This window comes from Phyllostomus hastatus, unplaced genomic scaffold, assembly GCF_019186645.2.
Source record: "Phyllostomus hastatus isolate PE091 unplaced genomic scaffold, TTU_PhHast_1.1 phas_contig_402, whole genome shotgun sequence".
Taxonomy (NCBI): Eukaryota; Metazoa; Chordata; class Mammalia; order Chiroptera; family Phyllostomidae; genus Phyllostomus; species Phyllostomus hastatus.
The window spans coordinates 457,259-559,716 of NW_025333873.1; the positions used below are offsets into that span (position 1 = coordinate 457,259).

At 48.7% G+C, this 102,458-nt stretch overlaps 1 protein-coding gene and 1 pseudogene across 3 annotated transcripts; one reads left to right on the forward strand and one right to left on the reverse strand.

Moving 5' to 3' along the window:
- Positions 1-17,991: 17,991 nt before the first annotated feature.
- Positions 17,992-18,954, reverse strand: LOC123822412 (annotated as a pseudogene).
- Positions 18,955-20,145: 1,191 nt separating this feature from the next.
- On the forward strand, positions 20,146-95,580 carry CAPN13 (calpain 13). Of its 3 annotated transcripts, none has more exons than XM_045844429.1 (23): positions 20,146-20,344; positions 39,234-39,462; positions 46,277-46,355; positions 48,173-48,288; positions 54,421-54,557; positions 58,800-58,974; positions 59,873-59,947; positions 64,274-64,338; positions 68,318-68,392; positions 69,479-69,639; positions 70,734-70,876; positions 73,187-73,198; positions 75,455-75,657; positions 76,182-76,218; positions 76,573-76,629; positions 79,498-79,555; positions 79,660-79,718; positions 81,229-81,300; positions 82,685-82,760; positions 84,615-84,743; positions 85,735-85,790; positions 86,350-86,407; positions 95,141-95,580. In XM_045844429.1, exons 2-22 carry the CDS (start codon positions 39,265-39,267, stop codon positions 86,374-86,376), a joined length of 2,010 nt encoding a protein of 669 aa, XP_045700385.1. In that variant the 5' UTR covers positions 20,146-20,344; positions 39,234-39,264; the 3' UTR covers positions 86,377-86,407; positions 95,141-95,580. The 3 variants fall into 3 exon arrangements, with proteins under 3 accessions (XP_045700385.1, XP_045700383.1, XP_045700384.1); XM_045844427.1 differs by having other exon boundaries at positions 20,148-20,344; positions 64,274-64,359; XM_045844428.1 differs by having other exon boundaries at positions 20,150-20,344; positions 64,274-64,359; positions 81,232-81,300.
- Positions 95,581-102,458: the final 6,878 nt, after the last annotated feature.

The window sequence follows — 102,458 nt, forward strand, 5'->3', positions numbered from 1 at the left end:
TGGTTCCTACAAACTAAGTGGGTTGGCTTTATTTCCATAGCTGCTTGTGTGATGCCTGGCTCTCTGCTCACGCTTAGGTCATGCAGCCTCTCTGAAATACCTAGCCAACAGCATTAACCTAGAGGCTGAAATCGTATTTTTTCTTTTAGATCAAAGAGACAGTTTTTACAAGTTGAAAGCACAGAGGGAGAGCAGGTGTTTTAGAAGTTCTTGGGCCTGAAAGGCAGGTGCGGCACAAACACTTGTCTTTGCGGGCCCCTCTCGCTCCCTCACGCTGGGATACCGCGCTCCTTCCCTGGGTTCCACGCTGCTTTGAAGAGATATGCGATCCCGTCCCTGTCAGATGTGTGTTCTTCTCGCCATCTCTCTGTGGCTGATTCTACTCCCAGGCATTCTTCAAATGCCTCACAGAAATCCCTGCCAGGCAGTAAAACCACTGGGGAGTTAGGAAGAAATGATCAAAATTAATTTTTCTGACCTTGCAACATCTGTCTTAAAAATCTACTCTCGCTTCCAATTTCGCCAACCAACTAAAGCTCAGACTCAGGCAGGATCTTTTACAACCTGGACAAACCTATAGTCTGAGCATCACCACCTCTTCCACCCGCCTGTCCCCCAATGTCTCTCTGTTTCAGAATTAGAAACGCCCTGCTCTCCCTGGGTAGGAGGCCCCCGACCACACATCTAGGGAGCGGCAGAGTTGGGGCCCCACCCAGGCAGTTTGTTCCCTGGTCCACGATCTAGACTCCGAGCCTTCTGATTTCTCGCCTCTGCTCACACACCTCCGTCTGTTCAGGTGTCTCTTCTCTTCCTCTTTCTTCACCTGGTGACGCTCCATCTTTTCCTGTAAGATCACACTCATGTCCTTAGATACTTTAAAGACTCACGTGCTTAGTTTTGTCCACTTGAGGCTGGGACGTGTAGAAGCCCCCGCTGCCAGAACCTCGTGGTAGCCTGGTTCCTGCAGAGCCCTCGGGAATCGGGGAAGTGGTGGTCGGCTTTGTTCTCCTTTGGGCTGCCCCCAAGTTCAGGGTGAAACATGATGGACCCCAAGAAGGCTGGCTTTACCTGCTCAGAGAGACAGGATTACTCCTGTTTAAAAACAGGGATGTCTAAATAGACTCACTTACTTTAAATGGCTCTTAGATGTCTGCTCACTGGAGCCTTCACAGGTAGGACGAATCCACAGTTCCTCTGGCCTCATTGATTGTACCCGTCGTACTGGTTGTAAAGGCCTCATGTTACTCATCTGCTCCCCCATTTGCTGTGAGTTCATCAACCCTATTTTGTTCATCTGTGGATTTTCATCTCTCTCCTCTCGCTTCCTCATCCCTGACTCCAAGCACCTACTGTAATGCCCGGCACATATTGGACGCTCAGTAACTGTCTGCAGAGAAGTTAAAACTAAAACAAGCTGCTGGGCGTTGGACTCCTATGGTTCCTTTGTGACGTTAAGGAACGTGCTCGGAGTCTTTGGATAAATTCTCCTACAAAGTTGGGAGTGCGGCAGAGAAAGCATGTGCTCTGGAGTCATAACTCCCAGGAATATCACTTAGTCTCATTGGTCTTCAGTTCCTTAATCTGCAAAATAAAGACAGTATGTGGTACCATCTTAATACTGTTAGTAGAACAAACAAACTCATTTCTCCAGAACCTGTGACACATGGGGGAGGGAACCAAGGTGGAGAGAGAGTCAGGCATGTGCATTTTAAAAAGCTTTCCCCGTAGGATCCTTATATAAGAACCCAGCCCCAACACGAGGATTTCTAGTCTAGGCCTGAAGAAAGGAGAGCTGGGTTGGGATGGAGGAATACACGGATTTCTGGAGGACTCAGACGCTCTAGGCGATGAAGAAAGGAGTGGAGTTGACTCCCAGAGGAGGGGTAAAGACAAAATATGCAGAAGACCAGACAGAGGCGAAGGAAGGTCCACAGCTGGATGTTTTTATTACCCATTTAGACCGAGGATATAGAAAAGGCCATTAAGATATCATTGTAGATGTCTTATTGACCCTGTCTGGTTCTGTTTTAATCTAATGGTCCAAATGAATGGGGACTATCAGGAGGGTAGGAGGGCATGCTCAGGACAATGACTGGGGCAAGGACGGGGGTGGGGAGAAGCTGTGGAGATGCTCTTACTGGGAACTGAAAACCCAGGAGAGAGGGATGGGCGCTGGCCCAGGAGCAGGAAACCGGCAGGCCTGCCACCAGTCTGCAGGGCAGAAGGCAAGCAGGGACACTAATGTCCAGAAGACGGCCCCGCAGAGGATGTCCCAAGAGAACGTTTGAGAGATGCTCGATGCCCTGGGCTCTGACGTAGATGTAGCCAAGGTCCTCATCCTGTCTTTGCTGGACTGCTTGCGGTAGGGGCCTGCCAGCTGCTCTGTGTACCATCATCCATTCATGCTTCCATTTACGTATCTTCAGCATGACGACCACCAGAGGGGTCTTCCCCCTCCTTTTAATTGGTATATGATATGTGTGTATACCTGTATTCTTCTTTGTGATTACTTTATTAAAAGGGGATTTATTATATTATATATACTTTCTGTATCTTTTCTAATCCATTGAAACACATGGAATTCCCTCTAAAATCTGGTAGTTCTCCAATTCGTACTTCTTTGTGATTATATAACACTCCACAGTGTAGCTGTACCATGGTCTGCTCAGTTGGGGCCCATTATAAACACCAATAACCAATTCAGCAAATATCCAGGGGTAGGCAAAAGGAGGTTTACAGTTGTTTCTATGGAAAAGAGGCATGCAGGTTTTATGCTTATTATAATAGCTTTATTTACTCAAAAGAATGTCACAATGGCCCCTTGCACTTACTTTTGCCCGCCTCTGTGTGTGTGTGTGTGTGTGTGTGTGTGTGTGTGTGTGTGTGTGTGTGTGTATTTCTATCGTCTATGTCCTTAGAAACCATTCTTTTTATTTCAGTGGGATAGATACACTGAAGTGGAGTTGCTAGGTCAAAGTATACATGTACTTTGAATTAATAATTGTTGCTTGCTAGCTTCCAAAATAGCTGTAAGTTTATCACTATCCCAACCTGCAATACATTAAGAACACTCTGCTTCTGACATCCCTGCCGGCAATAGATAGGATAGTTCTTTTTAATTTTTGCCAGCCTGATGGGTGCAAAATGATATCTTATTGTTATTTTAATTTAGACTTCTGGGACTCTCAGTGAATTGAGTATATTTTGTGCCATTTGCATATGCCCTTCTGTGAATTATATTTTGTTATAATTTGTTCTGTTTATTGTGATGTAGTCTCTTGGTCAATTTATAATTTCTATTTGCATAGTAGAGGAATTATCTACCATTTCAATTACAAACACTTCTATGGGTCTTTGTTATATCTTTTTTAACCAAAATGCATAAACTATTGTAGATTTTTTTTATTGAGATATAATTTAGATACCATAAAATGTACCTTTTAAAGTGCACAATACATTGGTTTGGCAGCCGTCACTGCTATCTAATTCCAGAGCACATTCTTCGCCTGGAGAAACCTGTGCCCCTCACTTGTTCCCCGCTTCCCCCAGTGCCTGACGACCACAAATGTGCTTTCTGTCTCCACGGATTCACCTGTCCTGGGCATTTTATATAAATGGAATCACACAGTATGTGGCCTTTGTATCTGCTTCATTCACTTTCATAAGGTTTTTAAGGCCCACTATGTTGTAGCATGTATTAAAAAATCATTTCTTTTTCTGGCTCAAAATTCCATTGTGTGGGTATCCTATTTTGTTTATTCACTAATCAGCTGATGGACATTTGGGTTGCTTCTACCCGTGGGCTATTGTGAACAGTGCTGCTGTGGACATTCATTCAAATACAAGGCGTTTTTTTTTTTTTCTTCAAACGTGAGTATTCATGTCTCTTGGGTCTATACTTAGGAGGATAATTGCGGGGTCATATGGTACCTCTATGTTTAATTTTTGAAAAACTGACAAACTAGTTGTTTTCCAGAGAAGCTGTATCATTTTTACATTCCCACCAGTAATGTATGAGGGTTCCAATTTCCTTCCTCGTCTAACCTTTTAGAAGACTTTGTAAAAGGATTAGTGCTAATTCTTCTCTAAAACTTTGGCAGAATTCACCAGTGAAGCCATTTGGTCCTGGACTTTTCTTGGGAATTTTTTGATGACTAAATCAATCTGTTCACTTGTTTTAGGTCTGTTCAGATTTTCTATTTCTTCTTGAGTCAGTGTATACCTTTCTAGGAACGTGTCTATTTTATCTAGTTCGTTTAGCTTGTTGGCCTATAATTATTTATAGTATCCCCTTATGATACTGTTTCTTATAAAATCAACAGTAATGTCTCCTAATTTTAGTAATTTAAGTATTCTTATTTTTATCAATATGGTTAGAGATTAATTAATTTTGTTGATTCTTTTTAAAGAACTAACTTTTAATTTTATAGATTATCTCTATTTTTAATCAATATTTCACTTATTTCCATTCTGTTCTTTATTATTTCCTTCCTCTGCTTGTTTAAAGTTTGGTTTACTCCTATTTTTCTAGTTTTTTAATTAAGATAGAAGGGTTAGGTTTTTGTTTTCCAATCTTTTTTATTTTTTAATATTTCTTTTTTAAAAATATTAACATTTTATAAATTTTCCTTTAAGCACTGCTTTTGCTGTTTCCCATAAGTTTTTTTTTTAAATTTGCCTTAATTTTTACTCTTCTCAAAATATTTTCTAGTTTTCCTTATGATTTCTTCTTTGACTTATTGGTTTTTTAGGAGTATGTTAGTTAATTTCCACAAATTTGTGAATTTCTCAAATTTCCTTCTGTTACTGATTTCTAGTTTTATCCTTTGTGGGTGGAAAATAGACTGTATGATTTAAATCTTCTTAAATGTATTGATGGCTATCTTACGAACTCACTTATGGCCTGTTCTGGAGCACACCCCAGGTGCATCTATTCTGCTCTTGTTGGGCAGAATGTTCTGCAGATGTCTGGTAGGTCGAGATGGTTTGTAGTGTTGTTCTCTACATAGAAGTCTTCTATTTCCTTATTGATCTTCCGTCTAGTTGTTCTACCCATTATTAAGTAGAATACTGAGGACTCCAACTATTGTTAAATTGTCTGTTTTTTCCTTTAATTTGCCATGTGTTTTGCTTCATGTATGTGGGGGTTCTGTTGTTAGGTGCATATGTGTTTTTACTTGTTACATCTTCTTTGTCTGTACTAACAATTTTGTCTTAAAGTCTACTTTCTTGGATTAGTACAGCCATTCCAGCTCTCTTCTGGTTACTGGTTGCATGATATATTCCCCTTTTTTTTCTGGATTTGGTTGGCCTTCAGGCAGCATTTACCCTGTAAAACCCCTTCATCTGTTTACTTATTTCTTTTACTCTTCTCTAGGACGTCATTCTCTTGAGTGTTTATTCCAAATTCCTTCATTTACCCAGTCCTGGATGAGTTTCATTAGTGTGAGTTAGTCCTCTTCTCCATTCTTTCTGAGTGGCCTGGCGCATTCTCATGGCTTCAATTTATGAATCTAGACTGAAGATGCTCCAATCACTAGCTCCAGCCTGTACTTATGAGGTCCAAGTGCTGACCTGTAGTCACCTCAAATTCAACTGCACGATTTTCCTTTAACCTCCTCTTTCGTCTGCCTTCCTAATCTTCGAGAATGGTATATATACATTTCCAGTCACTCCGTCTGTAAACAGCCTCATCTTTGCCTCTTTCTCATTCACTGCTCATGTTACCAGATCTTGTTTGTGCCTCTGTAATGCCTTTCAAATCTCTCCCCACGTCTTCATTTGCACAGATGTGGCCCTACATTTATTCTTGTCATCTTTTTCTTAGATTATAGTAACAACACTGTGTTTGCTTTCTCAGCATCCAGTCTCTTTCTCACTAATGTATTCTTTACTTGGTTTTAGTTCTAAAACATAAATCTGGGAATATTTTTCCACTAAAAAATCTTTGTTAGCTTCCCACTACATAAAGGACAAATACAAATTACTAAGCACTGTATTTATGACCCTCCACAATCTTTTAATTTGGTGTCTTTTCAAATGGATGTCCAGCTATTCCTCATCATGCACCTTGCACACGGGGTTGGCCATGTCCTAGTACCATCTTATTCATTGATATGTTTGACTGTTCAGTAGTGGTCCCTACTCACTCGTCTGTAACCTCCACGAAGTCAGAGATTCTGTCTGATTTACTATTGTATTCTGAGTGCCCCCAAACCATTCCTGGCATGTTGCAGGTGAATGAATGCACTTCCATGCCTTTTTACCTTGCTCTCCCCTTTACCTGGGGTGCTCTTTCCAAGTTTTCTCAATAGTGAATGTCTGTTCATCCATTTCTAAGGCTTAGCTCAATCAATGTCTCCATTGAGTCTGACCTAAACACACCCTTCCCCAGATCAAAATGAATTACTTTCCTTCTCTCTGCCCCTAAAACATTTTCTCTAAAATACCAGTTTAGCATTTACCTCCTTGTCCTATAAGTATTTAAATATGTGTCTCCTGATTCACTAGATTTGAACTAGCAGGGAGGGGAATGCATCTCAGTTGCATACAATTTCAAACATTGAACCTCACACTGAATAGGTAGGTGCTCGATAAATATTTGAGCTGGACAATGGTGGGCTCGAACTTCTTCCTTTAGATGATGTAAATGTCTTATTTCCAGTTTGGACAGGGTTCCTCCTCTGCTCAGCACCTTTCCTGCCTGTCTCTCTAGTTCCCTTGCTATTCTCTTTATTGAAGCATAAACCCACAGAATGTCAGAACTGGAAGGGGAAACTGAGGCCTCTCAGTTGAAATGACTTGTCCAAAGCCACACAGTAAAGATAACAGCCAAGGCCAGGACCAGATCTGCATACCCTCAGGCCAATATCTTTCCCACCTGACTATCTCTCTGCCCCTCTTTGCATCGCCTCCAATCAGTTGCTTCCTTAGTAGGAGCCAATGGAAGGCAGCACATCAGGGAGTGAGAGGAGATCCATGGGTCAAGGGGTAAGTAATACCATGAAGTGTGTGTATGTGTGTGTTTTGTCTCTATTCTATTCTACCCTCTGTGTGGCTGCATTAGGCTCCTGGAATGGAGCAGAAAGCAGAAAGCAGAAGTCCTCGATCTTGATGGGACCTGTGAGAAGAGGTCATCCCTCCTGACTCTTCCCAAATCACCTTCTAGACTATGACCAAAGCCCTCCCAATGTGGGCTATGGCATACTCTGCCATACCAGAGATGAGCCCTGAATAGGGAACCAAACACTTTGAAATATCACCGTCACCAGGAACCTAGATCCCTAAATACCATGGAAAGTGATGTGCCTGTGTCCCATATCTCACTCCATCGCCTTGGCAGACAGCAACCCAAGGACAGTCTCTGACCTCTGCCCTGCCCTGGCTCCCTGTGGCTCAGACAGAAAGTAGCTCAAAGGGATGTTGAATTCCTGCAACCTCCCATATCAAATAAAAAAATGTATTACCCTCAATAGACATGGTTTTATTGTAATTGCTTAGAATTTGAATGGCATGCTATAACCATCCCCATAACTTGGACTTTAGATTTATTAAGCTATTTATTGAATGGTGGGTAGTAAACATTCAGGATTAACAGCTCTCCAACAGCTCTGAGCTGGTAACATTTAGAGTTGCTAAACTCCCATAAAATAATTATGAATCAGTTACCGTGCTGACAAACCACAATTGTCAAAAAGTTCGATGCAGACTCAGGGCCTTATTTAAAAGTCTGCTCCTGTTTGCAGCTTTGAATCTCACCGTCCTGTCTCCTGGCACTCCCTTTCCTTCTCTTTTTCTTTCTTCCCATTCCCTTGTCTTCTGCTCTTCCACCATTCTTTCTCCTTTCTAATACCCAGAAGTAACATGGTATGAAGCAAAGGGCACAGAAATGGGGTCAGAGACATCTGAGCTCAAGACAGGTCTGCCACCTGTCAGCTCTGGGACCCTGGCCGAGTCACTCCCCTTAGCCTTTCTCTCCTTAGCCATAAACATGGAGGTTTATGTAGAGCATCCAGGATGTAGGAGGCTTTTGATAACTTTTGACTTCCTTCCTCTCTCCTGCTCAGTGCACCCAGAGCACCACTGCTGACCGTTTCTCCGGCAGGGTCGCTGTCCACATCTTCTCCCCAGGGCTCCTCCTCCTTAGTAGCTCTGCCGGGCTGCCGGGACGCTGCAGTGTTCGGCCCACTGCCTGCCAGCTTTATCAGCAACCTCATCACGTTGTCTGGGCCTCAGTATTATCTGGATTTTAATTCAAATCAGATAGAAATTGTTTTTTAAATTGTGGAAAGGATATCTAACCTAAAAGTTGCCAATTTAATCATTTTTAACTGTACAGTTCAGTGACACTGAGTATGTTCATTTGGTTGCGCTATCATCCATCCACAGAACTCTGTGCATCCTGCAAAACTCAACTCTGTGCCCGTAACTTTGACTCCCCAGTGCCTTCTCCCCAGGCCCTGGTAACCTCCACTCCACTGTCTGCCTCTGTGACTTTGGCTCTTCCAGGTACCTCATACAAGTGGAATTTTGTCACTGGTTTATTTCACTTAGCATAATGTCCTCAAGGTTCACTTGTGTTGTAACATGTATCAGGATCTGCTTCCTTTTTAAGGCTAAATAATATTCCATTGCATATACACATTGTCTTTATCCATTCATCCATGGATAGACACATGGGTTGCTTCCACGTTTTGACTGTTGTGAATAACATTGCTACGAACGTGGGCATGCCATATCTCTGTGGGTTACAGCTTTCAACTCCTTTGAAGTGGAATTGCTCGAGCACACAGTTATTTAAATGATGAGGAATTACCATACCATTTTCCAAGCAGAGAATAATATTTTAAAAATAATTTTTCAATAACTTTTGGATAATATATGTACTTATGGATGATTTGGAAAATACATAAGTCTGAACATGAAAATAAGTTACTGCTCATAATTCCATCATTCAGTAATAACTAGTATTTGCATTATGAGATATTTCTGTTTCATCTTCTTCCTCTTTGTAAATTTATACTTATGGTCTTGAACTGATTTTATTTACTTATGTTTTTTAAGCAGAGTAATTTAGATAGGATCAGCGATAAAATTTTAATCTTTTTTTACTCTACATATTTTCTTTCCCAGTGTTGTTGAGTGTGTGTGTGTGTGTGTGTGTGAATGGCTACATACATTTTCCAGTGAATGATGTGGAGTTACTCATAGAACACAGCTAAATTAAATCAATGAAACTGTCTATTAAAATTGATTATTGTGTAAAATTATATTTTATTCATAGAAGAGGTGATACTTAAAAGTATATAAAATTCATCAGATGACTAAAGTATTTTAAATCGGGGTTTTTTTTTTGAAAACTCAAAGCTCCTGCCCAGCACCTATATCCCCCTGAGTTCTTTACTTTGAAAACAAATAAAATAGTTGTTTTTATCTTGAAGAAACATGTAATAAAAATATTTTAAAAATAAGGAGGAAATATACCCCATCAGCCCAATGCCTACAGAATAACTTAGAGGTTTTGTTCTGCATCTCATATAATTAGTGTTTCTTTTTTTTTCATAATTGTGGCCAAACTGTATGTGCATTTGTCATACTGCAGCCTTAACAAAATTAATTGTAATGACTGTATCTGTTACCAGCAGGCATGTATCATATTTACCTACCAGTCCTCGATGGCTGAATATTTTTACTTTTCCCAATTTGTTGCAATAAAACACCATAACACATATCAAAGTTGAATATGAATTATGTGCACGATTTTTCTTTTTATTGTTGGGATGATTTTCTCAGCATAGAGGGCTATAAGTTAAACTATTGGCCAATTCACATGGGCATTTTAAAGATTTTCAATGTGTTTTCTAAATTGTCTTTAAGACTCAGCTTATGCATACGGTATTCGGGGTCAGTGTCTGATGACTTTATACACATGGCAATATGGATGCCATATGCTTAATTTTTCACTGGATAGAATCATAGCCTGTCAGGTCCCCTGGAGACTGCTGGAGTTATCTAATTCACAGGCATTTAGCCAGAAGACCTGAGCTCAAGTCCTAGCTTCACATTTCAGTTGGTTTACATAAGACCTGGGCCAATGGCCTTGTGGTAAGTGGCTTTGGAGAAGGGAGGGAAGAAACCTGGATTGTACTGTTTGCTAATGGCCATGGTGTAAACACTCCTTTCGAGGCTGATTTGAAGCTACCCTGTGATGGCACTGAATGTGAACGTGGGAAGAGATGTACACAGTTGGCTCCCAGGAGCTGCAGAAGCAGTGTCTAGCGCACCACTGCCCTGGGCAGGTACATAACCACACTGGACCTGTCTCATTTAAAAAGAAGATCAGGTGGAGTTCAGTGTGTTGGGCACCATCCTGCAAACCACAGGGTCACCAGTTTGATTCCCAGTCAGGGCACATGCCTGGGTTGTGGGCTAGGCACCCCATCCTTGTTTAGGGCTGTGCTTGAGGCAACCAATTGATGTTTCTCTCACACATCAATGTTTCTCTCCCTCTCTTTCTCCTCGCCCTCCCCACTGTTTAAAAATAAATAAATAAAATATTTAAAAGTAAAAAAAATAAAGGTCAGAATGTTTTAGGCAAAAAAAAAAATTAAACATAATAAATAAGTAGACAGAATGTTTGTATAAAGAAAACATAATTAGGGAGGGCTTATTCTCTAGGTATTATAATATAAAATCATGGTTATGCAACATCATCTAATAATATCAATAATATATCATCATAATAAACATCAATAATATGTAATAACTATTATAAATTAACCTAAAACTTATTTTTAAAAAATATGTTAGTATTACTAAGAAAACTAATTCTTCTAGTGTTCTCTTACTTCTTAGTACTAAATATTTTATATTTAAGTAATTATTTGTAAAATTATATTATAAATGATTCAGAAAACTACCCACCTACCATGGGCTTTCCATCTTTTCCAGAAAGGTATTCCGTTTTTTTCCTGCTGAACCATGTCTTTTTTTCCGAAATCACTGCCCACATGCCTTGCCTCCTCCTAGAAGCTTCCCCTGACAGATCCCATTTGATACAATTCACCTCAATACTTTCTGATCCAGTTAGCATTTAAATATGCATGCAGAGAGAGATGATGAAAAACAGAAACAAATTTCAGGATAGACTTATAAATGTGCCAAGTGCACACTTCTAATTATACATACTTTTTCAAATCAGTGTTTTTCCAAAACAAACTTCTCTTGGATAGATTCTCCATTTAAGGCATTGTATGTGTGGATGGCCCCAAACACCAGGAGTCTTCACAGGAGAAGATAATCTAACATTTAAGATGGATCACCAGCCTATTAAACAGTGTTGTACCTTATTAGCTGCATATTAGTCTCCTGAGACCCAGCACTGGTTAACAGCCTGGTGATCCGTGCTAAATGTTAGAGTATTTTCTTCTGTGATGATTCCTGGTGTTTGGGGTCATCCACGCATAAAATGATTTATGCCGTTCGCATAGTAAGGTAGCCTTGTGGTGCACTGTTGCTTTTGATAGTGAATCTCTCAAGAAGGCGGGGGGGGGGGGTTATTTCTCTCTAATTCTTTGTCTTGATTTGTAGCTTAGAAAATAAAGCATTGTACTTATTTTTAAGGTTTTATTTATTTATATTTAGAGAGGGGAGGGGAGGGAGAAAGAGAGGGAGAGAAACATCAATGTGTGGCTGCCTCTTGCGTGTTCCCTGCTGGAGACCTGACCTGCGACCAAGTCATGTGCCCTGACTGGGAATCGAACTGGTGACCCTTTGGTTCGCAGGCTAGCACTCAATCCACTGAGCCACACCAGCCAAGGCAAAACATTATGTTTACTATCCAGAGAAGGAGTATTGGGAGGACATGGTGGAGGAGGGAAAATCCTGGTTACAGTTGTTGATGACAGATCCCAGAGGGGAAACCTCTGCTGAAGGGTCTTGAAGTGTGGTGAGGTCAGCGTTGGAATGAACTTCTGAACCCGGGGGTCCAGCATTTCAGAGCTGTGCTCCTCATTCCCTTCAGGGCCCTCTGAGGTGTTTTAGTGGCCTAGCACCTAGAGTGGAGGACCGGGGTACAGGGGCGGCAGCAGCGGATCCTGGATGACCCAATCAGTGTGCCAATGAGGATCTGAGCAGAGCATGAGGATCCCTTCAGCAAATCCTCTCCAGTCCGTTTTTTCCCTTTTAACAGCTATGGTAAGCATCGCTTGTAAATTGTTCCAAATATTTTGCACTGTGCAATTGCACTGACAGTTTTGCATAATAAAAGGTTAACATGATGAGCATACCAGAAATGAATAAAGCTTGATTGTTCAGAGGAAGAGTATGCAATTGAGGACATTGTGCTTATCTTCACCCTTGGTCCATTGTCTAACGACTGTCCTCTCAAGACATAAGTGTGGCTCTAAGATGGATAAACATAGATATTAATAGTTTCGTACGCACCTCCCCAGGAGCATTTTCTTATCCAGCAAGCATGCTATTTCCTTTGCTCACCCATCTTGCGTTTTGTAATGATAACAGGCATATCTGAGCTGAACAGAACTCTGATCTCTGTGAGGCACCTCGGCGTATTCCGTACACAGTAGTGCTTGTCAGTTTTAACTTCCTCATTTAATTTCTTTGTGATGGTGCCAGTATCCATCTAAATGAAATTATTTGGGTTATCTTTCACCATGTGTCCACGGGCAGTTAGCAGCCCTGAGAGGAGCCCCATCAGTCCCTCTGCTGGTCCAGGCCCCAGGGTCCCCCTTTCTTCTTCTTGCAGGCCCCTGACTGCTCTCCTCTTTTTTCGGAGGTTCATTTCTCTGCTCTGTCCCTCTTGACACCCCAAAACTGGCTTTGATGAAGACAATCTCCTCAGGACATCTATTTCTTTCTGTTCCCCCACCCCCAAAGAGCACAGGCATCCTTTTTGCTTGGTTTCCTTGTTCACGAAGCCAGGGAGAAGATGGAGAATCTCCCAAATCCACAGAAGCTGAACTGGCTTAACAGGCTGTCCATGACCCTGTCCGAGAGGGTCCTTTGGAAGTCCACCCACCAGGACTGAGAGCCCCTTCAGCCGACCGACTCACAACTGACTGTTCCCACTGCACCCCCGTGTGAATTTTGGCGGGCACTTCCCCCACATCCTTTGGCTTCCCAGGCCCTGCAAGAACCTGCTTGCCAGTCTTGTGTCCTGAGCATACTGCCTCTTCCTCCGGTCCCCGAGGTCAGCCCCTCCTCCAAGGTCAGTCATGGACTCCTCTGGGAAAGTGAACATTTCCCCCACCAATTTACCAAATGCCTTTCCTCTGTCTTCCAGCCATTATGTACTGACTGAATATTTCTTATCTGTACCTGTCTCTACCCATGCGTCACCTTTCAAGAAGAAGGAAGGGTTTTCCACAAGGCTCTGGGTGAGCTAAAAAATGAAAGTAGACGGTACAGCTGGCTCCTCCTCTCCCCAGCCTACCACGTGCACCAGCTGACCTACGCCTTCTCACTTCAGATTCCTCAGAACTGCTTTTTCAGGAACACGCTCAAAGAAGGAAGTAGCAATCAGCATCCCTTATCTTTTAAAAATATATTTTTTATTGATCATGCTATTACAGTTGTCCCATCTTTATTGCCCTCCACCCTGCATCCCCCCAACAGCATTTCCCCCTTTAGTTCATGTCCATGTATCATACATATAAGTTCTTGGGCTTCTACATTTCCTATACTATTCTTAACCTCCCCTTTATCTTATCCCCTGATCCTTTCACAGTCCCAGGATGGGAGAGGGCCCTGGTCCAGGCAACCTCCTCAGGCTGCAATGACAGTGAGCACCCTCTGAGTGTGCTTCCGTGGACCTGGGCATCCCCTGAAGGAATTCGCCCTGAGGGATGCTGGGACACTGAGAGGGGCAGGGGGAGCGCCCAGCAGCCTGCCCTGACACAGACACGCATCTCAGTGCTAGCCTCCCGCTCCTTCGGCACACGCAGGACTTGGGTTTCTCCAGACCCCCTCCACCACGGGCACCACGTCGGGACACAGCAAAGGAGTTCACGGCCTTTCAGCCCTCCCACGACTAAGGTTTCCACCATAGTAAAGGAGCTCATGTCTCTGTGGCCAAATGCTTCTTTCTCAGTTCAGCAACACATGGCCACACCAGAGACGGGTGATACCAGGTTCTGCTGGTTTCCTCAGGCAATCCTTGTAGTATGCGGCCTTATCATGGAAATGGGCATTTAAGAAACAGGTGAAAATGACTTCCTATTTCCTACCGTACTTTCTCTGTCGTGTGTCAGGCTCAAATTCCCTGGCTAGGTTATCACCTTTGTCCTTTCCATAAGTGACTCTGGTTTCCATGTTAGAAGTCTCAGCCTCTGTCCTCACCTGATTCTCCTAAACTCCCACCAACCAGGTATATGTCTGGATTACTGAATCACAGTCACCATGGATTGAATAGTTACCAAGTGCCAGACTTAGTATTAAGCAGTACCTGCCTTTGCTTTTCAATTCCCACGGTGCCTGATGAATTAGATTCTATCATCATCACCATTTTGGCCCTGAGGGAACAGGCTGAGAATTAAGCAGTTTGTCCAAAATTCCGCTGTAGGTGGAAGGAACAGGGCACTTTGATTTGAAAACCTGAGTGATCACATGCCTCCCTTGAAGGTAATGTTGGATTTGTCACCTACTGCTCTGAGTCTGAGAACGCGGCTTGGACAGTTCATAATCTATCCAGGATGCGGTTCACAGCACAGCAAACTTGCACTGGGTGACCCTCCGGTCACCTCATATTTTGGAGAACATACAAAAATCACCCCACTTTGTTGACTTTGCTGCTCCACCCACAGAAGAATGTTAAATACATGAAATCTGTTAGATGGCCTATTTACCTATGTGGCAAACACTCTGTATATATGTTTGCTCTGCCGTAGTAGCCCTCTTTGCCAGATTTTTTTTTTCAGGGACTTTGATTTAATCTCCTAAATCAACACTGGGTTTGTTTTCTGGTGAAGAAAGAGAAGGTGGAGCTCGTCAGAATGAACAGGGCTGGGGATAGTTCATGTTGGGCGTATCCTGGAGGAGTGTGATGGGGAGGGGTTGTCAAAGGGGCTTTAGGGACCAGCAGTGCCATGTCCACAGATCTGGGTACTGGGAATCACTTGGGTTCACTCTGTGTAGCAAGTTCATCAAGCTGTCCCCTGGGGATGATATGTACTTTCTCACCACCCTCACCCCTACCACCTCTACCTCTACCACCCTCACCCCTACCACCTCTACCACCATCTCCTCTTGGGAGGCTCCCCCTCATCTGCCACTCCTCAGCAGGGTCTCCTCCATCAAGGGGAGATTGCCCTGTGTTAGGTTCTCAAAGACCTGTAAGTCCGCTCCACAGCACTGATCACAAGTGGAATTATCCAGCTCTTCCTGTGGTGGTTGGTTTCATGTGTTGTCTGTTGCTAGACTTTGAGCAACCAAGGCTTTCTGTGTCCACTGGGTCTGCTGCTGTGTCTTCTGAGCCTAGCACAGGGGGCCGGTGGGAAATAGTTGGCAAAGGAACGATGGAAGGGAGAGGGGGGAAGCAGATGGAGAAACAAAAAAGAGAGGGGGAGGGAAGAAGAGAAGAAGAAGAAGAAGAGAAGGGAGGAAGGTGAGGGGAAGGAGGAGGGGATGTGTCTCCCAGGTTCTGGAATTTTGAGGCATGGCTAGAGGTTGGCAAGGGGGAGCATGGATGAGTGCACTGCATGAGTGAATAAAGAGTCTCCTGAGTAAGAAGTCTTTCCTGCAGAAGGTAGACTCCCTGTGGGCAGGGCTGGCCAAGGACTATAGCCTAGGTTCACAGGGGAGGGCGAAGACCCTGACCCGGGGCTATCTCAGATTTTCTTTTGATTCAGAGGAAGTCACTGTGGGTCGAAAGAAATTTCCTCTACCCTCAAGGTTCTTTTGGTTGGCCTAATAATCAAATAAACATGAGACAGATTAACAGGAGAAAATAACCAGAGTTAACACATACAAATATACGGGAACCCTGCACACGTGAGACAGTCAGGGACCCCAATGCGGAAGAGGTTCCGAGACAGAAGGAGTACATGGGCATAGAAGACATTCTCATCTGCGGATGAGGGAAGGTGCCTTGAGAGCTTCAAAGCGTCCTTTCTGAATGATAAGAAGAGCAGACGTTTAGTAGATAAGTAGAAAGAGATTATTTCTGATAATCTCTTATTATGGTCAAGACCCCTGGTTTAAGTTCTTCTTTCTAGTCAAGGGGCAGCAGAAGTTGCTCTTGAGCTGTGGGTCAAGTTGCATTTAGCTGAAAACAACACGCGTACCACAGAGGCACATCTTGGGGTGACTCATTCTGAACCCCCACATTGCAAAAAAGAGCAATTTCTCTGTTTCTGCAGGACGCTGAGAGCATGAGGTGTGAGCCACTGGATGTAGGCAGCAGCCTTGGGGACAGCCATAATGCTGGCAGAAGGATGCGGGGTGGCCACTGCACAGTGGTGATGACAGCGTTTTCTGCACCCAGTGAGCACGTGAGGTGCAGCCCTGCTGGCCCAGGCTTGGGCGGCCATGGTAAGGTCTGCATATTTGGTGGTGACAGTAGAGGCCTCCATTGGCCTTGTGACATGGAGGCCATTGTATGCAGTGAAGGCAACGGGGGCTAACTGGAAGGGGAGGTGGGTCCCACGTATCTCACAGCAGGCCTGCACTGCCCGGGGTGGGAAGGGTCTGGGGGCATGCCGCAGTTCCTTCAGACCTGGAGGAGGTCCAGCTAGAAAATTCCAGGTAGAATTAATATGATGAATAGCCCAGACTGGAATCCTCTGGAACACACAAACTGCTGAGAGGTGGCTTCTGCGCAGCACACATGAATGAGGGGAGAGGACATCCAAGAGCCCATGGAGCCCTAAAGGCAAACATTTCCCTGGGTTTGTGAACAGGACTTCCTTCCAGAGCCCCTCACCTAAGTCCTGGCTATAGCGTAACTCTCACCCAAAGCCGCTTGTCTCTTGGCTCCAAGAACACTCCTTTGAGAGATCTTTTCCTGTTTTAATTCAGTATTCCCAAAGACAGCTCAGGAGCAACAGCTCCTGCTCTAAAGGGGAGCTTTGTTTTATGAAACGAGAGAAAACAAAACCACCCTCAGTAATCGTGGAAACTCCCAGTTACTTTTGTTTAGGCACTGTGTCAAGATATACCTGTGTGGGCAGGGCTTTCTAAAGCATTTCTAAACTTTCTAAAGCATTTCACACTCCTTTTCCTGAAACTATGGCTTTCAAATGTGTGGGGGGGGGGCGGTTTTTTGTTTGTTTTTTTTGATTGCCAGTCTAACTCCCCATTTTATTCTCCCAGAAGTTTTTTTTCTGTATCTTCAGAAAGACCTTACAGGGGAATATCTATTCTATCTCATAAGGCACTATTCCTACTGACGGATCACTCTGAAAATGTTGGTCAGGTGCTCTTACAATGGTTTTTGGAGTTTTCAAGTTCACACTCAAGAGTTACCCAAGGCACTACGGGCGCAATCTAAGGCACTAATGCACTGACGGGTACAATTATGAACACCATGAATGGAGCCAAACAAGCCATCAACAGGAGTCCTCAACAGCTTGTTTGGGCAACAGCTGAGATTGTATTGTAACTGTAGAAAGCTGTATTTATATTTGGAGTTTTCAAGTTCTTGCTTGAGAGTTATCTAAGGCACTAAAAGCCGATTCCATAATGCAAAAAAAATTCTCTCCCTTAAAGGATGTGGGCACAAATATGAAGCTGTTAAAAACAACATGGGGCAAAGGTCAGTGGGATGACATAATGGTGCTAGGAAATGGGCTTTGCAATTACACTTTTCTGAATGGTCTGAACTCGGTCTCACTGCTGACATCATCTGGAATGTTTACAAGGCCGCACAGGACTGTCCCTAGGACTAAGTGGCTGGTCCTGTGCTCAAACTAGACACAGTCTCATCTGGGAGGTCCTTTATGAATGCCACTGTTGGGGACAGGAAGTCGAGGACACTTAGACTCCTTTGGAACCAGCCCGGCTGTTCTGGGTTGTCTTTTGTGATTCGGCCTGGAGCATAGCTTCTTTAGCAGAAGGGGCAGATCCTTTCAGAGTGGAATAGGAGCTGATGGTGTTATGGGTGGAGGTGTCACTGGTGGCAGCTGCACGAATTTTTCATCCTCACCTCCCTTCAGTTGAGGTGCTAAGTCCACCGTGTCCTGTTTAGATTCAGAAGAAGCAGGTGATCCCACAGGACCATCCATCTCTGGAGCCTCTCCACTGAGTGGGGTCTCAGTTGGCTTTGGCTTCACATCTACCAGGTAGAAGGTTCATGACAGGAGCGAAAGGGAAGGGGGCACATTCTCCTTCGGGTGCGGGTCCTGCCACCCTCTGAGCTGTCGTCTCAGTTGTTCCTCAGTGAGACTCGGTGGTCTCATCCCTCGGGCCCTGCAGGCGGCGTGTAGTCCTGACACACCAAAGCACTCACCCCTTCTTTGGCAATTGTTTCATCATCTGCTTTTATGGAGACTTCAGCTTCATCAGGAGCTGAAGGCGGAGCAAATGGTTGGTTTCAAAGGACTGAATTTCTAGCAGTTTGCAAAGGGGAACCGGCTGAGGTTGGTCTCGGGGTGCCAGGGTTAGCAGATTCTCATACAGTTGGGAGAAGCAAACTGTCTCCTGTGTGCTGGGCTTGTCTGGACCTGTCTGACATGGGATGAGAACTGCGTAGCGGCCTCTACCCACTTGGTCTTTTTCCTCCTTACCGTTTCTGTAATTGTTTCTTGCAGAAATTTTACTAGTTCCAACTTTGCAACCATCTTCTTTTTCTGTTTTGTCTTCCTTTTTGGATTCACTTTCAGAAGATGATGGCAACATTTCTGGGAAGAGTCTCAGAGACACTGGGAATCAGAACTCCATGAAGGGGGCAATTATCAACACCATACATGGAGCCAAGCAGAAGAAATCAACACAGGTCCCCAACACCTCGTTCGGGCAGTAGCTAAGACTGTATTGTAACTGCAGAAGGCCACATTTATATTTGTCTCAAGTAGTCAACACAGGGACCCTCCCAATAGTGCAGTATGCCTGATAGTCACCATGGTAACCATCTCAAATGTTTTTAATTGCATACCCTATTAGTAAAATCATTTTGAGCACACACCACAAATATATGAGTGTGTGTATTTATTCACTAATTAAATTTTTACAATAGTGTGTTTATTGCTTGCTGTATTTATAGTTAAAGTCCTAACAGAGTGTGTCCCCTGAGATGTTTGCATCCCGGTAAATAAATACGAAGGAGACGAGGCTAGTATCATAATCCTCATTTTACAGATCACTAAACTAAGCTTCAGAGGGGGGAGGGGCATGCTCAGGTCAGAGAGCCAAAAATTGTAGGACTAAGATGAAAACCCAGTTTCAGTCATTGAATAGCCCCTCCTCAACCACGGTCCTGTCTCCCAGGGGCTTGGGCGGAGCCACACCTCCCATGTGCTCTGATTCTTCCTTCCATGTTCCAAATCCCGTCCCCACCCACCCCCCATCACAGTTGGGGGATGGACCCAGTCACATCTGTTCTGGGTGATTTCCACATTCCTCTTGCTTACTTACCTGTTTTGTCATTCTCTCCTGTAACAGAGGGTGAGCCTCTCTATGGGGTTCTGGAGCCAGGAAGCATCTGCTCTCCGTGCCTCATTGCTTTCTCCCTGACCCATTAAGCAGGGATGATGCCAAGACCTTCCAAGTCTCGCCTCGCCCAGGGGTTAATGTATTCTGCAGTTACTTGAGGGAAGATGCTCTCTCCAGCAGAGAGACCAGGTGATGGGATTTACTCTGAGTGGCCACTCTTGCCCTGCACCATGTGGCAGTGGCACTCCCAGGTAAGAGAACAAGGCCTGAAGGGAGGTTGTTCTCCCAAGTGGAAATACCCTGAAGTGAGTGAAAGAAACTGAGTGTCTGGAAACAATGAGAAACCCAAAACCCAGGCTTCCAAGATATCGGCAGCTGGAGGCTCCAGGAAGTGAGATGGGATCACGTGGAGGTTGCTTTGGGGTGGAGTATGGTAAAGACCTTGCAGTTAAATCTAATATTCTCTCCCTCTGGATGCCCGATGCTTGCTGATCACTGTTTAACTAACAATGTTTAACTATAGGTGGGGCCACACCTATAAGGAACAGCCTGAGGCGAAGAAGCAAACAGATGCCAGTGCTGCCAGCACTGCTCCGTCTGCCACTGCTCCAAGGGGGCTGCCACTCTCCAGCCCACAGGCTGCAGCTGAGCACGTGGGACCTGCCCAGTCTGCCTCTGATCCCTGCGGGCATACTGCTGACCCTGAATGCTCCACCGGCTGCATCTGCCTAGGAACCAGGTGAGGTGTGGGCAGTGACCTCGCAGAGCTTTGGACCGAGAACTCTGAACTTGAGGGCCTGTGCATTTCCCCGAAAAGCATCTTAAAATTATGTGGATTCTTAGTCTCCACCCCCAGATATATGTATTCAGTAGTTTTAAAAACTGGGCATTTCTGATGCAGTGCCCAAGAATAAGCTTTAAGAAAACCCAGGGCAAAGGATGAGTTGACACCCTCAGAGAAGATAGTCTAAACTTGGCACACGCCGTAGTGAGCGCCTTTCTTAACCTTCGAGTCACCTTTGCTTTCTGCTCAAAGTTGCAACCTGGAAGGCTACCCTGACCATAACGGATACCCTGACGGCAGGAATTCTGCCATCTCTGTCCCCCTGCAGCCCATGGGTAGTTTCTGACACATAGTATTTAATAAGAATTTGCTAACGGAAGGAACGGGGCCCAGGCCTTGCTTTTTGTTTTCTAATGATCTAGCTTAATAACTACACGCACAAATTGGAAAACCTGGGTTCATCTCAGACTGATCACCAGCACTTCAGAAGTTCTGATGGTTCCTAGACCCCTCCAGCTGTCCCCTGTGGCTGCTCAAGTCATGTTGACTTGGAGATGTGCCTCTGTCCTTGGGGCAGGGGCGGGGGTGGGGGCAGAACGCCAGCTGTTTTGCTGGAAGCTGAACTAACCACATTAGAATAAGTGCAGGTATTTCCCCTCTGTAGTTACTGCTGGGTTGTGACCTGCCGACTGCCCTCTTCGCTCAGGAACACAAACAGAACCTTGCTGATCTCCAGGTGGCATTAACTGGATCTCCTAAATGGCCCCGCCTGTACCCTGCTGAATCCAAACTTTGGAGCGGGGTGGGGCGGAGATAACTGCAGGAAGACTCAATTACTAACACACTGGTCGATGACAATCAAGTCATGTAGCAACTGTGTACTGGGGAAGAGGTATGTGTAACCTGAGCTCATTATCCCCAATATGCAGGTGGAAAAAGTGAGGTAGCTGGTGAGTGACTTGCTGCTGAGCGCATACCAGATGCAAATGACAGACCTAGGGTTACACTGTTTTGTCCCCTGGTTAGTTGGTTGTGTTCAGTGACTGACTTTCTTGAAAGAGGGCCCTGGTAGAGAAGGTGCTATCAAGAAATCACAAATCAATGACTCAACTGCTGGCACCAAGGGCTCACTCTCTGTCCAGCACTGGGCTTGCTTTTGCCGTAGGTGCTCTGACAGCAGTCCCCAACCTTTTGGATGCCAGAGACCGGTTTTGTGGAAGACAATTTTTCCATGGATGGGGCAGAGTGGGGGGTAGAGAAGGACTCAGAGCTCAGGCGGTAATGTGATCAAAGTTTTGATTGTTTGCCCACCACTCACCTCCTGCTATGCGGCCCGGTCCCTAATAGGCCATGAACTGATACCAGGAACCCCGGCTCCAAGATACTACCACTTGGGCATGCAACTTAACCTCTTTGGGTCCTGATTTCCATATGACTAAAATGTGGTAACAATAGCATCTGCCTCGTGCAATTATTGAAAAGAGCAAATAAGATAATATATGCAAAGTACTAGGCAGCCCCTGGCACATAGTTCATGTTCAAAACATTTTAGTTACTACTATAGATATTATTTGAGTCTAGGTTCTCTATAAAACGAAGCTTGAGGCAAAGCTTAAGTGCTAAGGCCTCATTGGGAGGTGCACTACCAGGGCCGTGAGGGTGAGGAAAAGAAAAAGGAGGGAGCCCTGGCTGGTGTAGCTCAGTGGATTGAGGAAGGGCTGCGAACCAGGCATCGCAGGTTCGATTCCCAGTTAGGGGACATGCCTAGGTTGGAGGCCATGGCCCCCAGCAACCACACATTAATGTTTCTCTCTCTCTCTCTTTCTCTCTCTCTTCCCTCTCTAAAAATAAATAAATAAAATCTTAAAAAAAAAAAAAAAGAAAAAGGAGGAGAATGGAGAGCACTACAAGATGAATCACCTTCGCATACAGACATAGCTGGCCATTCGGCCAAAGCAGGGCATCTGTGGACTAGCTGTGTGGAAACATGCGGGCTTGGGATAGCCAGCCTGAGAGAGGTTGGGGAAGAAATTTCTGTGCTGGTTCCATTCTGTCTTCTATCTTCCATTGCTCAAAGTTTGCCCCACAGGGAGTTAACTCTCCTGAACCTCTGGTTTGCACCATCTAGCCCCTTCGGCAGCCACTGGGAAGTCCATACTCTATGCCTTGAACTTGGTACTTCATGAGTCCAGAAGTGGTCTGGGGATAAAAAGAGGGCTATAAGTCCCAGAGACAAGTGACATGAAGAGAACCCAAGATAGCACAGAAGATTTGTTCAAAAGCGATCAAGTTATCATTATTAATATTTGCTGGACCCGTGCAAGGCACTAGTGTCCCCTGACCTTAGGGAGTCTCCTCTTTTTCCCATGAGACAAACACAAAGGGGTCCTCAGGTAGACTGGTCCATTCCACCTCTCCTCAATGTTTGGAAGAGGTCAGACCCCTCCCCCTCTCAAACCTCTAAGAGGCAGAGCACGCCATCGATAGATGGACTCTATCTCTCGGACAAGCGTTTCCTAAAGCATGGTGTATGGAACACCAGTTCTGGGAACTGTTGCTGGGAGCCCCTTGATACAAGGGTTCAGTGATCAAACACTTGGATGAGTGCTGCCTCCTACTCTCCCCTCCTTGGAGAGTCATGGTTCAGATCTGCCTCCGAAGAGGCCGAAACAAAGAAACTGCTCGAACCGAGCATGCCAGCCCTCTCCTTACAGAACGGCCATTGGAAGCGCTGCATCTGACCCTGGCAGCCCTGGGTGTGGTCTCTCTTCTCTCTGGATCCTGAATTCTTAGGGGTCTCTTCTTCACCATGCACTACATCTTACTTTGCACAGATCTTTTTGAGTAAAAAATTCTGCAATATAATGCAAGGCCATGCATGCTCACCAATCTGCAGAGCTGGTTCTTCCCATAAACAACCAGAGAACTCAGCCAAATGTTATTTCCTCTATTAATAATTAAGGTAGTCAAACAAGGTGATTCCTAAGGGGCCTTCCAGGCCCTTGTAATCTGTGACACTCATATGGAAAGGCAGCTGAAGGTCATCCCTTCCAGCTTCTGCATTGCTTCAGAGATGATCTATTTAGCTAATAATCCCATGCACACTTTTAAGAGATGGTGTAGGGGTATGGAAGCAAAGGGCTTCCCGCTGTTACCCTCTCCAGTAGAGCTGGATTTAATGAGAGAAATATCTTGCACCAAGGCAGTGGCCCCAGGTGATGAGCCGCCTCTCAGTCCTTGGGCTGGAAGAGATCCAAGCCCTGGGTTAACTTTCTTGCTCTGTGACACCAGCCACAAGGGATCTTTAAAATGGAGAGTGGCCAGGACCTCAGTTTGATTTCTCTCTGAGAGGGTGGTCCCTTGGGCAGTACTCTGACCTCTGTTCACTGGCTGGGTCAGCCCTTCCGTGTCCACCCCCCTGCAGAGGATCAAGGCTGACCAGGACCTCCCATGCAGCTCAGACACCCTGGGGGGCATGTCTCCATCAGAACTGACCCCACACCTGCCTCCAGGAGATGCAGCCAGTGACCCACATCTGGATCCAGCTGGCTGTCACATACCTGAGGGAGGAGAGGTCATAGATACGTGTTCCTTGTTCATAGCCAAACATCGTCTGTCCAGAAGTGGCTGCCAGCCAGCTGGGCTACATTAGTCAGTGCCATTTCGAAGTCTCCAGCTTCCTTCCGGAAACCAGAATTAAGAAACTTACAGGTGGCATTGACTGCGGGAGAGAGTCAGGGCAGGACAGGGCAGGACGGCTGGCTGCTGGGCTGCCGCAGGCACATCCTTCTACTCGGAGGCTGTCCTGACCCCTGTCACTGTCTCCTTCTGACACTCTGCGAACCCTGTCTTCTCCCTTCACTGGGTCACTCTATGCACATGGACAGGACTGCCCCGTGGCCCCCAACTGCCCCCCCCGGGCTGGCAGGCAGCCCAGGCAGCAGGAGGGAGGCAGAGGGTTCCTAGGCCAGCATCCCCACTGTCTCAGGAAGAGGCTCTGCAGGCACAGTCGTCCCCCTCATCCCGCCTGTCCTTCCCGCCGCCTCTCCAAAGGCCCCGTCACAGGCCGGCTCCCAGACTGGTTCTGCTCATCCCTCTCTCTGCTTTCTCTCCTCCTACCTAGCCCCCACCTGCGGATGCTCTGTCCTCCTTGGAGATTTTAGGGGTGGGAAAGAATGAAGGAAGGGGCGTGGGAATTCACATATACACACAATCACACACATGTCCACCGACACACACTTGTGTTCTAAGTTTGTCCTCTTTTGTGATGCTCTTTGACATACATAATTCAGAAAGCTCATGTTTTCAAAACACTGTCCCCTCCTGTTGTCCCATGCCCTGTCCCTGACTTCGGCCCCACAAGTGCGATCCCATTTGTTTGGATGGAAGCTTGCTTTCTGAAAATCTCAGAGCATGTAAGTTGGCTGGGCCTTGTTTGGGCATATCGGCATCCTGTGTCCCCAAGCTGGTCAGAAAGGGGAGTGTATCCTTTAGCCGAAATGTTTGGCTGCTGTGGCTCTCTCCCCACCAGCCCACCCCCACACCACGGTGGGGAGGCACCCAGCGCAGGGCTCTGCCCACCCGTCTCTGCAGCCCCCACAGACCTGAGATGCCCAGGGTAACCAGGCCAGAGGTCCAGCCGTTAGTGTCCTTGTCCCTTTCTCTCCCTATGCTGTGGCCACAGACAGTGCCCTGGCCCTCACCCCTATCGTAGCTGGAGGGAATGTCCAAGAGCCCCGGCAGGGGTCTCAACCTTTGCACCTTTTCCAGGGGTACCTGGAGGGCTCACGTCTCAGGGGCCAGAAAGCTCGGTGATATTTGGACACAATTTCAGCCCCATAGGGTGCTGGACTTGCATGAAAATGCCTTTCATGAGTGGATTTTGTTCTTCCCGCATCCCGGCCCTCTCCTTCCTCCCTTTCTTCCACAAGATCGCCACCTGCGCCGACGACCTGGTCTTTCGGGCTGTCTCCCTGCCCGTCTGGGCCTGGGTCCCGCTGTCTTCGTCTCTGTCTCATCCATTTTCTCCATTTCTTTTTGTCTCACTTCGTCGAACACCTAAGAAGAAAGGCCAAGAGGATATCCTTTACGAGTAAATCATCTAAATATGTTATCAACTTCCAAAAAACCTTCTTTGAAAGTCCCTAAGTCCATGCTGTCGTGCTTGCCTCACCCCTCCCTGATTCTCATCTCCGGGAAGCGAGCAGCCCGGAGCCGGGGCTGCCTGGGGAGTGTGGGTCGGAAACCGTGTGCCGCCGACCTAGGTTGTAATTGGCTACAGGACGGGTCCCAGCTTCCTCAATCCCCCTAATTTGCTTGAAAGGAACTTGAATTGGCTAAATGGAAAGTACATCCTCATTTTATGGATGGGGATAAAAAAAAACCATTCCCGGAAATCCAACATCACTTCTAATATTACACAGCGTTTCTCAGACACGTGTAGTTAGAGAAGCCCGAAAAAACACCTTGTCTTTTCCTCAGAACACACCGACAGTGCACTCGGACACCTCCGAGGCCTCTTTTCAGAAGTGAGTAACATGTATCAAAGAACTCTGGGGAAGGGAAGGGAGGGAGGATGCTTTTGTGCAAAGCCAAGTTTCATTTTTGGGTGTTTGCACAGGGCAAACCCAAATTTAATGGAAAGGAATAATGTATTCATTGGGTTCCTACTTCATTGTCTGCCCAACAGTGTCATTTAGGGCACATAAAAACCCACATTCGCAGTTTCACAAACACAGAACATTACAGCCGAAAAAGCACTTAAGAGTATGTCCAACCTTCTTAACATTCCCAGTGGGGAAACTGAGGCTGGAGTGGAACAGCCACTTGCCCACAGCTCACGAGTTTAGGGGAGCAGCACGGACTCCTTTCTGCTGGGCACGCATTCTCTTTCTCACCCACAGGGTCTTCTGGGAGGGATCCCTGAGCCCAGCTCGCTGAGCTCCCTGAGGCCCTGAGGTCCCACAGAGGTGGGGCCCACACGGTGAGGCTGCCGAGGAGAGAGGAGCGTGGGGTTGCCCTGTCTATGGGAGCAGCTTTCTGCTTCCCTGGGGCCGGGCTGCCAATCTCCTTGGCAGGGAGCCCCGCCGCTGAACCCAGAATCACTGGCGGACATGGATGGTTCTATTCCGAGCACTTAACTTCTCTGGCACCTGTCCAGCTCTGAGAAGCTTTGTAAGTCCGAAGCCACGTGAGAGGCCTCTTGCATTTCTCCCTCTCCCAGGGCACTTGTTGGATTAAAGGTTGTCTCCGACCCCTCCCAGCCCTAACGACACAGGGAGCGGGAGGCCCCTAGGCGGGGACAGCGGCACACTTTGTCTGCCGGCCAGCTCCCCGGTCTTGAAGCTCGGGGCCGCACAGCAGTCTGTTCCAGGCGCTGTCCATGATCTTAAGCCTCAGTTTCCCCTCCTGCAAAGTGAGCCCTGTGCAGTCTTCCTCCAAGGCCTGCCTTTCTAGGGCCACAAACCTCACCGGTGGCTTTCAAGACACCAAGGCGTAGAAATTTCCTGAGATGACTCTGCAGTGGGGGAGTGACCTGGGGAAAGTGCTGGTCTAGGCATTAAGTTCTATTTTAAAACCTAAAATGTGTGTTCATTCTCACCCTTACACTGCCTCATACCAGCTCTCCTTGAGCAGTAGCCACGTGCTCTTCCCAGCTCTCGGTAGATCTGCACAAACGGAAGACGCCCTTTTTCTCTTTCTTCCTGCCTCCCTCTCTTCTCCCCTGTCCTCCCTCTCCGTTTCTCTCTCTCCTCTCTACTTCCATCTCTTCCTCTCTCTCCTTTGCTCTCTCTTTCTCCTCCTCCCTCTCACCCTTCTCTCCCTTGAGCGGCCTCTCTCTCCTCCCCGCTGCTCTCTCTCCCTTCCTCTACCTCTCTTTCCTCTGTCCCCCTTCTCTCTCTCTCTCCCTCCAAAGCCCTGAGGTGTGCCTAGGTGGCACATAATTAAAAGTGGTTTGCATGTGGCTTTTTTTTCCCCACCAGAGAGCAGTTAAGTGCCTTATTTTCTCCACTTGGGTGGCTAAATTATTCTCAGTGTGTTAAACAGTGTAATTAAACACATACACATGCGAGTGCGCCGGGCCCCTCCCCCCACCCATCCTTGCTCCTTGTCAGCAGAGAGAGTATTGGCCCCAGCCTTCAAGCTCTGTTAGTTTTAATTTGAGTTGTGGAATTAGTAATGGGTTTTGCCGGAACACTGCTGTGGGAAATAGATCGCTCCTCGTGCGGGGCTTGGGCACCATTTCAAATGAGTATTTGTTAAGGGGAAAACCGTCCCTTGTCGTGTTCTGCTACATTACATCAGATTTATTTCCATTGTTCTGAGAAACACCAGCCAGGAGAGAGCCGTGAGCACCACTCCTGGGCAGGGAGCAATTGAACGTTGCTTCCTGTTTCTTAGCTGGCTGAAAACAAAAATGCAGACAGAATCACCCTTTGTTGCTGGGTATGCTAAGCTCATCCTGAACACCCCAGCAAGCCCTGCGCCGGCCATGGTGAGGCCTGGGGAGCTGCTGTTCTGGTCCTGTCATAACACTGGCAGAAAGTGATTTGGTGGGTTGGTGGCAAACATACAATGTTGAAGAAAAGCAAGTGAATGAAGAGAACCCCTACAGGTCAAAATTGAAAGGGATATGCCCAATCTGAGGATGCTTTTGCGCCCCTTTCTCTAATCATGCAACCTCAGCTTGACTAGTTCATGGACGAGTATGCAGGGCCCACCCTGGTCTGCGGTCATTCACGCCATTAGCAGCTCTTCCTTCGGCATTGCCCAGTGAGGCAGCCAGCCACTAGCAGCATGGATATTCAAATTTCAATGGAAATTAGTGAAAACAAAATGGAATTTAAAAATCAGTTCCTTAGATGCACTTGCCATATTTCAAGTACTCAGTAGCCACAGATGGCTGGTGGCTACTACACAGGACATAATCCTGGGCACCTGGAGAAGCCTGCTGTTGGACATCCAGGAGGTGACCAGCAGACGCCTGGGTGCTCTCCACCTGCCACAGGGCCCTGGCCACCTGGGGAGACTCTGACAGGGTGATGGTCACGAAACCTACCACACAGATATGCCCCATGCCAAGCCCTTTACCAGAATCTTTTATTTAATACCCACCCAGAACTACGAGGCTGACTTTATTACCACCACCCGGTACATTTTATATGTGAGGAAAGGAGGCTCAGAGATACTGAGGCCATTGCTCAAGATCATTCAGTCACTAAGCAACATATGGGTTCAAACCACAGTTTCAACCTGATCCCACATGCTCTTGACCACCATTCCAGGGTTGGTTTGCTTTTTTAAGAAACAAGACAAAGCCCTTTTCCAAACTAGAGCATAACCCTGGGGTCAGAAAAGCAGCAAGGGGAGCCTTGCTGTGGGACCCGAGGTGGTTAAGTCTCTGCTCTGTCAGACCAGGTTGTCCTGGAGGGCTGGGGAGCGGGACTCCAGGGCTGGGTCTCTGTTCGTCTTTCTCCTGTCAAAGATTTCTACATTTCCAACCTCCCATGAAGCTATCTCTGCGTTCCTGGTGTGTTTAGCTAGTGGCATGTCTGTGACAATTAGAAAAAGCCACCACCTCTCCAAGTGGAGCATAACTGCATGCTGGGAAACCCTGCTGGTGAGCAGACTGCTTGCTGCGCAGGTCCCACACGCTCCTCTAACACTCTTCTTTGGCTACCGTCCATAGCGTTGATGCACCTCTTGAAACGTGGCCCCCGTAACTGGACACAGTGGGTCAGATGTCCACGTGAGGTCACGAGCATCTCTACACAGGGAGTGGAGCCACCCTATCCAGAGCAACACCTTACTGCTGTCCCGGCAGTTTGGACTGTGTCATAGCTGGCACCACCTTGCCTCATTTAAAACAGGAAGTCAAGTACGCCATCCGTAATATTTTTGAAATGAACTTTAGCCAAGGAAGACTCACTATTTACTTACACAGCTAACTTTTAAATGTGAAGACAGATTTACAGTTTCCTTGATTAAATTCCATCTTTTTGGTTTTGAAATCTTCTCGAATTTTGATATTGCCATCTGCTTGGTTAATTGGTCTTCTTTTCTCTCTATCAATAAAAATGATGAAAGAATTGAAAAGTATCTTCATTTTTATTTCAACCTTTTCCGGGACCAAGGTAAAAATGTTAAACAGGACAGGACAAGTAACAGAGTTCTGTGATTATTAGAGTACAGTAATGCCAAGGTAATTCAGAATCATTCATCAATAATCTCTTGTTCAACTGTGAATTCTGTTTACTAAACCCTACTATATATACTGTACTTCTGTACTTTATAATGCTATAGGTTGCAATCTATCCAGTCTAGCTGTCTAGTTTGGTTTTACCATTTTACATTTAAGGAATAAAGGGAGTTTATCAACTACTTTTTAAAAATCAAGATATTATATATTATATATTTCATATGTTATCTGTGATATGTGTGTACATATATATGAACATATGTGACCATATGACCATATATGTCTATATGGCACTCTCTTATTCCTCCAAAATAGGAACTCTATTGTTTGGAAGAAAAGAAAAACAAAGGGAGGGAAAGTTAAGCAATTGGTTTTGGTAAAGCTATATTTGCTTCTAGAAATATGAACCTTATTTTTTAAATACTCAACGTGTTTTTTTCACGTTGAGTATGTAAACGTGAAAAAAACCAGCAAGCAAAACCTTGAACCCAGCAAGTCCATTTCAGAATTTTCCTATTAATATTACATTTCTTAAAAGTATTATAGAGCTACAAAAATGCTTAAACATCAGTGCTTTGGGAGAATGAATGAGGTCGATGATAAACTTCCTGTCTTAAAAACAGAATCTCTCACAAAGTCTCTTATGTTAAGTTCCCATAAGAATTAACATTTGGCTCAATGTATTAAAGTTAAACTTGTAAGCAAATATTCCGAACATATTTATATTTGTATAAAGCGAAGAATATCTGTGTTCATCAAAGACGCTGTCAAGAAAGTAAAAAGATTAGCCACCAACTGGGAGTAGATATTTGCCACACATATGACCTACAAAGGATGACTGTCCAGAGTAAATAAAGAATTTTTACAAATCCATAAAAAGAGACAACCCAATAGACAAATGGGCATAAGACATGAAAATTCATTTTGCACAAGAGGGAATATAAATGAAGAATGAGCATATTGGAAGATGCTCTATCTTACCAGTGATGGGGGAAACATAAGTTAGGATTGCGGGGAGTTGCCACTTCACACCCACCAGATGGGTACAAATCAGGAGCCTGCCAACGCCAAGCCTGTGTGAGGGTTTATAGCACTGGGAACTCTTTAGCATTGCTAATTGAGATTGTAAATTGGTCCCACCTTGGAAAGTAGTTTGACATATTTAGTGAGGTTGAGTATGTGCATACCCTAAACCTAAAAATTCTGCTCAAGGGTTGTACCATTTTACACATCCACCAATACCATGGAAGTTCCGGTTGTTCCCTCTCCTCACCAACAGGTAGTATGTATGGTCAGTATTTTTCATTTCAGCCTGACCAGTGGGTGTGTGGTGGCATCTCATTGTGGTATTAATTTGCATTTTTCCAATGACTTACGATGTAGAACAATTTTTCATATTGCCTATTTTTATGTCTTTGGTAAAGTATTTTTTCAAATCTTTTGACCTTTTAATGGGTTATCTTTCAATTATTATTGATTTGTAGGAGTTCTTTGCATATTCTGGATATAAATCCTGTGTCTAGTATATGTGTTATGAATTTATCTGCCCCAAGTTTGCAAATATTTTCTTCTGTGTTTTCTCCTTAAAGGGTTTAATTTTTTTATTTCTAGGTTTGTGATCTTTTTACTTGATTTTTGTATATAGTATGTAAGGGTTCTTTTGTGTTTGTTTGTTTGTTTGTTTGTTTGTTTGTTTTCCATATGAATATCCTATTGATTCAGCATCATTTTTGGAAAGACATTTCTATTCTCATTGAATTGCCTTGGAAACTGACAAAATTAATTGACCATATATGTTTTGGTCTATTTCTGGATTCTTCTCCATTGTCTATAGATCTTTACTAATCTATCTTTTGCTAATACTATAGCTTTATATGTAAGTAGTGTAGTTAAGTTAAGTAAGTCCTCTAAATTTTTCTTTTTTAAAAAAATTCATGCCCTGAACAGGTAGCTCAGTGGGTTAGAGTGTTGTCCAACTATTCCAAGGTTGCAAGTTCGATCCCTGGTCAGGGCACATACAAGAAACAACCAATGTATGCATAAATAAGTGGATCAACAAATCAATGTTTCTCTCTCTCTTTCTCTCTTATCAATAAATAAAAATTTAAAAATTCTTTTGTTATTCTAGGTTCTTTGCATTTAGATGTCAATTTTAGAGTCAGCTTGTCCGTTTCTTTTAAAAAAAGGAATTTTGGTTGGGATTGTGTGAGTCTATGTATAAGTTTGGGGAATATTGCCATCTTGGCAATACTAAGCCTTCCAATCAATGACCTGATGTATCTCTCCATTTCTTTAGGTCTTCTTTAATTTCTCTTAGCCATGTTTTATAGTTTTTGATATAGACATTATGTATGTCTTTAGTTAGATTTTTCCCCCAAGTGTTTTTTCTGGTGCTACCGTTTTTCTATTGTTTGCTCCTAGTACATAATAATTCAACTGATTTTTATATTCACCTTGTATCTTGTGACTTTGCTAAACTCAGTTATTAGTTCTAATACTTATTTTGTAGATTTCCTAGCATTCTCTACAATCAAAATATCAAAGACTGTTTTTCTTCTTCTTCCTGATATTTTGGACTTTTATTTTGTTTTTGAACTGGTTAGGCCCTCCAGTACAATGTTAAATTAAAGTGCTCACCAGGGACACCCCTGTCTTAATTATAATCATAAGAGGCAAATATCATTAATATGATGTTAGTGGTAGATATTTCATGAGTGCCCTTCATCAGTTTGAGGTTACCTACTTTTTCCAATTTTCTGAGAGTTTTTATCATAAATATATTTTGCACATTGTCAAATAATTTTATTTCAATTGCTTCATATGGCAATTACATTTTTTTAGCCTTAAATCAACTTACATTTCAGAAATAAACCCAGCTTGGTTTTAATATATTATCTTTTTTCTTTTCTATCCCTGTTTACATTATTGTATTTCTTTTAAAAAAGATTTTATTTATTTATTTTTAGACAGAGGGGAAGGGAGGGAGAAAGAGAGGGACAGAAACATCAATGTGTGGTTGCCTCTCACATGGCCCCTACTGCGGACCTGGCCCACAACCCAGGCATGTGCCCTGACTGGGAATTGAACCCACAACCCTTTAGTCTGCAGGCCGGTGCTCAATCCACTAAACCACAGAAACCAGGGTGCATTATTGGATTTCATTTGCTAAAATTTTATTAAGGGTCTTTGCCATCTGTGCTCATGAGAGATGTCGATCCATAATTTTTTTTCAGGGTGTAGATTCCTCATGAGGTGTTATTGGCAGTGTTATGCTGACCTGATAAAGTACAAGTTCAGCAGTGTTTTCCTGCTGCTCTACTTGCTGAAGAAGTTTGTGAAAAATTAGTGTTTTCTTTGTCCTTGAAGGTATAATAGCATTTACCAGTGAAACTATCTGGGTCTGGGGATTTCTTTTTGGGAGAGCTTTGAGTAATAAATTCCACTTCTTTATTAGATACAGGGTGATTTAGATTTTCTGTATTTTCTTGTATGAACTTTGGTAAATTGTATTTTTCAAGAAATGTTTCCATTTCATACAATGCCTTTTTCTTTTTGCATTAGTTTGTTCACAGTAGTCTCTTCCTAGACCTTTAATGTCTATAGGCTGTGTGGTGATAAGCCCTTTATCAATGATGACATTGGTGATTTGTGTTCTCACTCTTGTCCTTACCTAGTTCAAGTCTGGGCTTGTCAACTCCTTCGATCTTTTCAAAAAATCAGTTTTTGCTTTCTTAATTTTCTCTGCTGTTTTCTCTCTTATGAATTTCTGCTCTTGTCTTTATTACTTCCTTCCTTCTACTTATTTTGGGCTTTCTTGTTTCCCTTATGATCTTTGACTCATGAATTATTTGGAAGTGTTAAATTCCAGGTATTTGGGATTTTCTTAAATATCTTGTAGTTATTGATTTCTAATTTTAGCTCTGTTTCAGCTAGAGCATACTCTGTGTGATTCAGTCCTTGGAAACATGTTGTTTTATGGCCCAGTGTATTGTCATTTTGGGTGGATGTATTTCATACACTGAAAGGAGTGTATATTGTACTGGTAGGTATAGTACAGGATCTATGTCAATTATATCAAGGTGATTGATGGTGTTATTTAGATCTATGTTTTTACCGATCATTTTTTTGTCTAGTTGGTCTATTAAGTGGTGAAATATGAGCACTAAAATTCCTACCAGAATTGTGGAATTGTTTTTCTTTTCTTTAATTCTGTTAAGTTTTTGGTTCATATATTTTCCGTTTCTATTATTAGATGCCAACACATGTATGATTTTTATTTATTCCTGAAGAATTTTTACTGACATTAAATGCCCCAGTTTATCCCTGATAATACTCTTTGTTGTGAAGTCTATTTGATGTATCTATTAATATCCGTCCAAGCCTCCTTATGTTATACCTCTTCTTATGTTATATACCTTCTTATGGTATATCTCTTTCCATCCATTTATCTTCAGCTTATTTGTGTCTTTGTATTTAAATTGTGTCTCTTATGGGCAACATATTGTTGAATCTTGCTTCTTTATCTACTTTGTCAATATCTGCCTTGTAATTGGAGTTAAATTAACATTTAATTTAATTATTGATATGGTTGGATTCTTGTCTTTTTTAGTTTGTTTATTCACTCTTTCACCTTTATTGACTTATTTTGATTATTTGAATATGTTTTAGTATTGCATTTTAGCATATCTATTGGTATTTTGGCTATATTCTTTTTATTATTTTGTTAGTGGTTGTCTAGGGATTATAATACAGATACCTGACCTTTCACATTCTCTTTTACCACTTCATGTAAAGTACAGAAAACTTGCAACCATCATAGACCCCTCATGCCCCCTTCCACTGTTCTCTGTTATAGTCGTTACATACACTGCATACATACATCTGCATACACTGAAACCTCTCCAGACAAAAATGTTATAACTTTTGCTTTAAACACATATATGTATTTTAGAGCATTTAAGAGGAAAAAATAGCTTTATGTATTTACTCAGGTATTTACTATATATCATCCCTGAAAATTCAATTCTTCCTGTTCCGGTTGCCCTTTAAATTCAAGAACTTCCTCTATCATTTCTTCTGAAGCATGTCTTGCGTGATGAATTCTCTTTGTTTTCCTTTGTCTGAAATGGCCTTATTTCACTTTTATCCTTGAAATAACACTTCCACTGAATATAAGAATCCTGATCACAGACGTTCAGCTTCCAGAACTGTCAGGAGCTACACGTCTTTTGTTGAAGTTCCCAGTCTGGGGTATGTTTTGCAGCCCAAGCAGTCTCAGACACTCACCAGCTCAGCGGCAGACGCAGGGAAGGACTGAACCAAACCCGTTTAATAAACGCCGAGTGGGGGGAACAAGCTGCCTCCACTGCTCCTCTCGCCTGCTTCTCATCCTGGTTCCAACCCTTCACTCGCTAGCTCACAGAGCTTCTCACACTAAGAACTTTTCGTCGCCTCTTTTGGCCACTTTCTTTTTAGCTTTTCCTGCTTGACCCAAGAGATAACCCAGCAGCAAGACAGATTTTTGTCTTGAATATCAGGTAGACCTTCCATCTCTCTTTTTAAATTAGGGCCGCTGAGTCTTCTCCTGCCTTTGTTTTCCTTGCAAGGTGAGGCAAGTGGGAGAGAGAAGACAAGACGGAAGCTAGAAAGCCCTCCCGAAAGTGACGGGCAGGAAAATTGGTTTGCCGTGTCTGCGGCACACAGCAGTGAAACGTCGCCCCACTCTGTGACCCTCCCTGCCTGGGAAAGCGCGCGTGCGAGCACAGACATGGAGTACAGACTGGTGGTTGCCAGAGCAGAGCGGGGTGGGGGCTGCTGAAAAGGCGACTGGATTAAGAAGTACAAATGGCTAGCTAGTCACGAAATAGCAACAGGGACATCAAGCACAGCATAGGGAAAATAGCCAATAATATAGTAATAACTATGTATGGTGCCAGGTGGTATGAGAATTAGCCAGGGAACACTTTATAAATTATATAAATGTCTAACCACTGTGCTGTACACCTGAAACGAATGTAAAATAATATTGAATGTCAACTGTAATTGAAAGCTTAAAAAAAGATTTTTTAAAAGTAAGTCTGCAGGCTGTTCCCTGACAAAGCCCTGAGCTTTCAGAGGGGACGGTAAGCCTGGTTGGTGGGGGTCCGCACGTGGGGGAGGCTCCCCTTCCTTCCTGCCTCCTCTGTCCTCATCGAGCTTCTTCTCACTCCCAGAGTGGCCCACCCCCTCCAGCAGCAGGTACCTAGGCCTGCCTCCTGCCCTCTGGAACCCTTCCAACCCCACCTGGGCACTCAGCGGGCGCAGAGCCGCAGCAGAGCTGAGGGCATGGGTCTGATGCCTCATGGCAGCCTTGAGCCCTGCAGAGCCCCCTGAGCCCAGCCTGTCATTCATAAGAGCAAATCCTCATCCCGGATGGGCGGGGCTTCTGCACAGTCCTTTTGTGGTCAGAATGAAGATAATCATACAAATAACCAACAATTGTTGATCGTTTTCTATTTACCAGTCACAGGGCGGAGTGTTTGACCAGCATGGTTTCATCTGAGTCTCACAACTTGATGCCATGCATAGTATCACCATCTCCATTTTACAAATGAGGAGAGTGAGTCTTAAAGTGGGTTCCCTAATGTCTGCCAGTCCACCACCCAGTCAATAGCGGGCAGTCGGGGCCCTGTGGGTGGCCTGTGAACTGATCCCCAAATGCAGGGCCTGTGCAAGATTCTGATGGAGAAGTCAAGCCAAATTCTTTAGACTCATTTTCCCGTACAGTTAAGGGCTGCCTACTAACAGTCCCATAATTGCATAATTAAGGTTAACTACCATTTAGTTTTCGTAAACTAAATGAGCTCATTGCTGGCGTTTGTCGCAAACGTGAGTCTGACATTTGACTGAGAGGTGTGTATCGCACACGTGAATCCTGGGTTTCGCCAGCGTGGCGATGCTGTGTCGGTTGCACTGTCCCTAGGCGTGTGCAGAGCTGGAGGGCCCACGACTTTCACAGCCCTCCTTTGGCAGGCCTCACTGCCTTCGTCTCGAACTGACAATCAGACCTATTGCTGTTTCCTTGCTCTTAAATGACAGCTTACTGTTACTTCAGCTTTACCACTGTTGATATTGTTTGTCGTGAGCTCTCCACCCAACCCTGTAGAGAGCGGTCGGATACACTGACATATTTTCACCTGTTATTTTTTCAAGAACCACATTGAAATATCATATTAGGCTGGACCAAATGAAATTGCCTATATTCAACCATTTTTACCTTGGGTTAAACTGTGTGAAGCTGACTCGAGTCAACCGTTTTTGACCTACAAAAATGACAGTTCCATATGTTTCAAACTAATAGTTCAAACGTAAAGTCCTACCTCATTTGCCAGACAATTGTGTGCACAGTTCCCTCCAAATGTGTGGGTACAGTGCCACTTTGCAGGTGACGTTCTGCCTATGGATGTGTGCTATGTACACAACTTGCAACATATTAATGCTATTATTACAGGTTAACTATAAGGAAATTGCTATTATAAATTTGTACATTTTTTCCTATAAGTTGTTTGTTTATGTTCCTTTCCTGTTCTTTATTGTCACCTGCTTCCTTTTTCACTGTGAAGTGGGAATGGATAGGACATGTGGACCTTGGGGTCTGTGTCACCCAAACAGACACTGGTCAAGGAAACTTAAAAAGCACAGCTTTATGGGCTAAGGAGCTTTTCAAGTCCCCCAACTAGTAAATGTGGATTCTGGATTCAGATCAAAGTCAGCAGACCTTGCTGATGGAGGGAACGACGCATATTTTGGGAAGTGACGCCAGTTACACATCTATAGCTTCCTGAACAAAAAAGCCCAGACTTCCTCGCTATCTCTTTAGGGAAATTAGGGCACCAGCATTTATTGAGTGCCTAGCGAATGCCAGTCACTTACTCCTGCTTGGTGTGTTAGATCAAACCTCATTTAATACCACAACAAACCTTAGGAGGCCGGTATCGTTAATCCGTACAGGTGAATTAAGTTCATAGGCTGGAATGCTAATTCAGTGTTGCGGCGCAGGTGGTGAGCACAGACAGGAAGCAAACCCAGTCAAATGTTCACCACACTGCTTTTTTCCCCTCCCTACTCCTTGCCCCCATATTGCATTCCTCATTAAATCCTATTAGTTCTGCCTATAAAATGACTCTGGAACCCGATTCTCCACCATTTTCACTGTTAATGCTCAAACACTATCTCTCCCATAGACAAATGCGGCAGCCTCCCAGCCTCCTCCCTGTCTCAGTCCCTGCCCATCCCCCCATGTGGCCTCCAATTTGCTCAATAATTCTACACACGGATCTGATCACAACCCACCTCTTCAATGGCCCTGCAGTGCTTGCAAGATATGCAGCATTTGCAAGACATACAGCATTTCACAGTCCAGCTTTCAAACTGTGCAGGAGAGAGTGCTGCTCCATGGCGTGACCACTGCCTGTCCTGCAAGCTGGATCCAGGCCAGAGGGAGGTTGTTGTCCACAAACCTGCCTTAGAGACTATCTGGTCATCGTTGATGTTCATTCTGATATGAATCCACACCCTCCACCTCTTCCTGCTATGTGCCAGTTCCCGGAACAGGTTGTTGTCTTAACCTGGTCAAGCATGTGATTGCTTGAAGCTGGTAGCAACCCCACACTAGTGCTGTGACTACCTCCCTTTACCCTGTGTAATACTTTGGTACCTGCCAAATGACACAGGGGTCCACCTTGCCTTGCAGCCACCCAAGACATGCCTCCGTAACTTTCCCTTAATAAACAACTATTAATACCAGACTGGCGTAGCCAGCCTCCTTCTTCCATCTTTCCCTGCTCTCTGCTTACAGATGCAGATTTTCCATCCCAGAAACTTTCTGTGGGTCTACGTGTACCAATACCCACCTACCTTCCTGGCCATCTCTGCCAACAACCCTTGCCCCCAGCCCCCACCCCACCGGCCCCTCTGAGCCCTCCCATGTCCTCTAGCACCCGTGACCTTTCCAATCCAACTCCCGAGCCTTCTTGCACTCACTACTCAGGGCATCTGGAGGGACTTTTTTTTTTAATATCCACCATTTTTCCACCTGGCAAATTCTCCTTTCTTCCATGCCCAATTCAAAGGTCACTTCCTGTGGGAACATCATCCCAGACTCCCCATGGCCGTTCGTAGCTCCTTTATGTCAACAGGACTTTGTACACATTTTTAATTACACAGTTTCTGTTCAGTGATGGAAGGTTGAATGGTGTTGTTGAAATGTCTAATCCAACTTTCCCACTTGATAATGAAACCCCAGAGGATAAAAATCGTGTCGTATTTACCTTTGGATTGCCAGGATTCATGAAGCGCCTGGCACAAGGTCAGCACTGAATAAATATTCATTAGTGTACAAATACCCCCATGGTCTCTGGTGCCCAGAGAGCTTACTGAGAAGCTGTCGGGTACAGTGGGTTGAAAATTGAACTGAGAGGAAGGATGGCTGAATTCACATCTGGGCTCACCTACCAACCGGTTGTGTCACTAGCCAGCTGATCTGGGTCTCAGTCCCCTCACTTGTCAAGGGGCAGGGGCATCTGAGTGCCCCCTCAGTGTTCACATCCAATGATGCGAAGGACTTGATGGCTCATCCCTAAAGATATCTTTTTTTCTCCCTAAAAGGAAAAGACATCGGAGATCTTCTAAGGAAGTCATGGCACACAACCAGGAGCCTCTGTCCAAGACCCCCATCATCAAGTTCAAGGGCCAGGACTTCAACTACCTGTGGAACCGTTGCCTCAGCAGAGGTCTGCTGTTTGAGGATGAGACATTCCCTGCCGAGATTTCTTCCATCGGTTTGGAGATGCTCAAGGGAAAGGACCTCTCCAGCCTGAGGTGGAAGCGGCCCAAGGTGAGTGAGCCCTCCCCCAGGCACCAACTCAGCACCTGGGCCCTCTGGGGCACCTATCGTGGCCCCTCCCACTGAAGGAAGGATGGGCCTGAGACCCGGTTTTCAGGGGTGGCCCAAACCAAACTGGAAGGAGAGTGAAATTCATCTGGTCCCTGGGCTACAGTGTTGCATCCTCAGAGGGATAGAAAGACCCTGTACCTGGACCCAGGACCCGTGAGTTCTAACCCAGTTCTAACACTGAGCACATCACTAGATTCTGTGCCTCAGTATCCCCATCTGAAAATGGGAAGACATATGTGTGAGCTGGTCTCTGGCTTCTCTTCCGTCTCTGTAATTGAGACCATCTACCATCCCTCTTTATTCCCTCCAGGTATCACCATCTTTTCCTTTTTTTCTGTTAGAATGTCCTCAAAAGGAAGATGCCATGTCAGATACTTATGCATTAGGATGAATTTAAATTATTGCCTCACCTCTCTCACTTTTGTTTGTATTTTCAATCTTGCAAAGGTTCCACTTTACACATCAGCTGTAAAATTAGGCAGATATTTCAGGGCAACATTCAAATCCCATTGAACCCCCCACCCCAGCAGATGACCACTAACTCCACCTTGCAGCGAGGTGAGCTCTGCTGGTTTTTCTAAAACCATCTCACTGTCAGGGCATGAAGCTCCAGAAGCCATTTCTCAGCCCACTTAACACTTCATAATCTCATCAGAGCTGCTGTTGATGAGAGATACCCAGGTGAGGACCATTTTGAGCACCCTGATACCCAAACCTTCTCTTCATGCTTCCAAATGCAGCCAGCAGAACCTAAAACAAGAGCAAATAATATCATTGTTAGCTTCCTAGACACTATAATATCAGCACACATTAAATGCCAAGCATTCTACTGCACTTTCAATAACATCAAGTTAGGTAATACAGAAAAGGCATTTTCTGATGACATAGTGTAGAAGTGCCAACTCTTGCCCTAACTCAGGGTGGATTTGTAGCCTTGGGGAAGTGGAAGGTTGGCAGGGATCAGGTGGGGCTTGGGTGCTGCTTAAAGAAAGATGGGGTGCTTCAACATTCTAGGATCCATCTTACCAGCCACAGGTAACGGGTCCCCAAAATGGCTGTCTTCTTCTGGCCTTCGCCTCCTAAGGACAGCTGAACAGAGAACTCTATTCAAAGTCTGGAAGGGGTACCTAATACACATATAAATGTTTCCCCTTGAGTATTTTCAGAGGCTGAGATTCTTTTTGAAAGTTTGTTTTTTTATAAGGTGCTAGGCAATAAATGTGAGACTATATTTATAGTGTTTAAGAATTTATAACATTTATTTAGAAAGGGTTGAGAGTTTCTCATCTTAATTCCAGCAGCACCTCAACTTGTGGAGTCTCTGGGGGTCAAGGAGAAACCGAGGCAAACAGACGAGAAGTGACTGACACGGAATCGTGCCAGGAGCCCGAAACACTCGAGGCGCCAGGGGTCAGATGCAGTCCGTTCCCACTCCCGTTCTGCCAGGGTGTCATCTTTCATGCCCACGCTGCTTCTAAAATGTCTTTGTGGACATGTCATAGATCTTTGTGTCCCTTATCACAGCTGGCAGGACTGACGTTTGTGTAGTTCTTTCTAGAACTTTCCACGTGTCTTTTACTCTGTCTCCTTTGTTCCTTTTATTTCATGGAGGATAATAATAAATCCATTCATCAAGCGTGTACACATGCTAGGTGCTAATCTAAGCACTTTACATATAACGTTTCGTTTCATTGCCCTAGCAGTCCTGCAAGGTAGGTAGTATTATTACCCCCCTTCAGTACATCAGCACTATCCAACAGACTTTGTGGGATGATGGAAAGTCTCTCTCTGCACTGTTCAGTAATAGTAGCCACTAGTCACACGTGGCCATTGAACGCTTGGAATGTGGATAGTGTGACTGAGGGTCTGAAGTTTTAATTTCATTCAATGTTAATTAATTTAATTTACTATGGCTTGTGGCGACCATATCGGAGAGCACAGCAGGATCACCAATGGATGCCAGACTGAGATACTAAAATTTCATTCTTGTCCTCATTCTTTAGTAAAAAACATTTCACTTTTCCACTGAAGAAAAGGGAGCTATGAGCCCCAACCATATGGTGGGATGGGTGTTCGGAGCTCCGCACCCAGCCCCATTGCGGACGCTGGCCCACGGCCATCCCGGAATGAAGCATAGCCGACCCAGGCAACTGGTTCTCCCCAGTAGCCAGAACAGACTTCCTGAAAGGATCATTCACTAGAAATGATTCAGGCGGCCTAAATGAGTTCTTCAGAAAAGGAAAGTGCTAACAAACTAGAGATAGTATAGACTGTGAAAGCAACAAGTAACAGAAGGTTTCAGAAAGTAAAGATGCCAACGGCCAGTTGCTGTTGAGCCAAAGAACTTTGATGCCAATAAAGCCAGCCTCTGTAGTAAAATTAAGACAGGGAGTGACGCCGGCCCCTGGCCCGGCCTGAACTCTGGCCACCCTCTGAAAGGGCCTGTGCCCAGCTGCTGGTGCCAAACCTGGCCTTCCCTCGTGCAAGAGCAGCACGTGTCTGGGGAAGAGCAGGAGCATCCTTTGAAAGGAACGCAGAATCACTGCTGAGTTAGACCCAGTGATGTCATGTCGGGAGAGACCCCTCCAAAGTCAGCGTGGCTGAGCGCTGGCTTTGGTGCCCCTTCACAGTGCGTAGTTCTAAGATTCCAGGGGCTCTTGCGTTATGTGAATTTCTGGCATATCTAATACAACAGAGATTGCTCCAAACCTGGCATTGAGAAAGAGCTCCATGATTCAGAACTAAGTTCCTGAGATTATTTAGTTTGAGTATTGCTGATGGCTTCTGTGTTAGTTAGGCTTCTCCAGAGAAACAGAGCCAATAGGAGGTATATGTACTTTACAGCATGTAAGTAATAGGAAACATATCAATACATCCTGTTGATGCATGTACTGTGAGGAATTGGCTCATGTGGTCATGGCAGCCGAGAAGCCCCACAGTCTGCCATCTGCAAGCTGGAGACCCAGGAAAGCCAGTGGTGTGGTTTAGCCTGAGAGCCAGGGGAGCAGATGGTGTGATTCCCAGTCTGAGGGCAGGAGAAGGCCTCTGTCCCAGTCAGCAGTCAGTCATAGAAGGAAGAATTCTCCCTTCCTCTACCTTCTGTTCTATTTTGTTCTTCCGATTCGATGAGGCTCATCCACACCGGGGAGGACAATTGCTTTGCTGAGTCCACCGATTCAAATGCTGATGTCATCTGGAAACAACACTCTGGCAGATTCACCTAGAAGTAGTGTTTGGCCAAACTTCTGGGCACCCTGTGGCCCAGTTCACTGGACTATGAAATCAACCATCGCAGTTTCCTTGTCTCGTGGAATCAGAAAACATGGAGGGGCAGAGGCCCCTCCCTGCTGGCCTGCCCAGTGGGGAAGAGCGGGCGCCACGGAGGCATATGGCCCCGCTCCCGCCTGCTTCCTGTGGGACCTGGAACACGTCTCTGCTCCTCTGACCCTGCTCTCTCACCCGTGCTGCACCTTGGAGTCATCCGAGGGGCTTGCGCAAATCCTGAGCTCTCCCTCTGGGTGACCTGCTGAATCCAAGTGGTGGGAGGTGGAAGCCAGCAAGCTCCATGGCTGCAAAGCTCCTCATGATGCAAGCCCCACTCCGGGTGGGCACTCTGCCCTGTGCGAGTGCCTTCACTGAGCTGGGGCTCCTGCCCCGCCTGGCGACAAGGGAACTGCCTGGAAGCAGAGCGTTACTGTCTTCCCAGCCATATTTACCTATTTTCCCTGTGGGCCTTGTCTCAGGAAGTCGGCCCAGCAGATGAAGTGCTTCTGAGTATAATTCCATCTACCTTGGAGACCCTCCAGCACCCCCATGAAAGCCCTGGGGTGGGGAAGGAGCTCAAAGAACAGGGGGCTTCGATGCTGGTTTTGTGCCTCACCTTGTTTGATGCTACAACCGACTTTTGATTTGCAATAATTGCCATTGAATTTTCATAAAATCTTCCTGCTCCTAATTAGCTAATATTTTGGTGTTTTTCACCTTAATTTGTATTACTTGGGTGAATTAGAGAAAGTTGTGCATTTTTCATTTGCCTTTCGTCTCCTCTTTGGCCCATGGAAATGCTATTTTCTATTATTAGATATCCTGGTACGAAACCATCCCAGCCTGCTGGGTTTCTGTGGGAGGCCCTGCTTGACAGTGTGTTCGTTTTGTCATTTATTGTAGATTCGTTTATTTCAGTGTGTTTCCATCATCGAAATCAATTTGCAGAGTGCATGTGCGTTTGTGTTTTCTCACTCTCGGGTTGCGCCCCCAGGCAATGCTGGCTTCTTGGAATAAATGATGGCAGGATTCTTCTTTCTTTCTTTCTTTCTTTTGTTTAACACTGAAACTATAAGTGACACTTAAATTGTCTGTTTCCTGAAAGTTCCAGACAACTCAGCAGGAAAACCATGTCTACTTAGAAGCCTTTACAGAGATATTAGGGAGATGTCCTTCGATCGTTTTTAAACACTGTTCCAAGATTATTGATCTTTTCAGGTTATGTACTAACTTGAATGACTTGGGGCGATGTTAATTTTCACCAGAAAATCATTAGCACTTTGATTAGTATAGAATCTAACGTCATGTTTTTATATTGCTAAAGCCTTATTTTTACTTCTACTATTATTTGGGGTTCTCTACTACATTTGCCAAAGGTAGGCTCTGTGTAAGCCTTCTCCTCCAAATGGAACGATTTCCTTGCTTTATTGATTGTGTTGTTTTTCTATTTTATAACTCACTAATTATGTTCTTTTATCACGTCTTTTCTCCTCTACTTGCCAGGCTCTTTTTTTTTGGCCTTTTCCTGCCTAACATCTATGAGTCAACTACTTTATTCATGTTTTTATTCTGTGTTGTTTAATAATGAATAGATTTGAGGTTCTGGGTTTGTCTATGAATATGGCTTTTTTAATTTCGCAAATACTGCAGAAGGAGGGAATCAATATTTATCGACCCCACACCCTACCCGATGCTGTGCTAAGTATTTTACATCCTTCCTCATTTGTGAGACGGAAGGGCTCCTGCCCGGCCAGGCTGCTGGGAGGCAGTCGGTGAATAAAGCCCCGAGTGAGGGTTTCGTACCGACAGCCAGTGCCTCAACCGCTTCACTATTGGGGCCCCCCAGTGTACAGGCAAGGAAACGGAGGCTCGGCGAAGGAAATGAAGTGGCTCAGGGTCCCCCAGGAACAGTGCAGAGCAGGATTCCACACCAGCCTGTCCTGTCTGGATTGACTCTTGCACTCACACACACCCCTCCTCTGCTAATCCCTGGGGAGGACCAGGAAAAAACAGGGAAGAAGAATTGCGCTGGGGGTGAGTCAGGGAAGCTGAATGATGTTGACCTTGTTCCTGGTCCAATAACCCCATGGCCTCCACCCTCTTCTTTTATTCCCTCCAGCGGGATGTCTAAGCATCTGCTCCCTGACAGCAGGCCTCCTTGGGACTTTCACTTTCTCCAGTCGAAGGGGAAGGGACAGTTAAAGTCATTGAAGTGCCCCAAGTTGTTTTGAAGCTAGGAGAGTTGCTCTCTCCGGGGGTCTGCAGAGTTAGGAGAGACCCCAAGTTCTGCCCAGCGATGGGGACAGCAGAGGGCTGGGCTTGGTGCCTCCGCTCCAGGGCCTGGGCCCATGTGTACCTCTTGGGCCGTCTGAGAGGGCTGGCTATTTGTGGAGAGAGGTGCACCGGTGATTACCCCTCACACACCAGCTGGGCATCCCTGTTTGCAGACATGCACACCTTTGCTTCCCCCTTGGAGGCTCCACCAGGAAGCTGGTAGTTTACAAAGGGCTGGCAGGTATTCTGGTACACGTGACTCTGTACACTCATGGCTGTTGAGCACATGAATCTGTTTCCACGTTGCAGCCCTGCTCTCTGGGGACTTATTTGTCAAGGTGAAAAGAAATGATACAGGCACAGTTACCAAATTCTGCAAACAAATGCAGGGGAAAATCCAGCAAGAGCCGTACAGAGAGGATGCTGAGGATAATCCCGAGGGCTCCCAGTAGGGGGCAGACCTAGAGGGTAGGGTCTGGGGCAGGAGCCAGGCCTTTGGCCCACTGTTCCCCCAAAAGGGACTGGGGAGCCCCCTGAGGAACTCTCACCATCATCATGTCTGCTGTGAGTTCCCAAAATTCTCCCCAACTTTTCAGCACTTCGGAGTTCTCTAACAATCCCTTCCTGCAGCCAGCAGACACTGTGTGTGTTGAAGGTTGGGGGAGAAGGGGCACTGAATAACAGCCCCAGAGATGAGGGGCCTGGCGTCCTCCAGAATCAGTCTGTGAGCTGGCCAGGGAGCCGACAAAGATCCGAGTCATGCACATCCTGTACCCTGTACAGCACGAGGCTGGACTTGAACCTGGAGCCCAGAAGGCCTACGCTGACTTCTAAGAGATGGCATCCCACAGGAAAGCTTTATTATGTTTATAAGAGATTTCTTCTGCTAAATGTATCTGCCTCTTTTCTCTTCTTGTTTATAACCTTTTAATAAAACACTGCTTGTTAGGACCAGGATGGCTGAATATCTGAGATCTGATGTTATCTCTTCATGGAATTTACTTATGAATTTATTGCTTGTCTCATCGGTTACATGTATACCCCTTTGACATTCACCTTCCTGATAGCAATAAAACCTGAAGAATGAGGGGAACTTTTAAGCACCTATTTAAGAATTAATCTCCACTTCTCAAAGACAAAGTGAGTGATGTCTTGGGTACCGCTCTGGGCACAGAGGAATGAAAGATGCTCATGGCCTTTCTCCCTGTTTCCTAAGGATTTATCAAGGGGTAAATCAGAGCCTCACTTCATCCTGGAAGGTGTGAGCAGATTTGACATCAAACAAGGATATGCAGGTAAGAACGCAACCTCTTCCCTTCTGGCTGTGCATCAGGGCGGGCTGCTCCAAGTCAGCCTCCGGGATAGGAAGGGGTGGAGGGCAGTGCCCACCCAGACCCTCAGAGTTCTGCCCCAGCTGCTGAGAGGGCGAGGCCAGCCCCCTCAGCGCTGCTGTGGACGTACTGCTCGTGCCCAGGTCTGCAGCTTGTGAGTTGGCTCAGCCCTGTGTGTGCAGAGCCATTTGGGGTGAAGCGTGATCGAAGACAGTGAGAAAATGGACCCAGGGTTCCGTCTGAGCACCGAGTAGAGAGAAGCACTGGGATACAGAGAAGAAAGAGAGACCAAGAAAGGGGAAGCAAACATTCACTGGGCCCTGGCTGGTGTGACCCCGTGGCTTGAGTGCTGGCCTGGGAACCAAAAGGTCACCAGTTTGATTCCCAGTCCCGGCACATGCCTGGGTTTCAGGCCTGGTCCCCAGCTGGGGGTGTACAAGAAGCAACCAATCAACGTATCTCTTGCACATTGACATTTCTCTCCCTTTTTCTACCTTCTTTCCCCTCTCTAAGAATGAATAAATAAGACCTTTAAAAAATTTTTAAAAACAAATATTCATTGAGTCCCTGCAATGACTCTGCTGCTAGATACTTTGCATGTGCTAGTTCCTTTGTGCCTTGTAGTGTCCCCTAAATGTACAGACACAAAGGGTCCAAGAAGTTAAGTAATTTCCTTTATGTCACATAAGTAGTGAGTGGCTGAGTTGGGTTTGAATCTAGGGCTGTTTGACTCTCTCCCACCCGCCAGACAGCCATGGGGCAAAGGTGTTGCTTAGAGCTGGGCAGTGTGGGCAGGGGAGAAGAGGGCTGGCCTTGCAGGAGGCCCATGGGCAGTATCAGGAACGACCAAGAGAAACCCCTGAGCGAGAAGACCAGGAGCGGAGGGGCGGGGCGGGCTGGGAGGGGAAAATGGCCAGGGAGTTAAGAGAAAGCAAAATCAGACAGCGACTCCTCAGAGAACAGACTCTATATCTTTAAAATGTCAGCTTACAAGTTATGCCTGCACTTGGACTTCACCTGATGGAATCATGGTGTCTTGGGCCATGCTGATAGAAGCCTCCGGGGCTTGTTATCAGTGTTGGGGGGAACCCCCAGCAGCCAACAGTCCTCCTATGTGGAGCTTCGCCTAAATGCACACAGGACAGGCCCTCTCTGAGGCTGTCTCTGTGGCGTCTGCACACATCACAGTACCTGACGGGAAATGCCATTCAAATAATTGGCTGTGTTGAAGATGAGGGGGGGAAGACTCTGAAGGGGATGATGCTCGTGCTCAGAGGGCTCCCCATGACATCCAAGGAGAAACTCAAGGCCCTGTGTCCCTCCAGGGGGAAGAGGAGAGAACCCCCATGTGGGCTAGAGGGGTCCGAACACAGGTAGGGGCTGGGCAAGTACTAGCAAAGAAAGCACAAATCTGTTTTCTGAAATTGTAGAGAGCACTGTTGCCACCAAAGCTGACAATTAGAGATGCTGTGACTTTAGCTCTGGGCACTGCTGGCACATGGGAATCAGAGGGCACGCTGGCACACCAGCCCTTCTGCAGCCTGGCTGGGGTGCCCTGACCTCCTTCAAACCGCCATCTGTCACCCACACTCACCATCCACCCCTCCTGTGTCTTGCTTAGGACTGGCCCCTGTGAATCCTTCCTTCAGTTCTTAGGTGGAAAAAAATGCATTATTCAGAAGGATGTATGTGGCCGCTAGTCCAAAGACCTGAGAAATGCCCGGGGTGGGGCCTCCCATCTGTGCCCTGGGCCTCTCACCCGTGGCTGTGTCCCCTCACAGGAGACTGCTGGTTCCTGACGGCGCTGGGCTCCTTGACACAGAGCAAAAAGCATCTGCAGAAGATCCTGAAGAACCAAAGCTTCTCCCAGCAGTATGCAGGCATTTTCCGCTTCTGGGTACGTGTGCTGCGGGGGTGCTCTGGGCGGTTTTCTCTGTGTGCAGGGCGGGCGGCACCTGTCTGGATGTGGAAGAGACACCTACGTGTCCGTCACACTGAGTGGCTCCAGAAGGGGATCCGAGCTCACGACCTTCCCATCTTTCATGGGAAACATGAGAGCTAAAATGTTCCCATGTAAATTTCTTTTGAATGACAGAAACAGTCAGGAAAAAAAAAGTCATCGGAACATCATTGAGCTTTTGTCTATGTCTGTTCTTACGCCATATCTTGTTATTTTGATTACAGGAGCTTGAGTGCGTTGTAACATCTGGTAGGATAATTTCGGCTTCACTCTTCATTATTCTTTTCTCAAAGTATCATGGTAATTCTTGCCCATTTATTCTATGAGAATTTTAAAATCATTGTGTCTAATTAAGAAAGAAAAGCCATTGTGAGGCAGAGTGGAGCAGCATTAAGTTTAAGCATTAATTTGGGAAAATTATACTTTTATTATGTTAATGATTCTTTCCAGAAACAGGGTCCGTCTTTCCATTTATCCAGCCCTAGTTTTATGCCCTCCAATAAAATGTTATGGTGATGTTTTCACACTGGAGCCGTACCCTTCTTGGTAAAGGTAGTCTCAAGTATTGTACAGTTTTGTAGTTTGCGTGGATGAGATTTTCCCCCTCATTTCTAACGAGATATTACTGAAAAGAGAAAAACCCACTCCTTGTTATATACTGGAATGTATCTAGCCATCATACCAAATTCCTTTATTTGTTCTATTTTTTTTCTTTAGTAGAGTCTGGATTTTTAAAATATCAAATATTATCTGCAAATAAGGATAATTTGTTGCTTAATATTTATAGAACTTACCCGCTCTTTTGCTTTATCCCATTGGTTAGAACCTCACAATTTTGAATAAGAGTGACAAGAGCAAAATCCTGCTTTCTCTGGATTTTAGTACTGTATTTTCCTGGTACTCCATTCTTTACTTTTATCAAGATTTTATTCATTTATTTTGAGTAAATTGGGGAAGGGAGTGGGAAAAAGAGGGAGAGTACAGTATAGGAAATGGATTGGCCAAAGAACTCATACACATGACCCATGGACATGAACAGTGGTGTGGGGATCGCCTGAGGGAGCAGAGGTGCTGGGTGGAGGGGGCCAACAGGGGAAATACTGGGACAACTGTAATAGCATTTAAAAAAGAGGGAGAGAAACATCGACGTGTAAGAAAAACATTGACTGGTTACCTCTCACACGCCCCCCAACTGGGGATCTGGCCCACAATCCTGGTATGTGCCTCAGCTGGGAATCGAACTGGTGCCCTTCGCCTTGTGGGAAGACACCCAACCCACTTAGCCACACCAGTCAGAGTAGTACTCTGTTCTTTAAGACACTATTGGATTTCATTTGTTAAAAATTTGATTAGAATTATTGCATCCATATTATATGTATAATACGAGTCTGATTACTTGTCATGTTTGAGGGCTAACTTTTTAAAGGAAACCTACTGAGCTTTGCATACTTGGATCTGAAATCGTTTGAATAATGGCGCTGATATCAGTTATCTTTTCTTTGAAAGGAAAATGGATGATAGTTGAATTATCCTGATCTGCTTCCTATTTAAATGTTATTTCTTTAACTCTTCCACCGTGTTCAGTAACAACTGATCCACTTGGGTCTCTTATTTCTTCTGGAGTTAATTTTTGAAATTCATGTGTTTTTCAGGAAAACCAACTGTTCTTTCTATATTCCAAATTTACTGGCAAAATGTTGCTTGTATGATTTTCTTAATATGTATTTCTTCTAATCAGTGGTTAAATTGACTTTATCAATCCCAATGCTATATTTTTTATTTTTCCTTTTTTTCTTAATTCAACCAATCTGTTGCATTAATTTTTTAACAAATTACCTTTTAGCTTTTATTATTCTTTCTATTATTTTTCTCTTGGGGCTTATATTTTTATATAATTACTTTTAATTTATTTTCATGAATCCTTTTTATTTTATCTTGGTTAATTTTATTGTTTTGTAAGTTTTCTGAATCTTCACACTTAATATTTTAGGCTTTTTAATTAGAAAAGCTTTATGACTATAGAATTTCCTCAGACCTTACTTGTATCTATAAGTTTTGATATAAAATATCTGACTTTCATTAATTTTAAAGTAACATATTTTTAGTTTTGATTAAGTTATATATTGGGTAATCTTTTGGTTGTTAAAGTTTTAGATGTATTAGATTATGATCAGAAAATATAATTCATAAAATCTTTATGTTAAAGGGAAATTATTAAAGTTTTATTTATGACCAAGTCCACCACAGTCTTTGTAAATGTTTCATGGACATACTAGAAGAATATATATTCTCCAAAGGTCATGAGTTTTATATATGGAATCTTGCTTTCTAATTTACTGGTTGTATTATCTGCAATCATCTTTATCTTGGCTTATTTTTTGTCTGTGTGATTTGTCAAATTCTAAAAGAGGTAAATTGAAGTTCTTCCCCAAAGTTAGAGTGTGGAGGGTTCCTCTTAGGCTGTCAGATGATCTGGCTTTATATTTTCCCTGCTATATATTTCCTGGCTTTATATTTTTCATTGGTTTATGTTCTTGGTACCTGGTTATTGGAATAAAGGTTACAAATATATTCCCCTTTGTTACATGCAATGCTTTGGGCCTTGAATTCCTCTTTATCATAAATTCATATTGCTATTCCAACCTCTTGCTATATACATTTCCTTGTTATATCTTTGCTCAGGCCTTCGTTATCAATTCCATTTTCACTACTGGGTGTTTCTTATACAAGCATATTAAAAACTTATTGCTCACCATTGTTTCTTTCACCCTTCATTTCCCCTTATCTGAAGACTTTTGTTCTAACTTCAGCCTCATTAGGTAGGAGTAGTTCCTTGGATAATTTCCTCAGATTACATGGGTGTTTTTCATTTGCTCTTTCTGAAGAATGATACTTCAGTTGGGTTTAGGATTCTTGGATCACATCCCCTTTCCTCCAGAGTCTGTAAATATTATTCCATTGTCTGATGTTGTAGAAGAAAAACCCAATGCTAATCTGTGCTCTTACTTTGTAGGTAGCTGGTTCTTTCAAACTACAAGTTTGTAAGAGGCTCTTTCTCTCCTTGGTGTTCAGAAATTTCTCTGGAATATATCCAGGTTGTGCCTTTTTTTAAATTAATCTTGCCCAGATTCAGCAAGTCCTTCCATTCTGAAGAACTGCTCCCTTTGTTCTGCTCAGCTAAATTTCCCTCCATGATTTCTGGGCATCATCCTTTATCCTGTTCTCTTCCTGAAACCCAGCGATTTGCATACTGGGTCTTCTAATGGTGCCCAGGTGATGCTGATGTTGCTGGTCCAAGGAACTACACTGAGGAATGAGCTAGAAGATGCAAGGTTCGGTTGTGTCTGAGCTGCCTTGGGGCTGCAAGTGCTGGCTGAGTGACAGGAAGTAAGGACAGGCAGGACACACTCTGCCCTCTGGATGTTGACGAAAGTCCCACAGTTGCCCAGAAACAGCTGCAGTGCCGACCTCTGTACATCTCTTCTCACCCCTCGGAGCTTGGGCGCTGCTCCTTGGAAAGGGCCCAGTGCCTGGACAGTTAGATGCTTTGCCAAACACTGTTGGCCTCCCTGAGACACTTGGGTGTGGGCAGAATGGCAGCAGTGTGCTTCTTTTTTTTCTATTTTATTTTAATCATTGTTCAAGTACAGTTTTCTTCCTTTTACTCCCAATCCAGCCCACCCACCCAACCCTCCCCACTTCCCTCCCATTACCACCCTCCCCCTAGTTTTTGTCCATGTGTCCTTTAAATTTGTTCCCGTAAACCCTTCCCATTGTCCCTTGAAATTCCCTCTTCTCTCCCCTGTGGTCACTGTCAGCCTGTCCTCTATTTCAGTGACTTTGGTTCTATTTTGCTTGTTTCTTTGTTTTATTGTTTAGGTTCCTGTTAAAGGTGAGATCATATGGTATTTGTCTTTCACTGCCTGGCTTGTTTCGCTTAGCATAATGCTTCTTGGAGGATACAGACATCATCCTGGTGCCAGCTGTCCGCACCCAGAAAGGTGAAATGCAGGTCCGTAGCTTCATTTTTGATCATCAGTCAGGCCATTTGCGTCCTCTCTGGGAACTGTGGTCATATCTGATGTTCCCTTTGTATGGAGAGAACAAATTCAGTCAACATTGCCAGTGTGGGAAGGTGGGGAAAGGGTGACTTATAAAAGGGAAGCAGACAGAGGAGCTCATTCAAGCCAGGACTTGCTCATTCTGGATGACCTGCTGTGCCCCCAGGCACTGTCCTAGGTGCTGAACGAAAAGGCTGTGAAAAACAGTTTTCACTTTCTTTTTTTTTTTAATTGTTGTTCAAGTACAGTTTTCTGTCTTTTACTCCCATTCCAGCCCACCCTCCCAGCCCTCCCCACCTCCTTCCCATTTCCACACCCTCCCTAGTTTTTGTCCATGTATCTTTTATACTTGTTCCTGTAAACCCTTCCCCTTTTCCCCTGAAATTCCCTCCCCTCTCCCCTCTGGTCACTGTCAGCCTGTTCTCTATTTCAGTGTCTTTGGTTCTATTTTGCTTGTTTGTTTGTTTTGTTGTTTAGGTTCCTGTTAAAGGTGAGATCATATGGTATTTGTCTTTCACTGCCTGGCTTATTTCGCTTAGCATAATGCTTTCAAAACTGTGATCTCATTGGGAATCTCATCTGATCCAAATCATAGCCCTGTGATGCAGTTCTTACTCTTATCTCCATTTGACAGATGAGGAAACCGAGTCACAGAAAATCAAGTGTCTTACCCAATGTCTGTTGCTCAGACAATAAAAGACAAAACCAGGACTCAAGCACAATTCCACTGACTGGATACTGTCTACTACCACACTTTGCTTTCCCATTAAACACAAATCCAGACTCAGCTATCCTTCTACTGCCTCCCTCCAGAAGCTGGGATTAGTTTCCTTGGCGTTTCATCCATGTTTTCATGATTTCCCTCTAATAACATTCCTGTTGGCTCCCAACCTCACCCGCTGATGCATCTTATTGCAATAGGGACTCGAATTCACAGCTGTGCCTGAACCAGCTGCAGTGCACAGGTTCATTAGTGACTCTGAAACATCTTCTTTGCTTTGTCTCCACTGACATCTCTGTCTGGGTCTCCATCTCTGCTTTGCAAGTGCATCCTCAGCTGGGTGCAACAACCAGGCATCTGGAACATCCAGCTGTGGAATGGCACGTGGACGGCTTCCTGTCACTGCCGAGCAGATGATCGATCGCATCCACCCAGCTTTACGTCGAGCCCACCTGTTGGGGACTTGCCTTCATCAAGGCTCAGGCCTGAGGCCAGAAGCCCTGCTGCTTATCCAGCACAGGGGAGACCAGAGAAGAAACTCTAAGAGGCGGGCTTTATTATGAATTTTCCTCATTTGCCGATGTCCTGGGTGAACCATTAGGAGCTGAATGCTGAAGATTAAAACAGGCTGTTTTGGAAAGGAACATCTGCTGCCTTCATGCTCCCAGCAGCAATGCCCGCCAGTTTCATTTCTGCCGCTCTGACCGCGGGGCCGGGGCGAGGCTGTCACTGCTCACTCCTGCGCCCTCCTCATCACTCGGCCTCCGGCCCTTTGCCCGCGCTGTCCCCTCCATCGGGGACGCCGTCCCCACCTCTTCTCCGCCTGCTCAAACCCCGCCTGCTCTCCCAAACCTTCTGTTCCCTGGAGGCTCTCCTTCCCCAGGACAGCGGCTGATCTACCATCCTCCTTTCTCACTCCGCCATCTGCTTCCCCTACTGTTTTTTTGTACCTGGCTATACCTGGAGGGTCTCATGTTCGGAGCTCACCAAGGACCTGCTGAAGCAAGGCCAGAGTTAGTAGCAAAGTCGAACTAGAACCTTAAGTATCCCTCTCTGCTTGTGTTTTCCTCATCTAACTTGGTCTGTGACTCATTTTGTCCATCTACCAGCGGCGATGACATGCCCACCCCTGTCCGTCAATATGGGCTGAGACTTGTTCTGCACAGAGTCCGTTTTTGCCCCGTGGAGGTCACGTGGTGATGGGAGTTATCTCCTGGCCCAGGCTGAGGGCCCAGGAGCTCCCTCCTGCCCTACCTCTACTGAGCCATATGTTGAACTCTCTTCCAGTTCTGGCAGTGTGGCCAGTGGGTGGAAGTGGTGGTGGACGATCGCCTGCCTGTCCTGAACAACGAGTACCTCTTTGTGCATCCTTGCAGCAACAGCCAGGAGTTTTGGCCCTGCCTGCTGGAGAAAGCCTACGCCAAGTAAGGAGGGGCCCGCCCCTCAGCCCAGGGCCTTGCTGCCGGCCCTGCCCATGCCGCTGCTCGCCCTGACAGATGATTCCCACCAGCCAGCTCTGAGACTTTCAGCAGCTTTGCTAATGCAAGTGATGCCCCTGGGAGCATCGAAGCCTTGGCCACCTCAATGGGCACCTTTCATAAACATTCACGGTGTGCAAGGGTGTGTTGGGGCCCTCAGGAGAGACCCAGAGATACACAGCAAGGGGTGGGCAGGGCAGGGCAGGGCTGGACAGAGATGTGCACTGACAATGACATTATTGCAAGGGCTGGTGTAGGACCTAAATAAAATACAATATCATGGTCAGTCTGCTGAGAGGGCAGAAGAGAGAAAAAAAATTCTGACATTTGGGCTCACAGAGAGTCAGTCTGAGGCTATATAGAGGAGGTGGCATTGAGTGAGGCCTTGAAGGACGGATAGAATTTCAGCAGGGGAAGGCATATGTGAGGGAGGCATCCCCAACAATGGGAATGATACCAACAGAGAGCGAGGGCTGGGACAGTTCAAAGTGAGGTTGGGAGCATGGGGCCCTGGTGCGGCTGCTGGGAGATTGTGTTTATGTGGGGGCGGGGCAGGGAGAAGTTGTCCGTTATCATGTGGTCCAGACACCACGATTCGGGAGCTACCTCCTGGTGCTGACGAGCTCAGTGTTCACAAATGCCCTGATTCACATTGTTTTACTCAGATCCTTTTGAGTTACTTTTATTTGACAGATGTCCACCGAGCATTTAACCACAGGCCAGGCACTGTGCTGGCAGCGGGCCGGAGACTCTCAGGCTGGCTCCCACGGGGTGGGTGAGAGGAAGTGTGTGCAGGAAGTCACGGTCCGGAGACGCCTGTCACCTGTGAGGGGCACACCAGAGACAGAAATCAACACCAGAAGGCGGAAGGACAGAAGACCACACCTTTCAGGAGAAAATGGGGAGTGGAGAGGGCTACTTGGACGGCTTTCCTGAAGACCGTCCTAACCAATGCCTTGTTTTCCACACGGGGATGCCATGGCTCTGCACAGGGAGGTGATGGCGGGTGGAAGCAGCTAGCCTGAACCTGCAGAGGGCCTGCGTCATTCAACAGAAGACATCTTTCAGCAAAACCAAAGACCCTGCCCATTCCCATCCAGGTCCTTGAGGAGTGGTGACAACCCACAGGCTCCAGCCCAGCCCCTGTCCTTCTGGAGGTCACAGTCTGGACAGCAAGACAGCTCCAGATCTCTCTTTTTTGCATTCTTCCTTTTGGGCCAACTTGTAAAAGAGTAAAGCACTTGCTCTTTCCAGCACCGAGGAGAGCTGCTCATTAGGATTTGAGCACGAAGCCCAAATCACAGTCAAGGCTGTTGAACCAGTTCACATGCTTGGGGAGGTTAATTCACATCTAAGCTACTTCCACAAACACGGCCATTATGTTTCCAGGATGGAGTCAGGCCTCACCACTTCAGGGCCTCGTTCTCCCGTTATATGAGAGGGGAGGGGAGCCTGGAGGTTCGCTGGGAGAATTAGAAAGCTCGCGAAATGAAATGATGACTCTGACCCCATTTTGTTAACAGCTGACCTAAGGCAATCATTCAGCTTGAAAAGAAATGGGAAACTGGACCGGCATCCGCATGCCACTGCCTAAAGAAATCTAGCAGAGGATAAAATGCTTCAAACTATTAAGCGGTTTAAAAGCTTTTTCTTCCATCCAAAGCAGGAAGCCATAGAATGCAGGGTGACTCACATAGAACTGCAGCCCGTCGGAGCTGGAAGGGACTGCTGTCAGCGGCGGGCTCCGGCTTCTTCGCCGAGATAGGAGGAAGCAGCCCCAGAGGTGGCGTGCCTGGCCCAAGGTTGCCGGGTGTTTCAGGCCAAGCTGGAGTGAGAACAGTTCTCTCTGGTCGCATGCTTTTCCATGATCCCTTCATAACATCCGTCCGATAGGAAAAGGAGTTGACTGTTTTGCTTCTTTGGAGCTCTGTGTGGGGGGCACACGGGGACCACAGAACAAACATGGGAACCCATCCGTGCAGCAGGAGGTGGCCTGCTTTCCCTCCAAGGGTGTGGGCGCCGACAAGGGAGTACATGGGCTCCAACCTCCCAGCTGCCCCCATGGCTGGGGAGCCTGGGAATGCTTGGTCATGGCCGCCAAACTTGGGGGTGGAATCTGTGTTTTCAGATTTTTTACCCTGTTGCCATACAATAGAGAGGGGATTGGGGGCGAGATCAGGCAGGCTGCATATCATCCCCTCCAGAATCTCCGCAGTGAAGAATTGCAGCATCTCAACATCCTTTCTGGCTCTGACCGAGACAGTGGAATTCTCCCGTGTTTCATATCATTTCCCGGAAGATAGACGCGTTCCCAACAGGAGGCTGAGTCAGAGGGGTGAGAACAAGGCTCTCTCAGAACTGCTGGGCGCAGGTGACAAGGTGTAGTGACAGGCGTGGTGAACACAGCTCTCGCTCTCTTTCCTTCCCTTTCTGTCTCCTGCCAGCACAGGCAGCTAAGATTAGCTGCGTGTTCCCGAAGCTTTAGCAGGACTCGTGAGCGTGTGTTTGTAAAGCAGAGAGGTAGCTCCTTGTCAAACAGCCAGCGGCCGCTGGGACAGGCTTTGTGGGCGTTGCAGAGAGACAGAGAGAGAAGGCTGCGAGAGACACCGAGGACGGGCTGCTGGCCGCAGGTCCTGTCCCTCAGGTGTCTCTGCGGTGACTGCAGCATGGTGTGGGTGCAAGACCTCAGATGAGGCCCGCAGACCCTGAGGACATGGGCCTGGAGTGACAGGACAGAGCCCAGTAGCTGCTTTTTTGGAATGACTCAAGGAGAGCCCGTGGACACATCACGGGAAAGGCCTGTTGCTGTGCAGGAGGTCCCGCTGGCAGGCTCAGAAACGGGTCCCAGCACCCCAGTCTCTGAACTTCCAGGTCCCTCGGCAAAGCCCTCTCAGTCTAAGGCCAGGAGCCAGGACATCTGTGAGAGAACAAGAGAGGCAGACAGACACGCAGACCCAACCGGGCATAGTCATGTTCAAAGGCAAACTGTGTGGTTGGCCAAGCAAACACCCCGATGATAAGAATCTGGTCCCGGGCATAAGCCTGGGTCATCGAGAAAGAGATAAGATTTAGAACCAGTTTGGTAACAAGCAGACATCAGTCACACGGCTGTTCCTGTAGAATGCGGTTTATTCTGTGTGTCCTTTGCTTTCTTTGATAAAAGGCAGTCCGAGTCATCCACGGCATTTGTGCCCAGGATGGTGTCCCGTTTACAGTGGCTGCTTGACATGTGTTTGCGGAAGTGAATGTATGTGAATTCTGGGTGATACCCAGGAGGAGAGACTGGCCGAGGTGGAAATAGGGTGAGAAAGGAGTGTCTGAAGATCCCCCAGACCTGATCCAGTCAACCTGACCGTTTCCGGGTGAAAGGCTGAGGACAGGAAAGAAAGGGTCTTGTCCAAGGTCACAGGCCCATTTCAGGCTGCTGAGGGGTGGATCCAGACCCCTGATCCCTGTGGGACTTTGCATTACCAGAAAGAAGGCTGTGGTGGGGTTGTCTTTGCTGCCACTGGCCTGTGAAAAGTGGGACATCTTCACCGCTGTCACCTATGTCATTTCCCTGCTGATGCTGGGCCGATCGACCTGAGGATGGGAATGGGAAACTTGGATCAAAAATAAGAACAGAGGCCGCTCGTGGCGTCGGGGTTGTTGACTGTGAGCATTCTGAGGGCAGGCCTGGGGTCTCACCTTCAAAGGCTCAGTGCCCAGCATGATTCCCCCCACACAGTAAGCACTGACCACTATTGTTAAACTGAACAGGAAACAGTGTGTCCTCATCATAATAATATCCAATATTTCTTAAAGGCTCATCAGGAGCCAGGCACTAAGCCAAGTCCAGTCCCATGAGGTTAAGTAACTTGTCCAAGCTCAAGTGGCTAAGTACGTGGTGAGGTTGGGATCTGACCCTGGCCTGTGGCTCCAGCGCCTGCCCTCCTGACCTCTACACAACACTGCCGCTTGTGGGGCTGCCCGGGCCCAGGAGACCAGGGAGAGGCTGGAGCTGTGGGCAGCACATGGGCTAGAATCTCCATCTAGACGAGTGGAAGGCGGGTAGCCAGGGTCCAGAAGGGTGGAGACGCAGTCCTTCACCCGGGAAATACGCAGAACTCAGGTGTGCAGCCTCCTTTCCCGACTGTCTCACTGAAGGCACCACGGGGTGGGGGGTGTGGTCTGACTTTCCCCTCCCAGGTTTCGAGGGTCCTATCTCCACCTGCACTACGGCTACCTCCCTGATGCCCTGGTGGACCTCACGGGAGGGGTGGTCACCACCATGGACCTGCACTCCTCCTCCTCTGACCTAGTGACGATGGTGAAGACAGCAGCCCAAGAAGAGTCCCTGATGACCTGCGCCACCCCGGTCAGCGTGAGTAGACCAGGGCTCCCTTCACACGGGTTCGAGCCTCTCCTTGCCCAGGAGTGTTCAGCCACTGGTTCATCCAGCTGGGGAAGGTCATGGTCAAAGCCATCAGGGAGCGCTAATGCTGTGCTTTCCTGAGGTCACATCACTTAATCCTCAAGACAGCCCTCCCTCTGAGATAGGGTTGCAGTACTCACTCTGAGAAGAGGAAATGGGCTCAGAGAGGCCAAGGAAAGTGCTCCCCATCACACAGCCAGAGGTGGCTGAGCCGGGGTTCAGATATTGCTGTCTGACTCCGAAACCTTTGCCTAGTACTTCCTCATGACCAGCAGCAACGGGTCCGGAGTGACTGGCAAGCCTTTGATGCTCCCTGTCTCCAAAGGCAGTGCATCTCCATTTGGAAAAGTCTGGATGACCCTCCAAATTATCTGAGTCTGTTCTGAGACAGCCAGCTCCCTGCTCACCAGGTTGCTTTCTTCATTCTTTAAACATGTGGGCTTTGAGTCACACATTCCTAATCCGAAATGCCACCAAAAACTAAGATGCACTTTAAAGCCCAAGTACTCACAGCAGGGGTGTGGTTATGCCCAGCACACGTGTTTTGTGCTGTCTCATTGATGACGAGTAATTGGAGGAGCAAGCAGCAGGTCCTCAGGACTCTGCGGGGCTCTATCCCTCGTGGGGCGGTCTCTTGAGGTATGAAATGCCTGGGGTCTCAACCATCCAGCAGTCTTCAAACATTGCTTTTCTGGAAAAAGAGTCCCAGGAATCCATGTCATTCTACTGGGAGTCAGTGGGACACTTTTTACCCAGCCATGCACGGCTCAGCTGCCAATGAATTGTGCTTTTCTTTCTTTGAAAAACCTGCAAAAGTTTAATCACAGTCTGCTTTTCTCCTTTGTAGCCGACAGGGATCGCCACACGCATGGAGAACGGCCTGGTGAGCCAGCACGCCTACACCGTTACAGGAGCTGAGACGGTAAGGCTCTCATGGGCTGGGCCTCGTGTTCTTGCCCCTGGAAACGTGGGTCGGAATCACATGCCTTCAGCACGCCCAGGGAAGCTGAAATGAGTGTTTACCGCCCTTACCCCATGGTGGGGCCCACCATGGACTGCATCCTTCCTTCTGTTCATCCGGAAGTGCCCGGTATCTCCATCCCCCAGGGATCCTACTGCCCTTGAAGTGACCTCAGACAGGGTGAGTCTCTGGCTAGACTGGGGGATTACCGCAGAGGAAAGCAGAACAAACTAGCCAGTTGACTCTGGGGCAAGTTTTGCCCTGGAAGAGTATGTTTTATTTGTAACACACCAACTAAACTGCTGTAACAAAGACATTCCAAAATACAGGGCTCAAACAAGATCAAGTTCGTTTTTCTCTCAGGTAGTAAGCAGGTGATTCGAAAGCTAGTAAGTGGCTCTGCCATCCACAGCACTGAACTTCCACCTGTGAGCCCAGGGCAGCGGCTCCAGGGCGGCGGCTCCAGGTCCCCTCATCTCCCAGCCAGGGGACGAGGAAGAGGCCAGGGAAAACTTGCACGCCCTTCTGTGAGGGGCACACCAGGAAACCCGCATGCCCTCTCAGCTCCCTTTAATCTGAACCTAAACGTGTGGCCACACGGAGACCCAAGGGAGCCTGGGAAATGCACCATCTAGCTGGGCCACCATACACCCAGCTGGGCCACCATATGCCCAGCTAAAACTTCGTCCTGTGGAAGAGGGGAGGATGGTCTCCCCCATGACACAGAACTGACTTTGGGTACAGAAAATTGTATGCAGTTGCCATGTGCAGTACCATTCAGTCTGGAAAACACTGCAAACGCCCAGCTTCCTCCATTCGTAATGGAGAAGCTGAGGCCTGGGAGGGGGAGGTCTTTCTGACGGTCCACGGCCCCTTGAAATGGCCGGGCCGAGACGCCCTGGCTCCTCAGCGCCATCTGTGCCCATCGTGCTGCCGTGCAGCAGCAGCACTTCCTGGCCTTGTGATGACGTCCCACCAGTGTCCCCTCATCTCTGTTTCCCCCACATCTTGAGCCTAAGAACGTCTTCTGGCCCTCGGAGATCACATTCCAGACTCCGGGAACACTTTTCGCAGGCACTTAGGGGCCACGGAACGCGGAGTGCCAGGTTCTGTTTCTACCGTGCTTCGTCGTGCTTGCTTCCTCTCTCTGCACCAACCTGTCCCTCCTGGCCATTGACCTGAGGCCAGTTGCTCCCTGGTTTCATGTTTTGGTGAGTGTTCCAACCCACACCACAGGGACAATATGTTCTGTCTCCCTCAAGAAATCAGTGACAAAGCACTTACTCTGCATGTACGTGGGAACAGTAGGCACCTAAACGCTTGTTGGACTCTTGCATGAGTGAGTGCCTGCACTTGTCTGTGGCCTCTGAAGGTGACATCACAGATTCTTCACGCTAGATCTTGTGTGATGAGCTCAAAAGACGTTTCCCACCAGCCAGAAAGAGGCTGTCCCGATAAACCCAGGCCAGAAGAGACCCCAGGCACAGTGGCTCCAGACTCCCTTCCCCGAATTCTCAGTGGGGGCGGCCAGGACCATCACCACGCCTGGCCATGTACAGACACACTGCTCCCCGCAACTCCCTGGACCTCAATGTGGACAGGGTAGAGACAGCACGTCGGTTTCCTTGCGTGCCAAACTCGATCGGTTGGCGATGCTGTCTGGATTGCCGCTTCCAGATCCAGTGGAAGTGACCTGCGATGGGTGACTGACGCCTGTGCTGGGCAACGAATGAAAGAGCCGTGGTAGCTGCATGACGGATCTGCCGTTCCAGGGCAAGACCTCGCTCTCCATCGAGACGGCCTTTGTTTCTCCTCTGAACACAGGGCGGAAGGGACTTGTGTATTGAGAGGCCCGGATGGCCATGGGACATGAGTCCCCACAGGGGCTGGGCCTGGAGGTGGCAGTGACTGTCAGATGACAGAGTGGCCAGGTAGACACCACGGGCCCAGGGAATGGAGGTAAACTCAGGAGCCAGGCCGTGGGCTCCCTGGGGTTTGGGCTCCTGGGGAGCCTCTCACTGCTTCAATGTTTACTCCCTGACAGCACCCACTGTGAGCTGTTCTTATACTACAGTGAGTGGGCTGGACAGGGTGCCTGCCCCGTGATGGCAGGCGATGGGACTTCGCATCCTCTACGGTCTGTTTGGCTATTCTGTGGCTGCTGCCACCTCCCAGCCAGGGGAGACCCCTGTGAAGCTCACCATGTCCCCTGCTTGGACAGGCACATGCTAAAGGCTCTGAGAAGTTCTGTGTTAACCGGACAAGTACCACTTACCTTTAATCAACCACGAAAGCTTTTTTCTAGGAATAAGTCTTAACAGCCTATGGAACCACCATCTGAGAAAATACATTTGAGGAAAAACTAGCTAGGACAGATAACCTGGAGTACCTCTCATCTCAAATGGACTCCTGCACCACCAGGCCATGGTCCATGGGATGCCCAGTGGGGTACTGGCACAAAAGAAGAGACCCGTCAGACAAGGGCCCAAGAACTTGACTTGGTTAAAAATTTTTCCTGCAGAAGAAGGAGGTTATAACTCTCTGCAAGTGCTAAGATTAAAGCAGTGCATAAATGCCGTGTGCTTTTTAATCTGCACGTCCTCCCTCTGGGTGGGACACAGACAGGAAGATAAATGAAATTGGCATTTTTTATTATGTACCTAGCTTGGGCCGTGACTCCCCTGGGCAAGGGGGTGAGTGGTTATCTGCATGCCTCATTTAGCCCTCTTCCAGCCCCTCCAACCCCTGGCCACTCTTCTCCCCTGTGCCCAGCTGAGCCCCCAACTGTCTGTTAGGCACCCAGGGTGGTCCATTAAGCTCTCTGGGCCACCGGGCCACCATTACTCATGTCCTGCTTGTGGGCTCCACCAGATGCTGGCGATTAATACATGATGCGCAGGGCCTGGAGTGCTCTGGGGGTTGCGCACAGAGGGGTGGGAAACCTGGGTTTGTGCCAGAAGCTCTCCCACCCGTGTGGCACTTAAAACCAGGGCACCTTCCACTGCAGTGCCAGCCAAAGCTAGCAGCAGACAGGGGAAAGCCCCAGGAAAGGACCGAAGCTGAGCCAGGTTCTTGGGCCCTCACCTGACAGCCTTGCCTCTTCATGACAATGCTCTAGTGTGATCATATGAGTGTCGGCCAGGTGGCTTAGAGTTATATGTGGGGTCAGGTTCACAGCCACATCGAAGAGCGGGTTGTTCCTCTATCCACCCCCAGCTCCAAAATTAAGAGCCTGGGCTTTGGAGCCCTCGAGTGGCCAGGGCCAGAATTCTGTCTCTGCCACTTACTCTGTGGCCTTAGGAAAGTTGCTGAACCTCCCTAATGCTCACTTTCCTCCTCTGTGAGACAGGGCTTCTAGAAGAATCCACCTCGGAGGACGGAAGGACGAACTCACGCCTGGTTCCCAGCCCTGCCTCCGCACGCGGGTTCTTTCCCAGGCTGTCGTATCCCACCCAGCCTCCTCCCGCCCAGCGTCACTGAGCACCTCCTCCCCCTCCCTGACCCTCCGGGCCTCCGTCTCCACAGACGACATTAGCACAGATCAATATCGCAGCTACAACTCAATCATACTTCCAGTTCTCAGCACTGTGCAGGCTGAGGGCTCCTGCACCCGGGACTGGAGGTTCAAGGGGCTGCCATTATTTCATTGTAATTTTTCAACCGCCCTGCCCTCTGGCCTCCATGGTTGGAAGGAGCAAATGTACCAACCCCAGGGGAAAGAAGAGCCCACGCCATCGAGGCGCCCTGCTCATCAACAGAGACCAGGGAGCAGGATGAGGCCGGCTAGCCCCCGACATCTCAATTCCCAGGTTGTCCCAGTCTTGCTCCAATCAGCGGGACGGCGCTGTGCAGACCTGACACAGCTCCCAGCGGCGACTGGCAGGGAAGTGCTGTGTCTGGAATAGAGATGCCGCTGTGACGGGGCCTAGAGGAGGCTAGAGACCCGTAGAGTCTGCAGCCCGAGGCAACGTCCTGTGCTGTTTATCTGCTATTAAATCTCAGCTCACCCAAGTTCTGGGATGAAGCCACAGGGAATGATGAAGTCGCACCTGCCCTGCGAGGTGCTGAGCAGAAAGGGGCCATTTTCTCCTCTATCTCATTCCAACTCCTTGCAGGCAGCAGGCATCGATTTTTTTTTCTTTCAGGGTTTTTTTTTTTCTGTCTGCAGCCAAATGAGGTCAGAAGTTAAATTGGTCCTTGGAGGTAAAAAGCAGCTGCATTCATATCCCCTGTTTCTGCTGACTTCTGCTGGAGAGCTCTGACAGTTTCCTTTTCTGTTCGTTACAGATTCAGTCCAGGACAGGCTGGGAAGATCTTATCCGCCTGTGGAACCCCTGGGGCGACACTGAATGGCAAGGGCGCTGGGGGGACGGGTACGGCTTCTGAAAACCTGTCTGTCTGTCAGGGAGACTCGGTCACCCGGACCTGCGTGCAGAGAGCTCCCTGCCCCAGGAGGGTGGTGTTTGTCCCCCCCCCCGCCCCGCTGTTCACAGTTCACACCCTCGTGTGTCTGTCAGTCTGTCTCGCGTGCCCCTGGTGCCATTCACCAAACACCTATTAGACACCGACTGAGTACTCTCTGTACTAAGTACACTGTCAGGTGGGTGTGTGGGATAGGTACAGGTGACAAGACCCAGTGTCTGTCCTCCAGAAGTTCAGAATCTAGAGCTTTGAGCCCCCAAATTCAGAATTAGTGTTTTTTAAAAATGGGTGTGGGGGCAGAGCAGGAGCCAAGTTCCACCTGGCAGAGGGAGCTGAGAGCAGGTGTCTCCTCACATAAATGGGTCTCACAGGACTCTGGTCCTGATGAAGCCGTGTCCTCAGGATAGAAAAGACTTCATCCGTCAGGGAGAGGGCATGGGGAAACTGAGGCCAAGATCTAGACGGTCATTTTACTCAGTCCATCTGGGACGATGTCATGCCTTCACGTGGGACCGGTGCGTGGGCTAGCACCTCACTCAGAGAGAGTATGAGTGAGTGGAGCTAAGCGGGTCTCCGCTGCCCCTATTGGCCATGTCCCAGGAAGCTGCCCTCAGGCCCAGCTGACCAGTGAGGGCCCATCTGTGAGGTCAGAGGTTCCCAGGAGCTGGGCTGGCATTTCCCAGCCGCCAGGACAACGAGTCTCTGATCCCCACCCTCTTGCTGAGAACGAGATGGCGGTCCCAAGAGGGACAGGGGGCCAGGGACAGCCAGTGGGGCCCAGCCCCCCAGCCCCGTCTCATCCCTCTGAGGGTGTTGGGTCACAGCAGCGGCCACAACAGCATTGCCGGGGGTGAGGGAGGTGGGGGGCGGAGATTGTGTGGGAAGAAGTTGGGAATGGGAAAGAGAACATGATTTGCAAAAAAATACACAGCATTCAGACAGACAGGAGAACAGGACCCAATAAGCAGGGAATGTCAGCACAATGACAAGGGAGTTCTAGAAGGTGGATGCAGAGCTGGCCAGTGTCCAGGCCCCAATTTGTGGCCACCCAGAATGGGGCCCACTGGCCCAGGCAAGGCGGTGACGGGGACCTTTCTGATCCTCTGTGAGCCCCAACAGCTGATGGGAGCCTGCACCAGCGGACCCTCAGCAAATAGGAGCTGGAAATACGATTAGGCTGGGGGGTAGGAAGCAAGAGAGAGAGGGGAGGAAGGAGAAAACAAACAAACCTGGGTGTGATCGCAGATGCTCCCTGGAGAGCCAGGTGGTGGCTAAACCTCCTGCACAGGAGGGGAGTGAATTTGCAAACCCAGGAACCACCGAACAATGTTTGTATACTCAGTGGTCCTTTCGCCATTTTTCTTGCCTCTCTTCTTCCTTCCTTCCCGGGCTACCCTTTGCCCTCCCCAATGTAAATCTTCACAACTTCTGGCCCTGTCCTCCTCAGTTATCACCCCAAGCTGCCAAATAAACCCCAGGGGGCAATATAAGCAGCCAGCATCCCTGATTCCGGGTTGGCTGTTGAGCCAAAACTGGAGGAGAAGCAAATGCCAAGGACACATTCCCTTGCAAGGGCCACAAATTCACGAGCTGATGCCTTGCCCAGTCTCCCACGCTAAGCGTCGAATGACCAGGGCAGGCAACAAGGGACACGGGAGATCAGGGAAGAGAAGCCGCCAGTGGGCTGGCATGTGTTCAGGGAAAGCCTGGATGAGACTGAGTTTGAGTTCGACCTCCAAAAAAAGTATGACTCACTTCGGAAGAGATCACTGTGTAGGTGGGGACGCGTGGGCCACTGGGCCGAGCCAGGGACATTTACAGAGCGTTCAAGGCCAACAGGCTGGCCCGAGGCAGAGGAACCAGGGAGAGGGGCGTTAGGAGCCGGGGCTGAGCCCAGTGCCAGCTAGAAGTTTGGGTTGACGCTCTCCGGGTTTACGGAGGCCTCTGAGCGAGGGAGAGAGGTGTGCACCACGGGGCCTGGGGGTGTTTTAGCGGAACATTTCCCACCAGAAGCCAGGCTGAAAGGAAGTGATGGAGCTACGTAATCATTGTCTCCATGAAGGTGGTCGGTGTCCTCCTTTTTAAAGGATGGAGATGGATAGACGGAGCCAGGTGGTCTGATCTCAGCCATAATTGAAATTTCAGTCGCACACACTTAGAGGCAAACTTGCATGAATCGATAGCTTATTGATTTACACTACATTTATTTTCCCTTATACACTGCAGAAAACGTAATTATCGCTTAATTATAAAATTGCCATTTTACAAAAGCACATCCGACGGGCTCAGCCTGCGGCCAGGAGCCCGGGGGGCGGTCCCTGCCTTGCTCCCCCTGCGTGGAGGTGACCTGGTCCTTGACGCAAGCCGCTCACACAGGAAGACCTCATTACACTTCTGCGTCTCCGGGGCCCGTCGCCACTGAGCACGCCTCCACTTTGAGGAGTGGGCTGAGGGCGGGGCACCGGTTCCCTTCTGCCCCTGAACATCTCCTTCACCACAGACCGTAGGACTACTTTCTGGAACACATTACCCCAACGAAGTCAATAATCTTAACTATTAATTAAGTGAGCAAAATATTATTGCATGCCTACTGTGTGCCAAGGCATTGTGTGAAGCTTCTGTGATGCTACCATTACCATGGTGAGCAAAGCTCATTGATCTCATGGATGTTGAGAAGCTCCAAGGAGGGGACGGCCGAGCGGGGTCCTTTGGAAAAGACAGTAATGCTGGGAAAAACGGAAGGCAGCAGGAGAAGGGGAAGGCCGAACTTGAGAACTGTTTCCACAAAAGAAGCGTAGGCATGAGCGTGCAGGAGTTGAGCAGGGCTGTTGAGGACGGGACTCTGTGGATGTCACACATTTGTAAGGTGGCCGGGAGTCAGCTGACTCCAAGGCCAGTGACACACACAGTAACAAGTAACGCAGGGCGCCACACACTGGGACAGGCATCGTGCAGGGTGCCGGGGAGCTCCAAGGAGGGAGGGGCCTTGACACTGCAGGCGGAGTGGGATGCCAGAGCGGAGCAAGCACAGCCTCTCAGCGAGGGCCTTTTCAGGGGCAGGAGGACTAAGAGCTATTGGGTTACAGGACTGAAAGGTGGAAGAGTATTCCGGGCAGAAGCAGCATCGTGGGGAAGTCGAGGAGGTGGGGGGAGGGGGGAGGACAGGGGTATTTCTAAGTGAAGACATCCATTATTGCTAGAGCGTAGCATTCAAGGGTGGGGCTAGGGAAACAGGGAGCTGCTCTGGTGAAGCCGGAGAGGAGGGTAGAGGCCCAGGTGCTGGTTCAGGAGTTTGAACTTCATCCTGAGAGTAAACGGGAACTACTACTGTGTTGTAAGCGGGGAGGTGCCGTAACCAGATTTCTGGTTTAGAAAGATTGTTTCGATGTCAGTGTGAAGAACGGATGGGAGGGTGGGCACGACTGAGTTTGGGGAGACCAGTGAGAAGTGCACGAGGGAGAGGAGGGTTCCTGAACCTGGAGCAGCCATAGGGATGGAAGTAAAATAGGGTGGATGGCTTCGAGAGGGAGCTAGGAGCTGGAATCAACAGTTCATTACCACGGGTGCTTGTTCGGATGTGGGGGAGTGAGCGAGAGCGACCTCATGTTCTCGTTTGGGCAATAGGAGGAGGCCAAGGGTGAGCGCTGTTTGGGATAAGTGGATTTCGGGGTCACTGAGGGTGACATGAGATGGACCACAGCGTGCATCCACCTAGAGCTCAGGAAAGGGGACGGGCTGGGGACAGGCTAAGGACAGGCTGGAAGCCATCGGCATGTAGAGAACGACTTAATCCTGTCACTAGGTAAAGCGACACTCTCCACTTGTGCCAAGGGCCCCTGTGGGGCCAGATGGGGTTGAGAGGGGACACTCTGAGAGGTCTCACCTTCTGGTCTCTCTGTTCACACTCAGGTCTCTGGAGTGGCAGGAAACCCAGGACCCACGGAAAAGCCAGCTGTATAAGAATAAGGAAGATGGCGAGTTTTGGTATTTGCTCTTCTTTTAAAATTACACTTTAAATCTTTAACAATTGTCCACACCCTCAATCGTCCCCCTTTCCCTCAAGTTTTCTGAGGCTAGAGATCAGCTTTGCAGGGACCTGTGCAGAGGGAGCCTTTTTTCTCAACCAGGACACAAGAGCCTTGAAGGGGAAATTACTTGCGTGCTCTCTGTGTGAAAGACACAGCATCTCTGAAATCCTGGAACTTCTAGGAAATGTTCATGGTAGAGGGAAATATTGGCACTGAAGCTTTGAGTCCAAGTTTTCCTGGAACCTGAGATGCATGGCTTTCATGCCTGTATCTGTTCTGCCTCTTGCCGGGACCTTGGAGCCGAATTCCAGGAGAGTGAGCTCGGTGTCCGTCCCCCAGCCCCGGGGCCAGAGTCCCGGTGAGACACGGGTGTCATCCATCACCCAGCAGCTCCATAGGACTAGATGTTTTGGAAACACATTTCTGGCCATATGTTCTCACCTTAAAGGATGAGATGGACATTTCTCTGAGGGTGACAGTTTAAATGCACTGTGACATCTGGGGAAAGGAAGCTGAGTCTCAGTAATGAAGAATTAGAGGACCAAATGTAAATTAAAAGGAAAAATATTTCTGGTATCTCCACTTTCATCACAGCACGAGGTGGGATTTAGGTGTTGAATTCTTTTTAATCTGATAAGAAAAGAAAGTTCCACGATGAAATTGGCAAAGGGCCCGAGGAAAAGGCGACTCTGCTCCCCGCGTGAAGGACTCAGAGCAGAGAGGGACTGGCGGTCACCCTGTAGGCTGTGAGCCGGCACGGTTCGGTCAGTGGGTCGAGGAGACGGTCATCCGTGATAAAGCCCTTGCCAGGTGACACGCACAACCCAGAACTCGACTGCCCTTGTCCTCCCAGCCACTAGGAGGAGAAGTGCACTCGACAGTGGGTGGCCCAGAATGAGAACGAGGCTCCACCTTTGGGCAGGACCGTGGCGAGCCAACGAGAGCCGTAGCTGACAGGCAGAGAGGCACCGTGAAACGAGGGGACCCCCACCCTGGAGACAAAAACAGTGCTCATGAAGTGATGTGCCTCTACCTCTAACAGGATGCCATGCCGAGACTTCCAAGACAACTTCTTCTGCCTGTATGTGTGCAACCAGTACCCTGTCAGCCTGGACCATGGCAACACGTCTTTGGGAACATGGTCTGAGATGATGTTTAAGAGCCGTGTGATTCCGGGAGGTACCACAGATGATTACGACATTGGTAAGGACTCCGCTGGATGGGGAGCTGCCAGCCCTGGCTTCAGGCCCCGGGGCTCTCGGTTCTAGACCATCCGCCCGAAGTTGGGAGGAAAGGAATTTGTTAGCCCAAAGGAAAAGCTGTGGTTCTCCAAGGGAAATGGTTGCTAGTGGGGGTGGGCGGGAAAATCCCAAACGGGCCTCCCGCCCCTTTGTTCTCCCCATTATCCCGACGCTGACCTCTACCCGCCTCCCAGGAGTGGAGCAGGATGACTGCTCCCCAGCCATTTCCAGGAAGTTGGGGGAGTGAGGAAAGAACACTGGACAAAGCCGAGGGCGGGCTAAACCCTCGTCCTTGCTGTACACTGGCTTTGTGACTCGGAGAATAGAGCTGGTCTCTGTCCTCAGCCTCCCTACCTGTGAACAGTGGATTTGGGAACCCCTGTCTGCCCTTAGAAACCACAAGACCCCCCCCCCCCAGACATCGGGGAGAACATTCCCACCCCCTGGGCTGGTGTGTCCTGCAGTATTGCACTGAGATCCCAGACGAAGGCCTCCTCCGAGAGGAATCACAGGGGACCCTGGGAGCGGCGCATGGTCCCGCTGCACCTCCCACTCCCCGTGTGTGACAGCGATGAGGAAAAGGGCTCCCTGTGAAGATGGACCTGAGTGTGTTTACACAGCCTTGAGAGGGGAGGTGTGTAAACTATGCGTGTGTGCACGAGTGTGCGTGTGTGTTTGCATCTCGACCTGCGCATTCCCTCTCCTTGGCATCTGCCTGTCTTGAATGGTTTGCCTGACAACCCCCTCCCCCAGGGCGCCCCTCTTCTCAACCTTCAGGCCCCTCACTCTGCTGGTCCTCATCGTTCGAGTTTAAGAAACATTCTCACCAAGTGGCGAATGTATGTTTCTCCTCTTTGTGTTTAAAAGGAGGAGACCGAGGCTCACAAAATAAAGCAGCTTGTTCCATAGCTAGCAACCGTGGGGACTAGGACCCAGGCCTTAGATCCCCAAATCCGGCATTCTGACCCCTCCCCCAGGCCTCCCTGAACTAGACACGGCCCCACCAGGAGTCCCATGGGCCCAGCTGAGCTCCGGTAACAGCTCTTCCTCTTGCAGGAGGACCTCAGAGCGACACGCAGTACATCTTCTCCGTGCCGGAGATCACGGAAGGCAACAATGTCACCGTGTCTTTCAACATCATGCCACAGACTTTAAAGGCAAATGACGGGAAATTTCCACTGAATTTCCATGTGTTCAAGGTAAGACAGACTGCTTCTGGGCTAGCCCTCTCAGGACTTTTGTGTCCACATTGCAGGGAGAGAACAGCCAACCGGGCTAGGAGATTTTGCTAGACCGCAGAGATAAAACCCAAAGAGGCTATAGAGTTCATCTGGTCCAGCTCCGTAAATCTGCGGGAAAGCCTGAGGCAGAGAGGAGGTTAGACTTGGCAATGGGACACACCCCCTGTTCCTGTCGGCTTCTCCTGGCAGCTGCATGCCCTAATGCTTGTTGCTGAAAACGCAGTCCGGTCCAAGAACAGCGGTTTTAACAGGGCAGATTCCCGGGACCACTCGAGCCTCCTGAATCTGAATCTCCGCTGACAGAGTCTGAAAATCTGCATTGCAGTGAGCTCCCTGGGTGATGCTTGTGGAAGGAAAGCTTGAGAATCATTAGATAAACTTTGGGAGAACTTTCAGGGAAAGGCTATAAAGCCAGGAGATGTTTTTCTGTTATGTTTAGACCAAAGGCCTGCTGTAGCTCAGTGGTTGGCTTGTAAGCATCTGCTTAGCCACTCATCCAAGGCCAAGTTTTCCTCTCCACCCGGCCTCCCTCCCCTTCATGGCACTCCCAACCAGCTGTTTAGCTCCGGGGGAAGTGGGTGGAGGCAATTCCTCCTGCCTATAAGCCTGCACATACTCCAACTGTGAGTAGATAATCAGGGAATTTGTTTTCTAAAAATACCATTTAAAACAAGACTTACAAAAGGAAACCCGATACCTCTGCGCCCTCCCCCTTCCCCAAGTAATTAAATGCATCCTGAAGATAAAGTGAATGTCTCTGAAACTGTATACCCCACAGCCTCTGCAATTTACTTGGATAATGAAGCTCATGCAGCCATCAAATGCTGGGATCCCCTCTCCTCCCATTAGAGCTGAAGAAGCTGAGGCCCAGTGGGGTGGAGTGACAGGGGCAGAGTTAATGGCAGAGCTGGGGACCGGGCACCCGATGTTCCCCAAGCCATCACCTCCGTGGCTGGAGCTCTGGTGACAACATCTGTAGGAATCTCAGTTTCTGTTCAGTGAGACTAAGGCAACATTCGCAACCATGGGTCTTAGCCCATATATGGACAAACAGTCCCGTGTGCTGGCTGCTGCTCATGTTAATAAGAAGTCCACTGACACAGAGTTCCAAGAGTGTGCACATCCATTGTCTCAAAAACCCTAGTTTTTATAGATGTGGAAGCCAAAGCCAAGAGCAAGAATGGCCTGCCCAATGTACAGCTAGGAGGTACCAATATCTGCCTGATACCAGAACTTCTGGTCCCAGGTCCCGGGCTCTTAGCAGGACTTAGGCACGTGCCCTTCTGGTGGTGCCCACAGCTCAAAGGGAAACAACAATTCTGGCTCCAGAAGGAGAGCCCTTTGGGGTCTGCTCCCTCTGAGCACACTTCCGCTTCCTAGTTGCATGAAATCAATGGACAAGGGTGGACAGGCCATTTCATCTCCCCTCCAAAGTGCCTCCCCCGGGCTGGGACGCCCTATCTCCCTTCCAGCTGACCCCTGTTTGCAGAGAAGTCAGCCTGGACAAATCAAGGGATCTGTACTCTTAGGTGCACCCAGGGGCAGCAGTGGAAAAGAACTGAAACCCTGCCAGCTGTGCCAACCTGCACTGTTGGTGGATCTGAATGACAAAAGGAGCAACACCACTTCTCTATTTCCACCTCTGCTACTTAGTGTGTTGAGGCACAGTTTCCCCATCCCCAAAATAAGGAGCCCAGCGCCCGCTAGCAGGATTACTGTGACAATTGTGCACATGACACAGAAGTGCTTTGCAAACTGTGGAGTGGCCGAGAAATGGTCTGCGTTCCTTCTGCCAGGTGGAAAGACCGGAATGTAGGTATTTCCCCGTTCAGGTGCACACACCTATTCTCTACAAACCCAGGGAGCTGCAACAAATTCCCATCACATTTCACAGTACTCTCATGGGATGAAAGAAGTTTACCTCTCACTGGAGCCCCGAAGCTGGAGAACTTACGTTTGGTCGAGACTCTGTCTTACCTCCAGGCCCCAGCAACATCCCGCGTTCCTCCCAGGTTTTCCATCACTGCTGTGACGAGTGACCACAGCTGGCTGAGCTGGCGCAGGACGGGTCTCCTCCTCTCAGGCACCTTCGTCCCCTCCCCCACGTCCTCCCCTTCATGTGTTTGGCTTCTTTTCTCACAGCTCCACACAGGGAGTGTGCAATGGTCCCGTTCATCCCCGAGCGTGCCTGAGCCCGGCTGCTGGATTGGCTTGCTTTTGTGTATTTGTTTCAGCTCCTGAACCTGCCTTTCTTCTTCTCCCCCGCAGGTCGACTCTCAGGTATTGCTCGCCACCCCCGTCATTGGGCTTCTCCTGCCTCTGTTGCTGTCTATCGGTCAAGCGTTCAACAGCCTTGGCCTTGACACGTTTCTCACTGTTCGGTGGCTGCAGATTCAGTCTTGCTAAATCCCGTAACAGCTACAAGCTTAGAGTCTCCAAACAGGTCAGCGATGAAGGACATATTTTAGCAGGGCTGCTCTAAAGGTTGGACCCCGTGAGCTGTTCTCTGGTTTGACATTCAAGAGGAACTGCGCCTGTAAAATCATCCTCAGGCATTTGGCTTCTAATAGATAAGGTTGATGCAACCGGTTCCTTTTCATTTAAGATGAGAGGCAGGACTAACAGGGTGCCTTGGGAGGATCTTTGTCAGTCCCCAAGCAGAATGCATGCTGTGCAAATACAACTTCAAGGGACATCCTCCAGTTCCTCTTACGACCAAATTGCTACTGGTCTGAAGTAGATATTCTGGCTCAGCACTGGGGAAAGGTGGCTTAAAACACAAGTAAAGATGGAAAGGGCAGATGGTGTTTGGAAAACCTAGCTCACAAGCACTCAGACCCTTTAAATGGGTTCTGCGGTGCTGTTGCTCCCACGGGGAGACCTGTGCCTGGGGCCTGAGGAGGGGAGGGAGCGAGTGGGATGTAGCCATAGCCAATGGGTGGTGACTAGCAGGCTGGCAGGTCCAGGGAAGGGGGGGCCCAACAGGTAGACAGAGGCTAGACAGGGCGTGTCTCAGTAGGGGATGCTCTGAACGCCGGGGCACCAAGCAAACAGCAAGGAGGCCTGTCTGGTACTGCAGCAGCTCAGGCACAGAGCTGAGGTTAGGATATGACTCTGATCCCTGGCACCCCAGGCACAGAAGTGGGATTTCTGGACAGGCCTCAAGGGAAGCACTCGGATGCAAGGAACAGGACAGTGTTCTAGTTCCCAGAGCTAGAGAATGGGGCGGGGACTTGATCCAGGAAAAGGCACAAGCCCCATCCCCACAACTACAGGGTCGGTCTCCGTGTGGCCAGTGAGCAACTAGTCATGTGTTGATTTGGTGCTCGGTTCTCTGAGCACTAAACTAAGAGCCCCTGTCACGGCCTCACACTCACACTTCTTGCTGCCATTGAGTACGTTCTGCAGGACCAGGAGCCTGGGCTGAGCAATGAGGGTGCAGGGGAAGGAGGAGGATGGGAGAACAGGGAAAACCTTCTCTTCTAGATTATAGGGAGCATGATGCCCACACCTGTGCACATAAGACACACACAGAGCCACAGGACAGTGCTGCCCTTCTGGAGAACTGATCTCACCATTACTTTTGCCAGCAGGGCTGGACCAGCAAGCCGAGCTGGACCAGCAAACCAGGCTCCACCCCTGCTGAGGCTGTTGAGAATGTCAACAGAATCACTTGGGAGATTCCACCCAGAACCTTGCAGAATCCCTGGGGCAGAGGTCTATCTCCTGTCCCATCTTGTAGCCCAGACCTGTCCCCACCCCCTGAAACCTCACTGGCTACAATGCTGCCACTGTGCAAAGTTCCCACCCTCTGGAAAAAAAAAAAAAAAAAAGCTCTTCCCTGCTCCCTATTTTTCCCCAAGGCAGAGCTCACAAATAATCATTTCATGCAGCATAACCATTCTAAATGGAATCCCCATGCTCGACTGTGTTGGGGATAATTTATTTAGTAAGGGGTTTTTATTATGTAATATGTATGTGACATCCAGTAATGGGAACTGCGTTAAATTTATTGTTTTATCTCTAAGAAAATATTGAAATAAAAGGAAAATGATCAGGGCCTATTATTCTCCAATGAGAAGAAATTTCAGGGCCCCGCTAGAAAGATGAAGTAGGAGGAGTGAAAGGAACCCGACGCGGCAGCACCACAGCAGCCCAAGGAGAGCTCTGCGAAAGGTGCGGGACAGGCGGGGCTTTGGAGGCTCCCAAAGTAATTCAATGCGAAAACAATCTCACTAGTGGTCATGGGATTCTTCTTTGTACATAAGCAGAGAGAGGAACCCAGAAACATGGGATGCTGTTAGACTTAGTGACATAAAAACCGTGTGTCATTATCTCTTTGCACTCATTGTAGCATTAGCATCTATATTAAACAGCAGTGTAAACCCTATTGCATTGTCAGAGTTTGGGTAGGCACCGTCTCCCTTTTTGGGGCCTATTTTGGTCAATGGAGCGGGGTCTGGAAGGGGGTGGGTCTCCCCCTGTGGCAGGATGCAGGCACAGGGGGCCTCTCTCACCGCCACCGTGTTCCTCTAGTTTCAGCACTTCCGGGAGAGATTGCCACCCACGTTTTTCTCCCAGTTCAGAAATGCTGACAAGGGCATAGTGACGCGAAGTAAGTACAACCTCACCAAGTGCTTCACCCTGAGCCCGGGGACCTACGTGGTGGTCGTGTCTGCGTACAAAGAAGCAGTTGAGTTTTTGCTCCGAATCTTCCTGAAAATGCCGAACACGGACAGGTAAGAACCTCTGGGATTCTAAATAAAAAATTCTACCTAGTGTTATAAAAACACACCGTGGAGGGTCTTCCATGCCAAGTCCATGGTCACGATTGGGCACCGCATCCCCTCTGGGCCCCGAGGCAGACAGCACTGGAACCCTGGCAGTCTTTACAGTTGAGCATGGACGAAGCCTCATCAGTTCAGCAGGCCTGATAGCCCCGGGCCACCGATCGGAGCTGGACCGTGAGACAACGCTTGTCCTGCATCCTGGCGGTGGGGGTTATGATCACGAATATCTAGATGGGAAAGAAACAACTTACCACGTGACTAAGGGCCAGATGACCCAAAAGACTGGAACACACGGTCACGATGGCCCTCTGTCTGCCAACTGCCACTGCTGCCCCGGTCACAGCCTGCTGTGCCGAGGGCTCCCCACTCAGGCCCCACTCAGGGGTAAATGCCCCCTCGGGTGCCCTCCACGTGTAAGCCTCGTTTGAATAGTGCGTGGTCATTCTTGTCACGCTGTCCCCCTGATTTTCTAGGAACCCGGGCAGCAATTTCAGCCTCAAAGCACTGAAGGTAGGTGTGCGGCAAGGTAGCTAGTGGGCTTTACCGGCCACCTACCATCCCTGAGAGCTCCTGTCTCCTTCCTTCTCGCCTCACCCCTGACCCACGGACACAGAGGCACCGTGAGGGGCCGGTGCGGCCCGAAGGGGCGGGGCGGAGGGGAGAAGACCGGGCCTCCGGGGCCCGCTGTGCTCAGCCGTCTTCTTTCCACGGACTTCCATCTGCCGGTTCCCTAAAGTCTGTGCCCGGCTGCCGGGCGAAGCCTCTGTCTCAGATCCAGTGGGGGGTGGTTGTGCCCTCCCTGTACCCGACAGATGCCCCCTTTGCCCCAGAAATTTGACGTTGGCTGTTTTCCCTTTGATCCAGGCAAGTCTGCCAGAAAATGCCTCCCAACAAAGCATCTTCTACAGATACGCCCAGCAGGTACGGCACTTGCACTGGGACAGGTGACAGAAGGGCCCAAAGGAAGAGGTCCCTCCCGGGCTTTTATCAGGGGACAGAGGAAAGGTGACATCTCCAGAACTGAGCAGGCTACCAAGTCCTGGAGAGAAGTGACACCCAACCTGGGTGACATCTGGGACGGAAGGTAGAGCTTGGAAGGGGAGGGGCTTATTATGGGAGAGGGACGTTGCTTTTTAAATCTTTCAACAAGCAATTGGCAACACCCCTTGAAACCGGGCTCCTCCCGCTCTGCCAGCTCCCGCTGACCTTGGCACCATTCCCCCCGGGGATGGCCAGCTGCGGAAAGCACCAACAGTGCTCTTCCTGCCAAGCAAGCCACCTATGTCCACAGGGGATTTTCTTAATGGTTTTATAAACCGTTATAAAGAACTCCTTGACTTGTCAGGATGAAAAACAGCTGCCAAGGGCTCTGCACAATGGGCTCTTTACAATTAATAATCATGTTGGTGTGGAAAGTGATACAGATGATCGCGGGCATGGTGCCAGCTTCAGGCCAGGCAGAGGCCAAGGGCAGGAAGGATGCCAGACATTGGGACGGCTGATGGGGCCATGGTGACCAGAAGGCAGCCCAAAGAGATATTACTCGGGTAGCCTGGGCTCAGAGGAGAACACAAGGAGAAATGAAAAACGTGGCTGGCATGCAGGGTATATGTCACAAGGTGAAGCTCTGTATGGACCTCCTTGAAATCAATATGGGCCCCGGATTCAGGTCCACACCTGGGCTGATTCCAAAGGTACTTGATACAAAATTATTGTCTCAATCTGTGAGCTCCTGAAGGCAGGGATGACATCATGTGCATTTCTTGTCCCCGTGACCTACCACTGCCCTTGACAAAGAGAAGGTGCTCCATCAATTTGCATAGAATGAAGACAGATTAGCTCCCCCAGAGCAGATGCCCAAGCTCAGGCCACTGTCCCAAGGTGAGCAGCAGGACCTGATTCGGATACCTGAGACCAAGCTGGTGACAAAATCCTCAGCCTGGTCTGTGACCCTGCACATGTGAAATAAAAATTACCATTTGTGAGATGACAAATGGTACAGATTCCCTAATTAGGACTTTTCCAAACAACCAAATGTCTCTCATGGAGGGCAACTGGAGCCCACACGGGGCCCCTGTAGAAAGGAGGCACAGATGCAGCTTGGTGCCAAGGTGCACGGCCAGGAAGTAGAACCCAGTCTGGACTCCAACCCCTTCTCATCCCTCGCCCGGGCACCCTTGAGTGGGACCAGCATCATTCTGCACAACCTGCAAACTCTACTCAGAGGTTGTCCCCTCCAAGAAAAGTTGAAAGCCAAATACTTGTCTCTGCACCACTGTATTCTTTCTCTGGATCTCTCGTACCCATTTAACTAGCCTTCAGTAAACGTAGGGGCTTGATAGTACTGCCACTGTTACCACGCGTCCCCTTCATCAGCCATGGTAGTGGTGATGTTGTCCTAACCCAGGGGCTGCCTGTAGGCAAGCCAGGGTGCAGCTGGCCTCTGGGACAGGCCAGGTCCATCCATCCATCATTTATTCAGTTGGCAAACACGTCCCCCAAATGTAGGACATACCGAGTACCACATCAAGCTTTGGGAGAGCAGCGTCAGTCCTTGGGAATCTCACATTGAGGTCGTAGAGATGGAGAGCAGATTCCTTGCAGGTGTGTTGAGGTCAACTTCATCTCTATTCCTATCCTCATCTCCTCAAACATGTTGGTGGTTACTGCATCCAGGGGCCAGGTCAGACCTGCAAAGGAAGGAGGTATGATCCATGCTTGTATTCTTGTTGGTTAGAATTTCTCGCCGACATGTCCACTGCTCTGCAAAGCAAGTTGCCGTGATTCTCTGGAGGAAAACACTGTTGATTGTGCGCCTGTGACACCGGCTCCCCTGACATAACTGACCCAGGAGACACTGGAGGGATGACCTTAGGGCCAACCCTGGGACACATGTTTGTCATCTTTGGGGTGCTGGTTCTCAGAAGACCCCCAAACAGTCACCTTCTTCCCCCTAAGCTGGTGCCAGCCACTCTGCAAGGCCATCTGCTGGGAGGCCTCACTCCAACTCCTTCCCCATATGAAAGTGTTTCCCGGGTGTTGACATCCCATCGTGCCCTCAGCTTTTACCAGCAGACGTGAGAAACAGCCACAGGCAGAACTTCCCTTCTTCTCTGCCACGTCGCCAGGGAGGACACTGCCCATGAAGCTGCTCAGGGGCCCAGTTAATGCCTATGGACGTTCTGGCCAGAAAGTGTTTCTCTTCCCTTAACCTCTGCTGCTTCCCATTTTTAATCCTAGGAAAACCATGACGTCTCCCCTTCTGCTTCAGAGTCTGGGGAGACGAATGCTAAGGACTGTGCTCGATTAGAGCCGCTCCTCTGGGCCTGGATTCCCAGCCTTTTCATCACTGCTCACCACACACACACACACACACACACACACACACACGTATATTCTATAGTCGTTTTTTCCTTGTCTCTTTCTGGAAGCAAGTGGTGAATTGGCTCATTCCGTGATACTTCTCCTGAGGGGCTCCCCAGTGCCACGCACGGTGGGGAGGAAGCAAACTCCAAGTTCAGCCTAATAATGAGTGAAGAGATAAATGCAAGGCACCCACACAAGGTATCGGACATCGGGAGCCATGAGCACTGCAGATGGGCAGAGCAGGGAGTTACCCCCATGGCCTGGAGCCATCAGGAAAGGCTTCCTGAGAGCCGGAACACCGGCACTGGGTGGGAACTGCGGCTGGAAATCCGAGTGCTTTCAGGCAGCCAGGCAGCCAGGCAGCCGCGCCCCTCGGCTGCTGGGCGCAGAATGATCCCAGCATTCCTCCCTTGTTTGGATCAGGGACTAAACATGGATGCCACCGGGCTCCAGAGCCTTCTCAACCAGGAGTTACTGCGAGGTGAGGAAGGACCTGCTGTTGTCCCCAACGTCATCCCCACTGCCAAGCCAGTCCAATGCCGCCCTCCCCGACATTTCAGCCCCTCCCATTCTTCCCCGTCTCAGGACTTCCGCGGGACGCATTCTCTCTGGATGAGGCCCGGAGCATCGTGGCGCTGATGGATGTATCCTTTGCAGTCATATCCTCCCTTCCCCATCCGCTCGGTGGGCTTTCCCCAGAGTCTAATTAGCGTGTTATTTTTCTCTCAATATTGTCCCTTCTTCTTGGTTCTGAGAGCTCACCACAGGGCCTAGCTTTCCGTGCATTCTAGACTAACGCCCTAACTCTCCAGGATAACCATAGCAACAGTGGCAGTAGTTACCATCTATCGACAACTACCGTGAGCCAAGAACTATATGGGTGTGTGTATGTTCTTTCCTTGCAATTCTTGTAACGACCTCTGTGCTAAGTATCACCATACAGTGGCAGCAGGGGTTCAGAGAGGTTAAGTAACTTGCCCAGATTACACAGCTAATTAGAATTTGTGCCTGGACTCCTGCCTCCTTGTAGCAGTGATGGAAACTCTTCGCCCCTGCTCTCCCTCGCCACTGGAGGAGCCTTCACTATTTGAATATCTTACCCAATTACCCCAGTCACTGAAACTTATAGAGAATCCTTAGGCTACACAGCAGTTGTAATCCCTATGGAAGATGGGGAGATGGAGGTTGGGGCTGCCCAGTGATGTGTCCAAGTTTCATGGACCCAAGTGGCCGAGCTGGGAATCGAACCCCGGTCCCCAGACTCCCATCCTGGGCTCTTTCTCTGATGAGCTGCTTGACCCCACCCCCTGATGGGCAGAAGAGACTAGCTTTGTGTGTGCATAACCCCAGCTTCTGCCGGTAGCTCTTCCCTCGAAGTGGGCTGTCTCTGAGAGCAAGACAGATTCCCCCGCTCTTTCATTCTTAACAAGACTTGATTGGGAATTTGAAGCCTAACATTGTCAAACAAGAGCGCTTCTTGATGAAATCATAAATCAGGCCCTGTCTCTGCCTGCGGTGGTTTGGAATCGCTGGGAGACACTGCCCATCTCTGCAGATGAGTGGAAATGGCCACAGCGGCCCCACAGCCTGGGGCAGGCGGCCCCACGGGAGTCGCATCCCCTGCAGGGCAGACAGGTCTTTGCCACCCTTCGTCCTCCTCACACTCCAGGTCCTCAGACGCCCATTCTTTTCATTCGTTCTCACGAAACCCATCATACAGAGTAACCAGGGCTGGCTCTAACACACAACATGCCTTCCACCCATTCGCAGGCACGCCTGGCCCACAGTCACTTCTCACGCTGCTTCGGGGGTTGCCGTGCCCACCCCTCTGCTGCTCCCCCCGCTCCCCTGCCAGGAGCCTCAGCCCAGCTAGAGGAGGCTGTGTTTGGGATCTCTCTCTCCCCCTGGACACAAGAGATGTTGGCCCCCTTTTCTCAGGGCCTTCTTCTCCTTGCAATTCTCCGTTTTCCCTTGTAATATGAATCTAAGCCAGGTCCTTTTCCGATGTAGTGGGGGCCAGCTGGCACGAGACCACATCCCCATCGGGGTGGCGTTGGGCCGACCGTGTCAGCAGCTGATGGATGGAGGGCTTATTGGTGGGACCTGCAGCCCTCTGCTCGCTGCACACTGCGCTGGTTAACTCTTAACGCCCAGCAGCTGCAAGTGAACGGGCAGCTCGACCCAGAGGAGTTTTCCCGGCTGTGGAGCCGCCTCCTCTGCTGCCAGGTACCAGGGGCGGGCGCTGTTCCATCCCATTGGGCAGATATGACTGGGGCCCGGTCCTGCACCAGGGGTGCGGGGCCTGAGAGAAAGGGCACCTCATCCAGGCCTGGCTAGTTCTCCCCTCAGCCCCTTAACGCTTGAACTCACAATAGTAAAATATAAGTTCCTGTGTGTGCGTCTCTCCCAGGGTGTGTCACCTGATCCCTGGCTTGGGGTTATTTGGTTTCCCACAGGGCACTGCAGTGGTGACATGTCCCCCCTGCATTAGACTGTGGGATCCCCAGGGCAGGGGCTCCCTCACAGTCATCTTCCTTCCCCAGGGCTTTCCTTAGTGTCTAGCACACAGCTGAGGCTCAAACATGCTGAACAAATGACCGCACTAATGAATCACCGAGTGAATGAGTGCACACCCCATTCGGAACACTCTCTATTTGGTGGTTATACTCACCAAAATCTATATAAGGCCAGAAAAGTGCTTCCGCTGCTATTTCACAAGGACTGTCTCCTGAAGTCGGCCTCGGTCGCACACAGACTGGGGGGCTCTTTGCCCTTGGAGTGGCTCCCGTGGGCAGCCGTGCACTGGCCAGTGTCAGGAGCCCCGCCAGCAGTTCCATGGCGCGTGTAGGCTTCACCCAAGGCGATCACTCCCCTGCTGGGCATCGAGTCCCCACCTGTGACCGTATGCTGATAATCAGGGTTTTCATGCGTATCAGGGAGAGGTAGAAACATGCTGTGCAGGTGGAGAGCCGCCCTGTACAACCTGAGGTGTCAGGGCTGCTATCGCCTGCAACTGCGTGTGGCCCTGGGGACAGCCTCCACCTGCCTGCTGAGCTCCCTGCGTGGCACTCACCCCAGCGCTTTATAAGTATCTGCTCATGCTCTCCTCGCAACAAACCCAGCAGCTGGCTAGTTAGCCCTGTGCTGCAGATGGGGAACAGGCCTGGAAAGATTAAACAACTTGCTCAGGGGTCACACAGCCGGGAATGTAAAACCAGTGAAGTTTGTGCTCACCCTACGCAAACTCTTTAGAATGCTCTGCGTCTCCCTGGGAAGCCATGAGCTGCCTTGAGCATGTGTCAGGAGCCCAGTGAAAGGGGTGAGGAAGAGGAGAGGGCAGGTTGGGAGAGGAAAGGTAGGGAAGGAGAGAAACCCCCAGCCCCGCAGCTGGAGGTCAGAGTGGGCAGCTTTATCAGGCGGAGCCCACCCCCAGACTCCCCCGGGCTCAGCCGGGCCGCCCCGCCCGCCTGGGCACTGAGCCCACTGGAGGTCTAGTGAAGCAGCCTCCAGAGATGGACAAGGGGTTTCCGGGACCCACCTCTACCCAGGACGTCCTCTTCAAGGGGGTCACTGGGACTCACGAGGGCTTCTTGCTTCTCTTCCGCATCAGAGGGTTTACCTGAACACCCAGGGGAACTCGGCCGTTTTCCTGAGCTCGGATTTGTGGAAGGCCATCAAGAGTACAGGTAACGCTGCAACAGTGGCGGGTGACTGTGGTGTGTGTGGTGTGTGACGCACACCCGCGGCACGCTGTAGGCAAGGCTGGAGCAGCGGTGTGGGACAGTGGGGACAGAGCAGAGCTGCGGCTTCCATGCCCCCTCTACCCCCTTTTGTGCACCAGCCTCTGTGGGCCCCCAGGCTCTGGACTCAGACTCTGCCTTCCTTTGCCTGAGTCCTCAGGGGCCAGCCAGGTGGCCGATCAGCCTTCTCCCCAGCCCAGCTCTAACGGTGAGAAAGTAACCCCACATAATTGGTACCCACCAGAAACAAGGTGCCCCTTGGAGATGCCTCCATCTCAGCCCCTGGGCCACCAGGGTTAAGTCCCCACGGGAGGGCTGCTGACCCGCTCTCCTGACAGAGGGTTTGGAGCTAAATGAAAGCAACGGCATCTGCCTGCTTCAAGGAGGCAAGAGCTTTCAGTCCTGGGCAGATGACAATGACACCTCAGGGTGCAGGGGTGCATCACGGTTCAGCAAGGACTTGTACTCACGGCGTCTCATCTGAGTGTCTCCACCACTGGGAACTAACTGGGAAGGGCAGGAATCATTGTCTCCACCGTACTGATGGGTGAATGGATCTGAGACAGGTTGAGTCGGGAAACGGCGCCTTCCTGAATAAAATGTAAAATCGGGTGCCCCAGGTGACACCGGTCTTCATAGCTCACCCTCCTGTGGCTGCTGGCCTGCAGAGGGGGAAACACGGGCTGCCGCTGCCCCCTTGGGCACGTAGCCTCCCCTGCATCCTTCCCGGCCGAGAGCTGTGGTTCTCCGACTCCAGTGCGCACGAGTCTGTGAGCTTGTTAAAACTCAGACTGTGAGGGCTCGCCAGCCATCTAATGTTTCTGGCTGGGAGGGCCGGGGTTGGCTCAAGAATTTGCTTTTCTGACAAATCCCCAGGTGAGGCCAAGCTCCTGACCTGGGGATGACACTTTGAGAACCACTGAGTAGCCCATGAAAGATGAAACCTTTTAAGGGGACCTCTCTAATGACTCCAGGATAATAAAAGGAAGAAAGAAACAGAACAGTTGGAATTAGACTCGGGAGCCTCCAAGGGCCCGAGTGTGGCAAGCTGGAGAGGGCATGCCCCATTGAAAGGCATTCAAGTGCACATTTTATTAACTCTGCTGGAGAAACAGTCTCTGGCTGGATGGGGCCTCCGGGCAACTGGGCATGACCCCTGATGGATGGGCCGGCTCACAAGCTTCTGCTTGCTCACCAGAGCTCGGAGGTCAGCTGAGGTTGGTACCTCCCTGGAGCTCATAAAACAACATGCAGAGAGGGCAAGCCAGCTCTGTCCTGCCCACCTGAGGCCACCTACTACGATGTGTGTGGTCTCCCCTCTGAAGACCAGCCTCTCCCCTGTATGACCAGTTTAGGACCGAATCCCCCTCTTCAGGAACCACCCGCGAGACACTCCTGTGGCCATGGGGTGGCAGAGGAAGGTGGTTTCACAGGGTCACCAGAGAGAGAGGTCTGACAGAGGCCACGCCCATCTCACCTGGGAGAGATTGGATGATTCTGGAGGCTGAGGTGTCCCCAGAACGTCAGGGTCTCAGGTATCTTGAGTTGGCCTCTGGCCAAACCCCAGAGCAGTGTCATTGTGGCCCAGCCACCAACCAAGGAAGAGGCAACTAGAGAATCATAACAACACCAAAGAGGAGGAGGGGACGGGCCCTGGGGCGAGGCTGAGTGGGAAACGGCAGTGGAAGGTCACTGGGCCCCTGGAACTGGTTTCTCAGGCCTTGCGAGGCAGGGATGCCTCCCCCCACACCCCTGCAACGCCTGACCTCCTCCCCGCTCACTGGCTCGCCTGTGGCCCAGACTTCCTTGCAGGGATCTCTGTCAGCAGTGACCTGCTGGATCTCATGGCCCTCAGGTACAGCGACAGCACCGGCAGGGTCAGCTTCCCCAGCCTGGTCTGCTTCCTGATACGACTGGAAGCCATGGCAAGTAAGTGTCACCTGGGGGACATCCTGGAGACCTTCACAGTGACCATGAGCACAGGAGAGGACCAGGGACATACCCCTGCCCCAGCCCAGGCAAGGGGTGGCCTGGACTCCCGCACAAGGAGCTGTTGCCCCAGGAGACAGAGCCGATGCCAGCCTGCATAGTTGGTGTCGTTGGCTTGTGTCCCTGGCCTCCCTTCTGCACCCTTTCCTCCCCAGGACAGTGATCCCCCTATCCCGGGTCTCTCATCTTCTCCTCCCCTGTTTATGCACTGCTTTTTCCAGAGTCAAGGTTAAATCACTGGCCCCTCTCCAGGTGGTGTTTGTAAGTTAAACCTACTCTTTGGCCAGGCAGTGAGTGATTTGGATCTCTGCTGACGAGTTGCACACGTGAGCAAATCGCTGCGGGCAAGAGGTCTTTCCCCAGGCTTCATGAACTTACTGCGAAGGCCAGAGTTTTGAGACTTTTGAGCAGCATGCCCTTTTGTTGTAAATGTAATCTAATGTGAACCCCGAGCCATAAAACAGCTCCAAGCGGAGCTGCCGCAGTCACAGTCGAGGTAGCAGTGGGATCTGGCCTCAGCGCTAATCCTTGCAGCATTCCTGCCTCGTGGCACCTCTGAGCTCAGCAATTCATGTGATGAGTGCGAGAACGGAGCCCTGGGAGGGCCGACAGGAGCCTGAGGCATAAACCTTGCCCCAAAGAGTTTTCAGCGGGACAAGGGAAGTTCCCCAAATGCTGCCCCTGCAATAATTCCTAAGACAAGCCCATGCCTCCCCACAGCCAAGTGTGAAAATGCACAGCGCAGGGAGACTGAGAGGGGAAGAGGGCATGTGGGCCGGAGCTGTCAGGGTGCTATTTGGAAGATGTGAGCCCGGAGGGGTCCCCCCAGTGAAAGGCCGAGCACACCCTGTGGAGAGGGAGGCCTTTGCATAGAACCACTGCACCTGCTTGTATATGTGCCTGACCTGACTCCTCTCCTCCTTCACCCCAGAGGCTTTCCAGCACCTCTCCAAGGACGGACAAGGGCTCTACCTGACGAAAATGGAGGTGAGCTGCCTTGCCCTCCCAGAGCCTGGGTACAGCCCTGGGCCTCCTCTGCGTCTCTGGTTCCAGGGGGCATTTTTCTCCCTGACGGTATCGAACAGCCTGTCATAGGCCAGCCAAGCTGCCAGCCTCCCTGCCTCCAATTACTGCCTTTATATATTGCTGGCTGCCAAGGCTGCTTTAGGATCTTGGCAGACAGATTTTATTTTTTTTCCGATAGCTTAATAAAGCAGAGGATTATGTGGGAGTCATAAATCCAGGAGGGAACTGAAGAACACTTGCTGAGCTCACTGTACATTAAACTTACTCCCATTGAGTTTTAGAAGAGCCTCCTGGCCCAGCCAGCTGGTTGACCTCTGCTCTCTCACTGCCTGGCTGTTCAGGGAGCAGCAGAAGATACACTGTGACAGGGGGCTGGACCTCCCGTTTGGGTTGGCATTAGCTAGAAAGGGTTGATGAGACCAGACTGAGATCTTTCAGGGGAAGAGGGTACCATTCACCCTGATCTGTGTGAAGCTAATGTGTTTGAAGACTGGTTGTAATGACAATGCTTATTTCGTAGTGGATGAACCTGGTCATGTACAGCTGAAGCAGGGAGTGCAGCAGACCCTGGAGTCCAGGTAGGACATGGCTGCTTTAGCATCATTGCTTCCTGGGGGCACGATTCCCTGCACCTGCACAAAAGATTCTCTCCCCGGGAGCAGCCTCCCATGAGGTTCCAGAGCCCTTCTGCGTGTGAGCCAAGGCTCAGCGGCTTAGAGGGGCCCTGAGTGTTAAGGCCAGTGCTGCAGATTTCATCCAAGCCATGGGGAGCAGTGGGCATTCCTGAAAGAGAGTGACCTGAAAGTCATGAGTGAGGGATTTAGAATTCTTCTTTTAAAATTAATTTATTTTTTATTCAGATCTAATTGATATTTAACATTGTGTTAGTTTTAGATATGTAACAATGATTTGATATATGTATATATGACAAAATGATCACCTCAATAAGTTTCATTAACATCTGCCACCACACAGAGTTCGAATTTTTTCTTGTGATGAAAACTTCTATGACTTACTCTCTTAGCAACCTTCAAATGTGCAATAAAGTATCGTTCACTACGGTCACCACACCGTGCATCCCCAGGACTTACTTATCCTAGAACTAAAGATTGTACCTTTTGACCCATGTTGCCCACCCCGCAACCCTCACCTCTGTATCTGTGAGTTCGGTTTTCTTTTGTTGGGGTTGCGGGTTAGCTTCCACATATAAGCACAATCATGTGGTATTTGTCTTTCTCCGTCTGACTTATTTTTCATAGCATAATGCCCTCAAGGTCTATCCCTGTTGTCACAAACGGCAGGATTGCCTTCTTTTTTATAGCTCGGTAATATTCCATTATACACGTACACCACATTTCCTCTATCCACTCATCCTCCACCCTTACATTGGATGGACTCTTATGTTGTTTTCATGCCTCAGCTATTGTGAATAACACTGCAGTGAACACAGGGGCACAGACATCTTTTCAAGTCATTGTTTTTGTTTCCTTCAGATAAATACCCGGAAGTAGAATTGTTGAATCATATGGGAGTTCCATTGCATTGTTTAATTTTTTGAGGAATCTCCATACTGCCTCCCACAGTGGCTGCACCAGCTCCCACCAACTGTGCACCACGGTTCCCTCTTCACCACGTCTTCCACAGCCTTCCTCTCTTGTCTTTTTGGTGATGGCCATTCTAACAGGTGTGAGGTGATTGCATTAGTGTGGTTTTGATTTGCATTTCCCTGATGATTAGTGGTGTTGAGCAACTTTTCATGTACCCACTGGCCTTCTGTACATCTTTTTTGGAAAAAAAACCTATTCAGATTTTATGCCCATTTTTAAATTAGATTTTTTTTTCTATTCGGTTGTATGAATTCTTTGTATATTTGGGGTATTAAGCCCTTATCAGGACATATGATGTGCAAGTATTTTTCCCATTCACTAGGTTACCTTTTCATTTTTTTAATTTCTTTTGCTTGTGCAGAAGCTTTTTAGTCTGATGTATCCTCACTTGTTTATTTTTCCTTTGATTGTTTTTGCTTTTGGGGTGAAATCCTCATAGTCAAGACCAATGTCAAGGAGATTACCCCATATTCTTATTTTTTTCTAGGAGTTTTATGGTAGGCACTTTTGTTCAAGTCTTTGATCTACTTTGAGTTGATTTTTGAGTGTGGTATAAAACAGGGGTCCAGTTTTATTCTGGAACTTTTAATTGAAGTTCCAAAGTGGAAAGGCATCACTAGTCACAGGAAGGGTGAGTGTGTGGAGCAGCCAAAATGATCAGACCTTGGGGAACCAGAAGTTGGGTCCAGCCCCAGATCCTCCATTGCCCCACTGTGTAGCTTTGCACACATCGCCAACATCTGTAGGCATCAAAATCTGATCCTCTAGCATGAGTGTGCTGAAGAATTAGTGCTCGGGTAACATTTCTTCCCATTTACCTTCAGGGAACAGACCGTACAGATACATAGTCCACACCACCCCCACACTGTAGCAGAAGTCCCTGCAGCGTCTGCTAGAATCTTCCAGAACTGGGGACCTCAATATTTTGTGTCCCCATTGTTGGACATCTTCGGGTGTTAGGTATTCTTTATCGACAGGCAACAATTTACTCTCGGGATCACTGTAGACAAAAAGACTGGGCGTGCCACTTTTAAACACTTGAGAACAGCTTTGCTGCCTAACCCAAAGCTTCTCTTCTTCGGTCATCCCTGGTGGCTCTCATCTAGGACCTATCGATGACCATTCTCTACATGCCAGTGTCCCTTTGGGGTGGACAGTTCTCCAGGGAGCAGTCCTGTGATCAACACATTCTGGGCTCCTGTTGTTTCCATGAACAGGATTTATTTAATCTCCCAATCATGTACCTGGAAATCAAGACACAGGCCCTGTCTCCATAAAGAAATAATATTTTAGCACAAATATTTCCTGATGAACACACAGTGCCTCCTAATGAACACAAGTTAACAAACATTGCAGAGATTCAAGTTAATTAGATTCAACTATATTTCCTTGAATTCCCCTCTCATTCCTTTTTAAAAATAGAACATTTGATGCTTTCCAATTCCCAATCTGCCTGATTGCTATGTCAATCTGCATGATTTCTAGTATCAGGATTGATTCTTCAATTGTATCTTTAAGCTAATTTTGCATATTGGACCTAAAGCTCCAACTTTTGAAATAGCTGGACTGCCATTACCCTTCCTCCTATAAAGGGTCTCAGTTTCCTCTTTACTAATTGTTCCACACTTCCTGTTCCTTAAGCTTATCTCAGAAGGAAGTGTACTATAAGTGGCATGGTTTTGTGTGTTTCAGTCTCTTTCAGGAATGCCTGTCATCATCCTCAGAGTGCTCCCCTGACTTCCTCATTCATCACCGCCCTCTGCCATCACATTACTGAAGCATCGCCGCTGACTCTTGGCTCATGGGTTGCTTTGCAGAATTAGAGGCAGGAGGATGAGTAACTCCTGCCCCCAGATCCACAATCCCACTTTCATCTGTAATCATCTCCCAGCTTCCTCCTGTTATGCTAGAGGGCATATCCCTCTGCGGAGGTCTTGTATCTAATTGCCTTCCACCTTCACAAGGGCTTGATTGAATGAATTCTCTCCGCTCGCTTCTGAATACTAAACCCCTCTCTCTCTCTCTCTTCTGGAGCCTTCTAACCCCCGTACAAACATGCCTACCTTTTCCATTTCCTCCATCTCATATTGCCTTCCAGCTACAACTCCATCGCTCTCCTCCCTTTACAGCAAAGCTTCATCAAGAGCTAATTGTGTCCACATCTTTACCTCCCACTCTCTCCTGGAATTACTTCAATTTGGATTTCTCAGACTTTTGCACTGGCTCCCTGTCTGATTTTTCTATGTCCATCCATATCCCTCAAGTCAATGTCCCGAAGTCTGAGCACCCATTTGAAAATTCAGATATGGTCATTGCACTCCCCAGGTTAAAATCCTTCAGTGTCTTCTTATTGGTATTCAGGAAAAGTATGAAGTCATGAACATGGTCTGCGTTGTCTTGCCCCTGCCCATTTATCTAACCACACCTTGTCTCTCTCCTCCTTCCCGCGCTCCACTCCCACCCCTCCAGCATTACCTTTATTTCCTTTAATGTTTTATTCTTTTCCCAACCTCACGTCCTTTGCCCTTAATGTCTGCTCAGCCCTGGGGTTAGTTATCTAATCCTGAGCTTATCCCTGTCTTATCCCTATTGGGTTCCCATATTATTTGCTCACATATCACACTTCCCCGATCATAACATTCAAAACACGTTTTTGTTGTTGTTGCCAACTCTTTTCTTTTTCTGGAGCTTTATCAAGATATAATTCACACACCATTCAGTCTACCCATTTAAGGTATAGAGTTCAGTGCTTTTCGATACAGTCACGGAGCTATGCCACCATCAGCACTATGTAATTGTAGAATACTTTTCATCACCACAAAAAGAAACCCCATGCCCATCAGCAGTCACTTCCTAATCCTGCCTGACCCCACTAGTCCTAGTCAACCTCTATGCTGCTTTCTCAGTCTATAGATTTGCCTAATCTTGACATTGTACATAATTGGAGTCATATAATACGTGATCTTTTGTGAGTGACTTCTCTTAGCATGACGTTTTCACAGTTTATCCATGTGGTAGCATGGATCAAGACGTCACTTCTTTTTAGTGCCAAATAATCTTGTATTTTGTCGATATACCATCTTTTATTCATCCATTCCTAATCTGATAGACATTTAGATTGTTTCTACTCTTTTGGCTGTTGTGGATAATCCTGCTGGGAATGTCTGTATACAGGTTTTTGCATAGATGCTTGTTTCCATTTTGTCTGGGTGTATAGGAGTGGAATTTCTGGGTCACTCTGTGTGGAATGTGTTGAGGAACTGCCAACTGTTTTCCAAAGCAGCTGCGCCATGTTACATTCCCACCATCAGGGAATGGGATTTCCAATTTCTCCATGTCCTCCCCAACACTTGTTATTGTCTGTGGTTTCTATTGTAGCCATGCTAGAGGGTGTGAAGTGATGTCTTCCTGTGGTTGTGGTCTGAAGCTCCCTGGCGGCTTGTGATGTTAAGTATCTTTTTGGTGTTTATTGGCCATTAGTATTACTTCTTTAAAGAAGTATCTATTAAAATCACTTGTCCGTTTTTAAATTGGGTGGTCATTTTGTTACCGGGTTATAAGGCATACATACAGGGTGGGCAAAAGTAGGTTTGCAGTTGTGAGTACATGAAACACTGAGTTTATTCTTGTGTCATCACTTATTATCCTATTATTTATTTGTATTACAACTGTAAAACCACTTTTGCCCATCCTGTATTCTAGTACGAGTCCCTTAGTCATGTATGTGATTGCAAACATTTTCTCCCATTTTCCAGGTTGTCTTCTAATTTTCTTGATGATATTTTTTTATAGAACATGAGTTTTTAGTTTTGATGAAGTCCAAATTATTTGTGTGGGGTTTTTTCGTCACTTATACTTCAGGTGTTTTGTATAAGAAATCATTGCCTAACCCAAGATCGTGGATATTTACTTCTATTTTTTGCTGAAGTCTTTATAGTTTAAGTCTTGCATTTAGACTTCGACCCATTTTGACATAATTTTTGTATATGATGTGATGCAGGGATCTAACTTTATTCTTTTGCATGTGCATGTCCACATGTCCACTTTGTTGAAAAGACTATTCTTTGCCCCATTTTTTCTTGGCACCCTTTCCAAAGATCAATGTATCATAATGTAGAGATTTTTTTCTAAATCTTAGATTCTATTCCTACCCTTATGCTGATAATGTGCTTGTTACTATAGTTTTGTAGAATGTTTTGAAATCAGGAAGTGTGAGTCTCTGACTTGGTCTTCTTTTTTCAAGATTGTTTGGATGGTTCTGAATTTCTTGAATTTACATATACATTTTAGGATCAGCTTGATAAATTCTGCATTAAAAAAAGGCAGCTGGGATTTTGATAGCAGTTGTATAAATCTGAAGATCGGGAGTATCGCTGTCTTTGCAACAGGTAATGTGTGGTTTTCTGATCCATGGACATGAGATGTCTTTCTGGGTTGTTTTTTTTTAGATCCCCTTTAATTTCTTTCAAAAATATTTTGTTGTTTATGGTTTAGAAGTCCCGTGCTTTTTTGGTTGTTGTTAAATCTATTCCTAAGTATTGTGTTCTTTAGGATGCTATTATAAATAAAATTGATTGACGTAAATTGTTCTTTTATTCAGCCACCTTGCTGAACTTATTTTTTAGTTCTAATAATATTCAGGGGATTCCTTAGGATTTTGTATATACAAAATTATGCCATCTGCAAATGGAGAGTTTTATTTCTTTCATCCCAATCTGGATGGCTTTTATTTATTTAGTTATTTTGTCTAATGTCTTGACTAGAACTTCTAGTATGACGCTGAACAGAGGTGGAAAAGGTAGACATTCTTTTGTTCCTCATCTTGGGAGGAGATACCCAAGTCTTTCACCAGGAAGTATAATGTTAGCTTTGGGGTTTTTGCAGATACCATTAGTCCAGTTAAGAAAGTCCCCTTCGGTTTATAGTTTGCTGAGCCGACACACTTTTGATTACTTGCTGGTGCCTATATTCCCTGCCGCACTGTAAGCCCAGGTAGGTCTTACTTGTCGCTATCTCGTTAGCATGTAGCAAAGTGCCTGGCACAGGGAAACCATTCAGTAATGATTTCCCAAATGACTGAACGAAATTGTCCCTTCAGAGTTGCGTCTTCGTTTTGTTCTCATCCCAACTTTTGTAAATATTGTCTTAAGCCCATAAATCTTCCTGATATTTCAGCTATTTCTCTCTTTTCTTCCCCATTGGGATTACTGGAGAGCAGACAGTTAACATTATAACTTTATAACAGTATAACATTATCTTGTTATAATTTCAAACGCACCGCTATCAATATTGTTTTATAAAGGCTATTATCTGATCCATGGATCTCCTCGCCCCTTTGAAACCTGCTTTCCTAAGTCCGGGGCACGTTTTACCTCCATCCACTATTCCCTCACTTTGCTGCTACAAGGTCACAGTTGCAGGATTTTCATCACACCCAGGTTAGCAGAGAGACCTTTCACTGCTGGCCGGCATGCGGTCCAGAGGAGAACTCCCTCTCCTCGCTCATGTGGTCCCCTGTGCAGTGAAGCAGCCGCTGGGACATGTGGAGGCCTTGTCAGATGAGCTATGCAAGCTTCTGCCCAGAGACCGGCACGGCTGAAGCCCCTCGCCAGCCTGCTTTCCCTCCAGGTCACTCCCTACAGACTAGAGCGAGCTGCTCTCTGCTCTCGGCCTCCCCAGGCAAGCCGTGCATGGTGTCCCGCCTCTGTAAGCACACTTCCCCTTCTCTCACCTCCAGCCGCCTGCTTGCCTCTGCCGCAGTAAATTGGGGGAAAGAAATGTGCAGCCAGACAGTCTTATCTGCTTCTTTTTAACAAACCGTGCACCACCATTGCCACATTGTGGGCGATGTGCATGTTAAAAATCTTAAAGGATATCGAGTTCATACGTTAAAAAATGAAAATACTCAGTGCTTTGATATATGGTCCTGGGATGTTTCAGACCAAGTTGATTTTAACTGATTTCAGTCTAGGGGTTTAACGCACTGTGTGCAAGTCTCAGCCTGCTGAGAGTCTGGCTGGCTAATATGGCTCATGTGGCTCCGCTGTCAGTATGGTGGTAAAGCGTCTTATTCTAACAAAGTTGGCATGGATAACAATTCCCCACTACACAGAAGTACAGTGTCTGGGGCAGTGGGCCGGCTTCTCCTACGCTGCATGAGGGTGAAAGGCGGGTGGCCGTCACCCTGATCCTTCTGGTGAACCAACAAGCCAACCACAGTCCCTGCGTCCATCCTAATAAACTCACATCTCCGTCCTTAAGAACAGAGAAATTCTTCTTGAGAGTTGGGAGTCTGTATTTGCCTCAGGTGATAGGTAAACTCCTACCTCCTTAGACAAACAAACACCTGTGGACATCCAGGCCCCATTCAAACCCAGGGTGCCCCGCCTTCCAGAGTTGGCGCTTAAAGAGGAATGTATCCAACTAGGGAACTGGCGTGGACACAAACCACGGAGGGGCAAGCTGGGATCCAGGCAGGAGATGGAGCCGTGCGAGGGCCAGGGCTGTGCGCGGACCGAGAGCGCAGGCGGCCCCGGGGGAAGGACACGTGACCTGGGGGAGAGGGACCAGCAGCTTTACCTGGCCGCTTAGTCACGGGGAAAATGGTGTTCGCAAGGGTTTTGAAATTCTGCCGGGGAGTTGGGAAGAAGTATTGGGGTGAGGACATAAACTAAGCAGATTTTTTCACTGAGGTCGTGATTAATCCCTGGAAGAACAAAGAATGACAGAAGAAAGGAAGTATGATCCTAGAGTTTTTCTCCACTCAGCAGTGAACATAATTGTAATAAAATAAAAATTGAATATTGATTGAACAAAAAATGTGGCATAAATCTGTAAGACAATACAGAGAGCAAAGAACACGGAGGGGAGTTAGCAGCATCCCAGCCCGACCTGCCACCACAAGCCCACAGGCGTCTCACACTCACCAGCCACGGGCCAGCCGCGCATGCGCAGTGTTTGGAAATGTGGGGGTCGGCGTCCGCAGGGCAAGTTTGCGGAGAGGAATGTAGGACAGGAATGGAGCGGGGGACTGCGTTTCTTCCTTCACGCCTTGTAATGCTAGTTGAATTTTAAAGTATGTACTCGGGCTGGGTTTTTACAAAAACTCAGCGAACTAGCAAATCTCAAGAGCAGAGGAGGAAGAGGAGAGTCGAGGCTGCTTTACCACGTGGGCAGGAAAGTGGACTGGTTATGATTGTAAAAAAAAAGTTTCTCTAAGAATGTCATTTTCATCCAAGAAATGCACACGTGACACAGGCCGCTGTCCCGCAGGGCCCACGGCCGGCAGATCAGAGTTCGGCGGGAACAGAGGGCAGAGCTGCTGCCTCTGCGCTCCGTCCTCCCAACCTTCCCCGGGGGGGGCGGGGGTCAGAGCAACGCCCGCCCCCCAACTCTTGCAGCACTTCGCTGTGGGTGCTCGGGTGCTCAGTAGGCTGCGGTCTGCACCCAGACAGGGCAGAGTAGGTGGGCAGGGTGCCCCCCAAGGAATTATGAAGAATGAGACGGTGGAGACATCCACTGGGGAGCCTCGAGCATGGCGGGACTGGTCCAGGCTTGGACCTAATACCTGTGCTCCGTCTGCAGTCTGGGGCCTGGACGGTATTCACGGGAAGGGGGCTGGGCCTCCGTGGTCACTCAAAGGAAGGAGAAGCTTCTGCACTCTCCCTGGGCCTTCCGTGCCTGAGCATCTGTGTCTTTCTCTAGGACAAGCTCCCAGTGGTTGGTCAACGACCTGTTCTCATCCCAGCGGGCTGTGCTCCCCCATGATTGTGATGCCAGTGACATGTGTCCTGCTGGGAATGTAGTCACAGCCGCCTTCCAGGAGCCTGGGCGGGGTCCTCAACTGGGTCAGGCTCCAGTAATGCTGAGGTCACAGAGCAGGTCCCCTGAGAGCCCTGGGACACCAGCCTGGAGTCTCCTGGAGAATGAAGCAGAAGATGTTTGTTCTCCTGTGGGAAAGAGGAGCCCCTCCCACCAGGCCTTGGAACAGCCAGAGTGAGCCCGCCCGCCCCCCCACACACGGTGCTGGGGTGACCCAGGAACAGCCGGCCCACTGGTGTGTGTGCGGGGTAACCGCACTCTCCTGTGTCTGATTCCCGGCTGTTCCCCAGCCAGACGACAAAATAAAACATGGTTCCTGTAAAGGTCTTGGACTTCATGACACGTAGACTCTTAGTTCTGGATGAAAAATGCATTTGGGGGAGGAGAAATCCCGCCAGCAGGGCAGGCGCCTCCCTCCCCCTTCATCCATCAAACCGTCGTCGTGTCTGTCCCTCCGAAAGATCACAGCCCCCACAGCACAGAAGAGCTTCTGGCCAGCGACCACGCCAGCCCCTACCAAGGAGAGCCCGTGGTTACAGAACTCTTTCCCGGAAGCAGCTCCCGGGGAAGAGTCCTCGAGATTCTCTGTGTCCAGAGGGCAGGACGCTGGGGGCCTTCCGGAGTATGACCTTTCTGACCAGACACCATCAGAAGGCAGACAGAACAGGAAGGTAGGGGCGCCCTTGTGCAGACCCCACACTCAGGGGCCAGGTCAGCATTCAGAAGGGAACGGACGCGTTCTCGCACCAGGGACAAACCCACAGCTCACAGACCCGCATGCCACAGGGACTGTCGCCAGGTGTCACAGTCACTTCCCTAGTGTAGCAGTCTGAGACACACAGCAAAGCCAGGTCTGTTTGCTGCTGGCCCCGTGCTGGGTCTGCCGGGAGAGGGGCCACGGCCATCAGCACAGACTCGAGAGGCGACAGAGCTGAGCTGTCAGACGCCCTGTTACACAAGAGTCTCCACACGCAAAGCGCTGATGCTAATGGGTTGATGTCGTCTTGGCTGTGAGAGGGGAACCCAGAAGAATAAGTGAGCCGTTTTGGCAGGACTTGGAGATGACCCTCAGCTGAATGTTCAGGTAGGAAGTCCCACACACCTGCACACTTTGTTGCCCCAGCTGCATGTCACCTCAGGTTCCTTCGGGGCCTGCTTGAGCCCCAGGGACAACAAGGGTGGAATGTTACAGACCCAGGTCAGCAGTGAGTAGCCCAGGGGTGGCCGTGCCCCCTCCGCACCGGCTGGGTGGGTGTCCACAGAGTAGTGTCCTACCTCACAGGGCTGAGCTCAGGGACCAGCGCTTGATTTCCCCCTTAAACCAACAGGATACAAATGCAGTGGTTGCCCAATGGTTCGAAAAGCTGCCTCACAGCTGCACTGGGGCCAGAGGACGCAGAGAGGCTCTGTGTGGCACGGGCAGAGGGGCCTGGGCTGGGGTGGTCCTCGTGTCTGTCCCCCTAGGAGAGGAGCCCGGATCCTCAGCCCCTGCAGAGGGCAGACCGTCTGGCTCGTCCTGGGCTGTACCTTCTTAGGGATCCCCACACCCTTCAGCCAAGGCCCAGAGAGGCCTTCCAAGCAGGGCCGGCAGCTCAGACCCCCCCATCCCAGCCTTTCCAGCCTCTTACCTGTGGCTCCTGCAACCTGAATCAGGTTGCACCATCTCTGGAAATAAGGGCCAGCAGTACAGTGGGTGCCAGATAGGGTGGCAAGGAGCGGAGGCCCTCAAGGAGCGCCCTCCTCACCATTTTACAGACGAGATCCTTGAGGCCCAGAGCAGAGGTGGCTACCCCATTAGGAGTGGCGGGTGCTGGACTGAAACCCAAGCCCCTTGACTTGGTGACTATGGCCTCTGCAGCGACTGGATGTTGGGCTGGCCTGGGGTGGGAGCAGTCTGCTTCCCCAGAGCTGAGGTTTCCCTGGATGAGGCGAACATCCAAAAGTGTGCACGCACACACGCACGTGTCCAGGATGCTGAGCCCCAGGAAGCAGCTCGGTGTGCACACCGTGGTTTAGGAGCAACCTGTTTTGCTTCTCCCTGGAACAGAAGTGGGCCCTCTGCCTGACCTGGTTCTTGGCGCCTCCAGGCCCAGGGGCACAGAGGTGGGGTTTCCCTCAGTCCGTGGAGGGCATGCCGTGCCTGTGTGCTCCCTTCCCCGACTGTCCCCCCAGTACCCTCTGCTCCATCAAGGGCCCTGACCTTCTAGGACAGAATCTACAGAAGCAACTCAGTTTAATGGTGGGGGGGGGGGGTCAACATAAAATGTTCAACGCACCTATGTTTTAAATTATGAATGGAGATAATAGAACTTCATCAGAACTAAACATTGATGGATGGATGATGGTGGATGGACGATGGGGGGCTGATGGGTGGATGGATGGATTCGGGGCTGGGCATAGGAAGAGGGAGAGAGGGTGGAATAGAAGAAGAGGGAAAGTGAAAGGGAAGGGCAGAGCGTGTCAGGCAGAAAGATGAAACCACGCAAGATTTTCCCAGACAGGCATTTACCCAGGGGGTTGAGGTGCTTACAGAGCTATTGGATTGGCTGGAGGAACAAAGGCCAGAGAAGTTACCATTGACTCCCAGGTTCACCACTAGCTTTTAGCCCCAAGGAGCTGCTGCCTCTGCCACCCCAGCCAAACACTGCAGGGAACTACCACGGACGGTCAAACTGCCGGCAGCCCTAAGGCAGCAGTTGCAGGGGCAGACCTCTCCGCTGCAGAAGCTGCCGTGTCTGCCCACCTGCTGGGGGCGCAGTGTACAGCACTGCCTCTCTCCGGCTTTGCAAATGCCACATATGTGCACCTCTGGTGGGACTTAAAATGTATCTAAAACTCCTCTGGCGTGGTAGTTCTCAGGCTACCAGCCCCTGATAGACAGGAGAGAATGTAGAAGGGTGTATCCGGTGACAACAGACAAAAGTCGGCACAGAGAAAAGAGAAAAATGGAGAGGAGGGAAGACAAGCGGATCAAGATGAAGAGCTGTGGGCAGAAGGAAGATTCAGACAGGGGCAGGCTGACAAGGCAGGGAGCAAGGCAGACAGAATCAGGTGGGAGAGACAGAAATCAGGGGACAAGACAGGAAGCGGCAGGTTAAAGCAGGAGGGAGAAGACTGGTGTTTGAGAATGCCGATGGCAGTGCCGGCTGCAGAGCCGGTCACCTGAAACCCACCACCCATGGAAGTGTCCACTTGCACAACACTGACCGGCGCCATGGCTGTGATCCTTAGACTTCACTGTGCCTGAAAATCTGCCTCGATCGGCATTGTAAACAAGCTGCAGAGATTCTGAACCAGAAAGTCTGCAGCCGGAGTGTCTGCATTTTTAAAGTTCTTCACGCAGTGCCTGTGGCCCTTGGGTGACATTTCAGGAATCACACTGCTTTTGTAACTTCACTGAGCCATGGCGATGCTCTGGGCTGCAGCACCCTGGGCCATGATGGACGGAAGGCCTAACGAATTGAAGCTCTGGGCTTGTCTAGGGTCAGAGGTCTCCCGCCTGTCCCACCCCCAGCCACCACGCAGCCTGAGACAGCTTCATGATCTCTTCACAGGTGCTCCTGCCTCCCTCCCCGCTTCCTCCCAGCTCCCAGAGAACTGATGTCCTCGTTGGCTCTTACCTCTAAACAAGCTAATTAAGCAATATTCCTAGAAGAATCCATCACTCTGACAAGGTGGTTGATTAACCATCCCCCGGTCGAGCCAAAAGTGCTTAATATCCCAGCAGAATGGTCAATAATGAGCGCAGCAGCAGCAGCACGGGCTGCTGCAGACCAGGTGATGGCTGTGTCTGGGAAGACAGATGCAGGAGGGGCCGGGGCCCTACCTTACAGGGAGGTGGACTGGCTCGAGGCTGCGCAGGCTGGGATATCTCTAACCAGATTCTGTGGTTCTTTCTGAGGCCACCAAGTGCCTCAAGAGAGGTTCTAAGGTTATGAACAACTCTGGGCCAGGAGAGAAGGGCCCTGTGAAAGGAGCTGGGACATAAAGACATAATTCTCCAAGTTTACAGCTGTGTCAACTCTATAGCTGCTGGAGTGAGAGAAAGAGACGGGCGAGGCGATGAAATGACTGCCTTCAAGAGATCAATTTCAAGTCCAGACTGATAGATCTTTTTCTTTTCCCACACTTAGACTGTTATCTTAAACACTCCCGTTCCTTAAAAGATTTACTTTCTTTACTGCCAGGAATACAGCCCCTTTGACCAGGCAGGATGTGATAAAACACCGCCCTCTGGTGGTCGCAGTTGTTGCAGCTTCAGAGCATCCACCTGCTTCATGAAGAAATCTTTATGATTCTTTCCCATCCGGTATCCAGGGCGAGCGCAGAGACAGGAACCTGCAGCCAGCCTCGCGGAGCAGGCACCATCTGAGCTGCCACCTCTGGGACTTGCCCCGTCGCCTGTGTGACTCCATTTCTGCCCGAGTTCTGGTAGAATTTCTGCTGTTTTGCACAAAGAGTGGATGACGCTGGCAAATACCCTGGACCAAAGGGAAAGAAACCGACCCCCAGCTGTGCCACCCCGACTTGGTCATTGATGGGCCCTGCCATCTTACGTTTTTAAGTGTTTCCAATTGTGTCCAGCCGCGAAGAAAGGAAAACAGCGTATAGCCAGTGCTCAACCGGTGTTAGAGGGTGAGTGACGGACGTGGGGCGTGCAGAGGTGGGGAGCGCTCCGGTGTGCGTGGAGCTCGGGCCAGGACTTTGGAGCCTCGCACGCGAGTCCCGGTTCTGCCTCACCCTGCCGTGTGCGCCTTGGGGAATGGCCTTCTCTTTCTCTAAAATGAAAGAGCCGAACTCGAAGATCTCCAGGTCCCTTCCATCTCACAAACTTGGAGAGGGAGTTCCTAAGGATGCTAATCCACAGTCATCATTACGGAGCAGCAATGAGCCCGGAAAGGCACCGCTAGCACCGCAGCAACAGCAGCTCTTCCCGGGACCCACTCTCTGGGGCAGTAAATCAGACAGCGATTTCCTCCTCCACGCAGGCTGGGAGTTGCCACTTCTTGTAAAATGTTGGTGACAAGGGAAATTCCAGAGCCCCTTCACTCAGCCCAAGTTGGCCATTAGCACTAACATTGCCTTGGGGAGGGACAATCAAGCCACAGAGCAGCTGCAGGTGGTGGTGAGACAGTGACACCTAGTGGCCATCTCCACTAATCACAGTGCCACTCAGCATTTGCCCAAGTCTCCCGCGCTCCTCACGGCACAGGGGCCGCGTTAACCCTCAGCGTGAGTAATGAGTAATGCAGGGCCCTGGGCTGTAGACTCGTCTTGCAACTGCCTCTCTGTCTGACCTTAGTTTCTTCAACTAGGCCCTTGCGTTCTTCCCTTGCAATCGCCTGTTCTCTGTGACTCTGCCGTGGCTTATGCTGAGCGGTCAGGGACCCTAGGCCCACGTGGCGGGCAGGATACCCCCGCCAGGCAGGCGCAGCACAAAGTTCGCCCAGGGTTTTCCGGGGTGTATAGTCCCGCCGCACATTTGCCTCCGCAAGGCCGTGGGACAGGACCACGTGGCTTCCGTGACCGCGGGTGTTCTGGCCGAGGCCTGCCTCCCTCCCAGCTGCCCAGTGCCACGCGAGAGGACAGTGACCGAACGAGCCGGAAGGGAGCCTTGTTGAGTAGCTCTGTGTTCATCTGGCGTCGCCCACTCTGGGTACCAGAACCTTGTCCTATTGGTAGGGGCCCTAGGGTCCACTGTCCTCTAAAGGACAGTGCAGATGGGTTCTTTTAACACAGAGAGTGGAAGGAGGTGGCGTGCAGAGGCTTCAGGCCCGCCCTGCGGGGCGCAGGTGCCCACCCTGTTGTAGGTAGGATGGCCGAGGACACAGAGCCTGCATCTGTCTGTCGGGTGTCTCCTGAGCCCCACATCTTCCCGCCCTGGAGGTGCTGGGCTCCCTGCCTCCTGAACCCCCGCCCTCATCACTAACTTCTGGTCTGTGCTTATTAATCTTTTTCAAAGTATAGCCTTTGATTGCGGGGTGATTTCCATAGAACATCTTGGTGTTTTCCAACACGCCAGCTGCAAAGAGGCTGCATGAGGCTGTCCGTGCGACTTTTACTGCCCATGGCCGCCCGAGAGGTAGGCAGCGGTGGCACTCGGGATGCCCTCGCAGAAGGAGGTCATTCACTCAGGCTGGGGATGTAGCTTCTAGAGCTGCCGCAGCTGCTGGTGCCGAGCGGTCATTTTGTTCCTTGTCGTTAAATGGTGGGTGTAAAAACACTTTTTTGGAGCTGGAGAGCAGGTGAACTATCACTTTAAAATACATCTATTAGTCAAGGTCCAGTCAAGAGACTGCCCCCCCCAAAAAAAATCACACCAGCAGTTTGAATAGGGAACATTTATTTTATTTTTTTAATGTACTGATTTGATTTAATTTTGTTTGTATTCCCAGTGTTTCTTTTTTCCCATCTTTTAAATTGTTGTTCAGTTACATTTGTCCCTGTTTCCCCCCATTACTCTCCCCACCACCCACCTCCCACATTCAATCCCCCCCTAAGAATTATTCCTAGTGCAAGGTAGGTAACTTCTTAAAAGGGCGATATAGGCAGTGAGCCCGATGCCCTGTGGGTGCCCTAAGCAGAGTCACTGGGAGAGCTTGGTGAAAATAGAGGCTTCTGCGCCTGGCTCTGCAGATTTCAGGTTAGTAGATTGGGAGGAGGGGGCTGGGATCTGCATGTAGCAAACTCCCCGGAGCGCCCGATGCACCCCCAGGAAAGGAGCATGACCTCGACCGACCGGCCTAGAAGTGGAGAGTGAGGAACTGCTGGCCGGGGACAGGGGAGGGGACACTGCATGCTAACAAGCTCCTCTCAGCCCTGGCGCCCCATGGAAAGGTCAATATTGATACCTGGCTTCTGAAATGAAAATCAAACAGGGCACATGGATCTGCTTTATGGGTGATGAAGTTGTAATCACTCTAACAGAGGCAGAATTGATCCCTATTTGACAGCTGTATAATTGGAAGATGGGCTCTGGGGGTCTTAGCCTCCCTGCCTGGCAGCTCCTTTGGTCATTTCCTATGGACAGGAGGGATTTTGGCGCTAGAACCTGGCAGAGGTATTCCCTTGTGACTCAGGAAAAGGGCCACCAGCTTTTGAGGGCCTACCCTGTGCCAGGAACTGTGTCCCATGGTCTCCAACCCATTAAACCTCTTGCGAAGATTAACGACACAAATATCAGATGAAGAAACTGTGGATG

Excerpts from the sequence above, each read along its gene's own strand:
- CAPN13 (XM_045844427.1), top strand. The coding sequence starts at position 39,265 with ATGGCACACAACCAGGAGCCTCTGTCCAAGACCCCCATCATCAAGTTC. Across the intron at positions 81,301-82,684 it reads GCCGCCTCCTCTGCTGCCAG|AGGGTTTACCTGAACACCCA; the intron begins GTACCAGGGGCG and ends CTTCCGCATCAG. Across the intron at positions 85,791-86,349 it reads TCTACCTGACGAAAATGGAG|TGGATGAACCTGGTCATGTA; the intron begins GTGAGCTGCCTT and ends CTTATTTCGTAG.